Source organism: Canis lupus, chromosome 11, assembly GCF_048164855.1.
Source record: "Canis lupus baileyi chromosome 11, mCanLup2.hap1, whole genome shotgun sequence".
NCBI classification, from domain to species: Eukaryota; Metazoa; Chordata; class Mammalia; order Carnivora; family Canidae; genus Canis; species Canis lupus.
In genome coordinates this window covers 25,600,221-25,740,897 of record NC_132848.1, presented here as the reverse complement: position 1 = coordinate 25,740,897, position 140,677 = coordinate 25,600,221, and the positions used below count along the sequence as shown (strand labels likewise).

Genomic DNA, 140,677 nt, shown 5'->3' with positions numbered 1-140,677 from the left:
CTGGCAGGTGTGCCCAGGACCCTGTCAATCCTGGCACCACGCAGGGGCCACCAAAACTGTGAAGTCAGAGGACGCAAAGTTTGCAGAGAAGGAAAGAAAGACAAGAACAGGGACCCTTGCTGGTCACCACGAGCCTCTGGAGCCGCCCCGCCAGAATTTCCTCCTGTCAAATACACAAGCCCACACCTGTGCCAAGGCCAGGGTGCAACCAGTGGAACCCCCAGCCTCGACCTCAGTGAGAAATCAGCACCCCTGCCCCTCACTTGCTGTCCCCTCCTTCCAGAAAACGTGGGGCTGTGGCTCCTCCCTCCCACTGCTCCCCACGGATCCTGGGGTCCAGAACAAATGCTCACACCTGCTGGCTAATACACATCCCCCATCCTACTGCTGTAATTGTTCCATTTGACAGGTGAGGAAGGAAATTGAGGCTCACGGGCAGAATGTCTTTCCTGATCCTTTGCCCATAGAAAGACCAACTCTTGGCTCCAGGGGCTCCCCAAAGGGGCTGGAACTTCCATTCCTGTCCTTAATACCATCCAGGACTACTTCCACCTCCACGGAGCGGCCACATGCCCAGCACTCTCTCAGGCCCACCTTTTCTGAGACCAGGCTTTGATCACATCAGTCCCCTGCTCAAGTACCATCAAGGGCTCCCAATGCCTCCTGGACCATATCCAAACTCCTTGGCTTCGAGCCCCTGCAGGGCTGGCACCTGTGGAACGTTCCGGTGCCATCTCCATCGCTACACTCCAGTCACAGCTAAATGTTGCCCACCCCCAGATGCTGGGTGCCCACCTGCTTCTCGCCCTGGAACACCACTCCCAGCCAAGTGGATCCTGACTCGGCCTTAAGGCATCACTCGAAGATCACATGCCCTCAACACTCTTCCCAGACAGCCCAGTCCCCAGGTAGCACCGGCCACACTACCTGTCTGCCTCCCGTGGCGGCAGACGGAGTGCTCCTGGTGCCTGGCCCTGTCTGACTCATCCCCCACCTCCCCTCCCCGCCCTCGCTCGGCACACCCTCAACATTTGCTGAAATGAATAAATTATCTCATTTAGCCACAGAGCACGCCCAGCTCGACTGTTGGCAGTTCAGCCAAGAGCCCTCGTGTGGAAATCACCACAATGAAGGTGGCAATATTTCACCTCGCCCAGAAATTTACTGCAAGTTCTCTAGTCTCACGAGTGTGTTTGCGTGTGTGTATGTGTGGCGCTGGGTGACGGAGCTTCCGTTTAGGCAGAGACGACAGAGAATCTCCTCCCCCTCCAAGTGTGTCTGGGCCCATCCGGTTCACCCAGGCCCTTCCCCAGCGCCACCTCACTATCCTGCAAGGAAGGTGGCAGGGAAAGAAATACTTCCATTTCATGGAGGTGGACACTGAGGCTCTGAAGCCAAGTGACTAGTGGGCAGCATCAAGCCACAAACCAAGGGCTCTGTTCAGCTGATGGAGGGGCATCTGTGGACCTTTCCCTCGCCCTGGAGGTGAAGCAGGGAAGCCAAGGTGGGCAGGGGGTGGCCCCTCCCTGACAGACCTGGACAGAACAATGGCAGCCAGCCAGCAAGGCCCAATTAAGTAGTTGGCTTCAAAGGTATCTATGAGCCAGGAGGAGCCAGATCCCACTCACTCGAGCCGGGGCAGGGAACCATCCCTGCTCTGCATCATGTGTGCCTGCCTGTCCCCTGGCAGCCCCATTGGCCATGCTCCCAGGGTCCCACGGGGTAGGCAAGCCCAGGCAGCCTGGGCTCCCCACTGGAGGCCCCTACCAGCCCCAGCAGAGGGGCATGTGCCAGGGGAGGCCTGGGCCTTGACCCCACCACCAACCCAGGCCCACTCACCTGCCAGAGGCCCTGGCCAAGGCCATAGGCCTGCTGGGGCATCCCAGGCCCCACCAGGCTCACCAGACCTGATTTGCATATGCTAATTAGCCACACATCCCTAGCTCCCCTTGCCAGCTTGTTTGGGGAACGGCTGGATCCGGCTATACCTGTACCGTGCTGATGTCACGCCGAGCTATTTCCAGCTTGGTTGCCATGGAAACCACAAGGCCTCAGCTCCAGTTAGGAGTTCAATATATAATTTACTTACTCCCCCATCCCCCCAGCCCCACCCCAAAGAGACTGGGGCGTATGGGGAACAATCGACTAAAATATACAACCCCACCCTCCACTTCCCTCGGTGGCCTGGAAAGAGGAGGGGAGGAGGAGATGGGGGGAGCATGGCGCAGCAGAATGGTAAATCCATTTGGGAAGAAGGGGGGACGGCGGGGAGAAGAGCTTTCCTCATTAAGAAGAAGAACAGACGCTGGCATTTAGGGATGATTCCAGAGACTGGGCTCAGGCCTGCTGAGGAGGAGCAGGACAGGGCCCTCCACTCAGTGACCCCCAGCACTGCCAGACCAAGCCTTTATCAGGGACCTCAAGTGCGGAATGACTCCAGGCCAAGTCCCTGAGCTGCAGGTGATCAGCTTCGCTCCAGGAGATCACAGGCTACTGTCTCGCTGGCACCAGGGTCTGCCATTCAGAAGCTGTCCCAAGAAAGGGGCATTTGCTACCTCCAGACCTGAGTGTGTAGAATACCCCGATCTACTGGCCGACGTCCTTCCAGCTCTGTTCTACAGGCATTCACTGACAGTGGCTCCATCTGATGCCCTGTGAGGGGCCCGGGGGCACAGGGGAGTGCAGGAGAGCTGGGACCCAGCCCTACACGCAGGGAGCCCCGGGGCTGGGCTGGGGAGGACCGATCACAACACCAGGTGAGGCCCATACTGAGAGTGACATGAACACAGGGCTATGGGGGCACCAAGCTGGTGTGTGACGTTTCAGGGCAAAGTCAGAGGAGGCTTCCTGGAGGAGGTGCTGCCCTGAACTGAGACATGTAGGGTGAGGACTTGGCTAGGTTGGGAGGGCGTTCCAGGCAGCAAGCATAGCAAGAACCAAGACCAGTGCAGGTGTTCCTCTGGCCCTGTCCCGTGCCCACCCGCCAGGGCTCCGAGCTTGGGCTTCCCCAGCCCCACTCCTTCCTGGGCACTCGCAGAAGGCTGTGGAGACAGGGGCCTCCTCCTAGGTCTCGCTCCACCTTCCACAGCCTTCTGGGCCTGGCCACAGTAGGACCCTACTCTGTGGCTCTGAGCATGTCATTTCCTGTCCTGACCTTCATTCCCTCCAGAGCCCAGAGATGCAAATGAAAGAGCAAGTGATCAATGAGCAGAACTTACACCTTCTGCCACTGCCGGAATATTACAACCCTGATATCTAATTCTCATGAGCATCAGGACTCCTATTTCCTGGATGAAGAAACAGAGGCAAGGAATGAGCAACTAAATAAAGCAGCAGGGCTGAGCTCCAAGCCCCTCTTCGCACCGTGCAGAGGCCTGCAGAAACATCCCATGGGGGCAGGCGAGGACGCCAGCAGAGAATTCCTAGCTTTCTGATCCTCAGAGCAGGACCCCAGAGCAACTGGGCTCCCTGCTCAGCCCCTGGACTCTCCCAGGAGCTCCCCTCTAGTTCATCCGGCCCCACAGGGGCCCCTGGATCCTGCCTGACCACATAGCTCCGCCTGTGCCCATTCACCACCCTGCCCCAGTTCAGGAGCAAGAGGACAAGAGAGCACAGTAAGCCCCCAGATCCTCGTCACGGCCCTCAGAATTAGGCCCTTCACCTTCTCTGCCCTCCCTGTCTTCCATTCTCACTCCTGCTCACTCCACTCCAGCCTCCTAACTCTCCAGCAGCTCCTCAATCTCGCCAACCACATTCTGGCCTCCAGGCCTTTGCATGTCCCATTCCATCCGTTTGAAATGCCTTTTTCCTGGAGAGCTATGGAAGACAACACTGAGATGGAAAATGAAGCCATCCAGCCTGGGTTTGATGCCAGCTTTGCCACTTTGCAGCTGCTAATCCCAGGCATCATCTGTAAAATGGGCATGACGTTCCCCATGGCCTTGCTGTGTGGGTTCAATAAGCCAACATGCGCCCTGGTCACTCACAGTCAGCTACTGTTACTAGAGGCTGGCTCTCTGCCTCCTTCAGGTCTCTGCGCCAACATGCCCTTCCCCCCGGCCCCCCAACCTGACCACCCCCACTCCCATCCCCTTATCCACTTTCCTCCCAAGGCTATCCCGGCCCCTGGCACCATCTGTCTGGCAGGCTAATGTCTGTCGCCCCCAGCACACCATCTGGGGAAGACAGGATGGTCAGCTGTGTTCACACTGTCTCCAGGCTGGGTGCGCAGGAGGTGCTCAGCATGTGTCTGGGGATGGACGAAGGGACAGGTGCACTCGGACACAAATGAACGAGGGACGAGCGTCCCACAGGCCTCAGAGGGGCTCCAGAATCATCTACCATCGGGATTCTGATCTCACCAGCCACACGGTGGCAACCACAAATTCAGGGGGACTCTGGAACGGAGAATACCTGGCTGGCTGGAGGTGCCTCTCATGGGGGCCCACTGGAGATGGGGGCCCCCAGTTAGCCCCCAAGCCAGGCACAGTCACAGCTGTGTTTGTCCATGTGCATGGCCGTTCCCACTCCCCCACTGCCCCCGTAATGTACACACAGCCTCCCAGGAAACTGCAAAAAATGAGTTAATATAACATTATGGCTGAGAATTTAAATACACAGGAGTCAGGCAACGCAGACTTACAGTTCCCCAAGCAACTGTAAAAAGCGCACAAGCAATTCAGGAGCAAGGGCTGGGAATGGATTTAAGGCCTTCTCGTGCAGAGGCAGACGCAGGGGCGGCTGTGGCCTGACATGTCAATGACGGACAGAAGCCTTGGACAGATGGTGTTTTAGGGCACAAGGGAGCACCAGGGCATGCAACTCAGGCCACATGGCTCACTGGACACAGCCTGTTGGGGAGACCATAGAGGCTCCAGAGGGGCCCACAGCCTTGTGAGTGGGGCCCACAGCCCTGTGAGCAGGGCCCCCAGCGTCCCCCAGCACTGGCCTCCCAACTCTGGTTCCTAGGGCCAACCCACTCTAAGGGCCCGGGAGCCCACATGTAGCTGGTACTCCTGTCTACTCCATATGTAGAGGCATGTCACTGGGGACAGTTTCCCAGGTCCTTCTGTCCCCTCTTCAGCAAAACAGATTCCTGTCTACAATTACTGATTCAAGAAAACGGGCTCTGGGGGCACTGTTGGGTTTCTCCCAACTACACCAACTTATGAGCCCCATGACCTTGGGCAGGTTGTTAGCTCACTCTGCCTATTTCTTGATGCAGATCGGGGGTGGGGGGGGGCACTCATACCTGCCACACAGGACCAGGACAACTGGATGAATTCGTACATGTAAAATATTTAGAACAGTGCCTAGCACGTAGCAAGCGTTCGATACATATGAGCAATTACTGGGATGCCTGGTGGCTCAGCTGGTGGAACATGACTTTTAGTTTTGGCTCAAGGCATGATCTCAGGGTCGGGGTCATGAGACTGATCCCCAAGTCAGGCTCTGCACTCAGTGGGGAGCCTGCTTGTTCCCCTCCCTCCCCCTCTGCCCTCCTCTCTCACTGACTCACGCACTCTCTCTTTCTCTATCTAAAATAAATAAAATCTTTTTAAAAAAATGTGAGCAATTCTTATGGCTATCATTCCTGTCTTCCCTCCTAGTTCAAAAAGCAATCTGAAGAAGCACAAGACACATACCAACAGTTAAGCAACTAGAGCAAAAAGAATTTCCTCACTTTCTTCCCTTGGTAGACTTCTTGAGGGCTTGAGGTTTGTCAAGCCCTGTCCTAAGCACTGGAGGCGGAGGGCAGCTATGAACACTCAGAAGATACCAAAGATGACCCTGAGGGAATCGTAAGGTCCTTCAGAAGCTGGCTACGCATGGGGCTTGGGGCATGTGGCCAAGGCAGGGAGCAGCGGGTTGGCGTGAAGATGTCAAAGCAACCACTAGGCCCTCTTCTCGATCACAACATCACATGTCAGCAGGGAGGATCCAGGGTCTCCCCAGAGAGGCTATAGGGATGGACCTTCTGTGCAAGACGCAGGGCCTGCCTGCCGGGGCCAGGAGAGGCTGAAGAATTAGGGAGGACGAGCACTCCCTTGCTGGAGATGTGCCCACTGGGGCAAGTGGGTCAACGAAGCTGTGTTCTCTGAGTCCAGGTTCCGATCACTTACTTGGCTCAGCATTCTTTGGCTTCTGGTTCAGAGGCTAAAGTGCCCACGGGACAACCTGACCAAAGATTGCAGAGGCCCAGGACACAAGGGGAAGGCTGGGTGGCTGGAGAGAACAGGGCAACACTTGGGAGGCTGTCAGATGAGAGAGGCCAGGCTCCCAAGGCACAGGAGCTGAGAGGCTCTCAGATGGTACCTGTCTCAGGTGTCAGGCATCCCAGGGAGGAGCTGTGGGTTCAGGTGAGGAGACAGCATGATGCTAAGAGAGCTGGGGGTGCTGCTCTTTAGTCAGTCAAGGGTGACCTCTCGGAGGAGTGACAGTTGAAGTGAGCCCTGCACGGCTGTGGGGGGAGAGTGCTCCAGGCAGGGGATCCACACGTGCAAAGGTCTGCGGCAGGAGGGAGCCTGACATGATGGAGGAGCAAGAGAGAGGCCGGCAAGGTGAGCACTGAACAAGGCCAGCGCCAGGTCCCGAGTCCGGCCAACTGGCTGAGTGAGGCCACATTTTTCCTCACCGAGGCAGACACAGGAAGAGCCGAGACGCAGGGGGCCCAGTGATTCAGAGCACAGACCCCAGAACAGGGGCCCGGGTTTGAAGCCAGCTCTGAACCTCAGCTGCCTCAGCTGTAAAATGTGGGTGACAGCTCTACTTCAGGAGGCTGTGGTGAGGGTGACCGAGTCAGTGCACCCCGAGCAGGTGCCACATGAGCGTGTTACTATTATTGCTATAACTACTCCAACCACAGTGACAGGTAAACATGAATCAATCTCACTAGGCCTGAGAAAGACTTGGGAGGGACGGAAACCTGGGAGACAAACAGAAGCAGTGATATCAGAAAATAATCTACAATTTGAGAAAGAATCAGCGCTATTGGCTGTGAGTCGAGCCGTTTGCTGATGCGCTTTTACAGCCATTGTGATCTCCCGGCCACCTGGAGACGATCATTACCCCCATTCTACAGGTGCAGACACTGAGGCTGAGGGAAGCAAGGTGGCTGGCCCGAGGTCACCAGCACATCTGTGGATGAGATAAAAACCAGAAGAATCCCAGACTCAGATGCCAAACGCAGGACTCAGGCAGCCACGGCCCAGGACCTGGTTCTCTCCTTGTCCCCGGCCTGGTCCCTCTTTGGCCTGTGCCCTGTGCAGCACTGGGACTCAAGAAACCACAGCTCAGTGAGTGAGTGAATGAATGAATGAATGTCAAGCACGTGTAAGTCAGGCCACATGCCAACAGCCCTGGCCCAAGCACTTTTCCAGCGTTCAGCCCCCTTGGCCAGCCTCCCTGACCTGACATTTGCTTCTCTTGGCCTCCTCCCGGCTGGGCACACGGATGCTCAATGGAGCCACTCGGCTGGGCTCCCCTACACTGTTCCAGGGCCAGGGCCAGGGCCAGGCAAGGGGACGGTCCTCCCCCAGGAGCCCAGGAGAGCACCAGCTCCTAGAAAGAAAACCTCCAGGAAAAGGGAGGTGTCCCCTTCATCAGCCTCTTCCCTCTCACTTCACCAGAGTTCCCCGGCCAGGCCCACCTGCCCGGCTCCGGCAACACCACTGCCTACCCGGGCAAACCCCGACTTCCTCCCCATGATCGTCACCAAGAAGGAGGGGCTGGCACCAACCCAAACAGCACACTCGGCTGCGAGTCACACCAGCGGGTGGAAGGGAGGCCCTGGAAATTTAATTCAATTCTGCCAATGTCTGTGCAGTGCCATTGGCCCGGGCATCACACCAGGAGTCGGAGGCAGGCAGGATACCAAGGAGGGGCCACAGCCTTGCCTCCAAGGAGCTCGCAGTCCTGACTAGCATCAAAGCCAGACACAGGGCACCCCAACGGGGAAAGGGGCCAGAGGACGGGACACAGAACGTTCACAGCCAGGGCTCTGTGGAGCAGGTCTGGTGGTGCTGAGATGGCCTTGGACACAAAAGGAAGAGGCCGCCCCAGGCAGAAGGACACAGGAACAAAGACCCAGAGTCTGAAGATGCAGGTGGGTGTGTTGGGAGGAGGAGGCTGTGGGTGTGCGGTGCCAGGGTCAGAGGTCCAATTCCTCCTCCTACTCACTCTTCTCCCTCCCCCTCCACTACCAGCCTGGCATGGGCCCGCGCACCTCTGTGAGCCTCAGTTTCTCAGGCTGAAAGTGCGGGGTGGGGGGGGGGCGGTGTGTGCAGAGAAACAGGAAGGCCAGTCGCTTCTGCTACTGTCATCCTCGCAGAGATTAAGCCACGCGGTGCCTGGTGGTTGATGCCACAGGACGCCTGTCATGGTGTACCACCCAGACTCCCTCCTGGGCCAAGGCAAGGGTTTCCCCAGCTGCCAGAGGGGTGGGTGGTCCAGGGTGCCCAGCAGTATCCCTCAGCACCTGCCTCCTCCGTGGGGACAGCTCCCCCAGTGATCAGTCAATGCAGGGTGCAACGGCCTCGAGCTGGGGCAGCTCGGCAGGACCGCCCCAGCGCTGGAACCCCGATGGGGTCCTGAGGCCTCTGCTGCGACTGCCTCACAGCCCACCCTCACCCTCTGACCTGACACATGTTGCCCTGACAATATTCCCCAAGAAACCTCCCGCATAGACACCCTGGGATCTGTTCCTGGTGAAGCCAACCTGTGATAATAATCCCTCCTTTCTTGGTCGGGGCCTGAGACCATGCGGTAAATTCCCAGCAGACATGACACACGGCACCTCTGTCACAGATTATTCGCAGCCAGACCTCGCGATGTGCATCCAACAGTCTGCTCCAGCTGAGACACGTGCTGGTATCCAGCTGGCTGACGCCAAGTTCTGAGCAAAGATGGGGGACAGCCCCAAGAGGACGCCCAGCATGACCAAGGGGCAACGGCTGCCCCCAGCCAGCACTTTACCCACCCTGGGCCTCAGTTTCCTCCTCTGTAAAAACCACAACCATGGTCTGGACAGAGCTTTTAAACTGGCAAAGAGCAGCCACATCTGCCCTCTGGGGGCGGTGGAGGAGGGTGGGCTGCATCGGCCTCACTCACCTTCCAAAGAGGAACCCAGGGAGGTCAATGCCCTGCCCAGCCTCACACTGCCGGGCGATTCCAGAGCTCTGGGCGTAGTCCCCCGGCCTCTGCTAGAGGCCCCTCAGCCTTTCAGTCTTTTGACGAGCACTTACCAGGTGTCTTTCTGGTGAATAAAGTGTGGTCTTTGTCCACAGCCAGAAAAGAAGCCCCGTGGCGTCAGATCAGGAAGGGGAAAGGTACTCACATGCATGCTAGGTACTACCCCAAGGGACTCCACCCTTATGACAGCCTCCGGGGCAAGTGGTGCTACCCCACTTCGGGGGAGGGGCTGAGGCACAGCATGGGCACAGAGCCTCGCCAGGGATCCCCCTACCTCTGCCTCCCAGTGGAGAAGCTCTGAGCTGCTCCTTCTGCAGGAGGACAGCACCTCTGTACCTCCCTGGCTCTTCTGTCCAGATGTTCCTTCCAGCAAAGCTGGACACAGTCCCTGCAGAGTCCAGCTCTCCCGAACATTTCTCAGCAAATGAGCAGGGGGTCCTGGGAAGGCAGGGGGCTTGGGGTCCTGGCCTCCCTGAGGGGAGCCCTGGAGGACTTCCTGGAGGCAGGACGGTATGGGTGCCTTCAGGATCTAGGTGTCTGAGGGCCCCGAGGTCCAGTCCTCACCAAGAGTGTATGCGGAAGCAGCTCAGCCCCAAGCCCCCAGCAGTACTCCACCCATAGGACTCAGGACCCATCTCGAGCACGGCTCCCACGCCACCACCCACCTTGAGCCTGGTCCAGGCCCTTTTCCCATCCCCACCCTCTCAGGTATAAGCCTAGTCCTTGGCTTCAGACTGCCCAGGATCAAACCCTAGCTCATTCACTCCCTGGCCGTGTGACCCTGGGCAAGTCACTTAACCTTTCTGGGCCTCAGTCTCCTCATCTGTAAAATGGGAAGAGGGACCACCCTACCTCACCAGGTCATGGGTGGAGTCAAGTGATGACCAATGTGAAATGCTTAACCCAAGCCCAGCGCGTGGCAAGGGCCTGACGCTCCTTCAGGAGCATCATTATTTGCTCTTGCTGAATTCATCTGCCATGGCCTGTTCCAGGCCCCAGAGGAAGTCCTTGGTGCAGGCGTCAGCCAGGGAGGGAGAAAGAACATGAGTGCAGGACGGGTCAGGGACCCCCCAGGCCTGCTGGGGCTCTCTTGCTGGCCCTCACCGAGGCCGGAGTCCGGGCCATGCCTCCCTGTCCACCATTCGTGAGGCCTGAGACACCTGGACCACCTGACCTTGGGCCTGCTCTGTCCACACCTGCATCCCACCAGCCTCCTCCCCTGGCTCATTCCACTGCCCCCCATCCCTCTCTGGTCCAGGGCAGAGACCTGGTGGGAGTCTCCCAGAGGCGAAGCAGGTGGATCTAATAAACCGCTTCTCTTCAGGAGCTACCACCTCCCCAGGCAGCGGCGGCAACAGCACCAGTCACACTGGGAGCAGCGACAAGGATGGGGCAGGGCGGTGGGAAGTCTTCCCTTCCTGCAGTGAGGCCATAAACCTGTCCTTCACGCCGGCTCTCAGGCTGCCAAGGGCTGCTCATGTCTGCCCGGCAGTGGCGAGGAGCGCCCAGCGAGTCTGGCACCCAGCCTGGACACACCTGCTTCGAAAGTGGCCATGGGACAGATGGCTGTGCGGGACCCAGGATGCCACGCTCCCCTCCCTGGGAGGAAGAGGAAGGACAGGGAGGAGGCAAAGTGAGGAGAGGCGTGGGGCCGAGGCTGGGGAGCCATGAATGATGGGCCCGAGTATGGGCTCTGTGCCAGAGTGGCAGGGAGCCTCTCACGGTATAGCAGGAGGCAGTGACGAGACCAAAGGGGTTGTGGGAACAGGAAGGCCAGAGCAGATACATGCTGGAAAGCCACCCAGGAGGCTGCTGCCACTGGGCAGAAGGGTGGCGATGGGTCCAGCTTCAGAGGTGGCCCAGGAACCTGGGAAGCAGCCAGCACCCTGCCCTCCACTCACCCTCCTGTGTCCCCTTCCTCCCCCGTCCTGCCCCAACCCCTGCCCGCCAAGGCCTAGGAAAAAGGTGGCCTCAAACTGATTAGAAACGGCTCGGTGCACAGTGTGGGGGGTGTAGGCTCAGGAGCCACCAGGGTCAAATACGAGTCCTGGCCCAGAGTAACAGGAGTCCCACTCACTGTCCGGGGGAGGCCCCAGGCTGCCTGCTGCCCCCTTCCTCGCCCTCCTCCACTGGGCAAGGGCTTAAGTCCTGGATAGGGTCCCAGGTCCCAGCTCAGTCCCCGCCTATTCTGAATGTCTGCATGGACTCTAACCTAAGCTAAGCTAATGGTCACTTAGGTCCAGGGCCTGTCTGGAGCCTGAGACTCCAGAGGACTGCAGGACACCACCCTCTGTGCTGTGAATCTCAGTTTCCCCATCCGCAGCATGGAACGAGTCCCACCCCAGGCTGTCAGGAGGGTTACATGAAAGATCACATAGTGCACTTGCACAGCACAGGGCACAAAAGTTCCTTCCCTAAAATAAAATAAAATAAAATAACAAAATAAAACAAAAGTTCCTTCCCTGGGAAGCACTGATACTTTCAGGATGTCACCAGACGACGCACATGCCTACCTAACACCACACTCCCTCCCTCCTACCTCAGGACATTTGCACATGCTGTTCCTCGGGCCTGGAACACTCTTCCTGATCGTTCTGGGCTCAGCTGCCACCTCCTTCAGGAAGCCCTCCCTGGCTCCCCGGTCAGAGCCCAAAGTCAAGGCTCCATGAGCCTACCAGAATACAAACTCCACGAAAGCAGGATGGTGACTGGCTTGCCCACTGCTGTGTGTTCTCATAAATATTTGCTGAAGGCATGAATGCGACACAATAACAACCACCCAGACCCTTCAGTGACAACATCGGGGGTGATGGGGTCTTAAGGGCTGTGGGTGCCCCTGGAGGTCTCGGACCCAGGCTACAGGGTCTGAGAAGGGTTCCCAGAGAAGGTAACACCTCAGCCTGAAATCTGAGACTTGAAGCTGCACGGTCCCCACCACCCGCTTTACGGATTGGGAAAACCGATCTGTCAAGGGGCCGCCCTGTGAGTATCCTGAGAAACTACCCTGCGCCGACCATTCAGGGCTCTGCCAAGTGCCCCCGGGGCCACCCGCGGCCCAGCCAGGGCCACCACCTCCTTTCCTGGTCATCCTGGGTGGCAGGGCCGCGCGGGGCTAGGGCAGCGCCGGGTGTACGGCTGCGTGGCTGAGTCGGGCAGCTGGCAGCAGCGCAGCTCCGAACCAGCTGTTTGGATGACAAACTGCGTTCAAGCTTCATTAGGGTAATCACGGACTCCCCTCCCGGCAGCGCTGCAGAGCGCGACTGTCAGCCTGAACTAATCAAACCCGGCCCCAGGACACCCGCCCGCCTGGCTGACAAGCTGCTAAGCCGCGGAGCCACCTTGCGCTGCACAGCTCCTGGCCGAGCCCCGGTCCAGCTGGGCCCCGGAGAGGGCTGGCCTCACACAGGCCTACTGCATGCTCCCCCACATCCTGTGAACCTCACGGCCCCCCACCCCAGAAGGGTGGGGCAATCACGACTGGCACTCTCGCTTTTTTTTTTTTTACAGCTGGGGAAACTGAGTTCACAAGGAAAGCACTTCGGCCAAAGCCACACAGCTACATTAAGGCGGGAGGCGGGGGGAAGCCAGGCTGGGGCCCTGGTCTGCAGGGGCCCCACCACTCTTGCCCCCACTACCTCCCATGCCCAGGCAACCCTACTTCTTCCTTCTTCCCAGAGCCCAGCAGGCCAAGCCTAGAGCTCTGAGGTTCAATCAGCGGCAAAGCCTTGGCGAGCACCTCAATGGACCTAGGCCTTGAGCCCCACACCCTAATAGGGACAGGAGGGGCTCTGCTAACACAGACATGGCCGGCACCCTGCCAAGTGCTGGAGCCAACGCTGGAGCAAGCGATGCTGTCGGGGGTACCAATCTGCCCTGTCGCTCGCAGTCACCTCCCTGCTCGGCTGGCCACCCCCAGGCATGTGCTGGCCAAGGCCAAAGCCAGCCCATCTGCCCCACATCCTTGGAAGCAGAACTTGGCTGGAAGGGCCGGCTCCATCCTTCAACTGGGGAAACCGAGGCCCAGAGAGGCAGTATCAGAGATGGTGGAATGTAGGGGGAAGAGTCTGGCCTTGAGAGGCAGATATTCACTCATCCAACCAGCCAGCCACTCACTCCACAAATACTAGCTGAGAGGCTGCAGCATGGCAGGCACTCCATGTTTGCTGAATGAACAGATGACTGGAAGGATGGGTGAATGAATCCATGCATGGCGCTGGGGATGCAGCCGTAAACTCAACACACACCATCCCTGCCTCCTGGAGTTTACTGACTCGTGGGGGAGGCAGATGCTAAACAATTAATTACAAATGAAATGGGCAGTGAAGAAAAAACATGACATCCGGCCAGGAGGGCACAGCATGTGTGCACAGGTCCAGGCAGGCAAGTGGCGGGAGGTGGCACTCCAGCTGGGCAGTGGAAGGATGTGGAGGGCAAACGGGAGGAAGGAACTGCATGTGCAAAGGTCCTGAGGCAGGAAGGAGCTTAGGGCTTCTGAGAATATAAGGTCCATTCATCTAAGTGGCTGGAGGGCAGTGACAGGGGCAGACACAGGCAAGGCCAGGGGGAGCGTCTGGATCTTTTATCCAAGAGCAATGGGAGCCCCTGCAGGGGTGTGAGCACGAGTGATCTCTGGTGCCACGGGGAGAGTTACCAGGAAGGTTCAAATCCCAGTTCTGCCAACTTCTACTAGAGCAACAGCATGGACAACTCACACAGACGTCCTGCGGAGTGAAAGCGGCAGAAGCCAAAGGAGACATACTGTGTGACTCCCTTTATGTGGAGCACACAGATGACAAAGCCAGCTTCCTCTGTCAGATGCCTGGTGGCGGCAGGTGGGTGATGAGTAGCTGAGGTGTGAGGGAGCTTCCTGGGGCACTGGGAATGTTCGAGGTCTGGGCCTGGATGGGGGCTGCCAGCGAGCGATACGTGCATGTGAAAATCTATCCAGCTGTACGCTTAGGACTCGTACACTTTTCTGTGTTCAGCTATACCTCCCGAAAAAAAGTCAGTAAGAACAAAATCCTGGCTTCATCACCCTGCCCTCTCAGTCTGTGCCTGCACCTGCCAAGTGGGGGCAGTGGCAGGACCGGCCTCACAGCACAGAGGCTTTGAGAGGATGGTGGGTACTTGGCTGTGCACAGGCCTGGCCAGTGGCCACTCCATGGGGGATGCAGGGCACAGCAAGACAGAAACGCATCTGGCTTCTCTCTCAACTTGGCCCTCTGTGGGCCTCAGTTTCCCCATCTGCAAGGGGCCAGTGGTCTCCACCCGCTTCAGGGCCAGCAAAGGAAAAGCGGTAAAAACCTTCAGCCAACCCACTATGAGCCTGCCTGCTCTCGGTCACAAACCTGAGAAGAATCCGGTGTTTGGGACCCACAGTTCCCTCGTCCAGTTCTGCACAGGGTGCAGAGCATCACAGCGGCCTCCCAGAGACCTCGGACAGCCTTGGGAAACCAGTGTCACCTGCAGGCTCAGCTGTCCCTGCAGTCCCCTTAATATCATCTTCTCATGAGTCTGCCAATGACTTGGGGGCGGGGGAGGGTGTCACGACCACCATCAGCTCTGTTTCACAGAGGAGGAAACCAAGGCTCAGAGATGACATGGGCAGAGAAGAAAAAACAAGACCCAGCCGGATGACATCCACCAGAAGGGCCCCCAGCATGCGTGTGGAGGTCCAGACCGGCAGGCCAGGGGAGTGGCTGGGATCCCCACGGTCAGCCCGCCAGGCACAACCCAAGTTCCCAGAGGGTAAAGCCAGAGTGTTCTGTGCCCAGTCCTCCTCACCACCTGGGGGTCACTCGCTCACACAGCCAGTTCACCCGGTCAGAGGTCAGTCAACAAACCGACAGAGCACCCACCATGTGTTGCAGGCACTGTTCTAGGAGCTGGGCCAGTGAACGAGCCCACCAGGATACAGACTCCAAACCAACACCAGCTCCGCCTGTAACTCATTCAGCAAATGCCAAGAATAAGCATGGTGGTGAGGGGACCTCACCCTGAGCATTATTTCATCCGATCCTCCAAGCAGCCTCATGGGGGAGGCATGGTTATGCCCATTTTACAGATCACCAAGGCTCAAATTCAGTGGCTTGCCCGAGGCTGGCCTCACCGTCTCTAAGGGGAACGGGATCTAACCCCAAGCATGCAGGCGCCTCAGTCCCCTCTGCCTGTTGAATGGGCGCTAGTCCTTCCCGTGCAGTACCTCATAAGACTCTGTGCCCACCCCAAGCCTCGGGCCAGGCCCCGGCTAAGTGCAGTACCCACAGCGGCACAGCAGCTGGCCCCATAATGCAGCATGGCTTTGGCCTCTGCCTACACTCCTGGGATCCAGGCTCTGTGGGACCACCATAGGCCGTCCCCGCCCCTGGGGCCCCTACCTGAGTCAGCTTAGCCCCGGCAAAGACCCTAGCTCTGTGCTGGGCCCCATGAGGATGGGGAGTAAGGGAGACAGATCAGAAGGCACACAGCCTCACCCGAGATGCTCTCCCCACTACACCTCCCATAGTGGCACCTTCTTCCCTCAGGTCTGATGAAAGCCTCCCTGAGCACTGTGCCCTCATCAGTGCCCTCAGGCCCACCCACTATCCAGCACTCCTCGGCCTTCCTACACAGTTCTGCCTACAGTCCGCCACTAGATGTGGATTTGCACGTTTACAAGCAGATTGTCTTTCCTGCTATACTGTCGAGGCTGGGACCTGGTCTGCATCCCCCTCAGCCTCACTCCCCAGCCCAGGATCTGGTGCACAGTAGGGCCTCGATATTGTGATTAAGTGAATACATCTGTTGACTGAATGCTGACTAGCAGAGGGAAAAGCCCAGGGGTTGTGGGAACACAGTGGGGGGGGGGGGGATCTGTTCCCCCCCTGAGCTGAGCAGGGGGAGGGGAATGAGCCAGGGTCTCAGGCAGGAGGCACAGCAGTGGCAAAGGCCTAGGGGCAAGAAAGACCTGGGCTCTGGGGACCTCCAAGTGCAGTCACGGGGCATTGGGGTGCACAGGGGGTGAGACGGGGTAGCCAGCAGGTCCGGGGAGCAGAGCTCCAGGTCTGGGGCAGGGGTCCCCCAGCATTCATATCCCCTCCCAGCTCTGCCCAGACTAGCTTGGCCCCCACTCCCCTCCACCTCCAGGCCCACCCACAGTCAGCACCGAGGTCTGTGGGCCGCCATCGCCTGTCTGCTACCCGCAGGCACCAGGAGCACGGTCCCCAGCACCTGTCCGTAGGTCAGGGACCCAGCCGACCACCCGTGCAGACTGTAGCCGGTGACCTTGGCCTCGTTAGCACGGCCTTCTTCAGCCAAGCGAAGCAGCTGACACCAAGAGACAAAGCAGGGGGCTGTGCTTTCTCACTGCAGAAGGTGGCATGGCTGTAGGCAGCAGGCTAAGTCACTTACGTGCCCCAGCCGGGGCAAGGACTGGCTGCATCCAACGTAGAAAACAGCTCTCACACCCCATGCCAGCGGCCCCGGCACACCTGGCATAGCTGGGGTGGTCAGGTGGGAAACACCCCTCTAGAGGTCCTCCCTCTCCACCTCACCTCGGACAACCTCGGCTCTAATCACCAGCCCCAGCTGCCCCAGCCCCTCCACCCGGACATCCCCCAGCTTAGGCCTGTTCCAGGTATCCCTTCTCCCTAAATGGCATCTCCACCCCACCCACCAGATGCTCATTCAGAAAACTGGGGCCCTATCCAGGCCTCTCCTCTCCCCAACTCTCCAGGCCACATGGACCCTCCCAGCTCCAGCCCTACTACCATCTCCCTCATTCCCTTGTGTTACCTCCAGACTTGCTACTGAGACCCTCTAAAGATGCCCCATCATAAGGAGACAATCCAAGCACCTTCCAAGAACGATCTGGCCCCTACCACACCTCACAGCCACACTGGCCTCCCTCCTGTCGCTCAACAGGCCAAACTCAGAACTGCCACAGGGCCTTTGTACCGCCTCTACTTGGGATGCTCTTCTTCCTAATTTCCCATTGCCAGCCTTCCCCGACCTTCGGCTCTCAGCTCCAGCATCTCCTCTTTAAAAAAAAAAAAAAAAAAAAAAAATTTATTTATTTATTTTATTTATTTATTCATGAAAGACACACAGAGAGAGGCAGAGACACAGGCAGAGGGAGAAGCAGGCTCCATGCAGGGAGCCCGACGTGGGACTCGATCCCGGGATTCCAGGATCACGCCCTGGGCCAAAGGCAGACGCCAAACTGCTGAGCCACCGAGGGATCCCCTCCAACATCTCCTCTTGGTGAGGCCTCCCCAGAGCATCCCGGCCAGTGGTGGCCACCTGCCCACCCACCCCAGTCACCATCAAATGACACTGTTTCACATTCCTCACTCCTCATCTGTCTCCCCAACAGCATGGGAGCTGTGAGATGCAGTGCACCCAGTGGTGACCGCTTCATCCCCAGGGCCTGGCGCGCGGGAGGTTTTCCATAAATCTGCTCAGTCGATGAGCTCTTGTCTCCGTGCTGCAGGTGGATCTGACCACATCAGGGGCTCGCTCCGGGGACCCCCCCCACCCGGATGCTGCTGCTTCATACCTAAGGCCCCCATGGTCTGGCCTTTAACTACTTCTTCAGGCTTGACCGAGACCTTCCGCCTCACTGATTCCCACACCCACGCTCCGTTGGGATGCCCTCCCTGCCCCTTCTCTGCCAGCAAATCCTACTCACCCCCTCAATTTTCCAACCCATCAAAACCCCTACCTCTTCCTTCCTACCTGTCTCTCTCCCAGTCCTCAGTACCATCAGCCTATACCCCTTGTCACCCCGCCACTGACAGCCTGGCATCAGCTTCCAGCCCCCACCTCCTCTCTTGTCACAGATGCTTATGAGCCCTGGTGCCACAGCCAGCACATGGTGTTCCCACATCTAGCCCTTTCACACCTCCAAGCCTTCGGCCTCTACAGTTCCTTCTGCCTGAGTGCTCTTCCTCCCCTTCTCTGCCACACAAACTCCTACTCATCCCTTAAGGTCCAACTCAAAATGCCACCTCTTTTATAAAAATCCTGGCTCCTCCTTCTCATCAATCAGGCCTCGACTGGTTGCAAGAAAGAGAAGTCCAACTCGCGATGGCTTGGGCAAAGAAGGCGACATGCCTGTTTGTATAACTGACAATCCCGGGGGTGGTTTCAGGTATAGCTGGAACCAGACGCTCAAACTAAGTAATCTATACGTCCGTCTCAGCTCCACCTCCCTCCATGGGGCGACTCTGCAGAGATTCCCTGCCCGGGATGTGGCTGGTAGGAGAGAGGAGCTGGCTGCCCACATCCACTCACTCTGGTTCAGTGACCACAGCCAAGAGTCCAGGGCGGCCTCTGATGGGCTCAGATGGGCCAGGTGCCTGTTTCTCAGCCCATCATCGAGGCCAGGAGGACAGTGTGTCTGGGCCCACCTGGGTCTCCCACTCACCTGGGCGGCGGCGGACTGGGGGTCCCAGGACCTCCGGGCGCCCGGAAGACAGCGCCCTTACACCCGATCCTGCACTCCACTTCCCTTGGGGACACGTGTCCCACGCTGCAGGTGCCGCCTAGGCCCCCGAGGGCCCTGGATGCACGATTTCGGGGCACAAGGAAGCCCACTTCCCTTACAGCCGGGTCCCCGTGCCCACGCCGCAACAGCCCCCGAGGAGGCCCCCAGAAACTTTCCACCTGATTGAAGGGAGGTGGGCCGCGCCGGGGAGCCTGGGCGCGCTGGGTGTGCAGTAACGGGTTAACCGTCACCCCTGGCAGGCGGCAGATCTGCATTTTCACGGAGGCCTCAGGGGGACACAAAGCTTAAATGGCAACGCGGGGAGGCGGGCGGCGGGGGGGGGGGGGGGGGGGGGTGCCCCGGGGGGGCCCTCGGCAGCGCCCGGTCCCAGCAGCCCAGCCCGCGGGGGCCACTCGGCCAATAACGAAGAGCTCGCTAAGGGGCTGCGAGTGGAAGGGCTGGGGAAATAATTACCGAGGAGGCCGGGAGGGAGGCGGGGAGGCTGGCGAGAGGCTTAATGAAACCGCTGCCGCGCCGCGGCTCTGCCTGCTCGGGAGGCTGCTCGGGAGGCGGAGGCAGACAGCCATGTTGCCAGCTCCCGCGGAGCCTGCCAGGCCCCGGCAACAATAGGCACCTCGGCCCGCCGCCCCGGCCTGGCTGCCAGGGGCCCATCTTCATGCACTAACGTCCGCCACGGGCGATTTCAGCACGTCTCCCCCTGGATCGGCCGCAGCCCATTCACATGCATTCTAACTAGAATGCCTGGCGTTCTGATTCCACGCAGAATCACGGCGATCGGGCAGGGAGGGGGGGTCTGGTCCCATTTTTCCAGTTGGGAAGCTGCCCCCCCAAACCCCGGAAAGCCATCCACCTCTCTCTGGGGCCAGGGTGGTTCCAAGAAAGCATCCGGCCCTTTAATCCCTCCCGTGAGCAGCCCCTCTCCCCGACCCCTCACGGCTTCTCATTCTCCCAAGAGCTCTGTGAGGCAGGCAGGTGCCACGGCCCCCTTTAACAGCTGTGCCCAGAGTCACACGGCAAGGCCAAAGGGGCAGGAGCTCCGCCCAGGGCGCACACTCCTGGTCCAGTGCTCCTCCCTCCATGCGAGGATCACACATCAATGCAAACTGCCCTGTGGTTTTCAGTTTACAATATCCCGCTTCGGTTCCGGATGAGACAGGCCACGGAGGCACAGAGAGGGTAAGAATTGTACCCAAGGCCACACAGCGAACCTCAGAGCTGGGCTTGCTGACTCCAGAACCGTGTGCTTTTCGTTCAAACATTCCATGATGCACAGTGGGTGCACAGTACCCGCCCCACCCCCAATCCCCCGTTGCCATAGGTTGATGGAGAGATCTGGGGCCACAGAGTTAGGGCAGCTGCCTGAGGCAGAGGTGACCACAAAATACTGCTCACTTTCTCTACACTGCTTCGGGTATATGCCAGGCAGTTAGCACAGCGCCATCCCATTCTGCAAAGAGGGAAACTGAGGCTTGGAGAAGCGAAGAGCCACATGCCTCACAGTGACCCTCAGCTGGTGAGTGGCACAGCCCAAATCATTCAACCATCCCATGGGGTGGTCCCGGCACAGCTGCTGCCTACCCCCTTCAGCAGGCACTAGACCCACCAGGTGCTCCTGGAATGCAATCTGAGGTATGGACTGGAGGCCAGGGATTCGAGGTACTAAGTCGGACCCACCCCCCACCTCCCAGAACCCTTGGGCACACAGGAAAGGCTGGGAGTCAAAGGAGTGGGCGTGAAGAGAGGATCTCGGTTCCCAAACATTCAGCAGAACATCCCCTGCTCACACCCTGCTTGACAGCCTGGTCTGAGGAACTCCAGGGGCCAGGAACTTGGTGACCAGCTGGGTCACCCCACATTAGAGTCTGGTGCGGACAAGATCTGCGAGGAAAGGCTACACTCCCTCCACCTCATGGGTGTCCCTTTGGAGCCTTCCAGATATCCCCAAGCCTTGGGGAGACTACTATCTAGCAACCCCAGCAGCTCATGCAGCCCCGTCCCCAGCTGTTCCTGGACTTGTTTCTCCAGGGAGGCCACCAGAGGACATGCCACCTCTAAACCCCTCTGTGGGTACAAGACTCCAGTACAGGGGGCATGTCCTGGATGAATGAATGAGTGGGCGAATGAATGATGGAACAAGCCAATACCACGTGATCTGCGGCTGTAGGCTTCCCATAGCAACCTGCACTCAGCAAAGGGGGGGTCTGTTTCTGTTTACCAAGAGGGACTCCCACCCCACAAGACCAGCCCCGGCCCCCAACCATTGCCAGACGTGGAAACTGAGGTTCAGAAGTCCCAGGGCCTCATGAGAAGCACCAGCACCAGGATCTGAACCCGAATAGCTGTGCTTGAGTCTGGGCTTCAGCCCAAGGCTCTGCTTTGCCCTTGTTTCCCAAGATGAATCCATCCATCCACACTCCCTTATCGGATCCCCACTTCCCCCCCAGAGGGGTATGAACTGTGCCCATCCCAGGGACCTGGGCGCCCAAATGCAGAGCAGTAGAGGGCCCAACCCAAGGTCACGTGGTCACCAGAAAGCAGAAGGTCTTAAACCTCTCCCACCTCCCAATCCTCATCGTCCCTTGCACACACCAAAGCTGCCTCCTTCCCCATCATCAAGGCAGTAGAGAGAAGGGGGAGGGGGAGGGGGAGGGGAAAGGCAAAGAGGAAAGCCTCCCCCCAGCCCGCAGCAGGCTCCTTTCTGGTCAGGGGAAAGGCCTCTAATGAAGGCCCCACAGATGCTGGCGGTGTCAGCCTGGGAGCCCCGCGGAGCTGCAGGGCGCGCATCTCTGCTCCCAATTAGCACACAGGTCCTCCATCAAAGCGCACGCCTGCTGCCAGGAGCAGAGGCCAGAGGGACGGCCCTTCTAACAGTGGGAAGAGGCCACGGCTCTCTGGCAGGCCCTGGCCCCTACCCCCTTGCTTTTCTGGGGGGAGTGCAACCCCCCTCAGTCCCCTCACTCACTCACACCCTCTCCAATCAGCCAGCTCAGGGCAGCGCCGTCACCCTGGGGGACGCGCTAATGAAGATGGCCGACATTAATCTCTTCCCTCTCCCGACAGGTCAATTTATAGTTCCATGGGGAGCCCTGGCGCTTGGCCAGAGGGCCTGACATAACTCTCCCTGTTCCCTGGGAGGACGTCGGGGGTGGGCTCCAGGGGGCAGAGGGGCCGGCCACTCAGGGGACAGGGCGGGGAGGGCCCTTCCACCTGAGTGCCCACCATGACTGCACCAACAAACCCAGGTGGGACCTTGGCCCCTGAAGGCAACGGCTGAGGGTCAAGGCCTACAGGTCCCTGGGAGCAAACCTGGTCCTCGTCTCCTCAATCTAGGGTACCCTGCTCACCAGTAGGAGACCCCGAGGAGGCAGGAGGCTCACGACGTTCCACTCCTCACTGAATCCCATGGGGTTCTGAGCACCCCCCTCTAAGGAGCTTAGGTCCATCTGCTTCTGCCAGACTCCCCAGTGTTCCTTCCTCAAAGACCATCGTGCTGGGTCTGGCCCTGGGCATGCGTCCGCCCTGGCCCCTACTCTCCCAGAGCTCCCAGTCTGGTGGGGGAGGCTGACACAGAAGCATGTTTTGCCATGCTGCACCATGTGAGAGCTGTAATGGAGGGACTGGCCAAGAGCAGGGGTGCCCATGGGAAGACGCGTGGACTCTACCCACCAGAGAGAGGTGGGGGTCTGGGGGGACTACTGGGAGGAAAACCTAGCTGGGCCATGAGAATGAGCAGGAGTTCAAAAGGCCAGAAGAAGATACAAGGGAAGGGATGTTTGAGAAAGAGATCATCTCAGAGCGGGGAGACCCAATGCTCAGGGGCTCTGCAACAGGGGACATCCTGCTCAAGAGGTCAGGGCAGACCATATAGAAGCCCAGCCTCAAGGGGCAGCTAAGAAGTTTGGGCTAATTTAGGTCCATGAACAGTTGAGTTCAGAAGCTCAGAGCTGCCTGTAGAAAGACAGCTTTGGCTACGGTGTCCCAGACTGATGGTTGAGGCACGGGAGGTGAGGTGGAAATGTCCAGGCCAGAGGGTAAAAGGAAGGACAGACATATAAGGGGCAGAACCAACAGAAGCCTGTGACTGACTGGACAGACGGGCAGGTAGAGGCAACTGGAAGGCCACAGGCCTGGGGTCTCCAATTTGGGTGCCAGCACCAGGTGATGTCATTGGTCTGGGGTAAGATAAGGAATTGGACCTCATGCTTAACTTGTGAGCCCAGGAGGTCCCGGTGGGGCCCCAAACCCAGGCCCAGGCTTAGGAGAAGCCAGCCCCCCAATGTTGACCCCAGGTGCAAAATTCTGAGCAGTGCTGGACTCTTGCTCCTGGAGCCAATTCATTTCCTAGAGGAGATGAAGCCGGGGGACTGCCTACCCCCTCCCAGACACTCCAGGAGGAAGCAGGAGGCTGGCAAAGGCAGGGTGTGAGGTGAGGCAGATCCGCGATGCTGGACAGAGCCCTCCCGTTTGGAAGCATGTGGGCCAGGCTGCCCCCACCGCCCCCAGTGCCCAGCGCTGGTTCTGCACTCACTAGGCGCTCCTGGCATCTCTGCTGGACCGATGTCCCAGGCCACAGGCCCCGGCCCCTCCCTGTGTCCTACTGTTCCTTCAGGGCTCCCCGCCAGGTCTCATCTAATCCCCTCCGGTTACCCTGGGAGTGTCCCCATTTTCCTAGGCTGGAGACCCAGGCCCAGAGAGCTGAGGGACCTGCTCAAAGCCCCTCTCAGCTTCTCCGTGCTGTAGCCAGGATGGAACCAGGGTCCAAATGACCCCAAAGCACACACTCTTAAAGCAAGGGGGGAAAAGAACAAGGCCGGAATAAAGAACCTCCATGCTTACAGTGGCTGCATTATGGTGGTGGGACAATGGCTGATTTTTTTTTTCTTCTTTTCTACAATGAAATATTCATACCCTCACTCTGTGGCTGTGTGTGCCCTAGTGGGGAGAGCTGTGGCTTCGGCGTCAAGCAGCTCAGGGCTCAAAGCCTGGCTTGGCCACTTCCTAGCTGGGGACCCTGAGCGAGCCGTTTGCCCTTTCTTAGCCTCTGTTTTCTCATCTGTACAATGGGGACAACCCCCCCCACTCGAGCCGAGCGGTCACACCTGGCGCACAGTAGGCACGCAGTAAGTGCTAGCCTCAGAGCAGCACACCCCCGCGTTCTCGCCACCTGTCCGGCCTCCAGAGGGAACTTGAGACGCCCCCACGTGCCAGACGCGGGTGCTGGGCGGGCACCGGGTCCCCGGGGCGGGCGCCCACCCACCCTCCCGCCTCACCCCGCCGCGCCCGCGCTGCCCCCTTACCCTGGCGGCCGGAGGGCCGGCATCGGTCCCGCAGGAGAGCCCGGGCAGCGGGGCCGGGCTCCGGAGCGCGGGGCGCGGGCGCGGGCAGGGCGCGCGGGGGCGCGGGCCGCGCGCTCCGGGCCGTGCGCCCCGCGGCCGCCGCGTCCTCGCCTCCAGCGCGGGCCCCGCGCGCCCCGGCCGGCCCGGGGGCAGGCCCTGCGCAGCGCCGCGCCGGGTGGGGGGCGGGCCTCGCGGGCCCTGGAGAGGCGCCCGGGCGGCGCGGGCTCCCGGCGGGCGCGGGCGGCGCCGCTGCGGTGGCCCCGCTGCTGAGTGGTGGGACGCGATTTACTGGCTGCAATTCCCGGCGCCCCTCGATGGCACTTAAGAGAGACCGGGAGGGAGCCGGGGAGAGCGGGCGGAGGGCGGGCGGGCGGAGGAGGGGCGGCGGGAGCCGTGCGCGCCGGCGGGGGAGGGGCGCGGGCGGGGGCGGGCGGGCGGGAGGTGGGGAGAGGCCCGGATGGAGGCGGCGGGCGGCCGCGGCGCGCGGGGCTGGGGTAGGGGGGGCCCTGCCTCCAGCCCCCGCCCACCCGCGCCCAGCCCCCCCACGCGCTGGCGCCGCCGCGGGAGGTTAGGCCACCCCACCACCACCCAGGCGGCCCACCCCCCCTTCAGAAAACCCCCTCCATCCCCGCGGCCCGGCCCACCCCGCCTCCCCCTTCACAAACCCCCCACCCTCCAGCCGGCCCACCCTGCCCAGCCCCCTCCGCCTTCCCAGCCCCCCCATTCCGAGCAGCCTGCTCCACCTCCGCGCCTCCGCCCCATCACCTCTGTCCCTGAAGATCAGAAACTTGGCCCACAGGCCTAATCCGGCCAAAGCCAGCTCGATTTGACCCCATGGCATTTTTTGTTTTTAATTAAAAATCATCCCCGACATGTAAAAATCGGGCATTTTCACATAAAAATCTACCTTTCCAGCTTAGTTTGGAAAAGAGGAAGCTCGGGCACAGGCCTCGAGCCCCCCGCCCCCCCTTGGCTGCAGTCTTGACCGAGCACTAGCCTGCAGTTCTCCCCAGTCCCCACCAGGCCCACCTGCCTGGCCCAAGAGGCCTGTGCTTTCTCTTGCTTGGAGCTCTTCCCACCCCAGTGCCTTTGCAGGTCCCTCTCCGTGGGAAGCCCGCCCCCACCGCTTCAGGCTCCTCTTTTGGGAAACCTCCTGGCAATGTCCCCCTCCCCTGGGGCCACCCAGCCCCTCCCTGCTCCCACAGCCCCCCAGGAGGTAGTGGCGCCTGCCCCGCCCTGTCTGATTCCTTGCTGGCTGGCACCGTGGCCTCTGCGGCTGCGCTCTCGCCCCAGGGCGGCTGCTCTCTGGCTGAATTCTCCCTCTCATCCTGGCTCGGGGCCTGGCCCACAGTAGGCGCTCAGTAAGTGTTGGCTGAGTGGCAACCGAAGAAGAACGGCCGGGATCGGGATTCCGCTAGGCGGCCTGGGCCGTGGCGGGCACAGGGCACCAGTCCCTGCAGCTGATGTTCATTTTAAAAGCCTCAAATGTTCATTCGGGGTGGCTCTTGCCAACCAAGGAAGCTAATGATTTCCACGCTTCATTTTTCTCCACCTTAATCCCACTGCCAAGGCTTCAGGGCCTCGGCTGCCACTGCCCTCAGACTGGCATCAGATCCCTCCCAGAAGGTGCCGTCCACCTCGGGAATGTCTAGGAGGCTCAGGGGGATCCAACTGTGCCTCCCTGGCACCTGTGAGGTCACAACCAGCCTCAGGACCACAGGGTCTGAGGGCAGCAGCTGGCCAGTGCCCCTGGGAGGAACAGAATACTCCAGACAGCCCTTGTTGGCCAAGGCAGCTGTGATGACTCCCTGGGGCAGGTTCCTCCAGTATCCCTTCATCCTTCAGCTTCCTGAGCAGAGAACAGGGAAGGGGGCGCAGGCAAGAGTCACACCTTTCCAGCCACCAGCCACACCACAGATCTCGTTAAAAACCTATGTCAAAAAAAAAAAATCAAAAAAAAAAAGAAAAAAAAAAAAAAAAAAAAAAAAAAAAACCTATGTCACAGGGGTGCCTGGGTGGCTCAGTCGGTCAAGTGGTTGAGCATCTGCCTTTGGCTCAGGCCACAATCCCAGGACCCTGGGATGGAGCCTCACATGGACTGTCTTCTCAGCGGGGAGCCTGCCTCTGCCCAGCGCTCCCCCTGCTTGTGCGCGCTCTCTCTCTCTCTCTCTGTCAAATAAATAAATAAAACCTTTAGAAAAACAAAAAATCTGTGTCACAAACCCAAGCAGACACCAGGATCCCATTTTACAGAGAAGAAACAAATTCAGAGAAGATGACCTTGCCAAGGTCACAGGTTGGTAGGAAACTAAGGAGTGCCCCTGCCTGCTGGGAAGTGAGACTCCCTCTCAGGGCAGGTTCCAGAGCTAAGGACTGGTCTGGAATGGGGGAGATGCAGGCACCTGGCCCCCAGAGCTGGCTCTGAGCAGTCCTCCCTCCCAGAACCTTGCAACCCTGGACAAATGCCCAGGACCCTGTCTGCCCCACCTACCCCAACCATCTCCCGGCCTCAGTGACCCAGCCAGGTGCCCTCTTGGTGAAGGGACCAGAAAGCAGGCCTAGCTCAACAGCCAGCAACCATGGACAAGTCGCAACACACCTTTCTGAGCCTCAACGTGCCCATCTGCAACACAGGAGAACAGCTGAGCCTCTGTGGGTTTTCAGGGGCACACACGGGACAGCAGACCAGGAGGCAAAGAGAAGAGAGAGCCAGGAGGTTAATTGCTTGGGTTCTGGAGTGAGGCAGCCTGAGTTCCAATCCTGACTTCCCAGCCTCCTAGCTGTGACTCACCTGCTCAGGGCCTCAGTTTCCTTCTCTGTAAAAAGCATAGGGCAGATCATAGGAAGACTGACTTAAGAGACCGCCAGTGAGCCTGATATGGGGTGATGCGTGTAGAACCACTCAGCATAGCCTGGCAATCGTAAGGCTCGAGGCTTGTGACCTTTATGAGGGAGACAGAAGGGAACAGTTAATAGCATGGGCCCCGAGGGGTTCACGTCCTAGCTCCACTCTACCAGCTATATGGCTCCGAGCAAGTCACACAACCTCACTGGGCCTCAGTTTCCCTGTCCATAAAATGAGAATATTGGTGGTGGTTCCCACACCATTGAGTTGTGCCGGGGACTGCATTAGTTACCTCAGATCCGGTATTCAGAAGAGCCTGCCCCGGGTAACCCTCCAACAGCATTAGCTCACTGCTCATTACTCTCCAGATGAGGAAAGGCAGCCAGCCCCAAGTGCAGGGAGACTCCCCTGCTGTCCTTATGAGCCCAGGGGCATGGTTTTTGGTTTTTGGTTTAGTTTGTCTTAGGAAGCCAGTGAGCCTAAGTTCCAATTCCACCTGGGCCGGCTGGGGCTCTCTCGGTTTCTTCAGCTGGAGAATGGGTGCAGGTAAAGTAGTGCCTGCAGCAGCCGCCTCTTTGAGCCGTGCCTGGGTCCCCGGGCTGTGCCCACATACTGCCTCTCACCAGCTCCAGGAGGAAATGCACACAGCCCAGCTGGGGACTCTGGCAGCCCCCCACATTGGCCAGATGGGGAACACCTGACTTCCCTCGGCCCCTTGACCGCAGGCCTGGGAGGCTGCCAAGCCAGCAAAGGCCTTGCTCCGTGATTGGCATGTCGTGGGAGGACCAGCTGAACCCTTCAGAGCTTGAGATGGTCCCCGAGGCCATGGAGAGGGGTCCACCTGGAGAAAGGGCAGAGGGACCCTCAGGAAGGATTTTTCTGCCTCCACCCCCAACTTCCACAGTTCCCAATCCTCCTGTTTCACTATCTCTGTAGTAACAACCCCTAGTTAAAATCTTTATTCCACTGTGTGTTGTCTGTCTTGACCCTCTCTCCCCCAAGAGTACATGAGGTCTGTGAGGACGGGAATTTTTATTTGTCTTGATCCCTGCTGTACCCCCAGCATCTAGAGCAAGTGTCAAGCACATAGTAGGTGCTCAACAAACACTTGGCACTGGAGAAGAATTTTCAGATGGTGACACCGAGCTAGAAGGGTAGGGTGGCAGGGCCCCTCTGCCTGCGGACAGCTCCCCTTCCCAGAAGACAACCCAGCGCAGCTGCTGTCCCCTTGCTAGCTCAGTGCCCCCACGGCGAGGGTTGGGAGGCCTGAGTTCTGCACACACACACCCTCACTGCAGGCAGGAAGTGTGTAACTGTCACTGCAGTACAACTGGGCCTCTTGGGTGAGGGAGAGACCTGGGCAATTTTCTGGCTCACACCTCATTTCGATGCTGCCTGGTGACACAGATAGGCCCGCAGGCCCAGGAAAGTCCTGTTCCAGCAGATGCAGGCTGGGACTCCTGCCCCGCAGCCCCGCAGGGCTTCTCCACCCCCAGGACCGGAGGGGCTTCCCAGCGGAGCCCCAGGATGGGATCTGGGGGCTGGGCTCCCGCCCCCTCCCCAGCCACAGCCCCTCACATGGGCATGGCGCTCCCCCGTTACAGTTTACAAAGTGCGTTCACAGACATTATCACATTGGCTCCTAAACGCCCCCTAAAAACCACAATAAATCTCTCGCTCTGGCTCTGGAGCCCACCGGCTGCTGTGTAATCAGTGAGCAGAGGGGCCTCAGGGCCCAGAGCCTGCCAAAGCTGAAGCCAGCAGGGGCAGAGGGGGTCCACGTGGGCGGGTGGCAGGTGGCTGGTGGCAGGCCCAGCTGGGGCGCTGCGGGAGTGAGGAGCGAGTCCTGAGGCCCGATCCTGCAGAGGAGAGAAGTGCCGTCTGGGAGAGCCAGCCAGCGGGGCTTGCAGGGAGAGGTTTACAGGACCTGGGAGGTGGGCCAAAGGTTCAGGAGAGGACCAGAGGGTTCCTCGGCACTTAGGAAGGCCATCAGGGAGGTGGGCTGGTGGCCAAGGCACAAGGGACCCAAGGACAATCAGCCCGGGCTGGCTTCTCTTCACCCCCTAGATAACAGCCCTCGACCAGTTCCCCTGTGTGCCAGGCTCTTGTGCATGCTATCCTCTGCCTGAATGCCTTTACTGCCTTTTTGAAATCCTAACCCTCCTCAAAGGAGAACTCAGAACCCCCCATTTGTAGGTCCCTCCCTAGCTCCTAGAGGCTGCAGCTCAGACCCCCCCAGCTGTGCCTGGTCTCCCTGAATTGTTAGGCCCCCTCCCCTCTTTGTGCCCTCTATGCCCCTGAGGGCAGTGAATTTGCAGTGACTGAGTCCCCACCCCCACCCCTCACACCAGCACACAGTCACAAGCAAAGGCATGAGGCTGGGGGAGGTCACTGGCCAGGCAAACACTCCAGCCCAGAGGGTGGTAGGAGGTGGTGAGACCCCCACACACACCTGACCAGCCCAGCAAGCACTGCCCCTGTGTTTTCAGCCTAGCACCCAGCCCTAGGCAGCCACAGAGAAAGAACCCTCCCCTACGTCTAAGCCAAATCAGCCAGCAGCCATGGTTGGGTTTTGTTTTTTTTTACCATTTCCCTTGATTCTCAAAGTTATAGGAGCTCAACTTACAAACTGTGGAAAGTTCAGGAAAGTTTAAATAAGCAGGGTGAGGGAGGGCCTGGCCCGAGGGGGCTGCGGCTGCCCTGGCAGGCGTCCCTCCCACAGCACAGTACAGCGGGGGCTGTGAGCCCTCTCCCTTTCTGCTGCCAGTCCATCGGCCAGGCGTCCGGGTGAGCTGTGGGCCCGACCTCTGGGCTGTGGGGGCGGACGGCCTGTCGCAGCTGCGGTCATGGCAGTGTCACAGCGGGTGTGGAACAGGTGCTGGCTTCTCTGCGGTCACCTCTGAGAGGATCAGCATTTTCCCTTTTTTCCTTGATATGAAAACCAGCTGCTGGGCCGGGGCCTTGATGGGTGGAGGCACCATGGTCTCTGTGAAGTGTTCACCAGGTGGTGTCTGAAGTGGGTCAAGGCAGGGGATGTAAGGGAGCTGGAGGTGGAGGGTGACTCATGGGGCGGATGCCCACCCTTCCAGGGGATGAAGGAGTCCCTCTGTGAGGCCTGGGGGACCGACCTTGTGGCTAGGCGTGTGGAGCTCAGGGGAGCCCCAAGGCCTAGCTCCTAGGCCTCATTTCTCCTGAGAAGGGTCTTACATCCAGAAATATAAAGAAGTCTTAGAACTCAACAAGTATCCCAATTTTTAAATGGGTAGGGGATACGAACAGACGTTGCTCCAAAGAAGATATACAAATGGTCAATAAGCACAAGGAAAAAATGCTCAACGCATCAGTCATTAGTCACAACCACAATGAGATACCCTTTCTCACCCACTGGACTGGCTATAACCAAAAGGCAGGCAATAGCGAGTGTTGGTGCGGATGTGGAGACTCAAACCTTTTGTACTGCCGGTGGGAATGTCAGAATGGAGAAATCCGCTGTGGAAAAGTGTCTAGCCATTCGTTGAAGGTTAAACAGAGTTACCATACCAGCCAGCAATTCCACGTCTAGGAATATACCCAAGAGAAACGAAAATACGCATCCACAAGAAAACTTGCACACATTCGTTCACAGCAGCATTACTCACATTATTCGTAACAGCCCCAAAGTGGAAACAACCCACATGCTCACCATCTGATGAGTAGATAAACAAAAATGTGGAAATGTGATCTATCCAGGCAACGGATTATTATTTGGCCGTAAAAAGGAGCGAAGTGCTGATTGGTGCTACCGCACGAATGAGGGAATCTTAAAAACACATTATGCTCTGTGAAAGATGCCAGGCACAAAGGTCATGTATTTTCTGATTCCATAATTCAGCCAGACGCAGAATTGGCAAATCCATAGAGACAGGAAAGAGATCAGTGGTTTCCAAGGACAGGGGCCGGGGAGGGACTGCGAGTGGGCACAGAGTCTCTTTGGGGGTAGGGGGTGATCAAAGTGTTCTGGAATTAGCTAGTGGTGCACACCCCAATAAATACACCAAAACCCACTGGACTGTACACTCTTAAAGGGTAAATTCTATGATATGTGAATTATATCTTAATAAAGCTGTGTTTTTTTTTTTAAGCTGTGTGTTTTTTTAATGATAAGGTCCCCACAGGGCAGCCTACCCCCAAAGTCCCCCCAGGAGATGGCCCACCCAGGCTCAGCCCCTGCCCCTTCCAAGCTGCCTTCCTGGATCGATGGTGGGGTGCCAGGCAGTGGCTACTCTGAGGTGATTGGGCACAGGGCTCGGCCTCCTCCCATGGGGCCAACCCATGCCTGCCTCTAGCCTTTTGCTGTGGAGGTTGCTTCTTCCTGAAACACTCTTTCCCCCACTCCTGCTCATCCTCTGGATCTCAGCTAGGATGTCTGGTCCTCACAGAGGCCTTACCTGATCCCAGCCCCTGTGGTAGGTTCTCTTTTCTCACACACAGTTCCGAACCTTCAGTACAAGCATGGCGCCAGCACAGAGAAGGCGCACGAGAAACCGTAGCCAACTGAGTGAAGCAAAAATAAGAAGCTTGAGCTGAGATCAGACATCCTGGGAGGGGCAGGGCTGCAGAGGGGAGCAGGTAGACTGAGGAGGGCCTGTACCAGGTGGGCTTTCCTTGGGGAAACCAGGAGGGTGAGGAGGATGGTGTGCCAGATGCAGGTTCTAGAGGGATTCCTTTGGCTATCTGTGAGGGATGGAAGGGCAGTGTAAGGCTGGTGGCATGAGGCCAGCAGGAGGCCATGGAGAGACCTGGAGAGCCTGGGGCAGAGGCTGCATGGGTACAGAGAAGGGGCATGCTGGGGCGGGTGAATCTGGGAGCCACAAAATCAAAGTGGCTTCAAGTTGGCACCAATGTAGAGGAGACGGAGTCTAGGATGGCGCTGGGTTCTGGTGGTGCAGACGGCGGGGTGGGGATGGGGCCAGTTCTGAGGTGGGGAGCACTACAGAGGGAGCCCATCTGATGTGAGGTTTTCTGAGGTGGCCTACTGTGGCACCACAGCGGGTGCCATCACCCCCATGTTCAGATCCAACCAGTCACTCCTGTGACTCCTCCCATATTCAACCCCCTCGATATTCCCGTTTTCCAGGTTAGGTCTCTCTACCCTGCACTGGCCAGGGCCCCAGGCTCCTCACTGATCTCCCCATCCGGAGTCACTTGCCTCCTTTCTTGTGGGCACCGCAAGGCGGGTCATCCCCCAGGTCAGCCACCGTCAGTGGCCTCCCACTGCTCTCAGGACAAAGATGCTCTGGTGGGACCCACCTGGCTTTGCAGCCTCCCGGCATCCCACACATGCCCAGTCCTGCTCCACACGCTCTCCCCCACCCATGGCTTTGGGTGTGCCAAGCGTCCACCACGTGTCTGCCTCCCTGGGAGACTTCCTCCCTGAGCCTTGGCAGCATGGGGCCCTCGGCTCTGCCAGTCTCTTCTGGAACACACACCAGGAGGCATGACCCGACCAGGGTTTTCAGTGATGGTGAATTTATTTGAAACGACGGAGAAAATGTATTACAATGAAACCACACGTAGTCACAAACTTGGTGCATGATCTTAAATCGGAAAGAGTTAAGAGTGTCTGCTGGTCTTACTCTGTCCTGTGAGGTTGCTTCAAGCCCAGATACACTGCAGGTCAAGTCCATGAGACCCCCCCCATCTGCTGGGGTCATGGACTCGGCCTCCGTTCCTGGGGGCAGTGTCTGGACAGTGGGGTGCAAAGGAGGGGCTGGATGGGTGGGAGGAGGAACAGCGGAAGGACAGGAGAGAGGGGGCGGGCCGGGGAGGAGGCCAGGTAGCTGTGTGGGTGAGTGGACCGGTAGGAGGCTCAAGCAGAGGGGGTTCAGAGGGGCCCCTAGACCCGAGTACGGAGGGAATGTCTCTTCCTGGGGCTGAGCTGGGATCCACGGAACACCGGTGGGCACAGAAAGAACCACCTCATCCCGGCCCACTCCCTGGTCTCCAGCCTCCTTGAGGGCCTCCACGGAGCCTCTAGGCCTGGCTGGCCTCTCCAGCAAATTGACCAGAACTCTCTGAGCCATCCTTGACACCTCTGCTTGCACTTGCACACACACTCTCTCTTTTCGTCTTCTCTCTCTCTCTCCTCCCTCCTCTCTTTCTCTCCTTCTCTCTTGCCCATATCCAATCCATCAGCAAATCCTGTTAGATTATTTTCAACAGCCTCCTATCTGGCTCCCTGGCTCTGCTCTTGCCCCTCCCCCAGTCTCCTCTCAACTCAGCAGCCAGAGGGATCCTTGTAAATGGTGAGTCCAGGCGGCCTCACCATCTGGCCCCCATTTCCTCACTGAGCTCCTCTGCTACCGCCTCCCTCTCCCTCCCTCCCCTCCAGCCACACTGGCCTCCGCCTCCTTGCTGTTCCTTGACTGTGCCAGTCACACTCCCTGCTCCACACCTTTGCCCTGGCTGTTCCCTGTGCCTGGAATGCTCTGCCCCCAGAGAGCCATCTGACTCACCTCCTCACCTCCTCACCTCCTTGCTGTCTTTGCTCAAATGTCACGTCCTCTATCAGACCCTCCTCAGACACCTTATTTATAAATGAAAATAGGGACCCCTGGGTGGCTCAGCGGTGGAGTGGTGGAGCGTCTGCCTGTGTCTCAGGGCGTGATCCTAGAGTCCTGGGATGGAGTCCCACATCAGGCTCCCTGCATAGAGCTTGTTTCTCCCTCTGCCTGTGTCTCTGCCTCTCTCTCTCTCTCTGTGTCTCTCATGAATAAATAAATAAAATCTTCAGAAATAAATAAATAAATGAAAATAAAACTCCGCCCCTTGTTTCCTTTTCCTGTTTTATTTTTCTCCTCAGAGCTTATCACTCTGGACTCAAATATTTTTTACTTCCTTATTATGTCTTTTGTCTGTGTTCCTCCATTAGAATGTGATCTCCATGAGGGCAGGGGTCTTGTCCAGTGCTGTGTCCCCGGCACTGAGCACAGGGTCTGCAAAGCACAAATGAGGTGCTCAATAAACCTTTGCAGAATGAACAAATGAATGAGCATCTCCAAGGCCCAGGCTTGCTCTTGCTGGGCTGGCCTGCCCCAGGCCCAACGCCCTTGCAGGTCCTCGCTGCTCCATCATTGCCTTTCCCCTTGGCCACCGGGCAGATTTAGCCCACCAGGGGCCACTTCAAGAGTCCCAAAGTCCCTTGGGGACTTGCCTCCTCCCACCCAAAAGGCTGCCCACACTCTCAAAGGCTGATGGGATGGACGTAGCCACGGGTGGCTCCCAGAGTTGAGTTCCAGGGAAGATGATCCAGAGCTGGCCCATCTGCCACTTGGTTCAGAACCATTCATGCGGCCCCTTGCCCAGGGGCCCAAGTGGGCCGCAGCAGCCAGTCCTCCTAGGAATATCACCACTTCACATTCTCCACTCTCTTCACCCTAAGCTTCCACAGTTCCCGTCCTGCCTGAGCCTCCGATCCAGCCTGGCTGGCTAGGCACAGTGGACAGAGCAGAGTTCTGGGGTCACTGGACAAATGATGACACTGGTTCCAAGAGGTCACATGAGCCACTCAAGGGCCCCCTTCTGTGATGCTGAGCCCCAGATGAGACGGGTGGAGGGTGCCCGTTCCTCCCTTGCCACCCCATGACCCAGGGGACACTGAGCTGGGGGTGTGGAGTCTCCAAGCCCCATAGACCCACAGCATTTCACGGGGGCCTCACATGGGTTTGTGGTTATAAGACACTTGACTGTGGAGACTTGGGGAACTTGGTGGCCGTGGAGGCCACATGTATATGTGTGCACATGTGTGTATGTGTGCTTTTGTGTGCATGTGTGTGTGCATATGCTATAGGGCACAGGGCTCATGAACAAGCAGATTGCTGTGGGTCCCCAAATCCATGTCCCCTCACCCCAGTGACTCCAAGGGGGTGGCCTGGACTAGGAGACAGACACCTAGGAGGGAGAGAGGGAGGTCTCTGGACCACTCAGCCAGGGGCACAACAGGCCAGCGTCCTAACCGACACACAGCACAGCAAAGTCAGCCAGACGCAGAGGCAAAACCCAATTCAGCCGCCCCTCTGGTCCTCTAAGCCTTGACCCCACTATCTGCAAAATAGATCTAATAATTTCCACATTGCCGGGCCGAGATTAAACAAGATGATGTAGGTATTCAGTACGTGACAACTATTCAGGTTCCTGGTAGTTGTGTTAGAGCTCACATCTGAGATGAAGAACAGGCTGCCTATTTGTTCCAGAAGCTCTCAGAGCCCCCTTTCTGCCTTGCTGTGAACAGGGCACGGGACACAAGGCCCAGCCCTCAGGGGACTCACAAATAATAATAATGATGCGCACGCGCGAACACATGGGTCCCAGCTGGCCGGCTTTGGGAGGCAGTGTGGTTTCCTGCTTTATTAGCGCAACCTCACTTAATCCCCCAGAGAACCCTGTGACTGCAGCCATCCTGACGGGGAGAAAACAGAGAGGGGAAGTAGCTTGTCCGCAGCGACCCAGTAGACAGAGGGCAGAGCCAGGATTTGAGTGGAGGATCTTACCTCCACACAGAGGCGGGATGGAGAGCCACATGCTCGGGACGTTGCTCAAATCGAGAAAGCACCCTGAGGCTGGGAGAACTCTGAGGAAGGAGGGTGCCGACTGCGGTGGCTCCGGAGGAGACGGACCAATGAGCAGGGACTTAAGGTACGAAGGTGGGACGGGCAAAGGGGAAGTGGCCAGGCAGGGAGGGCAGCCCAAGCCAAGGCCCAGAGTCAGGAAAGAGCATCCGGCTCCCCGCCCCCCCCAGCTGGTGCAGGCCACTCACACCCTCTTGCCTTTGTCCACACGGTCCCCTGTTTGCATTGCCCTCTCCCTTCTTCTTCCCTCTGCATCCAGCAGTGTCAGGGCAGGATTTGAAAACAGACCCTACCTGCACATTCCCAACCATGTGCCTTTCCGGCCACCCTGCTCGGCCTCATAGAGAGGGAGAGACTTAAGCCTGAAGAGACTCAGGGTAGAGAAGAGTCTGCCTGGAAGAGCATGGGAAGCAGGGGGAACAGAATGTGCAAAGTTATGAGGCTAGAGTCTGGATTGTGCCCACCGGCCCCGGGCACTGCTCAGAGTCCCCCGCATCACACCCCGGGGCTCTGAAGCCAATGCTGCTTCCACCACCCTGCCCAGGAGATCGCAGGTTATAGTCAGGGGATGTTCACACCCTGGGGGAGGAACCCTGGCTTTCATATTGCTCAGCCCAATTTTTTTCCTCTCCCTGAAATTCGGCCTTCTCTCCTGTGACATGAGATCCTAGGCCCCACCTCAGGAATTATTCAAGCGGACGTGAGGAAAGTCCCCAGCCTAGAGTAGGTGCTCAACAAATACCAGTTGCCTGGAGCATCATGACAGAGCCCAGCTGGGTGAGATGCCCCTAGCTCTCTGGGGCCTGGCATTGAGCAGCTTCCTAATCAGGAACGAAGAAGCCCTGGAGGGTAGGGAGGCTCTGAATCTAGCCTGGGTGGGTCTGTAATTAGAGCAGTGAGGTTATTACAGAGACAAAACGTAAACCCTGCTTCTCCTGGAGGTTAGGAAGTCTGTGGTAACAAGAGGTCTGCTCTGCCCTCAAAGCCGTGCTTTCCAAAGTCATTGTGGGGGCTCCATCCTCCCCACACCCTGGAGCCCCATCACGGCGCAGCCCATCTGGCACACGAGACTGGGAGGCGCCCTCCCAGGGCAGTTCGCTCCCAGCAGGAACCCCTTGGCTCCCCAGACAGAGGCAGGGCTGGCTCTGCCCTCAGAGCCTGGCCATTGTTGAAGAAGTCTGGGAGTCCCAGGAGGGGACAGTGGCACTTACTGGGCACCATCTGTGGGCCAGGAAAGGATTGGGTGCTTTATGGTGCTCCCGGACTCCGACTACCTCTGACAGCTAGGTATTAATAATCCCTTTTCACAACTTGGGAGACTGAGGCATGGAAGGTCAAACAAATTTGAACTGTTCAGTCCAAAGCCCCTCTAACCTTAATCTTCCCTCCCACGAAATGCAGGGGTTGTTGGAACTTCAGTGATGACGGGGAGCTCACCCCCGCAAAGACCCCATCTTGGGCATACCTGCAAAAACATTCTCAGTGTGGGCTGAAACTGGCCCCCTGAAGCTCCCACCTGAGGCCTGAGCACCAGCTGTCAGCTGTACTCGGAGCCAGGCCCTCTATCCTTGAGGCGGTCTTCAGAAATTGAATACAGCGGGACATGTTCCAACTAACCAGCATGCCTCCCTTGGTCAAGTGCTCCTCTCTGAGCCTCACTTTGCCCAGCTGTACAATGGGGATACCAACAGGCCCTGTGTGAAGGGTAGTTGTGAGGCCTCAGGGAGTCAACAACCTGGGAGCTTTCCAGGAGCATCCAGAGTCTTCAGAGAAGCTCCAGTCAAGGAAAGAGGCTTGCTTAAGGGGCTTTCTGAAGGCCTGACTCACCTCCCCCAAGGGAGGGAGGGAGTAGCCTTGATCAGGGCAGCCTCACGGTAGGGAGGACGGAACTCCATCTTGGGGCCTGTCATGAGCGAGACTTTACCTGTACCATTCTGCTTTTCTTCCTTTCTTTCTTTCTTTCTTTCTTTCTTTCTTTCTTTCTTTCTTTCTTTCTTTCAGAAAGCTCTACTCCCGACTAGGGCTTGAACTCACAACCCCGAGATCAAGAGTTGCATGCTCTCCTGACTGAGTCAGCCAGGCACTCCTCACCTATATAAGTCTGGCTCCCCCAGACCTGGCACAAGCTCACCTGCCCCACCCAAAGGATGCAGCTCAGTTTTGTTGAGGGACAGCAGGGCATGGGATCGAGCAGCGCATGGGATCGAGCAGGTCTGGGTTCGAGTCCTTTACTACCATCTACCAGCTATTTGGTAATGTACTTGCCGGTCACCTCTCTGCTCCAAGCCCTGGCTTCTCCAGCTCCAGGAAAGGGCCTATCAATCAGGGTTGCAGTGCTCAGCGTGAGGTCAAAGCTGGCCAGCCCCTTGACAGCAGAGACAGGTGCACCCCAGGCCCCCACTGGGGACAGCCAGGCCACCCCCATCATTGTCTTCCCAGCCTCTCAAGGGCTGAAGAAATGCAGCCTGGAGAAGGACCCCATGTCTCTGCACATTCTGTTCCCCCTGCTTGCCATGGCCTTCCAGGCAGGCTTCTCTCTACTCTGGGTCCCTCCAGGCTTAATTAAGTCTCTTCCTCTCCGTGAAGTAGGACGGTGCTGCAGAAAAGGAATGTGGTCAGGAGTCTACTGATGGGAAACTGAGCCCAAGAGAGGAGAAGCAATGTGTCCAGGATTATGCAGATGCAGGGGGACAGCTGGGATTCCAACAGACTCCACTGCTCCTCCTAACACCTCCCCGGGAAGCACCTAAGACCTTCTCCAATCTGTCCTCCACCAGCCCAGCTGTGCATATGCACGTCCTGTATATTCCGACCTCAGGAAACCTCAACCTGGAAAACCCGCCTTCTCTCCGTCCACCAAGTTCCTATTGGCCTTGAAGGCCCCACCTACTCTCCTGTGCCCACCCAGCTCTGTCCTCAGCACCCAGAGTGTACTATGCACCTGTCCACCCAACCCTCCTTCCTCCAATTCCTCTTCACCGTCTGGTCACCCCATGTATCTCCACTGTCAGAAAGCTCCCTCCGACTGGGCTGGACCGATTTCTCCTCTGAGCTCATTCTCCAGCGCCACCCATTCTACCTACTTGGTGATTTCTTGCTTAGTGCCTATCTCTCCAGATGAGTGCTCAGTGGGTAGGATGGGATAGAAGGGAGGGGGTCTTGTTCACATGTGTCATCCCAGCACCCAGCACAGAACCTGGTACGGACCTGGTGTTCAATACTTGCTGTTCCCGCATAGCAAGGAACATCCATCCATCTTTTCATTCAGCAAATGCTTATTGAGAACCAGGGACACAGCAGTAAGAAGACAGGCTGGGCCCTGCTCTAGTGCAGTAATGTGTGTGTGTGTGTGTGTGTGTGTGTGTGTGTGTGTGTGTGCGTATTACAAGGACAAGTGGGAATAAGTGCCATGAGGAGCAACAGAGCAAGGGAAGGATGACAGAAAAGGAAAAAGATGGAAGAAGGTGGTAAGAGAAAATCTCTCTGAGCAGGTGACATTTGATCAGATCTCTGAAGCAAAAGAGAAAGTGATATGAACATCAGAGGAAAGGGAGCAGGACAACAAGTGCAAAGGTCCTGAGGTGAGAATACACCTGGTATGTTGGAGGAAGTGCAAGGAGGTCAATGGATGCCTTGGGGGTGGCAGGAGCTGAGGTCAGAGAGGGATCAAATAGGGGACATATGCAGGATTCTGCTCTGACCCTGCCTGAGCTGGTGCAGGGTTCTGGGCTGAGGTATGCAGAATTTTATCACTCTGGCTGCACCAAGAATGGATTCCAGGGGCCCTGGGGAGAAGAGGAGACCCAAGAAGAGGCTGCTACACTCATACAGTGGCCGTCAATGTGGTCAAATTGCTGATATATTTTGAAAGTTAGAACCAGTGGTATTTGCTGATGGATTGAATGAGGGAGGAGCAGGAGAGAGAGAGAGAGAGAGAGAAAGAAAGAAAGAAAGAAAGAAAGAAAGAAAGAAAGAAAGAAAGAGAGAGAGAGAGAGAGAGAGGGAGGGAGGGAGGGAGGGAGGGAGGAAGGAAGGAAGGAAGGAAGGAAGGAAGGAAGGAAGGAAGAAGAAGAAGAAAGGAAGGAAGGAAGGAAGGAAGGAAGAAAGAAAGAAAGAAAGAAAGAAAGAAAGAAAGAAAGAAAGAAAGAAAAAGAAAGAAAATGAGAAAATAAGAAAATGAGAAAAAGGGAAGGGACGAGTCAAAAATATTTGCCAGGTTTGGGGTCTGAGCAAGTGCATGGGAAGCAGAGGTGCTGTTACCTGAGATGGGGAGGTTGTGGCAATGGGGCAGGTTTCTGGGGTGACCTCTGAGTTAGAGGACTCAATGGCCATCCACATGGAGGTGTGGCAGAGAGCACTGGCTGCATGGGTCTGTAGTTCAGGAGGGAAGTCCAAGCTGGGTGTGGGCACCTGCCATGTAAGTCCCTGTGTTTTGCACATAGTAGGTCCTTAGTAAATGGCTGCTGACCTGGCCTGCAGGGCCTTGTGGGGGACACAAAACTGGCCACAACCCTGCTCCTGGCCTCTAGGAGAGATAAACGAAGGCCCTGGGGCCAACCACAGAGCCATACCCTGAGAGGGGCACACGCACACTGCCAGCGTTCCTTGGATGACATGGCTGGAGGGTCATCTAGGAAGGCCTCTCGGGTGGGGTGGTGGCAGAGTCTTGGCAGAGATGGGGCAAGCATTGGAAGGCAGGTGCTCCAGCCTCTGGGGTGAGGTGGGGAACAGGTGGAGGAAGGCTCAGCAGAGCCAGTGGAGCTGGGGTGAGGTGGAAGGGTGTCGGAGCCCAATGCCTGGATCCATTCTGGGCTTTGTGACCTTGGGCAAGATCCTCAACGTCTTTGTTTTTGCCTCTAAAATACCAATAATAGCCCTAGCTCCTGCATAGATTGATGTGAGGATCAAATGAGTTAATCCATGTAAAGTGCCCCACATAAAGCGACGGCAGGTGCTTAAAAATGTGACCTCCCATTAGTATTGTGTCCAAAGAAGGCAGTGTCCTCCAGCCTGGGAGGCCCACTGACCAAGGGCAGAGGACAATGCGTGAGGCTCAAGTGTGAGGTAGCTTTGGCTCAGATAAGGAAGGGAACTTTTATTCCCTTCAGGCAGCGGCGACCCGTGGAAAGTTCTGTGCAGACCGATGAGGACTCAGTCCTTGAGTACCCTCCACCTGTGCTCAGCTCGACACATCCCCGCCCATCGCAGGCCCAGTAGTCCTACCGGGCAACCTGTCTGCAGGGCTCAGGGGCACATCTCATAATAACAGCTAAGGCTTGGCGATCGCTTACTACGCTGGTGTACAAGGCTGGCCCTAAGATTATGCTGCAGATAGTAGCTGGCAGGATCAAGATGTAAAGTCTAGAATCTACACTGGCTTCTCTTGCCTCCAAGACTGACCCCGGAGGCCTGAGAAGTGACGGGGCATCAGGGGCATGTCCAGCACTATTGATTCTCCCAGCAGGCAGGGTGGGGTCCTTGCGCCAGTTCAAGGGGGCAGAGACCACGAGGTGATATGACTTGCTCAGGGCCCCACAGCTTGTCCAAGTTGGAGCTGGGACTCCAATCTAGACCTGTTAGACTCCAAATGCCCCCATTGAAAAGTGGCAGGCACGGCACACCAACCCTGGGCTTCCTTTAACCTGGGCCTACATCCGGGGTGAGCTCCCTCCATCTGGAGCTATTTCTGAGCTCTGAGGTCCTCTTTGGAGGGGCCGGGAAGATAGTGGATCCCCCCACACCTCTGCTGCCCCTTTACTGTTCTGTTCCCCTCCTGACTTTGTCCTTTCAAAGAGATTTTTCATCCCCTAAAACCGCCCTGGCCCGCTGGTCCCTGCCCTGCCCTGCCCTGGCGAGGGCACACTGAAAAGCAGGCTTAACTGCATCCTCTTTATAGTTTCCCAGCCAGAAAAACCAGCAGAGGGGAATACAGTGTTTGCAGACGAGGTCAGGTCCAAGGTCACTCTATAAAAATGGATTCCTGGAAACATATAACCCAGCAATTTACCCCGTGAATTTTATTGGCCTCAAAAACAAAAACAAAAACAAAAACTAAACCAAACAAACAAACAAAAAGCCACCCCATTTGAATAACGAAGGGAGATAAACAATTCCTAGTTCCTCCTTTATTAGTGAATAAGGACACACAAAAACTCAACCGAAAGGGAACAACGTTCAAATGCAGCATCAGGTCTGATTTATTAGACGCTTTCATTTCATAAAAACCAGCATGTCTATTAAAATAGGATGATGTCCAAAAGGTGTGTTTGCTTAAAAAAAAAAAAAAAAAACTGTATTTAACACAGGACGAGGCTTAGTTATATTTTTTTGTTTTTTTAAACAAAGCTCACATTCTCCTGACTTCACGCCTGTTACTACAGCCAGAGGGAAACTGATTTCAGAATCCATCTGATATGTCGGATTTCTTTGTGGCATCCACTTCATCGCTCAGCAGCCAGCCATGATGTCATAAGCCCATCAGATTTCCGGTAGGGGGGAAACGCTGGGGAATTGGAAAGAATGGATGTTTCTTACCCATCAGGAAAGGGGGGGAAGGGGCTGGGTGTGTTGGGGAGGTGGGGGACTGGAGGCAGGCTCAATGTTTGTGATATTTAATGTCAGGCAGAAACCTGAAAAATCCAGCCACCCAGATGTTTTCTAAATATCCAGATGTCTGGCACCGAGCAGACCACGCTCCCCCCTACCTCCCATCCCAAGAGGCACCCGACATTTCAGCTTTGACCTCAGGTCTACAGCGAGTGCGAGCTGCCAGGAGCTGTACATCCTCAAGGCTGCCCACCCTCGGGTTGGGAATTTTTTTTTCTTTCTAAATCTTTACACATGGATGACAGGAGTAACTAGGTCCAGATTTTTAAAAGCTGTTGAAGCAGTGATTTGAAAAGTTCAGTCCCTGGAATTAGCTTCCACAGAATACACTATATAAGCCAAAAAGGAGGAAAGAAATCCCCTAGCCAACACTCACACAAACATATGTGACTCTTAAGCCATAGGACTTAAAAACCCAAAACAAAACCAGTGAGTCTGAGAATCAAGGACTCCAGACTGACACTGAGAAGCGATGAGCCTCCCCCCCCCCCCCCCCGCCCCAGGAGCACGCTTCCCCCAAATCAGAAAAACACCAAACAGCTTTGTTCTTCCTGACAAAGCCCCTCGCTTCCAAGGAACAGACAGTGCCAACAAAAGCACAGGGTAGAACTAATTTACGCTGAGGCTCGGGGCTTCACGGAGTCATAAAGTACAGAAATGGCTTTGCCTGGGAAGCTGCCTCTCTGCAACCAGCAGTGGGGACCCCTGGCCTGGGGGAGTCCCAGAGGCCACAGACGGAGCGGAGTCCAGGCTTCCAGGCACACACGCCCACTGAGGCCACCACGGAGGCCTGTGACATCACGGCTAATTGCTCCTGAAAATGAGCCAAGAGCTGCAGGCCCCTGGGGCCCAAACCCTGCGGCTTCGGCTTCGCAGGGAGCCAGGAGGAGAGGCAGCCAGGGAGGGGGGCCGCCTCCAATTAGAACCGAGTGCTTGGATGATGAAAAAGAGGGTCGCCAAGGGGAGGGTGTCTGGGGGAGGGCAGGAGGAGGTGGGGGGTGCTCAGGGATGGAGGTGGGGGGCTCTGTGGCCTCATCTCCTAGAACAACCCCCCTGCTTTTCAGATGGGGAAATTGAGGGCCAGGAGTGGCTGAGTGGCCCGCCCAAGGTCACCAGGCTAATTAGCGGGACCCCCGGACCGGGGAACAGAAAACGCAGGCCTGGCATTGCACAGCTCTTCCTGAACGTTATCTAATTTAATCCTCACAACCCCCTGTGAGGGAAGGATTATCATTAACCTCACTTACCGGAGGAGCCAATGGAGGCGCAGAGAGGTTAAGTAATTTGCCCAGGGTCACACAGCTTGTCATTAGCAGAACTTGGCCTGAACCTCTGAGTTTCTGCTGACTCCAAATCCAGTGCTCTTTCTGCCGGGTGGGGGGGTGGGGGGGGCCGCGTTTAAGGTTTAACCGGGAGCAGTGATTCTGATTTAAATACATATTTAAAATGCTGGTGATCCCCACAGAACAGAAGGACATAAATCATGGCAAATTAATTTTTTAAAGCAATTCCAGTCAGGAGGGCTGGCTGGCTGGGTGGGTGGGGAGGCCGCTTTTATTCTGTCCCTGCCAGAGCCTGAATAAAGCCTGCAGACGCTCTCTCTAGCTGTGCATGGAGGCTCAATCCCCTGAAGTGGAGAGGGAGGGGGGGAAGCTAAAAGCTTTGTCGGGCATCTGTGAGAGCATAATCTGCCACAGGAAAGGTGCCAGGCACACAGGTCTGACAGAGCCAGGGGAGGGAGAAATTCACTGAGCGTGGAAACTACAAAAAATAAGAAGAGTCGGCCCCTGTAAGCCCGAGTCCTGGCTGCAAGACAGGACTTTAAATGAACTGCGGGGAACCCGGGCAGCTATTTGTGGCACAGGGGCCGGATTCTGGGTCAGGCCGGTGCTGCCCGGGTTCCTGTCCGCTCTGGGCTGGGGGAGGGCCAGGGGAGACCAGGCAGTGACTGTGGCCCCGTACCATGGCCATCCTGGGGACCCGGCTGGCCACCACCTTCTCCAGAGTAGCATCTGAAGGCAAGCAAGCCTCCAAGAGCTGGCTCCGAGGCTGGACTGAGGCCAAGGTTGGTCTGAGCTCAGGAAACAGGACAGGCACCTGTGCTCAGGCCTCCCCCCTCCCCGCAGATCCCTTCCCTTCCAGGGGAACTGCCCTGGAGCTTCAGTGGGCCATCTGTGCCAGGCCTCGCCCCGCTCTCTTCCTCACCAGGCCTGCTGGTTTCTTTTACTTTGTTTCTGTGAACGGCAAATGGGGTGTGGAGCCCAGGACTCGGTCCAGGGAAGGAGAGAGAAAAGTTGCTGCCATCTGGATGCCTGACCTGGCTGAGCAGCTCACATTTTTCTGGGGGAAATCTACCCATCCTTTATTCGATTTGCCTACTGTCTACCCAAAAAGAGATTCAGGTCCTGCCTTCCTGGCACTTCTATGTGAGGGAGGGAAACAAACATTAACCCAATAATGACTTAAAAATACCCGTGGAAGGAGGGTCATGGTCAGGGGGAAATGTCAGATCGTGTGAGGTCAGGGAAGGCTTCCTGGAGGAGGTGACTGAGGCCCAAAGGCCGAGGATGGCATGAATCCCTGTGACTCACTATCACCTCTCTGGAGAAGCCTTCCCTCATGCCCACCCATGCTTGCCTCCCATTCCCATGTCCCATTCCCTTCTGGACTATTCATCTATGTCCCTCTACCAGTGTGGAAGACCCAGAGAGGTCGGCCTTGTCCACCACTGAGTTGCCTGTGCCTGGGATGTTTGATGACTACTTCTTGATCCAAAAACATACACAACAGGGACACCTGGGTGGCTCAGGGGTTGGGTGCTTGCCTTCAGCTCAGGTCATGATCCCGGAATCCGGGATCAAGTCCCGCATCAGACTCCCTGCGAGGAGCCTGCTTCTCCCTCTGCCTGTGTCTCTGCCTCTCTCTCTGTCTCTGTCTCTCATGGATAAATAAATAAATCTTAAAATTAAAACACATGTGCAAAGGACCTGTGGTGCAGGAATCAGAGAGACCGGGGGATGTAGGAGTAAGAATGGCAAAGGCACAGGGAGTAGTAGGAGACGAGACTGGGCCACCCCGAGAGCCAGACTGGGTGGGCAGGTATCCCTCGTGTGGGCCCCCTCCTGCCTTGGCAGAATCTGGGTTTGGGTGTCTTCCTTTCCCTCCAGGCGGTAGTCACACAGGTCTCTGGGCACCTCCGGGGAGCAGTGGGCGGGGACTGGCCTCCCCTGCCCGGTGGGCTCCCTCCCCTGTGCCGAGGGGCAGCGGAGGCAGATCCGGGCGTCCCCCTCCTCCCTACAGCCCACCCGCAAGTCCCATCTGCACCCCCACCCCCACGCCTTTCTCCTCACTGAGGCGGAAGTGGAAGGAGAGAAGGAGCCGGGCTGCGGGCTCGGACCAGACCGGGTTTGGGTCCCCTCGGCGCGTGTCGTGTCGGTAAGCCGGCCTCTGCCCTCGGATTCCGCCCCGGCGAGCTGGAGAGACCCGGGCTCCGGCGGGCACAGCGCGGGCGCTCCGGGAACCTGTCTGAAAGGCTCGAAGTCAATGTCCTCTCGTTCGCCTCCCGCTCAGTTCAGCGACCGCCCCCGTCCTTCCCCCTCCCTGCGCGGCGGCGGCGGGGCCGGGGCGGGGGCGCGGGGATCCCGGGCGCCGGCGGCGGGGAGCGGAGCGCCCGACACCTGCCCGCCGCGCGCCCCCGCCCGGCGCCGCGCCTCCACCTGCGCCCGCCCCGCGCGCTCCGCCAAACTTTCCGCCGCCGCCCCCCGCGCGCGTCTACACCGCCCCGCGGCTCTGCGGCGCGCCCCCGGCCCCGGGGCGCGGGAGGGTGCCTCGGTCACAGTCCGCGTCTCCACGGTCCCAACGCCGCGAGTGCCGCGGACCGCCCCCCTGAGCCTCGACCGTCTCGGGCTTTCCGAGGCGCCTCGGCCGGACCGCCTGCGCCCGTCTACACCGCCAGCGCAGCCCCCGGGGCACCGAAGACTCCCCGGCTCCGGGGCCGCGTCCACGCCGCCCCCGAGACGCCCCGGCTCCCGGGCCGCGTCTCCACCGCCCAAGGCTCACGAGGCTCAGAGCGCACCCGGGACGCGGAGCCCGCGGCAGCCGCCCGGGGAGCGGGGCGCTGCGGCGGTCGCTCCCGGTGCCCCCGCGCCCCGCGAAGCCGGCCGGGGCCGCTTACCTTGCCCGCGCCGTCACGCTCCGGTCGCGGCCGTGCGGTCCCTTTCGTACATTTTGCAATATTGTCGACAGCGAAGGAAAATATTATAAATCCTCTCCTGGTCACGTGGCTGTCCCCCAGTGTCCCCGCTTTCCTGTCTTTTCGGCCTTTGAGACAATACTCGGCCCCAGCGGCCGGCCGCTGGCCGGGGGGCTCCAGGCAGCCGCGGCTGGCCGCGGGGGGCGGGGCCGGGGCGGGGCGGGGCCGGGCCGGGGCGGGGCGGGGCGGGGCCGGGGCGGGCCGGGGCGGGGCCTGGGCGGGGCGGGGCGGGGCGCGGGCTCCGGCGGCCCTCCCGCGGGAAGCCGCGGCGCTGCTACAAGCGCTCCTGCTCCAGCTCTGATTGGTCGGCTGGCAGGCGATGCTGGGGCCTGATTGGCTGAGACGAAGAAGGGCTCGGACTGCGGAGTGGGGGTTGCGGGTTTCATTCTTCGCCTTTTCTTTCTTGCCACCGCTGCTCTTTTGGGGCCCCTGAGATCCGCAGCCTTTTCATCGCTGCTTCCGTGCACCCCATCATAACACTTAACCGCTCGAGTATAACAGCCAAATAGGTAGCACCTTGAGCTCGGCGTGTGGTGCTCACCACTGTATCCCCCAGGGCCTGGCCCACAGGATGAGCTCAAAATGTGTTTGTTGATTGAATTAACGGCAAATGTGCATACAAGTTTTTAGAGCTAGAAAATGGGATTATTATTCTCCTTCAAGAATGGGGAGACTGAGGGACGCCTGGATGGCCCAGTGGTTGAAAGTCTGCCTTCTGCTCAAGGCATGATCCCGGAGTCACGGGAATCCAGTCCCACATCGGGCTTCTTGCGTGGAACCTACTTCTCCTCCCTCTGCCTATATCTCTGCCTCTCTCTGTGTGTGTCTCTCATGAATAAATAAATAAAATCTTAAAAAAAAAAAAGAATGGGGAGATTGACATGCAGAGAAATGCTGTCACCTGGGAGTGATGGCTGCTGAGCTGCTACTGGGACATGCCGACATCACTGGACCTCAGATCTCTATATAGCGATCTCTATATAGTGGAGTGTGAGGGCCTCAGTTTCCAATCTGTCAAAATATTAGATTGCTTGGAGTAGCAGGTGGTTTGAAAGGTTACTTCAGTGAGCATGCTGTAGGCAGCACTGTGTTTGGCAGTGTGAATGAGACATCCCTAGCCTCCATGTGAAATTCTGGGTCCTCTCCTTTCCTGGAACCCTCTCCCTACAAATCAAAGGGGAAGTTAAAAGTACTGTGGTCAAACCAGGCTGTCTTGCCGATCTCTGAGGGTTTAGGGGCATGTGGGAGGATTTTTTGGGGGGAGCCACAGGGAAATGGACTTAAGCAAGCATGCTGTTCTGGCAGGACGGGAGTTCTTGGAAAACCCCACTCCATCCCAGGCTGGTTGGTTTTGTTTTGTTTTGTTTTTAAGTAGGCTCCATGCCCAGCGTGGAAGCCCAACTGTGGGGCTTGAACTCACCACCCTGAGATCAAGACCTGAGCTGAGATCGAGTCGGGTATTTTAGGGACTGAGTCTCCCTCACATCCCCCAGCCTGGTCCTTCTGATTGAAGGGCAGTCTCTGAGATGGGCTAGAGGAGAAGGTTTCCTCTGATAAAAGAGGGTGTAGGAGCTGCTCCTGGAGTTGGGTGAGAGCATTAGTTGACCAGAGAAATGCTACCTGAGATGCTGGACAGCCAGGTTCAGGCATGCAGAGGAGCTGGCTTGGTGGCACAGAGAGTTCTCCCAGTGTCTCTGTCTTCACAGGGCCTCTTATAAGGACGCCAGTCATTGCAGTAGGGCCCACTTCAATCCAGTACGACCTCATCTCAACTTCATTACATCTGCAAAGGCCCTATTTCCAAATCAGGCTACATTCACAAGTTAGGATTTCAACATATCTTCTTGGGGGACACAGTTCAGCCTGCAACAAGGCTCAATGAAGAAAGAACATTCCGGTCAGAGGGCAACTGCAACAGCTGATTGCCCTCCTAATGCCCACTGCTTTCTGGGGTCTTATCTTCAGCTCCTCTCAGTTCCCGGTCCCTGGCAGCTGCTTACACTGAGCCAGGAAGGAGCTGATCCTCTGATAACAGGCCTTCTCAAGCCGCTCCTTCCAGCAGGCTTTTCCCGGCCTGCCTGCCGATCCCTCCTCTGCCTGCCTGCCTGATCCCCACCCCCACCCACATCCCACATATGAGATGGACAAGGACAATAAAAGCTGTTTCACAAGCAGGTGGTGATTAATCGCCAAGTTAATTAAAGAGGCAGTAATTACGCTCAGATTTCAGAGGAAGGAGCGATGTCTTGGGCAGGGATGGGTGGTCAGCCTCCATCTCCCTGAAAAAGTGGGGCTGGAAGACAGAAATGATTTGAAAAGACAGAAAGAAAAATCAAGGAACTGTTTTTTTTTTTAAAGTGGGTACTTCAGCCAGAGCCGTAATGTTTTATTTGGCAGAGGCAGGTAGTGGGCTTAGATGTTAAGCTCACCTCTGTACTTTTCTGTGCTTCCGAAATATTTCATTAACAATAACAACAACAAAAAAATGGAAGGAGGAGGTTAAGTTCGAGATTTATAAAGGGCCTCAAATACCAGTGTGCCCCACTTTACACAACAAAGAGGGCCTGAAAATCACATGTAAATCGAATCTCCCTTGCCCACCCAGTACATCTTAACATCAGCAATGCTCGATCTTCATTTCTGATTGATTTTCCCTGGCAGAGGCGTAGAATTCTTTGCTTTAAGTGTCAGGCTCTCTCTGTCAAGTAGTTAATGACCTATAAAGCACTTAAAATGTACTGGAGGAGATGCTATTTGGAGGCACCCCGTGGTGTACCCTCTTCTATTGTCAGTAATCACCCCTCATTTATTTGCTCTTATTGGGTTAGAATTTGCTATCAGGTTTCCCTAAAGTGAAGCCCATCAGGAAAGGTCCAATTCCATATGAGCCAAGATGGGTGCTGGGTACCCTGAGGCGGCAGCGGTAGATGACGGAAAGGGCCTGTCCTTTAGAGTGCTTGACCATGGTGCACTGGTCACCTCTTGGCACGTCTTCCCTGACTACTTCATTCCTCCCATGGCAATAGCCACCACACCCTTCCCTGTTTCTCCTCTCCATGTATCCCTTGCCTCAACCTGTCCCCTGAGTCCTGATCCATTCTCTTGGCTGTTGTTAGGACACCTCCTCCTGGTGGCCCCCACCATGTCTTTTTTTTTTTTAAGATTTTATTTATTTATTCATGAAAGACACACACACACAGAGAGGCAGAGACACAGGCAGAGGGAGAAGGAGGCTCCAGGCAGGGAGCCCGATGTGGGACTCGATCCCGGGTCTCCAGGATCAGGCCCTGGGCTGAAGGCTGCACTAAGCCACTGAGCCACCCCGGCTGCCCCCCACCATGTCTCTCTACACTGGTGCTCCACTCCCGTACTTCCGGTTGTGTTTACTGACACCGACCTCTGTCCAGTGGATGGGGCATGATGCTTGAGGCCAGTAAATCACCAGTTCTGTTGGCCCCTCCCCTGGGAAGTGGCTCTAGCTTCTGGTCCTCTGCCCCAGGCTACACCTCCTCGGCCTCAGTCCCAGTCCAAACTTCTGCCTATGTCAGCAGCCTCCAAATGAAACAAGCCCGGCTCCCTCTATCCATTTACTCAAGTTGCCTCCTAAAGAACAGTGTAGGGGATTTTGCTCCCCTGCTCCCTAACTTCTGTGTGCCTCCTCAGGCCTCAGTCTGGTAACCGAAGCCCTTCACGACCTCCCCAGCCTCCTCCAAACACCTCACATGTTCTATCATCACTTCTTCCATCCTTAGGCCTTAGTTCATAATATTCTTCATCTGGAATGTCTTTATCCTTCAAGGTCTCCTCTTCTAGGAAGCCTTCCTTGGTTAGCCCAGGCTTGGTTTACTCTCCTTGGAGCTCCCATAGCCCTTCTGACAATGTATTTTCTTTGGGTTTCTGTGTCTGCCTGCCTTTCAGAGACATTTATTGAGGGTCACCCATTAGGGGGCATTTCTCAATTTCAGGGACACTTGTTCAGGGACATCGCTTGAGTTGTTGGGAGCACCAGCTCTAGAATCATCCCAGTCCAAATTCAAACCTGGCCCTGCCCTTTGCCACCTGAGTGATCTTGGCATTCATGGCCCCTCTCTGAGCCTCAGTTTCCTCCTGTGCCACACCCCAGAGCCAGTGCCTACTCTTGGGCAGCTGGAGGATGACACCAGTCTGGCACTGTCAGTGTTGGAGGGAGAGAAGAGGTCCCAGGTTGGGGTAAGCACAGAGGCTGTGGCAGCAGCACCTCCGGGGTTGGAGCTGTGAGAAGCAACCACAAGGAGCACAGAGCAGAGGGGGAGCCAGTGCTCAGGGGGCCTGGGAGGCTGCACAGGCCCTTCCAGAAGGGAAAGCACACTTGTTTTCTAGGGCTGCTATAACCAAGCAGCACAAACTCAGAGGCTTCACACAGTGCACATTCATTCTCTGACAGTTCTGGAAGCCAGAGATTCAAAATCAGTTTCCCCGGGCTGAAACTAAGGGGTTGGCAGGGCCACCACTCTCCTTCCAGATCTTTGAGGAGAATCAGCCTCGTCACCCTTTCCAGCTCCAGAGCTGCACTCCTTGGCTCACGGCCCCTTCCTCCATCCTCCTCCAAGGCTGACAGTGCAGTGACTTTGAATCTCTCCACTTCCGTCCTCATAGTGCTTTCTGCCTTCTGTCTAAGCCCTCCTACAAGAACACTTGCAAATTTAATAACCAGGGACATCTGGGGGGCTCAGTGGTTGAGCGTCTGCCTTTGACTCAGGGCGTGATCCCGGGGTCCTGGGATCGAGTCCCACCTCGGGCTTCCTGCATGGAGCCTGCTTCTCCCTCTGCCTGTGTCTTTGCCTCTCTCTCTGCATCTCTCATGAATAAATAAGTAAAACCTTTTTTAAAAATTGTAATAACCAAGATCATCTCCCCATTTTAAAATGCTTAATTGTATCTGCAAAGTCTTTGCCACATGAAGTAGCATTCACGGGTTCTAGGAACTTGGATGTGGATATCTCGGGGAGGCCCACTATTCAGCCTATGGCAGAAGGCAACTGAGTAAAGAGGTTCGGATCACAGGCTCTGAAGTCACTTCTGGGGCCTGAATCTCAGCCTCCCCACTTGCCCTCTGTGTGGACTTGGGCAAGTTGCTACGTCTCTCTGATACTCAGTTTCCTCATCTATAAAACGGAAACAGGGCCCAGCTCCACATAAGAACATAATAGACGTGTAAGTGCACAGTAGGCAGAGAGAACTACGTGCACCAGAGCCTGGAAGGATCTTCATGTAAGAGGAAGAGAGGGAGGGCGGGACAGGGGGCAGGGCAGGCTGGGGGGAGGGCTGGAGGACAGTGGACTTGGACCCCATCCCAGGGAAGTGTGTGTGTGTGCGTGCTCAGTCCTCTGTCTTGGGGGTCATGGACATGGACACAGAAATTGTTTAAACAGGGCAGTTTTTGTTTTGTCTTATTAAGATATAATTCACACATCATCGGGGCACCTGGGTGGCTCAGTGGGTTAAGTGTCTGCCTTTGGCTCAGGTCATGATCCCAGGGTCCTGGATTGAGCCCTATGTTGGGCTCCTGCTCAGCGGAGAGTCTGCTTCTCCCTCTGCCTCTGCCCTTTCTGCTCGTGTGTTCCCTTCCCTTCCTTCCCTCTCTCACTCTCTCTCTGTTGCACACACGTGCTCTCTCTCAAATGAATAAAATCTTTAACAACAACAAAAAAGATATAATTCACATATCATAAAATTCACCATTTTAAAGTATACAATTCAGTGGCATTCAGCATATTCACAAGCTTGTGCAACCATTGCCATTATCCCATTCTAGAACATTTTCATCACCCCATAAAGAAGCCCCATACCCATCAGCAACCATTCCCCCTCCTCCAAGGCAGGGCAGTTTTTTTGGAGCATCTTAAAGCTGTCTGCAGCCGCCCCCTCCAGTCTTAAACCGCGGGAGAAGACAGCGGTATCCTGTAGCACTGAGCGGAGGTTGGGAGCACCAGCCACGGGGCCAGGCCAGCCTGGGATCAGCTCTCTCCTCAGCCTCTCCCGGTTTCTTCACTGTATCCTGGGATGCAGGGTAACCCACTGTACAAGGCTGAGGAGGCCGAGGTGTGGGAGCTCAGGGCTCACTTTGTATCAGCACAGTTAGCATTTTTTTTTTAATTTTTTAATTTTTATTTATTTATGATAGTCACACAGAGAAGGAGAGAGAGGCAGAGACACAGGCAGAGGGAGAAGCAGGCTCCATGCACCGGGAGCCCGACGTGGGACTCGATCCCGGGTCTCCAGGATCGCGCCCTGGGCCAAAGGCAGGCGCCAAACCGCTGCGCCACCCAGGGATCCCCACAGTTAGCATTTTTATTTCTGGACCTGGTCACTCAGTTCCAGCATCTCCCTCCCCTCTGGGACTCACCTGGCCAGACTTTTCCTAACAGGTCAAGGGGGCAGCTCTCTTGGCTTCACCCCGAATACGCAGCACTTCAAGGCTCCCTGTCTGCAGAAGGCAGGAGGCTGTGAGGCTGCTGGAGGGGGGGTGGGGGGTGACAGTTGAGGCTGGTTCCAGAGAGGTCAGAGTAGGGGGCCTTTTAAGGGCCTGAGCAGCCCTGAGTGTCTCCTATCAACCCAACCATTGTCTGTCTGGGTGGCTCTGACCTGGCCAGAACGTGAGGACCCACAAGGGACCTCCTCAGTGCCTGCCGCCCGCCTCCTGTAGCCTGCCATGGGATCATGGCAGCTGCTGGCTGCTTGGAGGGTCCTAGGCCTGGGATCGTCAGGGCTGTCTGGCTTAGCCCGGAAGCAGCTGAGGCAGGAGGGAAGCCATCTGGTGAGGCGAAGGACAGTGGTCAGAACATTGCTGAGCTGGCTAAAGCATCCCCTGGCAGTGACAGGAGCTTCTGGGATCAATTAACAGAACCACCCTAACAGGGCTCTCAGCCCCTGACGCCAGCTCCACAGGCACGTGTCATTGATCGGAGCTTCTGACAGCTTTGGGAGCCAGGGGGTGAAGCCAGGGGCGCTGCTCCACCGCTGCTTGCCTTTCTCTTTCTCAGGTGCCTGGGCCTCGCCTCCAATAACTGGGCACAGAGCCTGCCCCCTCCTGTCTGGAGGGCTGGTGCTAACCTTCCAGAACCTGCACTTTCACCTCCTCCCCTTTCCCGGGATGGCTGTAGCGACGTGTCTGTTTCAATTTTCACATATGTAAAATGGATCACATGCTAGAGATCACTTCTCGGAAACTGGAAAATAAGATCATTCTTTCTCTTTCATTTTTTTTTTTTTTTTTTCTTTTTAATTTTTATTTATTTATGATAGTCACAGAGAGAGAGAGGTGCAGAGACACAGGCAGAGGGAGAAGCAGGCTCCATGCACCGGGAGCCCGACGTGGGATTCGATCCCGGGTCTCCAGGATCGCGCCCTGGGCCAAAGGCAGGCGCCAAACCGCTGCGCCACCCAGGGATCCCATTCTTTCTCTTTCAGTAAGAACTAAGTGGCCGGCAAAGGAAAAAGTTCACTTATTCTTTATTTTTTTATTTATTTATGATAGTCATACAGAGAGAGAGAGAGAGAGAGAGGCAGAGACATAGGCAGAGGGAGAAGCAGGCTCCATGCACAGGGAGCCCGAAGTGGGATTCGATCCCGGGTCTCCAGGATCATGCCCTGGGCCAAAGGCAGGCGCCAAACTGCTGTGCCACCCAGGGATCCCCCACTTATTCTTTAAACAAATGGCTCTTGAGCCCTTCTTCTGAGTCAAGCACAGAGAGAAACATGTTGCATCTTAGCCATGCTCGGGATGTTCAGAGCCTGTGGGGGGAGTTGGGTGTGTGAACTGATTCAAGTCCAAGAGGTCAGAGCAGTGAGAAATGAATAAACCGCTTGGTGGGGGAGGGGTTTCCAAGGAAGGCTTCATAGAGGAGGTGGCATCTGAACAGGAATTCACCAGAGAAAATGGGAGGAGCACAGGTTCAGAGGTGGTGAGTTTGGCATCTCGGTGAACTGCAGCTGTGGATGGGAACACGGATGGTGCTTGGGGTGCCTGGGCCAGTGGGAGCTGGTCAGAAACGAGGCTGATGGACTCTATGACGATAGAACCATCTGTCTCTTATCCCAGCCTCAGCACAGGCCCTGGCACAAAGTTGGAGCTGCACAAATGTTGAAAGAATGAAGGGGTTGTAAGAGCCCTAAGTACAGGACTGAGAAGTCAGGGCTCCATCCTGTGGATAGTGAAATCCACTGCGAGATTGTGTACAGGATGTGAGGTAGGGGTCCAGCTTCATCCTTTGGCCTGTGAATGTCCCTGTCTCTGAGCCCTATCTGTTGAAAGCCTGTTTTCTCCCTCATTGATTATCTTGGCCCCTTTGTTGAAATGAATAAATGGGAGGTACTACAGGGTTTTGAGGGGGAAGAGGCATGGTCAGATCTGTGCCTTGAAAGGCACATTCAAACACATTGAAAGATGAGTTTGGTGGCAGAGACTGGGAAGGGCCAGGAGAAGGTGTGGAAGGGAGATGAGATGGGTGGGCTGGACCCAGGAATGAGGGGGAATTTGGGAGAAAACCAGTCCCCTGGTCAGTCTGGGGCTCCTGTGGGAAGCCAAGTACAGGGCTGTGCCCCCTAACCACGGCCACGAGCTCAGCCAGCCTGGGCCACCCAGGACCTGTGATGCCCACCGGAGAATCGGAATGGATGGACAAAGGGACACAGAGAAAAAGCCTGTGCTCCTCAGCCCCTCAAGGTCCACAAAGTGGTAAAATTAAACCCTCTCCAGACACAGCCATTGCAAGGAGGTTTTCAGGTAACGAGAGGGTTGTAAATGCAAAACATTGCCAATTACAGCAGCATTATCCCGGATTAGAAAGCTTCCAAGAGGCGGCTCACACCTCCAGGCATGTTGTGCCCAGAAATTTCCAGGGGAGGCTAGGGATCCAAATGTCTAGGCTGCCTGAAGCCAGGCCCCACAGTGTGTGCTGCGTGCTGGGTGGGCCTGGCTCCACTGACTCTACAGACCTGCCTTCTTTTCCCCAAGAAGATAGACTGACTGTGGGGAAGGAGGACCCCCTGCCCCACCTAACCCCCTATAATTCTGAGCAATGTCAGGCTGACAGTCTATCTCTGGCAGAAATCTGTCCTTTCAAGGACTTCCCCAGTCCTCGGGGCAGTGAGTCCATCTAAGACACTTTGTGCAACCCCCCTACCCCCACCCCGCTCGTCTGACGTGTGGAGTCCAAAGGACCACATACAACTGGAGCCAGCCCGGTGCTGCCCCTTCTGGGGTACATGACCTTTAGCCAGTCCTCCTGGCTCAATCATAGTTTCTGCTTTGGCAAGATGGGGAGACAAGCCCCCTACTTCGTGGGGTGTTTTCAGGATTTAGTGAGATATTGTAGATGGAAGGCTTGAGGCATGGAAACCAGTATAACCTCTGCACGTGACTGTTTGACAGTGTCGGCTAAAATAGTAAATGTCCACACCTGGGGCCCCAGGGTGTCCTTTTCGTCATCTCCCACGGAGAAAGTTTTGCAAATTCTGTCCGAGGATATTCCCTGCAGCACCTTCTGTGAGGCTGGAAATTGTAAACAACCGAAAAGGCCATTTATAGGGCCCTGGTTAAATTAGGATCCATGGGTACTGTGAAATCCTTTGCTGTAATTAAGGAGTCTGGCAGCTTCTGTGTGCTGTCACGGGCAGATCCCCACCACGTGGGGCTGCATGAACAAAGCAAGCACAAACAACACCTACAGAACGGTTCCATTTCAGCTTCCAGAACCCCACACAATCGCTATAGATTTTATATGTTCATATGCATATATGTGCGTGGATACAATGAAAACAGCCTGAAAAAAAAAAAAACCCACAAACCCCAGTGACCCAGTGGTCACCCCAGGAGGGGACTGGGCTGGAGGCTGCAATTGGCAGGAGCATCAGAGAGAATTTTACCGCCTGTGTTATGCCTGTGTCGCCTGCTTAGATAAACACGCACAAAATAACAAGTGCAGAGAGCTGGGCCCGACCCGCACTCGCTCAAGGCTCGCAGGCCGTAGTCATGAGCACGGGGCAATGGAGAAGCCAGTGAGGAAGGGGACCCAGTGCCTCTTGCTGCTGTCCCCAGCTCGTGGAATCCAAATCCAGGTCTGAGGAAGCCCCTCATGTGGGTATGGGATGTCCCCTGGCATTGAGAGGGACACAGAGAAGCTGCTTTGTCAGCCTGGCTGGGCTGGGGCCATGGCCCACCTCTCCCGGCTGAGCGGTCTGCCAAGGAAACTATTGAGCTACATAAAAATCCATCCTGGAAATCCCAGAGGCATCCTTAGAATGGAGTGCGCCTTTAAATTAGAATGTTAAAAAAAAAAAAAAAAAAAAAAAAAAAAGGAGAAGAAGAAGAAGAAGGCAGATTTGCCAGTAGCTGGAGTTCAGGTTAGTGAGGGCTGGTGGCCCAAACACAGGGGCTGGGCTGGGCCGAGGCACCCCCCTCTCCAGCCAGACCGGGGTCCTCCAGCATCGGCGGTGAGGGGGACCCCAGCCCCACCAAGGCTCCATGTGGAACTGCACATGTTCCCATGGAAACTCTGCTCCGAAGAATCCTCTGGAAATTGTTGCCGAGGAGGGGCCGCCACTTCCCACACCTATTTTGTGTTCCCGGGTTTGGTTTCCAGGGATGATTTTCCCTTTGGCAAGTGCTGAGAGGAGCAGGAGCAGGGCAGGGGTTGGGGGGCCGGAGGCCGAGGCCGCAGGGAAGGGGCAGCGTGGGCCGTTTCCGAGTGGCTGCCCCAAAGGGCCTTTGGAGTGGAGGGTGTCACAGGGAGCTGAACTGTTTCAGAGCCTCCTCATGCCTCACTTCCCTGCTTGCCCAGCCCCCACCCTGGGGTGCTCCTGGTGGGGACGACAGAGCCTGGGGCCCCATCCCCTGGAGGGAGGCCTACCCCTTGTTTCCCAGATGCCCTCCACACTGCTCTGTGGTCGCCTGTTTTTCCTGGAGGATGAGCGGAGAGGAAAACGCATACCCGCTGAGCCCCTGTGGGAGCAGAGAGTTCCCCATCTGTCCTCTCCGAGCCACACGGAGCCGTCTTGATTGTCACCGCAACCAAGGCTGAGGAGGGCATGGCTGCTGGGGGTGGATTGGGGTTCAAGGGAGGCCAGCAGCCACCCAGCCCCGAAGGGCTTCCCTCCTCCTCCTCCCTTACTGCCGCCTGTACCCCCTGCCGCCATCAGCCACCCCTTGTCCCCCTACCAGCCCATCGGGCTCTCAGTCCCAGAGGTGAAGGGACAGAGGGACCCAGTCTTCCTTGCTCCACACAGGGAGCCCCAGGATATTCCTTCCCCACCCTCCCTCATGTCAAAGGTCCCCCAGGGTCCCACCCTTCCACCTTGACCTTCCTCCTCCTCCCTGCCTCTCTGCTTGCTCCTTGGAGACCCCATCAGCACCCTCCCAGTCTTGCCTCGAACCAGATGCAGCCACTCTGCTGGCAAAGGCTATGTGTACAGAAGGGGGTCAGGTCACTCCTGAAGGGCCTCATAGGCCTCGGGGAGGAGTTAGGATTTTATTCCAAGTGAGGTGGGAACTGTTGAACGTGAGGAAGGACATGCTCCTATGTAGGGTTTTCGGGTTTTTTAAGGACTATTTATTTGAGAGAGAGAGAGAGCAAGTGAGTGCACAAGAGAGGGGCGGCAGGAGACAGAGAAAGAAACTTTAGCAGACTCTGTGCTGAGTGTGGAGCCTGACACAGGGCTCGATCCCATGACCCTGAGATCAGGACCCCGAGATCTCAACCTGAGCCGAAACCAAGATTCAGATGCTTAACTGACTGTGCCACCCAAGCACTCCGATCCCATATAGGTTTTTTTCTCTTTTTAAAAAAGATTTTATTTATTTATTTTTTAAGATTTTATTTATTCATGAAAGACACAGAGAGAGAGGCAGAGACACAGGCAGAGGGAGAAGCAGTCTCCCCACATAGAGCCCGATGTGGGACTCGATCCCAGGACCCCAGGATCATGCCCTGAGCCGCAGGCAGATGCTCAAACACTGAGCCAGCCAGGTGTCCCCCCCCCCATAGGTTTTATCTGGATCCCTTAGGCAACTTTGCAGAGAAGAGGCAGTGGGGGCAGGGCAAGGGGATGTGATCCCTTCAGGCTTCCCTTGAGGCTGAATGATGCAGAGCCCGAGCCCCAGGGGCTAGCGTCCTGAGGCCAGGACAGAGAGGCCCATGCCCAGCAGGTAGCCTCCTCCTGGTCTTGCTGGCTTTCGTTTCCTCTGGGGAGGCTCCCCGCACCCTGAGCAGCACAGACCGCCTCACTCCTACCACAATCCTGGCCTCTGCTTCGGGCTATTGGGGAGTCAGGAGCGTAGAAGGCAGTTTTGCTCCAGGCAGCCTCTCCTGCACAGGCAAGGAATTCAGTCGACTCCAGCCTCTGGGGGAGCAGGGCCCTCTCCACTCAGCCTTATAATCCAGCTCAGAGCCCTCCTTGCTGTGTGCTCACAGGCCAGGCTCAGAACCAAGCTGGGAGGCTGTGGGCTGTCCTGTCCTGGGTGGCCAGGGAGGCTGGATGCCTCTTAGCAGAGGGGCTGGGATTTCCTTTGGATGTCAGGCTATTGCTCCCCCCACCCCAACTCCCAGCCTATCTGCCCTGAGGGAGGGGCCTGGACCACAGAGAAGGGGCTGCCCATGACCTAGTGGCCCAGTACTGCTCAGGGGCGAGGGTCGGGGCCTGTGCCTTGGGCCCCTCACTGTCCCGGGACACGTCTGTGTGTGAGGGCCCCTCAAGGACTCCGCAGCAGCCTGGGGGTGGGAGGAAGGATGGTACAAATGAGATCCTGGAAAGCAACAGAGATGGAGGAGAGCAGAGCCCCACAGCCTGGATGATTCCCCCACCCTTAGCCCCTGTCTGTGAAATGGGCTCCAGCAGAGATGCTGAGAGGAAGAAATGAGCATTGGGAGCCTCAGAAATGGCTCTGTGTGAGCACTGAGGGCCTGAGCTCCTACACCACCCAGGGAGCCCCAGACACCAGGCCCTGCAGCTAGACCATTTGAGGAGAGGTCCTCAAAGCCCTGGGACAGGTGCAAAATGTGAACAAATAGAGGAGATGAGTGGGATCCAGGGAGGCCAGACTGAGGCTCTGGGGAACTGGCCCTGGTGGGGAAGGTGGGTGCAGGGGGAGGGAGGAGGAGCTGAGGCCTGGAGGGTGGGGAAGGGCCGCAGAGGTGACAAAGCAGTTGGCACAGGGATGCAGAGGGCCAGGCTGATGGGCAACAACCATCCTTGTTGGGGGATGGAGAGCTTAGGAGGTTCAGCTCCTGTGTAGCCAGCATCTCCCCCTCCCTTGCCCCAAATGTGCTGATCTCCTTCCTCACCCTCCCTGCCCCGGCCACCAGCCTCAGGACCTCCCCTCAGCCACCTCTCTGGTCTCTAGCTCTGTCCTCGAGCCCGGCCCAGCCACCTCTGCACAGTTCCCATCCTCCCCACACCCCATACGCCCCCACCCCCAGCTCCTTTCTCCACCTCGCATGGCTGCCTTGTGCCTCTGGCCTGGCTGGGCAGGGAGCACTTGCATGGTTGGTCCCTTGTTTGTCCCCGCTGGTGCTCGTGCTCACAGCACTGACCAGGGTGCCTTGCCGGGAGCCTCCTGAGGAGCTCCGTCTGGGGTGCAGGCTGGTGCCAAGAGGGCCCGTGGATCCTGAGAAGGTGAGGAGGGCCTGGGAAGGGGCGGTGTCCTAGAGACCTGTGAAGGCTGAGCTAGGCCTGGCAGACGGAGGAAGAGTCTGGGCAGAGGCCAGATGCGAGGTGCTCAGTGGGTAGGTCTGGCGTACAGAATGGGGGGCCGGGAGCACCATGGATGCGGGGGTGAGGTGATGGGGCCTTGGTCCTGGGTTGGCGGGCCAGTCCTTGGAGGGAGGCCCCGTGGGACCGCTGATCCGGGGCCAGAGGGGATCGGGGCCTTAGGGGCCAGTGGAGCTCATCCTAGAGGTTTTCATAGACGAGGTTAAATTCGCTGTCATCCAAAAATCCATTAAGTTTTTTCTGGGAAAAGAAAGAAAACACAATAGGAAGAGAACAAAGTTCTCTGAAACAAAGTTTCAGGCAGAGGCAAACAGCTTCCTGCATGGCTTTCAGAGGGAGGCCTGTCCTTGTCCCCAGGGCCACCCTGCCAGCCATTTCTCCCTCCATTCCACCCACCCTCACTCCTGCCCTCCAGCCTTCCCGGGCCTCCCCACATGCTCTTCCCTCTGTCTGGGGTGTTCCCCCCACCCCACCTGCTCCCCAACGACATCCTACTCACCCTGCAGGGTTTGGCCCAGCGTGCCTGAGAGCCCCCTCCCCTGCCCCTAGTCTGGTGCCTCCCCACAGCACCCCCCTCACAGGGGCCTGCAAACGCCCTGTGTGTCGGGTCAGCGCCTGGCCCTGCAGGCCCGAGGCTCCCAGAGGGCAGGGCCACGTCCAGCCGTCCTGACCAGCACTCAGGGCCTGCCACAGGGTGGCCACTGCCTAGGCTGGCCCAGACGTCCTTGGGGGGCTCAGCACCGGGAAGCCCTGCTTCCAGTCAGGGCCAGGTTTGGGGCTGAGTATAGAAAGGGCTTTGAGGAAAGGAGAGTCCACTAACAATGCCAGCCTGGGTCCCCTGGGCTGGGGAAGGCCAACCCCCTCACTTCCTGACGCTTCTTCCAAGGTGTCCACAAACCCACCCATCACCCCCATGGGCTCCGGTACCAGCTTCATAACCCCTTGCATTTTATGATGCCCAAAGCTCTGGTGTCGATGTTAACCTGGAACTCGTTTGAAATCAGTGCAGCTGGTTTTGCAGGAACGTGTCACTCATCCAATTTACAGATGAGCAAACTGAGGTTTAAGAGGGAATCATGATTGAGTGATATGCCTCCGCCCCCGTCATGATAAAAACAGAGCTCTGACCAGGCCAGCCCACGCTGGCCCAGCCCAGACTCTAGCTTCCAACTTTAGCCCATGTCAGCCTGGGGACAGCTAGAAGCCTAACACCCCTGGCCTAATTGGCCAGCGTAGACACGGCTCACATTGCACAAGTGCCTACTGGGTCCCAGTACTGATTCCCATGGTGAATCCGTGAGCTGAGGGCTGTTAGGCCCCTCGGTTTACAGAGGAGAGGACTCAGGCTCGGAGGTGAGCCCCTCGGCCCAGGGCTACACAGCCAGTAAGGGATTGGAGCCGCACTTCAAACCCTCCAGTCCTCCTAACTACTAGGCCACCTGCTCTAGAGAAGAGGGCTCTGATTGAGCTGCAAGTGGCTCACTCCCTCGGCCTAGTTACCCCCCCATTTTACAGACAAGGAGAAGGGTGGATAAATAAGAAGAGGAGCCAAGCATGCTCCCCACCCCCACACCCCTACATACCTGGGAGAGAAGGTTCTGGGTGGGGGGCAGGCTCCTGGCCTCGTTCTGGATGCACGAGTACACTTCAGTGTCTCTACGCTGTAGGACCTGCAGGAGAGGGCAATGGTTAGATAACAATGAACTGAGGGTCAGGGGCTGGGTCCCAGCAGCTAGGCTTCTCTGGCATGATCACTCCTGCCTGCGGGTGCCCAGGGAACAGTCAGAGCCCTTTGGGGTGTAGCCTGTGACGGGACCGCCATGCACAGCCACGCCACTGCACCTTTGCACCTGCTCTTCTCTCTTGCAGAGCCACCTTGCCCCTTCCCGCTTGTTCAAGGCTACTCCTCTCTGTGCTCATCCCATCTTGAGGCTCTATTACGGTCTTGTGCTTAGCCTGGGTGGGCCCTCTCCAGGCTTCCACCTGGCAGGCAAGAGGAGGGGCCTAAGCTCACACCCACAGTCTCTGCCTGTCCTGAGGCCTCAGGAACCTGGCTGCCAGCAGCCCCAGGACAACCCATGGCCGTGGCTCCAATAGGATGGCCTCCTGGCATGTGTCCTTATCCCTCGGGTCCAAAGCTTCTGACCCTGTGAGAATCTTGACCACCCATCCTCCCCTCTAGGACTCCTTAGACACCCCCACCTCGGCCTGTGTTCACAGATGGCTTAGGCACCCGCTAGGGTCACCTACCTCTCTGATCAAGCTGTACCTGATTTGCCTCTGGGTCACCGAACTTACAGCTTGCTTGGCACACTTGAGACAATGGCACCATACGATCTATGAGGTCCTTGCTCACCAGGCTGTGTGTCTTGGGGCCACACTCACTCTTGGCCCAGCTATAAGCAGCCTGATCAGAGGCCTCAGGTGGTAGAAAGAAACAGGCTTTGAAATCAGACCAGACTAAGTTCAGCTCTCAGCTCTGACAGGCCAGCCTGGCAGGCAGCCCCTGAACCTCTCTCTGTTTCCCCATCTGTGAAATGGGAATAATTATATTTATCTTGTCTGTTCGAAGCATGATTAAATGAGATATTGCCAAGCACAGGGTTTGGCAAACAGTAGGTGCTTAATAACTGCGGAATGATCATCAGTTGAATGATCATCAAGGGAGGCTTGTTGCCTCCCTCCCCTGTCTGCCTTCGCAGCCTGGCCCCTCCTTCAGACTCTGTGGGGCCCCTGGGTCCCACGAGAGGAACAAACGCTGTGCTTTGGAGTTGCCAGAGCAGAGCCACCAACAGCCTAAGCAAGAGGCAGGAACCTTCCCTTCCCGCATGTACATGTCATATGGATGCCGGCTGGTTGCCAAGGAGGTGGTTTCCCTGGCAACAGGCAAGCAGGGGTTGCCGAGGCAGGCTGGAGAGACAGGTGGTGCTCAGAGGCAAGGGGGGGTGGGGAGGGGCGGAGGGAGGTGCTGAGAGGTAGCGGTGCATGAAAACCCGGGTAATAAACCATTGGCGCTTGGGCGACCCGCACTTCAAGGGCATCACACACAGAGATGGCTCGGCAGCCCTGGGGCTCAGCTAAGGCGCCCTGAGTCAGAAAGAGGGTGGGTCTTGGGAGAGGGGCTCTGACCTCCCTCGGGGCAGGGAAGGGGGCAGGACCGCCCTAGGGAGAAGCCCCATCTTCAGTGGAAGGGAACTTCCAGGGCCTGCTCCGGCCTGTTGGGTGTCCGTGCCCGCCCAGAGCACCTGCACCCAGAATAGGCATCCATTACTTGGTGGCCCCGCGCCCCCAGCCCCTGTCCACCCAGACCTGGAGGCAGCCCCTCCAAGCTGGATCTTTCAGGTCACAGAGGGGATGAAGGGGCCTCCTTGCTAACATCCCAGCGGGGGAGCCGGTCTGGGGTCCCACAGGTGGTTCCCTTCTCCCTCATGTCCCGCTCACAGGGGCTGCCTGTCACACATTAGCCCAGAGAGGCTCAAAGATGCCTCAGGTCACACAGCCTCTCACTGGTGGAGCAGAAGTGAAATTCAGCCTCCTGCCCAGCCCTGCGTGCTCCCACTGGGCCAGCAGCAGCTAGGAGACTTCTGAACTAGTGACAAGCACCCGGGCCTGGGACCCCGCAGGCCTCTGAACCACACTGGGGGTTGGCTGTGCTGAGGACCAGCAGCTGTGAGACTGAGGCAGGGGAGGTGCAGAGGCTGGGGCCCATTAGCAGCTGCAGAGTGAAGCCTTTGACAAGGCCTGACCTGCTGGGCTGCATTTGCATTCAGGGTGTGACCTGCATCACTGGGCTGTGACAGGCCTGGAGGCCTTGTCAACAGGACACCCTCTGAGGCTCTGCACGGCCCTCCTGGCTTTCTGCGGTGGTGATGGGAACTGCCTCCCTCAGGGTGTGCTTGCTGGGCGAAGACTGCCCTGGCCTCTGAATGGGCTGCTGTGGGCTGGGCTGGATGGGGCTGGGCTCTGTCAGGCTGTACTGGACTGTGCTGGGTCATGCTGGGCCGTGTTGGGCTGTGCCGTGCTGGGCTGGGCTGTGCTGGGCTGGGCTGGGCTGTGCTGAGCTGTGCTGGGCCATGCTGGGATGGGCTGTGCTGGGCTGGAGTGTGCTGTGCTGGGCTGTGCTGTGCTGTGCTGGGGTGTGCTGGGCTATACTGGGCTGGGCCGGGCTGTGCTGTGCTGGGCTCAAGCTGTCTGTCAGGGACCCAGGCCCCCCAAGACTTTCACCTCGAGCTGCTCCATGGGTGACAGCGCTGTTACCCACGTAGTTGTCGGCCCTGCAGAGGTGTGAAGTCAGTGGCAAAGCCTCCCCCCAGCCCAGCCCAAGCCAAAGCTTGGCCCAAGCTGCCTTGGAAATACAAGAGCTGCCCTCTCATGCACCTCCGCATGTAGAGACTTGTACTCTGGGGGGGGGATGGGTGCGATGTGGGGTGTTGTTCAGAAAGGAGTGGCACCCAGTGGAGAAGTACCTCTGCAGGGTAAGGTCGAGGTATGTCTGAAGCGAGCCGCCCCCGCGGGGACAGTATCTGGGGAGGCAGGTTCTGGGGAAGCCCTCTGATGAAGGCTGCTCCCGCCAGATGAAAAGCTGCCAGTGGGAAGCCCCCTCAGATTCCTCAGTGGGAAGCCACGGCAGCGGTGGCGTGTTAGTGAGGGCCCCCTGCTGCAGGGAGCAGGAAAAGGGCAGCAGAACAGGCAAGGCTGGAGCAGAGCTGAGGGGATGTGTCCAAATGCCTCCGAGGGAAAGCGACACCACAGGGCTGATGCCCTACAGGTGCCCCGGGTGCCCACTCTGTGCCTGGCACTGAGCCCCATGGAAACCCCAGCATCTGGAAGGTAAGAATGGTCCTCTGCTTGTCCGTGTGGCACTTAATGCTGTGTGAGCAGGGTGCCTGGGTGGCTCAGCGGTTGGTCCCTGCCTTTGGCTCAGGGTGTGATCCTAGGTGTCCCGGGATCGAGTCCCACATAGGGCTCCCTGCATGGAGCCTGCTTCTCCCTCTGCCTGTGTCTCTGCCTCTCTCTCTCTCTGTGTCTCATGAATAAATAAAATCTTTTTAAAAAAGTACTGTGTGAGCAAACCACAATTATGAAAGGAAGAGGTGGCCATATGGACCATGAGGGACAGGGGGAGGGAGAGAGGGAAGTTGGGGTCATGGAGTGGGTGGGAAGCTTGCAAATTTGAAAGAAAGGTCAGGAAAGACCTCATTGTGAAGGTGCCATCCGAACAAAGTGAGGAGGAGTGAGGGGTGGGCCCCACGGACAGCACACACAGGACACTACGAGCAGAGGGCATCGCCAACACCAATGCCTGCTGTGGTGAGGGCATGCCTGGTGTCTGGGGACAGCAAGGAAGTCAGTGTGATCAGAGCAAGTGGATGACAGGGCGAGATGCGGGGATGCGGGTGCGGCCAGTGGAGGCCCTGTGGGGGCTCTGACGTTGACTGAGGGAAGCAGGAACCTTCAGAGGGTCTGCAGTAGTTGTGAGGATGTGCTTCACAGAGCTCCAGCTCCAGGGACCAGTAGTGACCAGGGGTCCCAGCTGCTGGGCTGTGGAACCCATCATCATGGGCGCATGGAGGCCCTAGGCCCCAGCCAGGGGCTGAGCACAGCGGGGGTGCCAGCACAGCCTGCCACCCTGGGAGACAGAAGGCTCCCCTGGCCTTGCCCAGCCTTCCCTACACTGTGTGACGTCCAGGCTTCCTCTCTGCCGTCCTTCCCACTTTCCTCACTCAGGACCAGCTCTGCATTGGTGTGATGCTTGCCCAGCCTTCCCCATCTCCTCTCGTAGGTTGATTTCCCCAATAAGACCATTTCAGGCTCACCCCAGCTTAGTGCTGCTTCTCAAAGGCCTGGACACAGCAAGGGCTCTGAGCAGAGGGAATGTAATCTGTGCTTGAGCAAGGTCACTCTGGCTGCTGGCCAAGGGCAAGGATAATAATAGGCCAGCTGAGGGGCACCTGCATCTGGCTCTTGATTTGGGCTCAGGTCTCGATCTCAGGGTTATGAGATTGAGCCCCATGTCAGGCTCCGTGTTCAGCACGGTCTGCTAAGGTTTCTCTGCCCCTCTTCTCTCTCTCTCTCTCTCTCTCTCTCTCAAATAAATTAATTAATCTTAAAAAAAAATAGGCCAGCTGATCAGAAACCAATTATAGGATCCAAGGCAAGAAATAGTGGTGGCTCCCACCAGCATTAGCACTGGAGGGATGCGGAGCAGTGGGGAGGGATTCCAGATTTGCTTTGAAACAAGAAGTGCTGACAGAGCAGATATGAGTAGTGATAGACAGAGGGAAGGAAAGGACAACTTCAAATGCTCGTCCTGAGCAATTAGAAGGATGGCACAGTCAGTCACTGCAATGAAGACTAGGAGTAGAGGCTCCCCAGTGGGTAAAGAATTGGAGCTGGTCTCAGAGAGAAGCCAGTGACCCAGATGGAATGACTCTGGTGTTCAGAAGAGGTGTCCGGCCTAGAGATAGAAACATGGGAGTTGTCAGCATGTAGATGGTCTCAAACCCTGAGGTTGAATGAGATCTCCCAGGGAGAAGATGAAGAGCAGAGAGGAAGGGTCCCAGGACTGCACCCCATTGTGAAGAGGTCAGGGTTCTACTGGTTCTTAAGGAGGAATCAGTTGAAGGAAGCCAAGGAGGCCTGGTGGTAAATCGGGTGTGCGTCAGTAGGGTGTGGAATGTTCCGGAAGCAAGTAAAGAAAGTATGTCAAGGTGGAGTGAAAGCCTGCTAGTGTCAGATGCTGCTGATTCATCAAAGAAGATGAGGGCCAGGAAGTGACCATTGGATTTAACAATGTGGAGGTCGATGGTGACCTTGAGAAAGATTTTGATGATTACATGGGCAGAAAGCCCAATTGAGTGGATCAGAAAGGAGAGAGGAAGCCTGAAGACTGAGAGTTGTGATATTTCTGTTATGAGTTGTGGAGAAAGGGTAGGGTCACAGGAGAGGGACTTGGGCTCAAGAAATATAGGATGGGGGCAGCCCGGGTGGCTCAGAGGTTTAGTGCTGTCTTCAGCCCAGGGCATGATCCCCAGGATCGAGTCCCACGTCGGGCTGGTGCATGGAGCCTGCTTCTCCCTCTGCCTGTGTCTCTGCCTCTCTCTCTCTGTCTCTCATGAATAAATAAATAAAATCTTAAAAAAGAAAAAAAAATATAGGATGGAAGAAATTGTAGCATGTTTGCAAGCTGTAAATGCAATATTCTGTTGTTAAGCCCTATTTTAGGGATTATAGAACCAAGACTCGGAAAGTTTAAGGAACAGAACCCGTGAGCAAAAGAACTAGGCTTTGAACTCCAGTCTCTCTGACACACTCCAAATCCATGCCCCTTAATAAATCACTTTTAAAAAACAAATTGGCAGTGACACAGTTTTCTTTTTCAAGTCACAATATGTCATGAGCATTTCCCCACATGAATAAAAAGTAAAATTTGACAGAATTAAGAGGAGAGATACACAAATCTACAGTTATATGGACAGATTTAACTCACTTCTCTTAATATCTGATAGACCAAAAACAAAAAAATCAATAAAGGAATGAAATATTTTAAACAACATGATCAACAAACTTGACCTAGGGACGCCTGGGTGGCTCAGTGGTTGAGCATCTGCCTTCAGCTCAGGGCATAATCCCAGGGTCCTGAGATTGAGGCCCACATCGGGCTCCTCTGTGGGTAGCCTGCCTCTCCCTCTGCCTGTGTCTCTGCCTCTCTCTGTGTGTGTCACTCATGAGTAAATAAATAACATCTTTAAAAACAAAAAACAAACTTGACCTAATTGAAGTTTGCCTGGGTGGCTCAGTCAGTTAAGCATATGCCTTGGGCTCAGGTCATGATCCCAGGGTCCTGGGATAGAGCCCCACATAGGCTCTCTGCTCAGTAGGGAGCCTGCTTCTCCCTCTGCCCCTGGCCCTGCCCCTCTCCTGGCTTATGTTCCCCCTCCCTTTCTGTCTCTCAAATAAATAAAAACCTAATAATAATTTTAAAAAGCTTGACCTAATTGACATATATAGAACACTTAAGTCAGCCACGCACAATGCAAGTTCTTTGCAAACGCACATGGGATACACACTGAGCCATAAGCAAATTTCAAGAGACTTCAAAGGATTAAAATCATACAGAATACATTTTCTGATCACAGTGGAGTTAGCAAGAAATAAAAAACAGAACAATGACTAAAAAAGTAATTAAACATTTGAAAATGAAGCAAAATACTGTAAACAACCCATAGGGCAAAGAGGAATTCTCGATAGAAAATTTAAACTGAAAGATAATGAAAAGACCACATATCAAAACTTACGGGATATAGCTAAAGCCGTACTTAAAAGGGAAGTTCATAGCCTTTAATTCATAGATTTGAAAAGAAGATTGAAAATCAATGACCTAAGTATCCATCCAAAAAAAGTAGAGGAGGAATGTACAAAAATCCTTTTCCAGAGGCTGGGAATAAGATGAGGATGACCGGTGTCACCATTCCTACTCACCATCACACTGGAGGTCTGAGACAGTGAGAGAGGAAGAAAAAAGAAATAAAAGTATGAGGGCCAGAAAAGAAGTGGGACTTCCATTATTCACGCATGACATGAGTAGACTGCGTTCATAGAAAATCCCAAGGGATTTGCAAAGACCTCTTAAAATTAATAAATGTATCCAACAAGGCCATGATATAAAGTCAATATACAAAAACCAATCATATTTCTACACACCAGCAATAGACAGTGAGAAAATAAAATTGATCTGGGGACAGCACCTGTATCCCCAATCCCTAATAGGAAGATCGATGACCTCCCAGGTGTGAAGTCCTATCACAGTGCCTGGCACATCATAGGCCCTCGACAAATGCTCCTAACGTCATCATCGCTGTCATGAATGTCATTCTTATCTGCCTCCCTTCACGCCTCCTTTCCTGTCCTGAGATCTCTTGAAGCCACCCTGCAACCCTGCAGGGGCCGTTGGGCCTCTTCCGCACACTCCAGAGGAGTCCGGCCGAGCCTCAGAGAAGTCTAAACACCGGCGGGAAAGATGTTCCATGCAGAAGGGAGTCTCTCCCATTAAAAGTGCTCTTGTAGAAAGATATTTATTCATGTAGAAAGATGTTCGTGAGATATTGTAACATGAACAAAAATAGCTGCACTACTCCAATAAAAAAAAAGTACGTGTGAGTGCGTGTATGGGTCTCTTTGTGTGTATTTATAGAAAAAAGACTGGAAGGTATAGAAGTTAATGTTACTAGTATTTATCCTGGAAGAAGATAGGCTCAGGATGATGGTTATTTTCTTTATATATATGCATATATATATATATATATATATATATATATATATATATATATATATTTAGAGAGAGAGAGATCTCATGTGTGTCTGTGTGTGTGTGGAGAGAGAGAGAGAGATGTTTTTATCCAACAGCTGACACGAGAATTCTTCACAGGGAGAGTACCATGAGTTGCTGGGAGAGAAGAGACAATATGGGGAAGTCTGGGGCCACGTGGGAAGCCGTGGCTGGTAGAAATTCCCAGGGGTGGAGGGGAAGGCTGGCAGAGGGCTGGCAGTGTTATGCTCTATTTGGAGTTGTTGGTGCTATAGGGACATTCCCCTTGGCTCGTCCCCATCTGTCCCCATCCTCAGTAAGCAAGGCCATATTCTGAATGCCCTCTGTGTGGACTCGAGTTTCACGTGTGTCTGGGTGGTGGGGACAGGGACAGGGACACGTACAGGCAGCCCTCGAACACACCCCCGGGGAACCCACGCAGGCCGCCCACCCCCGCAAGGCTTCACACCTCCCAGGTGAGCAGCCAAGGTCCTAACCTGGTGGCTCTAGATCTCTCAGAGTTAAGACCCCAGTTGACACTGGGTGGCATTTATTCTTCACTTGCTCTCAATGACATGTTACTTGCGGAACTGAAATGGAGCTGAAAAAAAATGTTTGTCGCCTTCCCAGCTGCTGGGCAGAGGGGCTGCGGCCTGACCGGGGCGGGGGGGGGCGGGGGGCTCACACCCAGCGCAGGCGTGAGGCCGAGCCTCCTCCAGGTAAATAGGAAGACAGGTAGAGCTACAGGAATGCGTATGGCCCGGTCCCCTGTCTCTGTTTGAGTTCAAGAACATAGAACAATGTCTGGGGGGGGGGGGGGGGTAGGGAGGTGTGAAGAATGGAGAAGCATGGACTGTTCAGGGCATGTGATGGTGCCTGACCTTTTCCTCTTTCTGTGATTCTTGTTGTTGCTGTGCTGCTGCTTGTGTAATAAAAACAGGAAGGAGTTGGTCGGATAAAGGAAATGTCTTCACTCCTGGCCACCGCGTGCCCTCGCAGCCCCTTGTCCCAGAAGTGGACGGGCGAGCTGGGGAGGGGAGCCCGGGGGCACCTCACAACTCCACCCGTGCCAGGGCCCGGGGGCCACACGCGTGTTCATGTTCACAGCAGTTCCCCCAGGTGGGAATGCTTGTGCCCGGTTTCCAGACCAGGAAGCCCCGAGGCTCAGAGCTCACACGGCGGCACCTCCCGAGCCGGGGAGCCCGCCCCTGCGTCAGGCCTGAGAGAGGCGGAGAGAGGCCCAGGCCTCCACTCACTGTGTAGACGGACTCCTCCGGAGGCTGCTCCTGGCGGGCGGCGGCGCTCGGGGCTGGGTCCTTCAGGGCGGGGTGCTCCCGGGGAGCCTGCATCTGTCTCTGTGAGGAAGGGAGTCAGGGCTGTCAGGGCCCGGGGTGCGCGGCCCCCCACCTCACAGACCCCACCGGGGCAGAGAAGAGCAGATTGTCAGAGGCCACCCAGGACCTCCTGCCCACCTTCCCCCCGAGGAGACCTGGCAAATGCCTCCGGGACCCGCACCAAGCCACCCATCTGCCTGCACAGACCAGAAATGGTGAAGACCCCCCACGAGGCACTGCCCAGGGACACAGGGCCAGGGTGACAGGGACCCTGGCTGCAGAGCTGACTGCGTGGGTGGTCCTGAGCAAGTGCCAGCCAGACCAGATGTCCGTCCACTCTGCCCCTGCCCTTGTCTGGGCCTCTATTCCTTCAGCGAGAACCCTCCTCTGCGAGATTGTCACAAGGACCCAGGGAGGTAATTACTCAGGGGTAAGTGCTTGGCACTCAGGTGGCACTAGGTGGCCATTGGCCGACCAACACACACTTGTCAGCCCCCTCTTTTTGGCCAGGTGCTGTGAAGGGGTGGACACGTCCCTGCCTTCCTGGAACTGAGGACCTCGTGGGGAGACAGATGATGAACACAGTTCTCCTAAAGCGTGGTTTGTGCGCTGACCAACAGGACACAGCCTCTGGCACGCTCTGGGGGACAGATGCCTTGTCTGCAGAAAGCGGTGTTTAAAATCTGAAAGCCAGGGCGCCTGGGTGGCTCAGCGGTTGAGCGTCTGTCTTCGGCTCAGGGCATGATCCCGGATCAGGGGATCGAGTCCCCCATCAAGCTCCTTGTGCAGAGCCTGCTTCTCCCTCTGCCTGTGTCTCTGCCTCTCTCTGTTTCTCATGAACGATTAAATAAAATATTTTAAAATAAATAAATAGGGATGCCTGGGTGGCTCAGCAGTTGAGCATCTGCCTTCAGCCCAGGGCGTGATCCCGGGGTCCTGGGATCAAGTCCCACATTAGGCTCCCCGCAGGGAGCCTCCCTCTGTCTGTGTCTCTGCCTCTGTGTGTGTGTCTCTCATGAATAAATAAATAAATAAATCTTTAAAAATAAATAAATTAAATTAATTGATTAATAAATAATCTGAAGGCCGGGGTGACTAGGTGGCTCAGTGGGTGAAGTATCTGCCTTTGGCTCAGATCATGATCCTGGGGTTCCAGCCCCATATCGGGCTCCCTGCTAGGCAGGGAGCCTGCTTCTCCCTCTCCCTCTTCCTGCTGCTCCCCCTGCTTGTTCTCTCTCTCTGTCAAACAAAATAAAATGAAAATAAAATAAAATAAATAAAATAAAATAAAATAAAAACAAAATAAAATAAAATAAAATAGTAAAACCTAAAGGCTGAGAAACTCCTCTGGCAGGAGAGGGAGGGGAGGCAGAGGGAAGAGCGTGTGCCAAGGCCTGAAGGTCTGGAGAAACCTAGAGACAGTCAGTGTGGCCAGAGAGAGGAGAAGCCGCCCGGATGGGCAGGGCTGAGCCAACAGTGTGGACGGTGGAAAGGATCTGAGTGCGTCAGACAGGAGGCGCAGTGATTGGCAAGCAGGGTCAAGAAGCTCATGCTGGCTGCTGTGAGCAAGGCTGGTGGTCGTGGAGGAAGGGGTGCTGGGTCTGTGGGCAGACACGGGCCTCGGGGGGACAGGGGGACGGGTGGGAAGCGGTGCAGCAGCTCCTTCCCAGACAGGGGAGGCCATCCGGACCCCCCCCCTCATCTCAGGCACCACACCGGCCACTGTGGAGGACAGCAGCCTCATCTTGGGGCAGGGGCTAATTAAAAATCCTGGCCGCCTGCCCATCCCCAGCCCGTTTACTCAGGATTAGCTCTCCAGAGCTACTTAACTGGCAGGCAGGAGCCAGAACCACCCCGGTCACAGCCTGACGGTGGCTCAGGAGAGGGAGCCAAGGTGGGGGGCTCTCTCTGAACGCATTATGTGCCCTGTCTCCTGTGCTTCTGAACAAACCTGCGAGACAAGTCTTCATGTCACCTCTGTTCCACACATGAGGACTAGAAGGCTCAGAAAGGGCAGGAGACCTGCCTGAGGCAACAGAGCCAGGAGTGGCAGAGGTAGGATTTGAACCCAGGTCTGTCTGATTCACCAAGATGCCGACCCGACTGTCTCTGGAAGGTTTGTTTTGTTCGAACGTGTGGGTCTCATAGACAGTTAGACAGGTGCTGGCATCTGTGTGGCCCTTTACAGTTTATAAAAAAAAACCCTGAGACTTGCTCTTAGTCTCACTTAATTCTCTTTATGGCCTGAGGAAGTAGACTCCAGAGAGGGGTAAACTGAGGCCTGTCCAGCTAGTCAATGACTGCCTTTGGATGGAACCCAGATGCCCTGTTCCAAATCTAGTGGCCCGCCCCTGCACCACCTGCTTCCTGAGGCATCTGTCCCATCAGAGGCTGTGGCTGGCCTCCAGACAGCTGGGGGTCTGGTGCCTCTCCCCTCGCTGAGCCTGTCGGCCTGGACGCCGTCAAGGCTGGTGGGTGTGAGCTCCTGGGACCCGCGGTGAACAAGACCCAGGCCTGTCTTTGTGGTGCTCCTGCTGACACTGGTAGGGCTGCCAGGGATGTGGGAAGGATCCCCACGACTGCCAGGGGTTGGAGCAGACTCCTGAGGGCTTGCCCTGCCTCCCAAAGACAGGGGAAGAGCTCAAGAAAGTTGTCACAGGCCACAGGGACAAGGCCCGGGATGGCGTCAGGACAGGAATATCACACGTTGGGGACATGCGCCAGGATGGCCCATCAGAAAGTGGCCAATGAAAGTAAAAGATGAAAGCAGGTGAGCCGGGAGCCTGGCAAGGGCACTGCCACAGAAGGCGGGACCCACAGTGTCTTCCCTCGGAGCGCAGGGAAGCCGTCAGTTTGGGGAGTGGGCTGCGAGCTGGGAGGGCTGCTAAGAGGAGGAGGCAAGAGATCTCCAGGAGTGGTGCTGGGGGGGTAGTGCAGAAGAGGCCTGGGCTGTGGCACACAGGGGGTGCCCCCCTCGAAAAATCAGATGGGTGCACTTTGTGATGGGCGAGGATCCAGCCCTGCCCTCCCTGGCTACCTCGTTCCCTGTCATCAACATTTGCCCTTCCAGCTGTGACTTTCAAATGAATAAACCAATCAATGTGGCCACCAGCAGCTCAGGAAACCTGCAGAGCCTCAGTTTCCCCCTCTGTAAAATGGGAGCAATACTGTCACCTCACCCACCTCACAGCCTGCCCCCCACCCCCACTCCTCTTCCAAGGTCTCAGCACTCACTTACTAAGCCATTCCTCCCACAAGTGCTTAGCGTGTGTCAGGCTCCCCCCCCACCCCAGAGGGCTGTATCCTTCACCACCGACTGGGGGCAGGGCTGTAGGGGGGTTGGGAGGGAGCCAAGTGCAACTCTGAGGATTTTGGCCTGAGCCTCTGGAGGCCTGGCACCCTTCGCCTGGGCAGGGCTGACTCGGATGCTAAAGAGTGGTGCCCGGGACAGTGGGTGCGGGTGCCCATAGGTCTCCCAGGGTGGAGGTGGTCTGGGGCTCAGGGACAGGCCTGGGCAGTGTCGGGGGGCGGGGGTAGGGGGTGGGTGAGGAGCGTCACCCCAGGAGCAGAACAATCACTGGGGAGTGTAGGCAGAGTGGGGGGGGCGCTCCGAGGAAGGGACCTCAGACCTGTGATGGCCAGAGGCCACCACGAGGCAGGTGACCAGCACAGGACTGCCTGGGAGTCCTGCAGGCAAGGGAGAAAGTGTGCAGGGGAGGAGGGTGCCCTTAGGGAATGAGCACGGGTCGGCGATCAAGGTCGGAGGCTGCCGCCCTGGGAAGCTGGGGTGGGAGCCCTGGGAAGCTGGGGTGGGAGCCCTCCGGCCTTCTCCCACGCAGGAACCATCTGCTGTTTCTGTGCCAGCAGCAACCGGCTTCGATTCATTTACCCGCAGCCGCCGGTGCCTCTAGAGCCCTCCTTGTCTCCTCCTCCTCCCTGGCCTCCTCTCAGTCCCCAGGGCTGACTGCCTGGCCTGGTCACCGGTGGGGGTGGGGGTGGGCCTGCAAACTCTGTTCCTGCACCTCATTCAAACCATGCTGGCGAGGGGCGCCTGGGTGGCTCAGCGGTTGAGCGGCTGTCTTTGGCTCAGATCATGATCCCGGGGTCCTGGGATAGAGTCCCCCGCATAGGGCTCCCCATGGGGAGCCTGCTTCTCCCTCTGCCTCTCTCTCTCTCTCTGTGTCTCTCATGAATAAATAAATAAAATCTTATAAAAACAAAAACAAAAAGCATGCTGGCGAGCAAAGGGAAGGGCTGCCAGGGGCTTTCTGACGCTGGAGCATCATCCACAAGGTCCACATCCCAAATTCAGATCCGGTTCCAGGGAGCTCTGGGCACTTCTCCAGCTTCTGAGTTCCCTCTCCAAGGGCCCGCTCCCTCACCCTCGCTTCCGCCCCCAGGTGCCCAGAGGGAGATGGGAAGTGTCTAGGCTTTTCCTCTCACCCTGGGTCAGGCACCCAGCTGGTGCCTCATAAATGCTCTCTTCCACCCTTTCCAGGTGGGGGTGGAGCGGGGATCCACCCTTATCCCCATTTCTGGAGGAGGAAAGCAAGGCTCAGAGAGAGCTGTAGCTTGATGAGAGGGCAGGGGCTGCATCTGTCTTGCTTTCCACGGTGTCTGGCATGTAGCCCGGTGCCTGGCACGTACTAGATACTCAGGAGCTATTCCTGGAAGGAGAGAGGCCAGGAGTCGTGGAAGTCCCGCAGCAGGGGGGGGTGCTGGGCTCGGAAGTCTGGCTGGGGCTATCACCCCCTCCCCTCCTCCTCGCCAGACTTTCCTGAGCACCTACTCTGTGCCAGGTGCCTCCCTGGCCTTGCAGGACCCCAAGATCCAGTCATTACAATCCTGTTTTTGCAGAGCAGTGGAGGCTTCATGCCCACGGAAGGCACCTAGCCTGTGTGGGGGTCCATGGACCGAGTGTGGGTCCTTCATGACCCCTGCCCGAAGCACAGTCCCTGTGTCCACACCCAAGTTCCAGTAGCTGCTCCGCAGATGTTCACTGAGTGACAAATCAAGAGCCGTCCCACCTGCTACCAGCATGGGATGAGCAGTGAGGTGGGGGTGGGGGGATATATTGGGGGGTGAGAGCCAAGCTGGGCACATAGTAGGTGCTCAGTGTGTGTTGGTTGAGGTGGGCCCAGGGGCGAGTGGGCTCTGTCCTCAGCCCGGGACACGGGAGGCCCAGTGAAGCATTTCCCATCATCTTCTGTTTTCGCTGTTGAGTGGTCCCTGTGACCAGGCCAGAGGCAGGGGGCCGGGGGCCCGCGGAGGGGGCACGGCCCCCCCAGGACCTCATAGCAGAGCCTGCTCCTGGGCAGAGCAGAGTGGACTCCTTCTGCAGCTTGTCAGCAGGATGAGCGGGTCACGCCAAGTTCACGCCCCACATCTGTGGCGTCCCAAGGCAGATCACAGGACAGGAGAGGAACTAGAGGGGTACTGGGCTTGTCACCAGGCTCCGGCTCACAGATGGCAGCAAGGCAACCTCCGGAGTTCCACGGCAGATCAAGGGGTCACGTTCACCTTCTTTTCTCACCTTGGAGCCTTTTCTGGAGGAGTGATTATGTCTCCAGCCTCGAGGCAAGGTGGGGAATGGAGGCCCAGGTTCAAGTCTCAGGCCTGCGTGTCCTGGCCATGTGTGTGGCTCAGCCAAGTCCTTGGCCCTCTGACCGTGGGCTGCCTCTGCCATCCACAGGCGTCTCCCTGACACCCACCTCAGCGGGTCCTGAGCTGGAGGCACCTACCTGGAGTCCCTCCCCCGCAGCCCGTGGGCTCTAGTGCTGTGTCGCCTCCTCAGCAACTCTCAGCAGCCCCACCTTCAGCCTCTAACCTGCCTTGCTTGCCACCTCCCCAGAAGCCGCCCTCGTCCCAGCCTTGGTCACCTCCGCCTGGACTAATGTAGCTCCTCATGGAGTCTCCCTTCCCCACTCTCACAGCAGCCAGAGGGTCCACGGAGATCAGATCCTATCTCACTCCTCCCCACGGCCTGCAGGACCACCCACTCACTTAGAGTACAACCAGCCAATGCCCCTCCCCTCCCGCCTCTGCTCCCTGAGCTCAGGCCGCACCCCCATGCGGGACTCTGCAGCTCCAGCCTCAGAGCACCCATACCTGCTGTTCCCCTGCTGGGCACACTCTTCCTGACGTCTGCCTGCTCCCCTCCTTCCAGGTGCAGTGTGGGGAGGCCTTTCCTGACTTTATTTAAAAGATTTTTATTGGGACGCCTGGGTGGCTCAGCAGTTGAGCGTCTGCCTTTGGCTCAGGACTTGACCCGGGGTCCCAGGGTCGAGTCCCACATCAGGCTTCCTGCGTGGAGCCTGCTTCCTCCATCTGCCTGTGTCTCTGCTTCTCTCTGTGTCTCTCATGAATAAATAAATAAAATCTTTAAAAAAAAAACGATTTTTATTTATTTATTCATGAGAGACCCGTGTCTTCGCGGTACTTACTGTCTAGCATGGAGGGCCGGCATCGAACAAGAAACCACAGGCATGGGTGACAACGAGGCAGAGACATAGGCAGAGGGAGAAGCAGGTTCCCCGTGAGGAGCCCGATGTGGGACTCGATCCCAGGACCTCGGGACAATGACCTGAGCCAAAGGCAGATGCTCAACTGCTGAGCCACCCAGGTGCCCCCTTTCCTGACTCTTAATTAAAGACACCAAGCTCCCCCATTCCCTCACTCACTCCTCTCTTAGCATTATTGTATTTTCCCCTCAACACTGACCACGTCCGTTATGCTAATTATTTATACGTTTGTTTATGGTCTGTCTCCCCTCAGCTGGAATACAAATTTGACGAAGGCAGGAATTTCTTGGGGATCAATTTTAGTCATTGCTGGAACCCCAAAGCCTAACAGGGCCTGGAATTTAGTAGGTCCTCAATATGTGTTTAATGAGTGAACACATGAATTCCCATCTAAGTGGGGGGGCTTCCTTGGGTGTAAATAGGGACCAGCCCTTTGGGTGCAAGGGCTGAGCTTTTCTTGACCCATGGAACCCCCGTGGTGGTGTGGAGCCTCTCCCACACTCAGGGCCTTCATTGACTGAGCTGATCCCCAGGTTTAGCCCCTAAGGCTGGCAAGGAGCAGAGAAGCTCTTGGTCCCTAGATGGTGGAGTACTGGCCCAAGTGGGTCTGACTGAAGCCTCCGAGGACCCAGGACAGGGACCCCTGGGGTGCTCAGTGGTTGTGCATCTGCCTTCAGCTCAGGGCTTGATCCTGGGGTCCTGGGATGGAGTCCGAATCGGGCTCCCCGCAGGGAGCCTGCTCCTCCCTCTGCCTGTGTCTCTGCCTCTCTCTCTGGGTCTCTCATGAATAAATAAATAAAATCTAAGAAAAGGGGATCCCTGGGTGGCTCAGTGGTTTGGCACCTGCCTTTGGCCCAGGGCGTGATCCTGGAGTCCTGGGATTGAGTCCTACATCGGGCCCCCGACCTGGAGCCTGCTTCTCCCTCTGCCTATGTCTCTGCCTCTCTGAGTCTCTCATGAATAAATAAAATCTTAAAAAAAAAAAAAAAGTCTAAAAAAAAAAAAAAAAAGGAGCCAGGACAGAGGGTCCTAATGGCAGCTTGGAGCCGTGCTGGTCATCTTCCCCCCCAGAGCCGGGCAGAACCTGGCACCCCCCTGGGCAATGCATTCTTCCACCCAACATTTACTGAGTGCTGACCATGCCTGGGCATGCACGGAGCCATGGAAACAAGCTCAGTGTGGCCTCTGTCTTCGCGGCACTTACTGTCTGGCGTGGAGGGCCGGCATCGAACAAGAAACCACAGGTGTGGGTGACAATGAGAGTGACAAGATCCCACTGGAGAGACAACTCTCCCTGCATTGGTGTCACCGCAGCCGAGCAGGAATCAGCCAGGTGTAGAGCCGGACCCATCCACCTGCATTCCAGCCCTGATTCTGACTGTGCTTGCTGTGTGACCTTGGGCAAGTCACCACCTCTCTGGGCCTTGCTTTCCAGGGTTGTAAAATGGGAAGAAACCTCCCTCACGGAGTCACGGTGGGACACGGAGGAGAGCACATAGCAGGGTGCCTGGTAGACAGTGGCTCTTAGGAAATGCTTCTTCCTCTCTTCTGGGGTGCTGGGGATCCAGAAAGCCCTAGCCAGGGGCTCCTAATCTGACGGGCCAGTAATGGGGCTTGAGCCTTCCATTGAGTACTCATGAGGACCCATGACCTGGAAATGGCTGAAGAGCCCTGATTTTGTGCAACAAGATCCAAAGGCCCTGGGGAGTGGAAGCTGGCGGCACAGGCCCCACTATGGGGATGGCCGGGGGTGTAAGAGGCCATGAGGAACACCTGTCGCAGGCCCCCTCACCAAGGCCCACGGGGACACCATGGGGGCAGGTGGGTGGCCCTTCCGCTCCCCAGGAGGTACCCCGAAGCCACAGTGAATGAGGTGGAGGGGCAGCGCTGCTGTGCGTGTGCATCCCCTACCTTCTTCCAGAGCAGCAGAGCTGTGACCAGGATGCTCAGCGCAGTCAGGAGGCCAGTGAAGCAAAGGAGCAGGAGCTTCTGGGAGTTCTGTGGAGGTCCTCGGTACCCTGTGTCTAGGGGGGATTGCAGGGAAGCAGAGGGTTAATCACCTGAGAAAGGCTGGGTTGCTCCCCACCCCGCCAAACCCTAGGCCCCTAATTCCTATGTTCTCCTTTAGCCAGGACTCCACCTACAACACGGAACCCCCCAAACCCCCACCTTTACCAAGCTCCTCATTCCCACGCTCGCTTTTGGTGAAACCCTTTTCCGTGTTAGCTGTCTTGATTCTTTTTCTTTTTTTTAATTTTATTTATTTATTCATGAGAGACACAGAGAGAGGCAGAGACACAGGCAGAGGGAGAAGCAGGCTCCATGCAGGGAGCCCGATGCGGGACTCGATCCCGGGTCTCCAGGATCACACCCTGGGCTGAAGGCAGGCGCTTAACCGCTGGGCCACTCAGTGGTCCCTGCTGTCTTGATTCTTGTTCGGGGCAAGGACCATAGCTTTTGCTTCTGAAGTGTCCCTGCCTTGGGCTGAATCAGCCCCCTGAGAGCTGCCTGCGGGACCCTGGGCGAGTCACGTCATCCCTCGGGGCCTTCTGTTTTCGGCACGTGAAATGGTCACATGCGCAGGTGTGCTGAGGGCGGGGGGATGGGTTTGGACTGGGCCTCGCGGGTGGCTGGCCTGTACCAGGGGTAGGTGAAAGGCACAGCCCGGCCCCTCCCCTTGAGCCATCCATCCTTTTATCCCTCCCCCGCCCCCCTCCTCCATCCATCCGTCCATCTGGCTGACAAAAAACTGCAGAGTGCCAGCCACGTGCCAGGCACATCCATGTCTGTTATTTATCAAACATTTCCTATTACCAGACAGCAGCCCCTGCCCGCAGGATCTCATTCTCCCCATAAAAGCCATGAAGCCCAGGCCCACAGCACACCCTGGCCAGCCCAGCTCGGTGGCGTTCCCAAACCCCAACCCCTACTGGTGGGAAGCACAGGGGCAGGTCACAGCATCATGGCTTTGCTGATGATAACTTTTTACAGTCATCGCTCCTTTGGGGATGTGATGAAACTAGGAACCTTTCCCAGACATATGTACATGAGCCAAGTGTTCGATCGCAGGCTGCCGCAGACACACATGTGCACGAGCCCAATTGTGTACTCACTGCCCCCCACACACACACACACATGGTGCCAGAGGGACGCTGAGCCCGAGGTGCTGGTGACTCCTCTCAGGCACCTGCCAGAGGGGGCCAGACACAGATCTGTATCCCAGGCCTCTGCCCTTCCCAGATCAAGGTAGACGTCGGCACACCTGCACCACCAGCGGCCCCCCGAGGACAATGTTCTGTTCTGCCAAAGCTGGCAGATGAGGCAGACATTGCCCATTTTAAGATTCTGTGCCCCAAATGCTGCTGTGAGAAAGCTCTGGGCCCTTAGCCCTGGGAGGAGCCCCGCGGAAGCCTCACCTCTGACCAGAATGAAGACGCCATCACTGATTCTGTGGACGTTTGGCCAGTTCACGCAGCAGTAGTAGGTGCCCGTGGCTGAAGCATTGGGCAGCTTGAGGGTGACCTGGCATTGCAGGGTGTATGTCTGGTTCTCCTTGCCCTGGGTGGGTGGGCAGTTAACCTGCTTGTTGAGGCTCCTCTGGCTCTTGAGGTCCACGTGAAAGTACCAGACTGTGAAGTCCTTGAATTCTGGGGTGTACGAGTAGGTGATTTTGCAGTTGAAGGAAACGGCCTTGTTGGCCAGGGAGACCAAGATGGGGTCACCACTGTGGGTCACCGACTGCCCTCCTGCAGGGGAAGGAAAAGGAAAGAGTGGGAGCTTACCCTCCAGGATGCTAGAGGCCCTTCTGCTGCCTTCCGAGGCCCTCAGCTCACACTCACACCTTTCATGCAGTCACTGAGTGTAGGTGTTGGGTCAGGTGCTTTACACATAGAACTTGCCATCTCCCAACACACCCAAGGCAGATATGTCAGAGCTCCACTTCACAGAGAGGAAGAGTCCGAGGGTCAGGCAGGTCAAGCTGCTAGCTTTCAATCTCTCAGCAGGTACTGAGGAGAGCTACAACCCTGCCCAAGGCAGGCAGACTCCAGACCCCACACTCCTCACCGCTCTTCTGCTCAAAGGCCAAGAAGCCACGTTGGATAAAAGCACCAGTTTGAGAAGACCCAAAGCTGCTGAAGGATGAGAAGTAAAGAGCAAGGAGGCCGGAGACAAAATAAAGGAACCCTTCCCGGCAGGACGAACTCCCTGGCAGTAGACACACAGAGGGGAGCCATGGCTCTCCCCAGCCTGAAGGAGGAGGCACGGCAGGCATCAGCAGACACAAACCTTGCCCCGGATCTGAGCTCGGAGAAGACTTTGTCAACACAGAGGTAGCCGTTTTGGGCACAACCAGAACATTCGATGACCGTTACAAAGGCGGGTCTGTGGGAGCCTCCTTCCTCTCTGGATACCTGGACACCCGTCCTCATCACAGGCCCCTGGGAAACCCATTTGAAAGCTCCACAGCAGGGCAGCCTGGGTCGCTCAGCGGTTTAGTGCCACCTTCAGCCCAGGGCGTGATCCTGGAGACCCGGGATCGAGTCCCACGTCGGGCTCCCTGCATGGAGCCTGCTTCTCCCTCTGCCTGTGTCTCTGCCTCTTTGTCTCTGTGTCTCTCATAAATAATAAAATCTAAGAAAGAAAGAAAGAAAGAAAGAAAGAAAGAAAGAAAGAAAGAAAGAAAGAAAGAAAGAAAGAAAGAAGCCCACAGCAGCCCCTGCCGGGCCGGGCCTCCACCCTCCTGCGGACTCCCGAGGCGCAGTCGGACTCCAGGCCCGAGTCAGCAGCGGCCACCTCTCACCCCCAGACTTCAGCCCACAGGCCCCCTCAGCCTACACGGGCCTCGTCCCCTGCCACCTTCCTGCTCCCGCGGCCGAACAGCAGACAGGTCTAAATTGAGGTCAGCAGCAGGCAGCCAAGAACACGCCGGCCAGGTTGTTAATCGGGAGGAGATCATGCATTTGAGATGCTCGAGGGAGCTGCTAGGTTTATCTTGTTGGGGAAGGGGAGGCGCGGGTCCCCCTGCCCGTGATGCGGGGCCGGCGTGAGGCCAGGCTGGACTCTCCTCTGGGCTCCTCTGTTGAGCACTGGGTGAGGTCAGGTCCTCTGGAAGACTTGGGGACAGGACAGAGGTGACCCTCTAAACCAGTCAATCCCCTGAAGCTCTGGCCACTGATATTTTGAGATTCCTATCAAGTAACTAAAGAGATTGCCCCTCCTCCAAAGAACTAAGGCGGTGACAGTTCCAGGGAATCGGCCGGATGTCCCAGCGGACTGGCTTCCTCGTACTGCATTAATATGATGATGCTGGGACGCCTGGGGGGCTCAGCGGTTGAGCGTCTGCCTTTGGCTCAGGTCGTGATCCCAGAGTCCTGGGATCGAGTCCTGCATCAGGGTCCCCGCAGGGAGCCTGCTTCTCCCTCTGCCTGTGTCTCTGTGTCTCTCTCTCTCTATGTGTCTCCCATGAATAAATAAATAAAATCTTTAATATTAATAATAATAAGACGATATTCACACATGGAGAAGCCACTGAGCTGGCACCCACGGCCCTGCTCCTGTGGTGGGTGGGACAGGAAGAAGTTCACAGGTGCTTTGTGTCTCTGGCTCTACTGCAGGGTGGCTGTTGTGGCTTAGCTATGACAACACGTTCGATCTGTCGTCAAAACAAGGAGCAGTGACTCAGGGCTGAGGTTTGCCTGAGATGCGGCGGCCAGGGCTGGGATGCGGCAGGTGGAGAAAGGGGTGGTTGTGTGACCCCAAGTAAGGACGAGGGGCCAGAGGGCTGAGATGGATGTTATTTGCCCTGCCCAGCAAGGCCGCCTCCTTCCCTGCCTCCCCAAAGTGGCTACTTCCCCCTCTGCCTCCACCCCTGCAGGCCCCTCTGCCTGGACCTCCCACCTCTTCACCTGGCCACCACCTACCTAGTCCCCCAGACTCAGCTCGGGAAGCACCCTGACTTCTAGCCACATTCTCTGGTGTGGCTGTCCAGGCGGCCCAGGCAGGCGGAGCCAGGCCGGTGCTTCCTGCTGGGGGTCAAGAGGATGGAACTGGACCAAAGCCACCAGGAAAGTGACCCACCAGGGCTGGCACGGAGGCCTCTCCACCTCCCCTGGGGCCTCCTGCTTCTCTCCTCCGTGTGTCTAGGAGGCCTAGGGAGGCTGGACACCATCAGGACTGCAAGGCTACCTTCCTGTTTGTCCTGGCAGGAAGATACCCATCCAATTGTCTGAAAATAATTCTCTGCATTATGGGGTGCCTGAGTGGCTCGTGCTGAAGCATCTACCTTCACCTCAGGTCATGATCTTGGGGGTCCTGGGGTGGAGCCCACTGTCAGGCTCCCTGCTCGGTGGGGAGTCTGCTTCTCCCTCTGCCCCTCCTGCTCATGCTCTCTCTCTCTCTCTCAAATAAATAAGCAAAATCTTTTTTAAAAATTTTCTGCATTTGAGGTATCTTGTTAGAAAATGATGGAATGTGTCAGTGTGATTAAGCCAATCTTTACAATTTGGGGGACCTATAAAATTAGATGACTATTGTTCTGTGTTCTTCCAGGATTCAGTATTTTAAGGTCAGAGGGTTAGGATCATGATGGCAGTATGTGGCCCCGGCTCGGATCTGCCCTGGAGGAGAGCCTGAGACCTCAGGAGAAACCACAGACTCCAAGAGTGAGGAGGGAAGCAGTCTCTGTCGATCTGGAGGAACAACCAGTCTAGGGACAGCAGGTAAAAAATGAGAGGGAAGGAGGCCTGCCGTGGCCGACAGGAGCCTGGGTTCGGGCCCGATGCTGCAGCCCATTGTCTCCACTGCCCCTTGTTTTTTGGAGGGTGTTAGCACCCCAGAGCTGGGACCGCTGCAGCCCAGCTCCCACTCCCCTCCTAGACCGAGCCTCCAACACACCCACTCTGGGGTGCAGGCTACTCCAGCTGGCTGCTAAGTGTCCCCCCCCATTAAGGCTCAGTGCTATAGACAGATCCACAGTAACTCCCGTGTCCACAAATGGTTTTCAGCTACCATTTGTTGAACCCCCAACAAACATTTAAGGAGTACCAGTTAGGTCACAAGCCCCATCCCAGGCCTGGAGGGGCTCCCTGCCCTGGCATCACAGAAGCAGAGGGAGCCAGGGGTGGGAGGGCTCATAGGGAGGGTACTACTAATCCTGTCTGGATGTGTGGGAGGAGGACTTATGGGAGGAGGGACATGCTGGTGACCTGGAGCTCTGGAGGTCACCAGGGAACGGAAAGCAAGCACATGCATGGATGGCAGGGCCAGAAATGGCCTGAGCATAGAAGGGAAAGAAAATACATAAAAAACATACTCTGGCTGGGCACGACACAAGCCCTCTGTCAACCAAACACCACAACAATCCTTTGAGACAACATTTGCAGCCCCGTTTTGCAGACAAAAGACCCAAGAGGGTCTTAGAGGCCCAGCGGCCCAGAGCCCCCGAGTGGTGGAGTGGGATCTGAGCCCAGGCCTGCCTGTGCTGAGAATGTAAAACCAGCCCCCAGGGCTAGCAGCTCAGACTTAGGCGAGTGTGGCCTGGCACAGGGCTGGGAGCCCTCACAGTGACACCAAGCACCGTAGACGTCAGCTGCTGAAGACGGGTTCGTGGGATTCCTGGCACAAGCCACGTCTTTTCACAGTTGGTGGCCAGGTGGCCGCATGACAGAGAGCAGGGGTCACTTGGCCTGCCTTTTGTGCCTAGTTCTCACCCCAGACCCAGAGAGGCTTCACCAGGACCCTTCCCAAGCTTGCAGTGTGTCCCCTGAATGCACAGTGGCTGGTACCCACCTCGCACCTGGTGGCGGTTGTATCACACTCTGTCCCTTGTTCAGGCAAAGGGGTATGTCCCCCATGGAACAAGGTGGGTCAGCACGGAGTGAGCTGGCTGGGGATCCTCTTAGATTCTGCTCATGGGCCTCCAAGAGGGATACACAGCCCAGGGAGGAGGACCAGGGGGATTTGGATTCCTGGAGGGAGGCAGAGCCACAGGAGCCCGGATGGCACACCCCAGTGACCCACGAGAGGGGGTCCACTGCAAGCCCTGCGAGGACCCAGAGCACAGGGCCAGCTATCCACAGCACCTGACCAGCAGGGCTCCCTTGCCCTCTCCCTGCTCCTTCCCAGTCCCCTGTCTCCACCCAGCTGACACAGGGAAGGACCGGGAGGGGGTCTGGGGGGAAGAAGGGAAGAGGCCCCTCACCTCTTCCTCTCACACAGGTCCCAGATGCCGCCTTCAGCATGCATCAAGTTCAGCCTTTGGGGGAGCATCTGGGTGCCCAGAGGTTGAGGGTCTGCCTTCAGCTCAGGGCGTGATCCTGGGGTCCTGGGATCGAGTCCCACATCGGGATCCCTGCAGGGAGCCTGCTTCTCCCTCTGCCTACATCTCTGCCTCTCTCTCTGTGTCTCTCCTGAATTATTAAATAAAATCTTAAAAAAAAAAAAAAAAAGTTCAGCCTTTTGGCTGTTCCTCTGGTTAGAGAAAGGAGAACCAGGACTTGGTATTGACTGTGAGTGACCCCAGGGCAGAGTGCCTGGAATAGGCCAGGGTGGCTGGGCTTTCCCCCAGGCGCTGGGGCACAGGCCCCGATATGAAAGGCCTAAAGGGCCCCAGGAGGAACACAAAGTTGCTCTGCTGAGAATTCTCCAGGAGGCGGGTGGGTTCTCCGTGCAGCCTGGGCCAGGACAGGTACAGGGAAGAAAATGCAGCCGGGAGCCTGGCTTGTTTTCTGCAGGGAGATGGTTCATTCAGTTCACGAGCTCCCTGCCTGACAGGGAGAGGGCCTGGAGGTGGCCGAGGGCAGCGCGGAGGAGGGGATGCGGGCAGGTGGATCCCCTACCTGCTCATGTAACTGCTCTTTCCTGCGCAGAAGGAGAGAAAGGAGGAGCCGGAGGGGCGGGGAGAGTCCGAAGGCTAGGGGTGGGGATGGGGGTGGAGCGTGGGCCTGCGTGGATGTGGATGATGGTGCCGTGCAGAGAAGAGGGCCCCCCTGGTGGGTGCAGTCCAGGAGGGAAGAGCAGGAAGGGGAGGAGCAGGCCCAGCCAGAGGACCTCGTTCCTCAGGGCCACCACCCCAGGCCAGCCCTGCCCTCGAGCTTGTGACACCTAGGGCATCCCCAAGCCCGTCCTCCCCACCCCTCCCCACTGCAAGCACAGATGGTTCCCCAGGGCAGCGCAGGCTATGCTGCTTTGCAGGAGAGTGTTTTTAGGGAAGGCGTGTCTTCCATCCCTCACTTCTCAGCAGCTCCAAGGACTGCTACAAAGCCTGGGACCCCGCCAGATATATGGGGGTGAGGGGTGCCTGGGAAAAGCCTAGTTTCTACTTTTTTGAAAATTTATTTATTCTTTATTCAGAGAGAGGCAGAGAAACAGGCAGAGGGAGAAGCAGGCTTCCTGCAAGAAGCCCGATGCAGGAATCGATCCCAGGACCCTGGGATCATGCCCTGAGCCAAAGGCAGATGCTCAACCGCTGAGCCACCCAGGTGTCCCAAAAGCCTAGTTTCTTGAGGCATCAGGCCTGGGTTTGGATCCCTGCTCTGCCACCCAAACGCTGTGCAAACTTGGGCAGGTGGCTTTCTATCTCTGAAGCTTGATGTCTCCCCAGAAAAATGGGAGAACAACAAAGCCAACCTTACACGGTTGGCATGGGACTAAAAGGAGCCAGGAACAGTCAGAGGCTGCCACAGGGCCAGGCTGCCTTTCCCCAGTGACAAGAAAGAGGCAAGGGAGTCGGATGAGTCCTGAGTCCTCACTGAGTCTGGAAAGGCAAATGTCCCACGTAAGTGACAGGCCTGCAGTGCAGGGCACATGCAGCATGGAGTGGCCTCCAAACATGACAGCCTGTCTACCACCTTGGGCCCTGGCCTGGCCTGGACGCAGGGGAGTGGGTGACCCCCTGGGGTGCAGACCCTGGGCCTGGTCCTCAAGGCTACCCTGGCAGGTGTTCAGTGTGTAAGTACAGGAGCTCTGAGCCCAGAGGACCGTCCCCCCAGCAGCCTCCACTGCTCTTCCCCCATCCTGCTTGTCTGTGCCCTGGCTGGGAAAGATTCCGTCTACCACCTGCTGGCACCAGATCCTTCCCTTTCTGGTTCTTCTTTTGAATCTGTGGCCATTTGAATGGTGCTCTTGAGAGGTGGCTGGGGGTGCCCCACTCCCACCCTGGCCCAGGGACCACATGCTGAGTCCCTGGGGGGAGAGATTCATAATCAAAGAACTTGCCTGGATGTAGGAAGGATGCCCACCCTGTCTGCCCTCCCCACACCCTACACAACGCACCCCCCGTCCACCTGCCAGCTCCAGAATCCAGGCTTCTCTCCACGCAGCCAGAGACCTGCCTGGCGCTGCTCCCGAGGGAACCACAAACACCTTGCTGACCTTGCTGGGTGCCCACCAGAGGAGACCCAGGAAGGATTCTGAAATCAATTTACATGGTGAGGACAAGCAGTTCAAAAAAATAGAACAGGAAGCATTTTGTGTGTAATAAGGGTACTTTTTGTGACCTTCTGGCTCTAGTTACAGTCATACAACCAGGTTCAGACAGGGTCATACTATAACATGCATCCCTTAACTTTGGATCACCTTTAAAAAAAAAAAAAAATTGCAAGTCCCTGGATTGGAAGATCCAGTCTATGCCTCCAGCTCCCCTTCACCCACTATCCGGCAGACGCCAGGCCTGCCAGGCTCTGCAGCCTTTGCCTACGTTATTCCCGCTGCTCAGAAAGTCCTCCTGTTCCCTTCCTCTCCCAGGACTGTGGGATCACCCTCTACATCTGAAGGACTCCTTTCCTTCCTGAGCCACTGCGGGGTACATGGGTCCCCTGCCCTGAATTGACTCTCAGGTGTTGCTGTTAAGCCACGTGATGATAAGCACTGGTATCTCTGGGACACACACCCCTTTTACAGATGAGAAAACTGAGGCTCTGAGAAAGGAAGAGGTTTGCCCAGAAGCACAGCCAGTCAGTGGCGAGGATGTGATTTTAAGCTGGGTCCCTTTGGGTCCTTACCCCCATGCTCTTAACCCCTGCTCTGTGGCATGATTTTTAAATCCGAAAGCAAGAAAAAGAAAACATTTCTCAAATGAAAGAGCTGCACCCCTTTAAAGGGAGCTAGAAATTCAGAAGCCAGGAATGCCTGGGTGGCTCAGCGGTTGAGCATCTGCCTTTGGCTCAGGTCATGATCCTGGGGTCCTGGGATCAAGTCCTGCATCGGGCTCCCTGCATGGAGCCTGCTTCTCTCTCTGCCTGTGTCTCTGCCCCTCTCTCTGCATCTCTCATGAATAAATAAAATCTTAAAAAAAAAAATTCAGCAGCCATTTCCCTAGATTTGGGTTATCTAATAGGCAGACGGGTCCAGCAGCATATGGTATCTTCAGACCAAGGTACTCATCAGAACTGACCCTTCAGCTTAAGGGGGAACAGCTTCGAGGAGGGCCTGTGGCTCCCAGAGCAGAAGCAAGTGGCCACACGAGCCCTCTACAGACCCGTCCCTTGGCAGCACCAGCCAAGTGTCCAAAGGGCCAGCCATGTCCCCCCCTTCACCGCAGCGTCGACACCCCCCACACCCAGAATCTGGCCCTCCCTCCCACCCCCCGCACTCCCCGGGGCTGCCCTGGCCTCCTCGCAGCCCCTGTGACCCACCAACTCGGGGCCCAGGCCTGGGCCCCAGGTCTCCCCTCTGCCTGGAACGCCAGCCCGCCTGGGGCCCGGAGCGTGAGCATCGGCATCCTCAGCCAAGGGTGTGAGAGTCCACACGTGCCGATCAAAGGTATCCATTCCAACTCGGGTCGATTCTAAAGGAAAGCACTTTGATTCCCCAGCTGCAGAAGAAAGCAGTTCCCACGGTCTTTATTTTAGGCATGGAGTTTTGCCCTCCAATTTAATGCTGGCATTTCTCAGAGCCATGCCTTTTTTTTTTTTTTTTTTTTAAGGCCCATCTGAAGAAGGGCTGCTGGGGAGACAGAGATGTGGGGTGCTGGTTTTATCACAGGGCTCCGGCCTGTGCCTGAGCGTGAATCCCAGGTGCCGCAGAAAACCGGGTGAGTCCTTCAGGACACACGCATCAAACACAACGGCGCGTGGCCAAGTGGCTGATTAGGGAAAAGCGTGTCGCAGGCGTCGGAAGGCAACCTTTGAACAGAGAGAGTGTGTTATGAGGCTTTTAGCGCCGATGCCCTCGGAACACTGCCATCAGGCTGGCTGTCACATCTTTCAACACCTCTGAATTACACAGATGCAGAGGGACGCGGCCTGCCTCGGGGGCCATGGCCACAGCCTTCCCGCGCTCCGTTCTAGAGCCTCCAGACTTTGGGCCCCGGGTGCACCGTGGCCACGCAGAGACACGAACCAAGTGCAGAAATGTCAAACGTTTGGTCCCAGAAACGTAGAAGCTTCTTGGGCATTGATTGGCATTCGTAAAGCAGCCTCCTTCGATGGGTTTGAAAAGGCAAGTTTCTCAAACTCTGCAACACGCTTGAGGCTGTGGTCTGCAGGAGACTCAGTTTCTCCCTTTATGCCCTCCTCCGCCCTCAAGAAGGGTGTCAGGATGGGGTGGAGATGGCGATAGCACCAAAGAGGCCGAGTTGGGGTCCCGGTCCTCGTCCCTGGATGGGTGTGGAAGAAACAGAGCAAGGGGGTAGACCCCACCAGGGCACCCCCTGCAGTGTGTGTCCACCCAAAGTCCTGCCAGGGAGGGCCGTCCTGCCACTGGGCAGAGCTCTCTGACAAAGCTGAAGGTGGGGAGACAAAGGGAAGTCTCAGAGTCTGCAGAAACCTAGAGGAGGGGAGCCAACCCCGCTGGGCGGGGGCAGAGGTTTCCAGGAGGGGCCAAAGACTCTTGGACTGGGTCTTTATTTATTTGTTTGTTTGTTTATTTTTAAGATTTTATTTACTAATTCATGAGAGATACAGACAGAGAGGCAGAGACACAGGCAGAGGGAGAAGCAGGCTCCATGCAAGGACCCTGATGTGGGACTGGATCCCGGGACCCCGAATCACGCCCTGAGCCAAAGGCAGATGCTCAGCCAACTGAGCCAGCCAGGTGCCCCTGGTCAACAATTCTTCATGTAAGTGAACCGTGCTCACTGTAGAAGTTCTAGACACCACAGCAAAGGATAGAGAACGCTGAAATTGCCTGCGGTCCTGCCACCCTGACATCGCAGGTGTGGACCTTGGGATGAGTTTCCCACATCTCACTGTACGGAGCTGGACTTTGATACAAGACTAGCAGGCAGCCAGGTTGGGGGGGGTGTGCAGAGAGGGGGTTTCAAGTGCAAAAAGCTCTCAATGAAGCTTCTAGAAGTCTTGAAACAAGACTCCTGTTGCCATTGGTAGTTGAGGGACTCAAAAGGCACAAGGGGAGTTCTAGGGGTGGTGGTGGGGCGGCTCTGGGAGGTGGGAGGACGGGGAGGGGCCCAGTGTTGTCCTGGAAACCCAGGGGGAGCCTCGGTGGACAGAATGCCAGGCAGGGAATTGACAGGATTACATGTGTGTTAGAAAGATAACAAGAAGGGGGCGCCTGGGTGGCTCAGGCGGTTAAGCGCCCAACTCTTGATTTCAGCTCAGATCATGATCTCAGAGTGGTGAGATCGAGCCCCATGTCGGGCGCCCCACTGGGTGTGATGCCTGCTTAAGATTCCCTCTCTCCCTCTCCCTCTGCCCCTCCCCACCTCTACAAAAAGAAAGATAACAAGTGAGATACTGTAGTTCCAGTCTTTATCTGCCTAACACCCTGGCATTAGGGACTCATTCTGGGGCTTGGGACCCCTCCCCCTCTGGCCTCCTTTTCAAATATAAATGCTTCTGGGTGTCAACACACTAACTCCTCCTGAGGCCGCCTTCGCCAGATCACTTTTATCCTGACTTCTCCTAAATCTCTCTCTCCCCAAAGATCCAGCACCCTCAGGCACAAAATCACTCACTGGCCCCCATCCTCCCACAGTCTCTGCGGTGCCAGCCCTGTCCTTGCCTCCTGTCAGCCTCCTCCCTCCCTTAGCAAGAGGAAGTCAGCAAACACCTGGAGGCTAAGCTTTGGCTTCTTTCTGGCCTTGACCCTCACCTGCAGGCACCTCCTTTGACCTTTCCTCCTCCCCCCAGAGCTCCCCAGCCAGCACCTTCTCTCTGCCCATTCTCTGGCTTTTCGCACAGAGCCCACTTCTCAACGTTGAGTACTGGTTCCCTGGTGCTGTCCACACCCTTACCTGCCCAGGTGAGCGCTGTCATGCCCTTCATACCTCTAAGCTCCTGACTCTCAGAACCACAGGTGAGGGCAGTCCCAGTGGCTCAGCGGTTTAGCACCGCCTTCAGCGTAGGGCAGGATCCTGGAGTCCCAGGATCGAGTCCCATTGTCCGGCTCCCTGCAAGGAGCTTGCTTCTCCCTCTGCCTGTGTCTGTGCCTCTCTCTATATGTCTCTCATGAATAAATAAATAAAATCTTTAAAAAAAAAAAAGAACCAAAGGTGAAAGCCCTGGCAGGGCAGGCCGGGTTTGTGGGGGACCAGGAGAGTGGGCACCACAGAAAAGATAACAGAGTTTGATTTTGACCAACAGGTTGGAGTCACCACGTGAGCAAGTGAGAGGACCCCTTCCAGGAAAAGGGAGCAACAGGATAAAAGGCTTAGGGGCAGGCAGTCATCCAGCATGGCTCCAAAGTGGGGTGTGGGAGTCCCTCGAGGCGGGGGCCTGGAGGAGAGCTATGCTGCAGCAAGGGGCCAGCTGATGGCAGCAAAACAGTCTGCTGTCGTGCTCCAGGGACCCATGAGGGATTGTCCATGTGCAAAAGGTTGTCTGGTTCAAAAAGGGAGTTACTGATTCAAAGAGCACGGACGCTGGGGCACCTGTATGGCTCAGTAGGTTAAGCAGCCGACTCTTGATTTCAGCTCATGATCTCAGGGTCATGAGATGGAGCCCCCAGGGTCAGGCTTCTTGCTCAGTGGGGAGTCTGCTGGAGATTCTCTCTCTCCCTCCCTCCCCCTGCCCCTTCCCCTGCTCAAGTGTGTGCACACACTCTGTCTCTCATAAATAAATCTTCAAAGGGCAGGTACCCTTTTAAGTTTTTAAATTTTGAGATGAGTTGCCGGGTGGCCTTCAGAAATATGCCTTCGAGAAAAAAAAAAAAAAGAAATATGCCTTGGACCCTATAACCAGCGCTGCAGGCAATGCCTCTGCTGACTCTGGGAAGCTAGCCTGCCTTGCCTTAGGTTGTGCTCACGTGGTGCCCCCTTCCCTGGCCCACCAGCAGCAAGCACAGATCTGGCCCGGAGCCTCAAAGGGGCTCTGGGTTCTGACCTCATTCTCTTCCCCACAGTCCACACAGTTGAGCAGATGCACACCAGGTTCATCACACCTCCTTTAGAGGCATCCTGTCCCCAAGGTTGAGAGGCCTGGTGCCAGGTCTGAGGGCTACTGCTGGTTCTGGATGTGCCTTCCTGATACCCCTGGCAAGAGGCCTGCATAGCTGTGTGTTGAGTGTCCTGACAGTGGGAGCTGATGACATGGCCAAGTCGCCCACAACTCAAGCCCAGGTCCTACCCTCTTGGAACTCCTCCTGGGGTTGTCTGTGGCTGAGGAGCTGAGTCCATCCTACTCTCTTTGGTATCTCCTGGGCATATCTCTGGGTGCCAGGCATCGTGCTAGGAGTTGAAAAATTGAAGCAAGAAATTGAACCCTGCATTTCCAGCCCGCCGAAGCTCTCAGTCCCCACAGGGAGGCAGACAGCCTGGGAAGAAGCAGCCTTCGTGGGAACACATGCCCCTAGAGGCATCGGACACATGTGGGCCACAGACATGAAGCACCTGAGATGTCAATCGTCGCTAAAGAAATTGCAGTATTTCCATTCACAGGGACACTCCGCAGCAGGGGTTGACACACGTGTTCCGTAAAGGGCCAGGTAGTAAATATTTCACACTTTGCAGGTCATATGGTCTCTCTCGCAACTACTCAACTCTGCCGATGTCGGTGACAGCAGTCATAGATGATCTATGAATGAATGAGCGTGGCTTTGTTCCAATAAAACTTTATTTAGGGACCCTGGCATGTGAATATTGTATAATTTCCACGTGTTGTGAAATAATCCTCTTTTGATGTCCGTCCAACCATTAAAAAAAAAATCTAAAAACCGCGCCTAGCTCCAAGGACATTCCAAAAGGCAGAAGGCTGGATTCAGCCCTGGGGCCGCCGTTTATGATCCCTGCTCATGAGCAACGAAAATATACAAACTATAGCCACACTGTCACCTGGATGGATCTTTAAAAAAAAAAAAATCACTCTGAGTGAAAGAAGCAGGTCACAAAGGAATACACCGCATCTCTCTGATGACACAAAGTTCAAAACCAGGCAAGATTAATCCATATCATTCAGGGACACGTACGGGATAAAACCATAAAGAGACGCCAGGAAGCAATTGCCCTAAGAGTCGGGATGGGAGAGAGGGGTGTCCAGGGGGCGGCCACGGGGCCGAGGGCTCCGGAACCCTGCAGCATTCTCCGGGTGGCAGTCACACGGGACTTTGTTTTCTGATATTTATTGTACTTTGCTGTATAGGTACGATAGCTGACAGCTTACAAAGAGGAAGCAATAACAATAGGGCCAACCAGAAGAGCATCCGAACCCCTACCTGACAGGCATTTATAATCCACCTGGAAGATAGCCCAGTGGGATTCGCATCCCACTGCTTCCCAGAGACCCTCCTCTCCCGACAACGTGGGACTGAACCTCTCCCCTCCCCTCCCCCGGCTCTGCCTTCTGACCTCCCCGTCTTTATTCACGCTGCGCCTGCCACCCACCCACCTGCTCCCCTCCTCCCCCTCTCCGCTCCCAGGCCCCCGCGAACACTCCCCCTGCCCCACCTCCAGCGGAGAGGTGCTTCTCTCCGCCTGCCTCGAAAGCTCTTTATTGGGATTAGACAAAGATGAAAAGCAGAGGCCAATCCTGGCAGAGGCTCGGAGCTGCGGGAAAGAAGGCGGGAGGCTCCTGAACATCTTTTGGACAACAAAGAGAGCTGTGACACCTGAGTCCGGAGCAAAGGGGGCAGGGAGCAAACCTGCATTGGTAACTCTCTCCTTGGGTCAAGTTGGGTCACATTCTCTGGGTGAGCCTCAGCCTTTGCACCAGGCTGAGAGTAAGGGTTGTTCACCTCCGGGTCCCCTCACCCCCCAGGGCCTAGAACCCGTACTCCTCAGTGGATATTTGAGAAATAAATACAGCCCGGAGTTCTGGGAAGGCCAAGTTCTGACATCTGCTGAGGATGCAGAGGCTCAGAAAGGTTAAGGGACTTGTCCGAGGTCACACAGCAGGCAGTGGAAGAAGGTAGGACCTGAGCCTGGTCCGCTGGGCCCCAAAGCCCTTGCCCTGTAGAAGCAGGGCTCGAGCAGATGCACAGCGAGCGGCTCCCAGTCTGGGGTTCGGATGACTCACCTCTGGGGGTGAGCAGTTGCCCACGAAACCACAAGTGGCTGCGAGACCCTTTGAGCAAAGTAGAATTTACGGAGAGCTCGAAACACTGGAGGGGAGTGGGCCTGAGACCCGGCTCACGACAGGAGGAGGAGGGTTGGGAGCAAGGGCAGTCCTGGGACACCATCCCACAGTGCGCCAGAGGCCACCGGCAAGGTCACAGGGACCCCAGATTGGCTCTGCTAGGCTGGAGGGTAGCTGACATTCTCTGAGCCCCGTCCACGTGCCCGAACCACTCAGTCTCAGGGGGTGACACAGGGAGGTCCTACTACCGCACCCATTTAACAGAGGAGGCAGTTGAGGCGCAGAGACATCAGGAACCTGCCCAGGCCCCTGCGGTGAACATCAGCGCCTAGATGGAAAGGCAAGCTGATTATGCCCTGGCGTATGTACCCAACACGCATCAGGGAAGTGGCACGCTGTCCCTCCGCTTCACGGACAGACAGACAGAGTGAATCAGGGCAGGGGCAGGACCAGGAGTGACTGTGCTCTCTGCTGTTCCAGGAGGTTCCAGGGGACCCTGAGGGTTTTTCACCTCTTGTGAAAGAGCAGACTTTCTCTTTTGTACAACCTTTGCTGCAATACTGGGGGTGGGGGGGGGGAGGATCCTGCTGTTTTATTTACAGTTAAGACGGTTACAAAAGCACCTCTTAGCGCAGTGTCCCCGCAAAGTGTGGTCCGCCTGCTGTTACCCAGGTATGCTGGGTCCCTTCTGGGGAGGAGGGGCCACACCAAAAGAAATGATACTAATTTGAGGGAAATTAAGTTGGAAATGACCCAGTTGGATGCACTGTCACCAACAAGCTGCATTTCCTCGGGCCATCTCGTCACTGGCCATCTCTGGGAGGGGGCAGGAAGGGACGCAAGGTGTGCAAGATGAAAGGGGATGATGTCACAAGGGGCCCAGCCCAGGAGCCTGCAGTAGGGACCACAGTCAGCTCTTGCCTCCCTGGGGGAGGGAAATTTTTCTATGAGGAATGTTCTTTTTTTTTTTTTAAGATTTTATTTATTTATTCATGAGAGACACACAGAGAGAGGCAGAGACACAGGCAGAGGGAGAAGCAGACTCCTCGCAGGGAGCCCAATGCAGGACTCGATCCCCCGACCCAGGATCACGACCTGAGCCAAAAGTAGATGCTCAGCCTTCAATGGCTGAGCCACCCAGGCATCACATAAGGAATGTTCTCTACAAAGAAAGCCAGAGAGGAGCCCTGGGGCTCACTGCCAAGGGTCCTGGCTTAGGGTTCAGGCTGACTCAGGTCTAAACCTGACCTCCACTCATTGTCTAGATCTTTACTGTTTATGGTATTAAATGAAAGGCAGAGGATGAAGCAGAGTCGGGAGCCCTCCTGGAAGCCTCAGAGAAGACCAGGTGAATAGGAAGAAAAACATCTAGGCTGCACAGCAGGGTGGGGTGGGGGATCCAAGGAACCCCAGGGGGCCAGGGCTGCCCAGGGAGGGACTGAGCTGCAGGGAGGGACCCCAGTGAGGGCAGCCCCAGTGAGGCAAACCCTTGGGGGTGTCCCCCCAACCTGCTCAGCCAGGGATCTGGATGGACTTGCCCCATGGCACATGCCCCCAGGCCTGGCTTGGATCCAGGCCACCCAGTTTCTGAGCGGATCTGGGACCAGGGAAGGGGGTGCAGCATTGGCCCTGGAGAAAGGCATAAGCTCCTGTTATAAAATAACATAAGGTGGCCTCTGGGTGACTTCAGGAAGTGGAGACTGCCACCCCTTCTGGCAATAGTGACAATTTTGTGTCCCAGGGCACAATGCTTCTGTTGGCCAGCCCTTGGCCACCCCCGTCTCCCTGGTTAGCACAGGGAACGAGGCCGAGGCTGACCCTGCCGCTTGGCAGGGACAACGCGGTGACTCCACCATCAGATTCCTTGGGGGCAAGCTGTCCCTCCCCACCGGCCCCACACCTATCCTGACGCCCCCCCCCCATACCGTGTTGAAGGCCCAGAGGTCAGGCTGCGGGAGGAGGGCTGTTAACACAGCCGGGAGGGGGGAGCGCTGCCCCCACCCCTGTAAAAGCCACCTTGGCGAGGCATTAGCTAAACATCTCCTGGCTCCCCGAAGGCTTCCCCTGTGAAGTCTGCAATGTTCAAACGCAACCAGCAAATCTCCCGAGACAGGTCCCCAGGAATTAGCTGCACCGGCAGATGAAAGCCGCTCTGATGTGCGAGCCAGGGAGCTGGTGGGAAGGAGGCAGCGTACCTGTGAGCTGCAGGGTCCAGGGGAACAGCAGCAAACCCAGGAGCCAGGGGCCCCAGGAGGCGGCCGGCGGGGCCCACCGCCGCGGAGGCCGGCTCTCCATCGGGGCCTCCTGTTCAGCCTTCCTCTTTCCTCTCGTCCTCGGGAGGGGATGGCCTGCTGGCAGCCGCAGTTCCCCTTTGAGTTCCCACAAAGCTCCTCCCTGGCCTCGCTTCTGCTTCCTCGGGGCCTCACTCGGTCTGCTCCCCTTAATGACCTTGGACTTTCTGAGCAGGCAGTGGGCACAGGCCACCAGGTGAGGAGTCCGGGGTTTCCTGCTCCACCCCATGTGGTGTGCTGCTCCCGTCCTGGGTGCCCTTCTAGCTGGTGGCCCATCCGGTAGACACTAGTGACCGAGGGGATGCAGGAGTCCCACGAGTAACTCTAGGGCTTGGTTTAGCTGCTCACATCTGAAACTTTTTTTTTTTTTTTTTTTTTAAGATTTTGGTTATTTATTCATGAGAGGCAGAGACAGAGACAGAGGCAGAGGGAGAAGCAGGCTCCCTGCGGGGAGGGAGCTCGATCCCAGGACCCCAGGATCATGCCCTGAGCCAAAGGCCACCCAGGCGTCCCACATCTGAAACTTTTAAAACTGTGTTCACATCACACAGCCCCAGCACTTGCCTCCTCTCTCACCCACCTGAAATGTCCTTCCTTCCTGAAGCTTCCCTCAGCCTGAGCTCACCCCTCCCCCACCAGCAGACAACTGAATTGCTTCCTCAGCCGGTGGAGCCACAGCCCCCTTCCTCGCCCCCCCTTCCTCACCGCCCCCCCCCCCCACGCAGACACTGACAACAGGTAGGATAAGGCGTGGCCACCGCCCCCCTGCCCCCAGCACCCTGGGCTGTTACCCTTGGCATTCTGGAGCCCAGCCCGGGCGAGCTGGGTGAGGTTGGGGGCACAGACATTTGCCCGCATGCCCCTGAGCGGCCCAGGGAAGGGGGCGCGGAAGTGGAGGGGATGGGGGTGGAGGGGATCCCGGCCCCGCAGAAGAGGCTGGGGTGAATGTGGTTGCGTTTGGGCGCATGCCAGCACTTCACCACCCCTCTCCAGCAGAACCCATTAACCCTCGAGATGAATGCGATTATCCCAATTTGACGACAGACAAAACCGTGCCCCCGAGAGGCTGCGCAACTTGCTCAAGATCAGGGCAGGTGCGTGGGGCCAGCATCCAAGGCTGGGCTGTGCGAAGCCTGCTTTCTCCCCACCTCCACGGGAGCCCCGCTCGTGGCACAGAGGGGGGACCCTCTCCCCTTGTCAGCTTTGCACGTGCACCCTGAAGGCCGGAGGGACGCTGTTTCCTCCGTTTCCTCCGACCAGCAGCACGGGGGTGGGGGGGGTGGGGGGGGTGGAGGCCGGGAGGTGGGGACTGCCCCCCCAGGTGAGGAGGACGACATAAACGCAAGCCACCTCCTACCAGCTAGGGGGCGGCGGGGACCCCAGCGGTTTTGACTGTTGATCCATCACAGTGATACATGATCGCATATGTCACAGTGAGACACAGATAATCTGCTTCACGCTGCTTCCGACCTCCGGGGGGAGCAGGTTGTCTAAGCACCTCGATGCCATGGTGATAGACGTCATGTTAATGCCTCTGTGCACGGAGGGAGCGTTATAAAGGCATCGGTCTGTGCCTCGAGGAGTCTCTTTACGAGGCGTTGGAGGGCCCAGCGGCTCCCGTCCACGCAGGTGCTGCTCTCTCTGCCCGCCCCGAACACAGAGCCCTCAGCCCCCAAACAACTGCACCCCCTTGGTCTGCACCCTGGGGCCCTGGGAGCTGCGCAGCCTCGGGGTGTGAGTCTGGCGTGTGGTCTCCTGTCTGCCCAGGGTGGTCTCTGTCACCTTCACCTCTGACTCCTCCTGGCTCGGCACAGTGTGGGCGCCTAGTATGTGCATAATAAATATCAGTGGATGGGTGGGTGGGTAGATGGGTGGGTGGGTGGGTAGATGATTGGGTGGGTTGGTGGATGGGTGGGTAGGTGGGTGGATAGGTGGGTGGGTGGATGGATGGGTGGATGGGTGGATGGGTGGATGGGTGGGTGTGTAGATGAGTGGGTGGGTGGGTGGATGGGTGGATGGGTGGGTGGATGGGTGGATGGGTGGGTGGGTAGATGAGTGGATGGGTGGATGGGTGGGTGGGTAGATGAGCGGGTGGGTGGATAGGTGGGTGGATGGATGGGTAGATGGGTGGGTGGATGGGTGGATGGGTGAGTGGGTAGATGAGTGGGTAGGTGGGTGGATGGGTGGGTAGGTGGGTGGGTGGATGGATGGGTGGATGGGTGGATGATGGGTGGTTGGGTGGGTAGATGGGTGGGTGGATGGGTGGATGGGTGGGTAGGTGGGTGAATGGATGGGTGGATGAATGAATGTATGGGTGGGTAGATGGGTGGATGGGTGAGTGGGTAGATGGGTGGGTGGATGGATGGGCATGTGGATGGATGGATGGGTCAGTGGGTGGGTGGATCAATGGTGAGTTAAGCTTAAGGTGGGGTGGAGTGCCTTCCTCTCAGGCTGGCTGTGAAGGTGGGTGCCCAACATGGAACCTGGCACAGAGCAGGCTCCCAACAGGTGGCAGGGGGATGGATGGTGGCTCCTGGCGAGAGGCAGGGACCGGCCTTGGGCAGGGAGCTGACGGGCTGGGGCTGTCCTGTCAGGCCTTCAGGAACCAGGTGATGGAAATGAAACCACAGCACATGGAGAAACCTCGTATTCACCAACACTTTCCACCTGCTCTCACCCACAGGGCCGCTGCAGAGTCAACCTGCTAGATTTGGATCTGATGGCCTTTCCTCCCCCGAGCTCTTGGTGGGGGCTTTGGGTTAGCAGGATAGGAGAGGCAGGGGACGTGGGCTCTAGTGGCATCCCTGATGGGTGGCCGTGGACTCCACAGTTGAGTTTGCAGGTGAGGTCCTTACACTTCAGCACTTGTGCTCATCCAGACATCTGTCTGTGAGTCCATCCATCTGTCCCTTCACATTCTGCTGCGTATCTCTCCAGCACTGGGCAGTGGCCTCGCAGACAGATGCAGAAGTAAGAGACCCAAGCTTCGAGGAGCCCATGTTTGGGTGAGAAGCGATCATTCCAGCACAACGAGGCAATAACGTGGGAGTTCAGGCCAGCTACTCAACTCCAGACGCTGTTCAACACACTTCTAATCTATAAATCAACTCAGTCCTCACTGCAGTCCCATAGGTAGGTACTACAACCAACTCCATTTTACAGATGAGGACGCCGAGGCACAGGGAAGTTAAAGTAATTTTAAAAAATATTTTTTAATTTATTCATGGAGACAAAGAGAGGCAGAGACCTAGACAGAGGGAGAAGCAGGCTCCCTGTGGGGAGTTCAATGTGGGACTCTCTCTCAGGACCCTGGGATCACGCCCTGAGCCAAAGGCAGCCACTCGACCACTGAGCCACTCAGAGACCTCAAAATAAAATTTACCTGGCCCCCCTGGGTGGTTCAGGTAGTTAAGCATCTGACTCTTGGCTTCAACTCAGGCCATCATCTCAGGGTTGTGAGATCGAGGCCTCATGTCAGCTCCACACACTCAGCATGGAGGCAGTTCGAGATTCTCTCTCCCTCTCCTTCTGTCCCTCCCACTCATGCTGTCTCTCTCTCTCTCTCTCAAGTAAATAAATCTTCTTAAAAATTATAAATAAAAAAAATAAAATTTGCCTAAAGTCACAAAGCTAAGAAATATGTCTAGCGGTAGTGACTCTGAAGATAACCCCTGGCTCTTGGGGCCCCGTCCACTCCTCCATCCCACCTTTAACAGCAGAAGTGTGTACAGAGCCAAGAGTGAGGCACGAGAAGAGGTTATTTGCTCAGGGAGAAGAGAGGAGGGAGTGCCAAGGAGGGCTTCCTGGAGGAGGTGACAGCCACAAAGGAGGAGGAAATGGGAGAGCACAGATGCCCCTGCAGTCCAGAGGAGCCTTATCCACACGAAGACTACAGCTTTTCAAACTGGACCAAAACTCCTGGTCTTTGTTTTCAGTTAGTTCCCACGCACACCTATTAAGTGCCTACTGTGTGCCAGGCAGTGGAAGCACAGGATGTAAGTCATAGTTTTGCCTTTGAGTCGCTCCCCATCTCGAGAAGAAAACAATCCCCGGATGGGAATTTCCAGCCGCCCCAGGTGAGCAAAGGTGGGCGAGGAAGTGACTGTGAGGCCCCTGGCCTGGCCCTGCTTCGGTTCCCGTGCTCAGGAGCTGCCTGTATTCTCTCCGTTTCCTCCTCAGGCCAAATTGTGAGTGCGGGGGACACAGCAGCAGTGCTGGGGGGCCAGCCTCCCTCCCCTCCTGGAGCCACCCGGGGTGCTTTTGGGGTCCTCCTTTCTGCACCATGTAGAGGCCTGAGGCTGGGGGGGCAGTGACCCTGCTCCTGGAGTCGACCTGACCATGACCACTAAGTCAGGGACGTGATTCCGCCCGAGAACCGGCTGTGACTCAGTCGAGGGGACCCTTCTGAGTGTGAGCTGGGCTGGCCCACAGTAGACCGGCCTCCTTCCTTGGAGAAAATGAGCTCTCCGTTACCAGAGGTGTGCAAACCTGTCCGGAGGCCATTCTCCCTGCACCTCACTCAGAGCCTCCTGTCCTGCTTGTACAGTTGACTGGGCCCCTCTCCAAAGTGCCTGCCCAGTTCAACCCAGTATTTTTGCTTGTTTATTAAGTATTTGTTCTATACCAGACATGGTTCTAAAGGCTTTTCATGTATTGACTACTTCAGGCCTCAGAAACCTCGTGCGTGTAGGCATTTTTATTGCCCCTATTTTACAGATGAAGAAACTGAAGATCTGAGAGTGTAAGCCACTTGCCTAAGGCCACACAGCCAGTAGGCAGTGGAACAAGGGCCCCGTGATCGCACTTTTAATCATTACGTTCTCTTGCAAAATTCACTTGATTCCCCAGCAGGGCTGGTATTATAACCCTCATCTCATAGATTTAGTGGCAGAGAAAAATCGTGCAAATGGCCTGCTTGACGTCACAGAGGGGATCAGAGGCCAGGGTTCTCCTAATGGACACATGCCCCGAGTGAGACAAGACCCTCCCTGCGGATTCTGTCGGGGGAAGGCAGCAAGGAGGCCTGCCCCCTCCTCGGTCCCTGCCACTCGGAAAATAATCCTGAAGATCTGGGAAAACACCCAAAACACAAAGATGGCATCATTTTTCAATATTTATTCCACGTTCACCATATGCCGAGGCCTTGTTAGGACGTGTTAGGCTGGTACAACTGTGTCCTCAGGAGAAATAAGCACCGACCAAGAGTCTAATCATTGCAGGTCCTCAGGTGTCAGGCAGGGAGCCTTGAAGGTCTTGTACTAGTGGTACCACCCCTGTCCCCACAGGCCACGGACCGCCCGGGGGTTGTCCTATGCCAATGGTGCCACCTGGTGGCTCCCCCGAGGTGTCTTTCCCCATCCCTTCCTTCCCTCTAGGGGGTCTCGGGCTTCCAGAGGCTGCCACCCAGCAGGCTCAGGCCAGGGCTAGAGAGGCCACAGGAGAGGGTGGCAGGAGCAGAGGGGGCAGGGGTAAGGGGGGGACCAGCAGGACCGGGCAGGGGGCAGGGGGCCTGTGGGCTCGGAGAGCAGAGCCGGCTGGCTGTCCCAGCAATGCCCTTCCCGGGCTGGGGAGCGCCCCGCTCCTTTCCCACAAGCCGCTTTGCTGGGAACACTTTATAAAACCCACCTGGGGGAGATTTCATTGGATCCAGTTATTGGCCACCAGGCAAACTAGTCGCAGGGTTTTGCAGTGACAACCAGAGACTTTCTGAGCAGGGCTCCCACAGTGAGTTCAGCCAATTAAGGAAACAATTAGCCTCCCCTGAGGCTAATTCATGCACTGTCACCCCACACAGCTCTATGGTTTTATGAGCCAGAGGGCCTCAGTGTCCTGTGGGCAGAGGGGTGTGTGTGTGGCAGCCAGTAATTATGCGGATTTCTGGCTCCACCCCAGAGATTCAGCTCTGAGAGGCCAGGGGATCTGTATTTTAACAGCCCGTGGTTCTCACACTGGAAAAAATGCCTGAAGCTCTTGCAAGGCACATTCCCAAGGGGTTGTGGGCAGGGCCATGGCAGCCTTCCAGGAGGCCTGCTCTGAAAGGGCCAGGAGGAGCCCTTCAAAGAGATTTGATCCTCCTTCCTTCCCTCTCCTCCTCCCCCTCCCTTGGAAGGCCAGCAGGTGTCCTGGGAATATAGACCGAGCCCCCTCCGTGTGCCTCCCCGCCTTACCTTCTAAGCCAGTGGGGACAGTCTCTTCATCTACCCTGTATGGGTTTGATGAAGACAGAGGCGAGAGCACTTTGCAAAGAATGGGATGTTGGTTGAAAGTAGCAGTTCTGCCTTAAACTCTCACTGAGCCTCTTTCTAGAATAGGTCTCTATGTGGGGCTTGGGGGACTGGCAGAGAGCCTCGGGGATCCAGCAAGGGGAGATGGGGCGCGTCCAGACATCCAGGGTGTGGGTTATGGATGAGGAACTCTGTGGAGGGAAACAGGTCTGGGAGGGGCAGTGGGAGAACATGGGGGGAGGGTGGGGAGTGGGAGGAGGGGCAGGAGAGGAGGACCCCAGGGGAGTCCTGTCTTGGAGCTGGCCTCTGCTGGGGCTCCAGAGATGGGGTCAGGGGTCAGGGTAGGGGCAGGAGCATCTTCGGGAACCCTCCCACCAGCGTGGTCTGATTCCCTGAGAAAGCTGCTGCCTCTCCCACTCTCCCTCTCCTCTCCGCCCAGAAGGTTCTCTTCCTCCCACTCCTCTTTAGTGCACCATGCTAGGCCATTTCCCTCAAATACCCCATGCCTGGGGAGACTGAGTCACAGGCAGAAGGCCCTCAGTCCTTCTGCAAAGAACCCAGGCCAGCACCTCTAATTCTTACAGGATCTAGAAGTGCCTGCAATGACCCACCAGAAACTTTGGGTCACTCCTTCCTTCCTTTCTTTCTTTCTTGCTTTCTTTTTCTCTCTAGGATTTTTATTTATTTATTCATGAGAGAGAGAGAGGCAGAGACACAGGCAGAGGGAGAAGCAGGATCCATGCAGGGAGCCCAATGCAGAACTCGATCCCAGGACCCTGGGATCACGACCTGAGCCGAAGGCAGATGCTCAACCGCTGAACCACCCAGGCATCCCTGGATCACTCTTTCATTCATTCATTTAACAAACCCCCTTGGGGACATTGCTCCGGATCATCCTGTCCTGGATGCCCTCCATCTGGGGCAGAGCCTGACACTCATAGAGCTGAGTCACAACCCAGTGGGATCCCAGTGTGAAGGGGACACGAGCCCAGACCAGGCTGAGCCTGCCACAGAAGCCAAGGCCACAGCATTCACAAAGGCTCAATGAGAAGCTTCGAGGACTAGGAGAGAATGAGCCAGCTGGAGGGACTGGGGTGTCAGGTCCTGAGCAGCTGAGGTGGGAGAGGGGCCTGGAGGGACTCCCTCCTCTCCATCCTTGGCTGAAACCACCTGTGCTCCCCAGTGACTCTGGCCAGATGAATTAAACTATTTATTTTTTTGTTAAAAAATAACTGGTGGTGCAACAAGTATCAATTTGTTCTGTTTTCATTCTGCATGTACGGATTTTCAGCCGCATCTGAGTCGAGCCACTTTCTGGCCGTTGGCAGAAGCCTGGCATCATTCGTGACAGAGTTTCCGAGTGCAGAGATTTTTCTCTGGAAGACAGCTCATTTGGAAGTTGAGACACTCCTTGCGTTCGCTGGGGTGAAAATCCCATTCTGTACAGAACGCCCAGCAATCCTCAGGAGATGCTGCTGTCTTTCTAGGCCCAGAAGTCTCCAGAGGACTCGCGGATCAACAGTAATCACAGGCTGCTCTGCGTCCAGATAGAAGGAGGAAGAGAAAACATCAGGCAAGTGTAGACTCTGGGCTACACTCTGGGCTTGCTGTGCTGTGACATTTCCTGTAGGTCTCAGCAGACATAGAAGCCCAGGGGGTGTCCAGAAGATGTCCCTCCCCAGCAAGCTCCTTCCTGGGGAAAGCACCCCATCCCCACCCAGGGCCAGAGGAAAGTATTTTCAGGGCTTTTTTTAATCAGACTTGGGAGAAAGTCTTTCTAGGCAGCAGCCCTGCCTGGCAGGGAGTCCAAACCCGAGTCACTGCTTCCCTGCACTGCTGGCCATTCCTTTTCCTTCTTTTCCTCCCATATCTGTCCTCTGGTCTTTGTGTCACACCTTCTGGAGACACACAAAGGACTCGGCCATCCTTGAGCTGCCCATGGGTCGGAGCTGGGCTCCTTGCTCCATGCAGTTGACCTCAGAGTAGGCCCTTTGCCACCTGGACCCACATAGGGGTCCCATCACTCCTCACCCACAGCTTCCGGTGACACCATCGCCCATGGGGTGTCCAACCAGCGGCCCCTGGGCCTGGCCTGTGTCTGGAAGCAAGGGTGGGGTGGGGAGAAGCAGCCCAAGGAGGAACTGTTAAGTCATCTTCACCAGATGCTGGGCTAGCTCCCTCCCCTCCACCTCCTTGCCCGGTCAGCTTTATCCTATCCACCTCTTGCGGATGAGGAAACATGCTCAGAAGACTTGAAGTCCCTTTTCTAAAGTCACACAGCCCGAGAAGACAGAGCAGGGCCTTTGAACTCAGTTTGCCAGCGAGTGCTACCTTTGGGGGCTGTCTGCACTCCCTGGCTAGGTGGTGAGCTCCCCGCAGGTTCCCTCACCCCCTCACCAGCCCCCCTGCAACAGCCCTCCCTTCCCAGGCAATGACACAATGACACCTCCACTTTTCAGGCGCTAAGGCCCCATATGGGTACCTCTTGAATGAATGAATGAATGAATGAATGAATGATGAGAAATTGGGAAGAGTCCCTGTGTGAGTTATTGGAAACGGGCCCCACAGGGAATTCAGATCACATTAATAATCGATAAATGACCTTGGTCGTGACTGGTAGAAAGTGCACGTTGGACTCTGAAAACAGGATCTGGGCTGACTTAAGGAAGAACTGGCTGACTGGGATCCTAAAGTAGCAGCCCTGCCCTGGATGAACGGTCTCCCTTGGGATTTCCCCCCAGGTCCTCTTGCTTTCCTTGCCACAGCTGCCGACAGGGTGCGTGGCCCCCAGCCTCCCGTTCTGCAGGCCAACACATCCCTAGTCCCGGTGGTTCCTCTGAGCTGGCTTCCAGACCCTTCCCACAGAAGGGGCCTCCAGCCTGCCTGTCCCTGGTTCCAGGGCAGAGGTCAGTGGGCCACACCCCTCCCTCATCCTAGAGATGCCTCCTAAAGTGCCCAGCTTCCTTTGGGCCCCTCATTTCCTCCGAGTTGCTGGTTGACCCTCTGCTGCACCCCTTCTAGGCCCCACAAAGCTTCTCCTGCCCCCGTCCCCCCCTACCCCTGGATGTGGGTCCTCTTTCCTGGTAATGCATGGTGCTGACTAACATTGGCTTCCCACATGGCAAAGCCCTGCCCTTTCTGAAAGAGGATGACCTGTTGGGAAGACACTTTTTTTGGAAGATGTCCCCCCCAACAACTCCTGTCCCAGCCTGATGCTTTACATCCTCCACTGGCGATTTAGATTTAGAGAAAGGCTTTCTCAGGGGTGCCTGGGTGGCTCAGTTGGTTGGGCATCTGCCTTTGGATCAGGGTCCTGCGATCAAGTCCCACGTCGCGTCTTAAAGAAAGGCTTTCTCAGGCTCGGGACCCACACTGTGAGGAAGCTCGGGGTGTAGGCAAGGACAACACTCCCACATTTAGCATGCCCCATGAGAGGAACCGAAACCATCTCTGTGGAACATCAGAGAAAGATCTAGGAATGGGCACCAAGCACTGGCTTCTGTGAAGGATTCAGGAAGACTGTGGGCGCTTCATACGCGTGATCTCACGGCCTCATGAGGGGCATGACTCACTGTTGGATATGGAAGGGACTCAAGCTGAGAAAAGCCAGCTGGCCAGGGTCCCGGGGGAGGAAGGGGCAGGACCAAGCACGTATCTAAACCACCTGTTTTCAGCAGAGAAAGTTCTGGGGGCGCCTGGGTGGCTCAGTCGGCAAAGCGTCTGCCTTTGGCTCAGGTCATGATCTCAGGGTCCTGGGACTGAGCGAGCCCTGAGTCGGCTCCCTGCTCAGTGTGGAGTCTGCCTCTCCCTCTCCTCCCTGCTCATGCTCTCTCTCTCAAATAAATAAGTAAAATATTTTTTAAAAAAATAAAGAAAAAGAATTAAAAATAAAAATAAAGAAAGTTGGGATCTGAGGCTTATGCAGTTTTGAGGGGGCTCTCATTGCAAAAATAAAAAAGACCCATAACTACAAAACCAAAATCAAATATAGCGGTGAATATTAACTTCCCCTTCTAAGGAGAGTAGAACTCGCAAGTTACAAATTCTAAACGGCTGACAAATGCCAGAAACAATCAAGCAACTCGGGATAACAGGATATTTTGTATTAACCTCCTATCACCTCTGCAACATATTCCCTGTGATCCTGTTCCCTCTGATCCCCTCTTTGTCTGACAAGGATTCTGAGATGTCCCGTTCTGTAAACAGAATACAAACTTTGGCCAAGTTTCCTTCATACGTGACCGGAAAGAATTCCGGGCCTGTTCAATTTTCTCCTGCAGGGACTGACCTCATGGGTCCTTGGGTGGATGGCACTGGGAACCCAGCGTGGCTTGGATGCCTCCTTTGCGGGGCCTATGATGACTTGTGTCATCTTTGTTCGATGGCACTATTTCATGTCAAATAAGCAGGAAACGTACATCTTTTTCTATTGTGTCCCCTGTATTTTTTCTTCTCTCTTCTTTATCCATCAGGGCGAGTATTGCTGGAAGCCCTCCATACCCTTGACGGCCCAATAACGACTGTGGGGGTAACTGAGCCACAAAAAATATCCCAACAGCCCAAGCCAAACACATTTCCAAATCATCCTCCCCCAAATGCCCGGGGCCAGTCCCACACCACCCACCTGGATGAGAGGTGGGAAGGGAGGGAGTCAGATGGAAAGAGGTGTAACTGAGATTACAATGGCTCAACATTTGGGCACCTGGGTGGCTCAATTGGTTAAGCCCAGGGTCCTGGGATCGAGTCCCCGGGGTCCTGGGATTAAGCTGCACGTTGGCTCCCTGCTCAGCAGGGAGTCTGCTTCTCCCTCTGCCCCTCCCCACCATGTGCAGGCTTGCTCTCATAAATAAATAAATAAAATATATTTTTTTAAAAAGCCTCAACACAAAAAACATATAAAAATGTTATAGAAACGTACGACATTGGGAACACATTGCAATTACATATTCTAATTCGGTGGCAGAAAAAAAAAAGGATTTGTTTTTACCCAATAGCACTGACTAAGCAGGCACATCCGGGCAGGTGGACCCAAGTCACTCCCTGGCTGTTCCAGAGAAAAGTGTCCAAAAGAGGATGCAGCAGCCAAACTCCTGCTAGTTTTTGATCTCACTCATAAGGCCCAACCTTCGAAACCACCCTGACAGGGAGGGGCGGCCTCTGCCTTATGGGAACCTGAGCCTGAACTTGGAAGCTGGGGACCTGGGTTCAAGGCCCCCAGGCTGCCACTTCCTGAAGGGGCTTGTGCAAGTCACGAGGGCCTTCTGAGTGTCACCTCACTCCTGGCTAGGCGTTCCTGGGAGCAGGGCATATTCCCCTGCTGGGCCATAAGGGACCGTGGATGTGTGTAGGGGGGTATCCTCCCTCCCTAGTGAGGCGGGCTGGCTCCTGCCTGGGGAATACTGCCCTGTAGGCCTCTGTCGGGGTGGAGCCTGGGGGCTCACCTGCCTCTCCAGGTATGGAGAAGGGATGGTATTTCCGAATCAGCATCCTGAGCCAAACTCCAAGCTGGACTGTGGTTTACCAGCGAGCCGGGCCCCCAGGACCCCCATCGCCCTGGCCTGAGCCTGCCCCTGCGTGCCCTGCGTGCTCTGGCCGCCCAGCCCATGCCACCCTAGCAGCCAGGCTCCAAGGGGAGACAGACAGGCCCCATTGCATTCTCCCCTTCAGGCTTGACAGATGATGGGAGACTCCTCCTCCAGCTGAAGAGAACTCCAGCCCACACTTTGCCTCCAACTCAATCACGCAGGACTCGGCCCTTCATCCTGGCATCAAAGTCTGTTTGATCAGCTTTTCATCCATTTTCCAAAAATGTGGGATTTAGGGATGTTCTGAATCTTGCAGGACTAGAAGTGCTGCACCCTGACGATATATTGGTGTGGCCCCAAACCTGCCGTTGGGTGGAGGCCCTGCTCTGTGCCCACCCCTCCCGCCCATCCCACACCCCTCAGCCGGAGCCTTTAGGAGGAATTGAGGAGAGGCAGGGGAACCTGTTCTTACTGGGTGGAGATCTAGTGCCCCCTGGAGGTCAGAGAGGACGGGGTGGGTGGGTTGGGGTGATGCAAGACAAGGGACCCTCTCTGTCCTGACATCCTGGATCCAGGGCTGTCCTTGACAGTGAAGGAGACAGTGCTGGTTAAGTGTTCTGCATCCGTGTCTTTAATAATACACTTTCTTGTTTGCTAGCAAATCCCAATTTTACTGAGCCTTTTTTCAAGCATTTTCTCCCTTGAGCACAAAACCCTGTTGGGTGGCAGCTCCCTAGGTTTTCAGGGAAGAGAGAGGAAAGCTGAGAATCGGCCAAGTTCATTAGTCACTATCAAGGAGGGCCACGGGCTGTTGGCCAAGTGACAAGAAAAGCCAGGGGCACCTGGGGGGAACCTGCAGGCCTCAGGGCCAGGGAGCCAGGGGTCCTGGCAGACAGATCTGTGGGTGGCACGGCTCTGGACAACACTCAGGGTGAGGAAGGGTGAGGAAGGAGGCAGAACAGAGCAGGGAAGATACCCAGGACCCAGCGAGGTTTGCTAGGGGGTAGAGCAAAATCAGGGCTGAGAAAGTGCAACACACAAAGACCTATAAAGAAAAGCTAATTGGGGCACCTGAGTGACTCAGTGGTTGAACATCTGCCTTCTGCCCAGGGCATGATCCCGAGGTCCTGGGATCAAGTCCCGTATCCGGCTCCCGCAGGAACCCTTGTTTCTCCCTCTGTGTCTCTGCCTCTCTCTCTGTGCCTCTAATGAATAAATAAATAAAATCTTTAAAAAAAAAAAAAAGGCTGATCACCTCCATACTCCCACCTCCCAGTCCCTTCTCCCCAAAAGTATCTATACCCTCAAGCTCACTGGCACCTGTGACTTTTCTGACTCTGCACAGATATGAAGCCACGGCTGGGGATCCGGGCTTGTTTGATTTTACTGTCATAGGGCCATCCTTGCTCTTTTTACTGGAATGCATCTTGCTTGGGGCTGTACCTGGCAGGTCAACTAAATCAGGTGAGGAAGACCAGGTGGGGCTATAGAAGAGCAAGGATCTGCTCTGCCCAGCCGTGGGGAAGGACAGGAGGAGGCAGAGGGCAGGAGCTGAAAGAAGCCAGAGGGACAAGCTGATGGTGGGGGGGCCCCATCCCTGTCCCAGGAATTGACCTCAGGAAGACCAGGGAGGACCAAGAGGACCCGAGGACCGGGAGTCCTCACCAGAACAAGGAGGCTGTTTCTGGGGGTGGGGGAGGATGCCGGGCAGGCAAAAGCTGCTAGAAGAAGCACCCTACTCGTAAAAGGATGTTTTGTCAGGCACTTTTCTCACCCATAATACCTCCCTCCCTTTCTCGGGGTCAGCTTATTTCAAGGAGACACCACTGGGGAGATTGCTGGGAGGAGGGAGAAGCAATGGGGTTTTATTAGGAAGGGTGAATTTGGGATTCTCTGCTGCTGACAACTCTAGCTCAGCTCCCCAAGACCCATCAGGGTGACAGCCAAGAATGGGATGGGTGAGCACCAAGGCTCTGGCTTGCCTCTCACAAAGAAAGTCTCACTGAAGCAGCTAAGTTCGGCTGTGTTCCCCAAATGATATGTCCAATACTAACCCCTGTCCCTGTGAACGTGGCCTTATTTGGAAAAAGAGTCCTTGCAGATTTATCTCGAGATGAAATCATCTTGGGTTGAGGGTGGGCCTTGAATCCGATGGTTGCTGTCCTTCTAGGAAGAGAGGGTCACACAGAGAGGCAGGAAAGGCGGATCTGTGACCATGGGGCAGAGGCGGAGGGAGGCAGCCTCGGGCCACGGAGCCTCGGAGCCCTCAGTGGGAGCAGGACCAGCTGACACCTGGATCCTGGACTCCTAGCTTCCAGAACAGTCTCCTGCTTTCCACCACCCAGGCTGGGGGGCTTTGTCATGGTGGCCCTGGGAACCTAATAGGCTGAATAAAGAAACCAAGCAAGCACCAGCAGAGAGAGAAAAAAAAAAGGCAAATTTCCTCAAGAGGAGGCCGGCGAGCAATTTTAAGTACTTCTGAGGCCATGCCAGGAGCAACTTTCTGACAAGCAATGAGCTGTAGGAGGGAAATAAGTAACTTTTTACTCTAGAGCCACATAACCTCACAAAAAGTCTGGCAAACAGAAGAGAGCATGAACCCATTATGCTGTAATAACCCTCGGGACTCTGCAGGCCTGGGATCAAATCCCCGCTCTGTTTTGCCTCTCACGAAGAAAGTCTCCCCACTCCTTTTTGACTTAGGGGAGGTAAGTCATTTCTCTGAGCCTCAGTTTATTCATCTGTAAAGTGGGGGTGATAATCTGTCCTCCCAAATCAGTTAGGGTTAAATGAGAAAACCACACACGAGTCCCCGGCATATGCCTGGCCACTCACCGAAGTTTAGTAAGATGTGCCCTGATTCCTCGTTCCTTCTCTGATTTAAAAAAAAAAAAAAAAAAAAAAAAAAAAAAAAAAAAAAACCTCCAGAAATGATGAAATGTGATTTGTTTTTAAAATCTCTAAATTTAAAAAAATAAATAAATAAAATAAAATCTCTAAATTTAGGGACGCCTGAGTGGCTCAGCAGTTGAGCGTCTGCCTTCTGCTCAGGGTGTGATCCCGGGGTCCCAGAATCGAGTCCTGTGTCGGGCTCCCTGCATGGAGCTTGCTTCTCCCTCTGCCTGAGTCTCTGCCTCTCTCTCTCTGTCTCTCATGAATAAATAAATAAAATCTTTAAAATAAAATAAAATCCCTAAATTTAGATGTATCACAACTTTCTTCTTCATCTATTTGGAAACAATGATTTTTTTTTTCTTTTTTAACTTTTTTTTTTTTTAAGATTTATTTATTTGTTCATGAGAGACACAGAGAGGCGGAGACACAGGCAGGGGAGAAGCAGGCTCCTTGCAGGGACCCCATGTGAGACTCCATCCCAGGACCCCAGGATCAGGACCTGAGCAGAAGGCAGACACTTCACTAACTGAGCCCCCCAGGTCCCCCTCTTTTTTAACTTTCAAAAATGTACTTTTAAATTTACAGGCAGTAAAATGCACTCTCTTTGGTGCAGTTCTCTGGATTTTGGCAAATGCATAACCACGACCAACCAATTAACCGTCAATGTAAAGAACACTCCATCACCCTCCCAAATTCCCTTCTCTGTCCCTTTGTGGTCAGTCCCTCCCCCAGGCCCTGGCAACCACTGGTCTGTCCTCCTTTTGCCTTTTTCCAGAGTGTCACAGAAGTGGGATCACACAGCACGAGGCCTTTCCAGTCTGGATGCTTTCACTGAGCACAATGCTTCTGAGACGCATCCATGCGGTCCTGTGGATTCCTTATCGTGTATGATTCCCTCATATCGCTGAGTATACCCTGCGCATCACCACGGTTGGTTTGTCCTCTCACCAGGTGAAGGATGTGGGCTCCCCTCACACTCTGGCGATGATGGACAAGGCTGCTGTAAATATTCACGTCTCGGTTTCTCTGTGAACATGCGTTTTCATTTCTCCTGTGTAAATACCTACAAGTAGGGTCCTGGGTCCCAGTCAGGTTCCAGATGACCTCCAAGTCAGGCTTGCTAAAAGGTTTGGTTGAGGGTGCCCGGGGGGCTCCGTCGGTAAAGCGTCTGCCTTCGGCTCAGGTCATCATCTCAGGGTCCTGGGATCGAGCCCCACATCGGGCTCCCTGCTCAGTGGGGACCCTGCTTCTCCCTCCCCCCCTACCCCTCCTCCTGGCTCGTGCTCTCTTGCTTTCTCAAATAAATAAAATCTTAAATATATATATATAAAAGGTTTGGTCAGAGAGAGCCCCTCATCATCAGCTCTGGGTCCCCATCAGCAGCAGTGTGATGACAAAGGTCAATCACTGAGGAGCAAACGTTCACTGTCCCTTCAGCCTCCTTCCATCCTGTGCCTTTTCCCTCAGAATGTCAAATCATGGTTTGGGTTCATTTCCTTCTATTTCCACTAACACGAAGAAGTGCCCACCCAAAAGCAGCGAAAGAATGCCAAAGTGGATCAAAACAGCCCAGAAAACGGTTCATGGTCCCCAGGCAGGATGGTCAAATCCCAAGTAACTGGTAATCAACCTTAAAAGCCAAAAAATGCCTTTAAAAAAGTCATCCTATCTGATTTTTTTAAGATTTTATTTATTTATTCATGAGAGACACAGAGAGAGAGGCAGAAACATAGGCAGAGGGAGAAGCACCCCTCTTGGCCTCAGTACCCACAGACCTCCAGGCCACCTGCCCTCGATCCTTGAAGATCTTAGTGCTGGGTCTCCTGTCCCCTTGCACTTGCTTACTTCCTGGTGACCGTGGCATCCGTGCAGATGGTCTTCCGGCCTCACGGCTTTGCCTCCTCTCCTGCGATGGCTGGGTCCTCCTCGCAGCTCAACAACGGGTTCCTGAGGGCACACACTGGACCTGGCAAGTGCGCTCAGACCCTTCAGACCCCCACTCCCCAGCGCTTTCAGGCCACCACCTCCCACTATCCATTCCTTGCTTCTAGATTCCTGCCTCCTGACAATCCTTGACCACCTCAGCACTCTCGAACCGTGGACCTACAGCGCTCTCACCTGATTCTCCCTCCTAGACTGTTCCCCCACCCTCATCCCACTGCCTAGGGACCCCCCACCTTGCCTCTGCTTAGGCCCTGCCCTCTGACCTCACTCCTGAACGTGACTGGAGACATACATTTGCACTCACGAGTCTCATTCACAATCACCAGGGCTCACCTGGATGGCCCCCCCAACCCCAGGCCACCTTCCTATAACCCACTGCCACCTGGCCCAGTCCCTGCCCTGCTGCTTGGAGAATATTCCCCTCACTACATCCCTCTGTTGGTTCAGAGGAGCCTTGGGGCCATCTGTCACATGCATAGTCACCTCCACTGGCAAAATGTCACCAGGATACAGCCCCTTTGTGACCCTGCCTCCCACTTTTTTTTGAGGTTCCCCATCTCTGCCAGAGGATGGGGTTAAACACAAGCAGGGTAACCTCACATCACATCTGCAAACACTTGTGATGGCTCTCTCTCTCTCTCTCTCTCTCTCTCTCTCTCTCTCTCGGCCTCATCTACTTGCCAGCCTCCTTACAGGTTCACCAGCCACAGGCTCCCATCTGAGCCTTACTCTTCCTTCACCTGGAGACTCCCCCATACCCATGAGTGTCCCTCCTGCCACTGTCCCTGGCCTCACCCTCCTAGGGAGGCCTTTCCTAGCCTCCCCGCCTAAAACGCATCCCTCCCTGAACCCAGCATCTCCCTCCCTGCCACGGGTTCCTCCCAGCGGTGCTTGGTGCCTTTTTTCTTAAATCTTCATTGCCCTTGTTTTGCGTCCACCTCCCACACAGCAATGGAAGCTCCATGAGAGCAGAGAGTTTTCATTTACTCATCGCTGACCCCCGCCGACAACAGCACCCTGCACGCTAGGAGCTCAGTAAGACTCTTTGCTCCTTAGTGCCCGTGCCCACCTGGCACCCCCGCTTGGGTCCAGACCCCACCCCTGCTTGCTGACTCCAGCCCAGGCCTGGGCAGTCCCGCGCTCCCACAGCCGCTCCTTTCCCCTTCCCGGCAGTGTGCAAACCTGCAAGCACACTCTCATTTCTCCCTTCTTACAAAACAACAACCACAAACCCCACAAAAGCCTCTCTTGGCTCAGCATCACTTTCCAAGAAGCGTGCCAGGCCTCTGATCTAGAAAATTCCTTGAAAGAATGTCTGCATTGTCTGTGTGCCTTCCCCTCCTCCTGCTCTCTCCAGATCTCTCTCTGATGGGCTTTCATCCCCTCCGGTCTCTGAAATGCCCTTGGCGAGGTCCAGTGATCTGGGTGCTGGAATCCAGCAGCCCTGTCCCGAGCCTCATCCTGCTTGGCACAGGGATCCCTCTGCCCGGGTTTCCCCTCTCCTGCTGGCTGCTCCTTCTCATCACCCCAACCTCCAAATGGGTCCAAGGCCCATACTCACGCCTGTGATAAATCCCACTGGAGGCCTTGGACTCTCAGCCTTAGCCCTCTGGCCAGGACCTTGCCTTGACTCTGGACTCGAATGCCCAGCGTCCCACTCAAAACCTCTACTTGGGGGGCCTCTGGGTGGTTTAGTGGTTGAGCATCTGCCTTTGACTCAGGGTGTGATCCCGGGGTCCTGGGATGGAGTCCCACAACGAGATCCCTACCGGGAGCCTACTTCTCCCTCTGCCTGTGTCTCTGCCTCTTTCTCTCTATGTCTCTCATGAATAAATAAATAAAATCTTTAAAAAAAACACCTCCACTCGGGGTCCAGTGGGCTCTTCCAAACTTCCACTGCCAAGCCCCCTGCCATGCCCCTCCCTCACCAACCTGCTCCTCCCCACCACCACACTATGGCCCAGGGCAGCAAAGGATGAGGTCGTCTTTCCCGGACAGCCCAGACACTTTGGGGTCTCAGCCTCACACTTTCCTCCACACCTCCCAGCCACACCACCCTCCTCACTGGGTTGGAACATACCAGATATCACCTTGCACCAGCTGTTCTGGAATATTCTCTCCTCCACCCCCATCTATAACTGCACAGCTTGCTCCCACCCCCTCCTCGATGTATTTCCTTCCTGACAGCTGTCACTATCTCTCACACTATATATTTGATTGATTGATTGATTGATCGGTTGATTGATTGACTGCCTGTCTCCCCCAACTAGAAAGTGCCAGAATGCCATCTCCTTTGTTCACTACCAGAACAGAATCTAGTACATAATAAATTCTTACAAGGATGTACTGGATGAAAAAAAATGACTACAATTGTACTTGAGAATTTAATGTAAATGATTAAAAAGTTTAAACGCCAGGCATCTCGGCAGGGTGTGTGGAAAGGGCAGTTTTGTCTTTTTTTTTTTTTTTTTTTTTTGGCAGTTTTGTCTTTTCAGATTCGCTCAGAAGTCAGAGCACCAGCAAACACCATCCAGCTGCGACCCTCTGCATCCTTGGCAGGGATGGTGGGGACCAATGGTTCTGAGGGAAATCTAGACCTGAACATAAATCACAGAAAAATCGAGACTCGAGTGGGAGCTCCGCCGAGTCAGGTACTTTGAGATGTGTGATCTGGGTTGAAATCCCAAGATGCTGTTTTTGAAGTGGCCGATGCACACCCCAGAACGGGCCCTGAGAGCATCTGCATGGCCCTTGTGGATACCACCCCCCCCCACCCAGACCCAGCTTGGCCACCTGCTGGCTCTGGCATGCTGCGTGAATTGCCTACCCCATCCAGATGCCTCATTTTTCTCATTTATGAAGCAAGGACAGTAATGCTTCCCTCATGAGACTGTTGTGTTTGTTAAAGAGGTAAAGCATAGGTAGTAGGCACTTTCTAGAAGGCTCTCTGTAATCCTCCCGCTTCTTTCATTCACAGCCTCGTGTCATGCCTCCCCGTGTGTATGGGCTGGATTTACTACCTACTTCTGGTCAACAGAACATGGTGTTACTTCTGAGACCAGGCTACAAATGACGGTGACTTGCTGACCCTCTTTCCCTCCCCTTCTTCCCCTCCCTCCCGGTGTCCTGCTCACTTGCTTACTCTGATTCTATATTGTGACCTGCCCTATGGAGAGGCCCACACAGTGAGAAACTGAGGACAGCCTCCAGCCACCAGTCTGCCAGGAACTGAATCCTGCCAACAACCACATGAGTGAGCTTGGCCATGGGTCCTTCCCCAGCCAAGCCTGGAGATGACCACAGCCTTGGCGACACCTTGATTATGGCCTCATGGGACACCCAGAGCCAGAAGACCCAACTAAACTGTGCCCAGACCAAAAAAAAAAAAAAATTTTTTTTAATAAAATAAAATAAACTGTGCCCAGACCACTGACCCACAGAAACCACGAGATAATAAATGTCTGTTGCTTTAAGCTAAGGTTTTGGGTTTTTTATTTGTTACTCAGCAATACAGCATAGAAAATGCTCAGCACGGAGTGCCTGGTTGGCTCAGTTGGTAGAACGTGTGACTCTTAATCTCACAGTTGTGAGTTTGAACCCCACGTTGGGTGTAGAGATTACTTAAAAAAAACCTTGGGGTGCCTGGGTGGGTCAGTCAGTTAAGCATCTGACTCTTTATCTCAGCTCGGGTCTTGATCTCACAGTTGCGAGTTCAAGTCCCATGTTGGGTTCCACACTGGGCCTGGAGCCCACTTACAAAAAATTAAAATCTTTAAAAATAAATAAATAAAAAATAAACAAAATGCTCTGTACAATGCCTGGCCCATGCACACATTTGATAAGTGACCAGTGATGACCATTCTGTGTATACAAAGGGAATCCAAAACACATAGAATATAAACCTAGTCACCAGGCTCTTGACATGGTCTTTTAACAATGAACCTGTATCCTTTGCCACTTAATAAAGCCATAAAACAGATGTATTGAGCCCAGAGGAGAAAAATGTACATTGTATGCTACTGTTTAAGAAGGAGAAGCCGTCCAGGTATATAAAAGTATTTGTTCATATTAAACAAAGAAAGGAAAACCTGAAAGCCAAGATCACACAGAGAGCAAGAGAGAGAACACTATAGAGAGGATGGGGTTGAGCTAGACTTCTCTAAAGACACTTCCTTTTTTTTTTTTTTAAGATTTTATTTACTTATTCATGAGAGACACAGAGAGAGAGAGAGAGAGAGAGAGAGAGAGAAAGAGGCAGAGACACAGGCAGAGGGAGAAGCAGGCTCCATGCAGGGAGCCCGATGCAGGACTCGATCCTGTGTCTCCAGGATCAGGCCCTGGGCTGAAGGCGGTGCTAAACTGCTGAGCCACCCGGGCTGCCTAAAAACACTTTCTTTTGTCGTTTTGACTTTGGAACCATGTAAATGGTTATTCAATTATAAACAAAAATTCAATTGAAATGAAAATTATTCCTAAAGAACAGAAGCAAAATGAAACAAATAGAAATAACTGTATATATAGGTGGCTCAACCTCTCAGATGGGAACTATTTCAAAAGTAAATAATTTTACTATATCTCCCAGAATAAGGTACCCTAAATATTTTTTTTAAAAGAGCAAATAAGGGATGCCTGAATGGCTCAGTGGTTGAGCATCTGCCTTGGGCTCAAGGTGTGATCCTGGGATCCAGGATCGAGTCCCACATCGGGCTTCTTGCAGGGAGCCTGCTTCTCCCTCTACTGTGTCTCTGCCTCTCTCTCTCTCTCTCTGTGTCTCTCATGAATATATAAATAAAACCTTTAAAAAAAAAAAAGGGTAAATAAATGGGGGCGCCTGGATGGCTCAGTTGGAAGAGGATGTGACTCTTGATTTTGGGGTTGTGAATTCAAGCACCTTGGGTGTAGAGATCACTAAAACTAAATAAATAAACTTAAAAATAAATAAAATAAATAAAAGTTTAAAAATAAAAAGCAAATAAATCTTAAATTGCCTTCACTAATTATATTGTTAACAATAATATTGGTGTTTTCCCAAAATATGTGATATAAATTACTATATGCTAAAAAAATTACTATATGCTATGTTATATTTATAACACATATTATATAATATGTAGTGCATAGGTTATGCATATGGGTAAAACAAATAATATGTTAATGTTCTTAGGAACCAAAATTTTCAGCATAAGAGAAAAAAGAAATAGAAAATCAAAGAAGATAACTGAAAACCCTATAATCCTAAATTTAAGCTGGAAATATGAACATAAACTCATTGTGCATTTTCTATTTATTTTATTTTTTAAAATATTTTCTTTTTTAAATTAAATCTAATTAATTAGCATTAGTGTATTATTAGTTTCAGAGATAGAGTTTAGTGATTCATCATTGCATATACCACCCAGTGCTCATTATATCAATGGCCCTCCTTAATGCCTATCACCCAGTTACCCCATCCCTCCACCCACTTACTAAAAATATTTTATTTTATTTTTATTTTTTTTCTAAATTTATTTATTCATGAGAGACACAGAGAGAGAGAGGCAGAGACAGAGGCAGAGGGAGAAGCAGGCTCCATGCAGGGAGCCCAACGCGGGACTCGATCCCAGTCACCAGGATCACACCCCAGGCTGAAGGGAGTGTTAAACCGCTAAGCCATCTGGGCTGCCCCAAATATTTTATTTTTAACTAATCTCTACACCCAACGTGAGGCTCAAACTCACAACCCTGAGATCAAGAGTTGCACACTCTACTGACTGAGCCAGCCAGACGCCCCACATTTTCTCTTTAAAATGAAAAGTAGGGGGATCCCTGAGTGGCGCAGTGGTTTAGCGCCTGCCTTTGGCCCAGGGCGCGATCCTGGAGACCTGGATCGAATCCCACGTCGGGCTCCCGGTGCATGGAACCTGCTTCTCCCTCTGCCTGTGTCTCTGCCTCTCTCTCTCTCTCTGTGACTATCATAAATAAATTTTTTTAAAAAAAATTAAAAAAAAAAAGAAAGAAAGAAAGAAAAGAAAAGTAGGGGCAGCCCCGGTGGCACAGCGGTTTAGCGCCGCCTGCAGCCCGGAGTGTGATCCTGGAGACCTGGGATCAGTCCCACGTCGGGCTCCCTGCATGGAGCCTGCTTCTCCCTCTGCCTGTGTCTCTGCCTCTCTCTCGGTGTCTCTCATGAATAAATAAATAAAATATTTTTTAAAAAATAAAATAATAAAATAAAACAAAATGAAAAGTATTTCCCAGTTCTATCCACTAAAAACTAAAGCAACAGTAGCAAAGCACTTGGTTCCCAGACTGTGGTCTCTAAACACCATTTTCCACTAAAAGGAGCTAGGGTTTCTGGACTGATTCCAAATCTGGGCAAAAAGGACAGGATTCAGGGCACCTGGGTGGCTCAGGGGTTGAGCGTCTGCCTTCAGCTCAGGGCGTGATCCTGGGGACTTGGGATCTAGTCCTGTATTGGGTTTCCCACAGGGAGCCTACTTCTCTCTGCCTGTGTCTCTGCCCCTCTCTCTGTGTGTCTCTAATGAATAAATAAATAAAATCTTAAAAAACAAAAACAACCCAAAAACAAAAAGGACAGGATAAGCCTGGAATATCTGATCCAGCAAGAAGGCTTTCATAAACTATTAGAGCTCCTCCTCTTTCCTTCCTTGCTTTAGAAGATACTCGTTGTTGTTGTTGTTTTTTCCCCTTTTTAAAAAATTCTAAAAAAGCCACTAGGCAGATGTGAACAAGTTAGGCTGTTGGGCAAAGGTAGACCCTAATTGGTTTGGGGTAGAGAGGTGTCAAGTCCTACACTAAGGTAAACGGCAGCCCACAAGGTCTGGAGGTAAATGTCAAATAGAGGGATTGAAATAATAGAAGCCCAGTTTTTGTAGTCCTTAGACTGCAATTGTCAATAATCCTGAGACACAAGATGTTTTTAATAGATGAGAGGGAAAAAATGGAGGAACTATTGTAAGGTTCTTATACTTTCCACCAAGCAGTATATTATCACTTAAAGGTAGACTGTGATTTCTTTCTTGTTTGTTTGTTTGGTTTTTGTTTGTTTGTTTGTTTTAGTAATCTCTACACCAGTCATGGGGCTTGAACTCACAACCCTGAGTCCAAGAGTTGCACATTCCTCTGTTTGAGCCATACAGATGCCCCAAGGTAGACTGATCAATTGAAGATGTATTATAGGGATGCCTGAGTGGCTCAATGGGTTATGTATCCGCCTTTGCCTTGGGTCACGATCCCAGGGTCCCAGGGTCCTAGGGTCGAGCTCCCCACTCAGCAGGGAGCCTGCTTCTCCTCTCTCTCTTTTTTTTTTTGCTTCTCCTTTCCCTCTGCACCCCCACTTGTGCTTGCTCTCATTCTTTCTAGTGCTCTCTCTCTCTCAAATAAAAAAAATTAATAAAAATCTTTTTTTATATTTATTTATTTATTCATGATAGATATAAAGAGAGAAAGAGAGAGGCAAAGACACAGGAGAAGGGAGAAGCAGGCTCCATGCTGGGAGCCTGACGCAGGACTCGATCCCGGGACTCCAGGATCGTGCCCTGGGCCAAAGGCAGGCGCCAAACCGCTGAGCACCCAGGGATCCCAAAATCTTTTTTTTTTTTTTTTTTAACAGATGTATTATAAACCCTAAAGCAACCATTATAATGATAAAAATTATAATAAGCCAACAAATGAGATATAATAGAATCATTAAAATATTCAATTAGGCCAAAAGAATACAGAAGAGAGAAAGGGAAACAAAAAACAGTAAGACAAATAGAAAATCAACAGTAAAATGTTAGATTGAAACCTAACCATAACAATGGCCATTTTAAGTATAAATGGTTTAAACATCCAAATTTTAAGGCAAAGATTGCCAGGCTGAATAAAAAAGCAAGATTCAGCTGTATGCTATCTATAAGAAACAACTTCAGGGGCGCCTGGGTGGCTCAGTCAGTTAAGAATCCTACTCTTAAAAAAAAAAAAAAAAAAAAAAAGAATCCTACTCTTGATTTCGGCTCAGGTCATGATCTCAGGATTGTGAGATTGTAGGACGCCTGGGTGGCTCAGCGGTTAAGTGCATCTGCCTTTGGCTCAGGGCATGATCCCAGAGTCCCAGGATTGAGCTTCACATCTGGCTTCCTGCGTGGAGCTTGCTCCTCCCTCTGCCTGTGTCCCTGCCTCTCTCCGTGTGTCTCTCATGAATAAATAAATAAAATCTAAAGAAAAAAAAGGATTGTGAGATTGAGCCCTGCATCAGGCTCTATGCTGGGCATACAGCTTGCTTAGGATTCTCTTCCCCCCCTCTCCTTCTGTCCCTCTACCCCACTTGCACACACATGTGCACTCTCTAAAACACACACACACACTTCAAATATAAAGACACAACTAGATTAAAAATAAAAGAATGGAAAAAGATATACCCTGCTACCACCAATCGAAACCAAAAGCTAGGGATGCCTAGGTGGCTCAGTAGCTGGGTGGCTGCCTTGGGCTCAGGTTGTGATCCCAAATCCAGGATTGAGTCCCACATTGGGCTCCTCCGAAGAGCCTGCTTCTCCCTCTGCGTGAGTATGTCTCTCTCTCTCTCTCCCTCTCTCTCTCTCTGTGAGTCTCTCATGAATAAATAAATAAATCTTAAAAAAAAAAAAAAAGAAAAGAAAAGCCAGAGGGCAGCCTGGGTGGCTTAGCGGTTTGGTGCTGCCTTCGGCCCAGGGCGTGATCCTGGGGTCCTGGGATCGAGTCCCATGTCGGGCTCCCTGCATGGAGCCTGCTTCTCCCTCCGCCTGTGTCTCTGCCTCTCTGTGTCTCTCATAAATAAATAAATAAAGTCTTAAAAAAAAAAAAAAGCTAGAGTGACTGTATTAATATCAGACCAAGCAGATTTTAGAGCAAAAGATATTACCAATGATAAAAAGGGTATATGAGAATGATATATGGGCCAATTCATCAAGAGGACATAACAATTCTAAATGGTTATGTGCATAATAACAGCTTCAAAATGCTTAAAGCAAAACCTGATAGATCTGCAAAGAGAAATACACAAGTTGACCATTATAGTGGAAGATTTCATACCTTCTTTTAATAATTGATAAAACAAGTAGACAGAAAACCAGTAACTATTTAGAAGATTTGACATTATCAACCAACTCCATCTAATTGACATTTACAAAAACTTTACTCAACAACAGCAGAATGCACATCCTCTCAAATTCACACAGAACATTTACCAAGATAGACAATATTCTGGGCCATTAAACAAGTTGCAGTACAGTTAAAAGGATTCAAGTCATACAGAGTATGCTCTCTAACCACGATGAATTAAATTAGGAATGGATAACAGAAAGATGACTCAAAATTAAATAGCACACTTCTAGATGACCCAACAGTCAAAAAAAAGAAATCAAAGGGAAATTTGAAAGTATTTTGAATTGACTGAAAAGGAAAACATGAGATACCAAAATTTGTGGGAGTAGCAGCTATCAATTTTTTATAGATGCCCTTTATCAAATTATCCCTTCTTTTCCCAGTTTGCTGAGAGGTTGGGATTACTTTAAATCATAAATGGGTGGGGTGCCTGAGTGGCTCAGTCAGTTAAGCATCTGCCTTCAGCTCAGGTCATGATTCCAAGGTCCTGGGATCGAGCCTTGCATAAGGCTCTGCTCCCCCTGTTTGTGATCTCCCTCTCTTTGTCAGATAAATAAAATCTTTAAAAATTAAAAAAATTCAAAATCATGAATAGGTATTTTATTAGATTTTGTCAAATGCTTTTTCTGTATTAATTGACACGATCGTATGATTTTTCTTCTTTAGCCTATTGATCTGGTGGGTTACATTAACTGATTTTTGAATATTGACACAACCTGGCACACTTAGAATGCGATCCACTTGGTTGTGGTATGTTATTTTTTTTTATATATTGCTGCATCTGATTTGTTAACATTTTGTTGAGGATTTCTATAAGTTCATGAAAAATATTGTTCTGTAGTTTTCTTCATGCTATCCTTTTTCTGATTTTGATATTATGGTAATACTGGCCTCATAAAATAAATTGAGAAGTATTCTTTCCTCTCCTATTTTCAGGAAGAGATTGTGTAATATCAGTGTCAATTTTTCATTAGATGTTTGGTATAATTCTCTTTGAACCAATCCTGGACATGGACAATTTTTAAAGATTTTATTTATTTATTTGACAGAGAAAGAGAGAGAGAGAGAGAAGCAGACTCCCCACTGAGCAGGGAGCCCACTAAGTGGCCTCGATCCGAGGGCCCCAGGAACATGACATGAGCCAAAGGCAAAAATTTAACCAACTGAGCCACCCAGGTGCCCCCATAGACTTTTTTAAAGTTTATTATTTTTTTAGTAATCTCTACACCCAACATAAGGCTTGAACTCACAACCTCAGATCAACAGTCGCATACTCTTCCTACTGAGCCAGTTGGGTGATTCTATAGACATTTTTTTAAAGATTTTATTTATTTATTCATGAGAGACACACAGAGAGGGAGGCAGAGACACAGGCAGTGGGAGAAGCAAGCTCTGTGCCAGGAGCCTGATGTGGGACTCGATCCCGGGACTCCAGAATCACGCCCTGGGCCGAAGGCAGGCGTTCAACCACTGAGACACCCAGGGATCCCTCTATAGACATTTTTTAATGGGAGATCTAAAATTATGAATTCAATTTCCTTGATGGTTATAGGACTTTTCCTATTATGTATCTCATCTTGGTTGAGTTTTGGTGGTCTGTGCGTTTAAGGAATTGGTCCATTTCATTTAAATGATCAAGTTAGAAGCATAATGTTGTTATAGTATTCTTTTATTGTCCTTTTAATGGCTATAGGACCTGTAGTGATATTCCTTGTTTCATTCCTGGTATTGGTGATTTGTGTTTTCTCTCTTTTTACCTTGCTGGTCATTCTGGAGGCTTATAAAATTATTCTTTTTTTTTTTTTTTTCAAAGAACCAATTTTTGTTTAACTGATTTTCTCTCTTGTTTTCCTGTTTTCAATTTCATTGATTTCTATTCTTTATCATTCCTTCCTACCGCTTGCTTTGGATTTATTTTCTTTCTTTTTCTTTTAATCTAGTTTCTTGCAATGGAAATTTAGGTTATGATTTGAGACGTTCTTCTTTTCAAACGTAAGCACTTTGTGTTATATATTTCCCTCCCAGCTCTACTTTACCTGCATCCTACAAATTGCTGTATATTTTCATTTTCAGTACAATGTAGCTGGTGATTTTTGAAAGTGGTACCAAGATGTTTGGAGGAGACAAAGACAGCTAACCCTAAGTCATACCCCAACCCTGAACAGCACGTAGGTGTTACCAGGAAGTGGCTGCCCAGGCATGTTTCCAAGGCATCCTGGGCCTTGGTGAGACAAGATGAACAGTTCTTGCCAATGGAGTGTGAGGAGCACTGCATGTTATTTCCAAGCCAACGCCATTAAGGAATAAATATTCTTTGTACACTTTTCCCTTCTCATTGACAGAGGCAAGTGGTGATGACAAAGCCTTCAGAGGTAGAGCCAAAAGAAGGAAAGAACAGAGGTCCCTGAATTACTACGTGGAGAAAAGCCTTCCACCAACCATGAACACTCATATTGGTCTGTTAAATGGGCAAGACTCGTGGCTCTTGAATTAGGCCGTTAATAGTTTGGAATGGACATGTTAACAACGGCTAGTGTGTCTTTGCTGTTAACCTCAAAAATCAGCAATGTAACTTGAAAGATGCCTGCTAATGATACATTAAGGACGTGGGAACACACTTGAATCCATTTGTGGGCATTAGAGACCTTAAGTTTATTGCCTTGTTATACCTACTATACTGAGAATATAAAAAAAAAAAAGAAGAAGAAGAACATTTTGGACATGAGGCCTGATCAGAACTCCCAGCTCAAAAGCACTTGGGAGCAATTCAAACAAAAAAGCACAGCTCCAGAGCTATCATCTCTGACAATGCCTGCCTGGACCTCTGCTTTCTCACCACCAATGTCTGCTGAAGACAAACATCTGGAGAAATGAGAATCCCTGACCTGTGTCACCAGATTGTTTGTTTCCTACGTCCCCACGATGGGCGTGTAGATGCCTTGGGCAGGAGCTAGCGCTCCTAGGCACTGAGACTTCGTCTCGGTCCTTATGCTTCATTTTTGTAAATCAGAGAGGACGGGGTCCAGAACCGGATGCAGAACACAACCCCAAGCCGCCTCTCTGTTGTGCTTGCAATTAAGACAACCTGCTCTAGTCTTAGATCTCTTTTGTATCACTTGCTGTATCTGTCTCATTGGCCTCTTCTCTCTCTCTCTCTCTCTCTTTGCAAAGTATATTATATTTAAAATAGAAAGTGAGTGGTTATATTTTTAAAAGAGAAATATCTTCCCTACCAGGCTAAACGAGGGTGCTTCACCCCATCTTTTCTCTTGGCTCTTCCTCTCCTGTGAAAGCTATTGAATTTGAGCTCTATTAACTCCTCTCTGGTTTATAAGCTCTGATTTATAGGACAAATTACCTATGTAGCGCTCAAGAAGGAACTTGTCTGTTGGATCACACTGGAGTTGGGCTTCACCGCCCTGCCCCCACGCCCGTTTATTCATTCATGGCATGGAGAGATCCAGAGGGCCAGAGCAATTTCATCAGCCCTTGGAATTCACGTACTGTGAGCCTCCTCTCCCCAGACCCTACCGCTACCATAAATAGACATCACGTGGCTTCCTTTTATGATAAGGTCAGAGGAAACGAGTGCACAGGGAGAGGCCGTTAGGAGAGTCAGAGCTCTGAGTTTCCCTGTAAAACCTGAACAGTGCTAGTCTTCTTGCCTGGGGGCTGGATCACAGAGGAGGGGCAAGGAGCAAGAGCAAGGTTCACCTCCCGAGGCGACTCCCCTGGATGCCTGAACCATTCCCTGACTCCCAGCAGTGGTCTCTGCCCTTAGCCATCTTTACCACGGGGGGTGAGGCCTGCACACAGCTCCCCTCCCCTGCCTCGCCAGGCTCTGTGGCTCCCCTGGTTCATTTTCTGATAGAGCTGTCAGTTTTTATTGCTGATAGGAGAAATCATTTTCTCTCTTAGCTGAATGTTAATTGGCCTCTCCCCTCTTTCATTCAGCCAGTAGGAGCAATCCCCTGGTCCCCACCCCAAGTAGAGGAGCATTCCAAAAAGACAAGGAAGGTGGTTCTTTCGAAATTGCTAAACCAGAGGTTTAGAAGCAGCTAAACAGGAGTGCACAGAGGGAGTTTTACCCACGCACTTAGTAAGCCCCCATGAGCTCTTCCCATCACAGGCTTACAGCTTCCACGCACTGCAGAGGACTCAGATTTAATAGGGAGATCTGTGAAGCCTGCCAGGTCTAGGGGAAGCCTCCATTGAAAATGTTTGAGATGCCAGGCACCCAGACAGTCTGATAGAAAGGCAGACTGACTAGGGATATCCAGGAGACAAGCCGATATACTGAAGCCAACGGTTTTATGTGAACAGAGCAGTGGCAGAGATAAGCCAGGATACCAGAGGCTCACAAGGGTCAGAGAGATGCCCTGGAGACAGCCAAACTGTAGGCCCACCGTACAGATTAGCTAGGGTTCAGCAGGAGGGGTGTTCCATGTTGAGGGGACAGTCTGTGCAAAGTCATGGGTGCATGGAATAGAGGGGTGCATGAAAGGAGCAGTGGGGAGCTTGGTTTGGATGAAGGTTGAGGTCATGTGGAGGAGCAGGTCACAGCAGGGCTTGGGGTGCCCAAGCAGGTGTTCTCCTCATATAATTTCATGTGCTAAAAAAAATAAATAGCCTGATGAAGATTTAAATTCTATACCATTAAGTTCACCAGCTTAAATTGTACAATTCAATGGTTTTTAGTATATTTACAGAACTGGGCATCTATCACTATAATCTAATTTCACAACATTTTCATCATCCCCAAAAGGAAACCTTCTGAGCAGGATTTTTGACAGGGTCTAGCCTGGCCAAATTATGCCTCCCATCAGCTTGGCAGCAGAGCAGAGAGGGGTTCAAAGGGGTAAACCTGGCCCCCTTCGTGGAGCCTAGGATATAAATGATGAGCACAGCAGCACCTAAAGAGTTAAAGATCCATGGCAGCAATGGGGGGAATTTCAGCCCCTCTCTTAGATTCTTATTCCTTGACAGGAAGAGAACTGGGTTATGAACACTCAGGCCATTTTTTGCTGGCTGGCTATTTAGTGGCAGTGATACAAATCAGTATTAGAGATAAATGTTGCCTATTTACAAAGAAAAATGGACAGAGAGGCCATATCGCAGCAAAATCCGGAATTCTGAAGTTTCTGCAACATGGCAATGGCACAGAGCACTATCCATATGGTCCATGAAGCAAAACCCACAGCTGGTCTCTACCAGTGAAAGGGCAGGGGCTCTGTCCTCAAAGGCCCTGTGGGGTGGCCAAAGTGCAATCACTGTGAACCAGGGCAGTGAACACCTGCCTCTGGGTAGTGCAGCTGGTCCATTCAAACCCAAAGTCCCTAACAAGGCAAGAACCAGAAAGAATGGGTGCCTCTGTGCTGTGGCCTTGGGGGCAGTGTGTCTGATCTGAGTGTGATATGATAATTATAATGTTTTTTTTTTAAGATTTATTTATTTTAGAGAGACAGAATGGGAGCAGAGGGTGTGGGGTGGGGAGGGACAGGGGGAGATGGAGAATCTCAAGCAGACTCCCTGCTGAGTGCAGAGCCCAAGTGGGGCTCAATTCCACAACCCCGAGATCAGGACCTGAGCCAAAATCTAGAGTCAGATGCTCAACTGACTGAGCCACCCAGGCACTCCAATTATTTATTTTTTTTCATTGCAAGTAAGAAACAAAAACAAAAGGAAATGAAATCAGCTTTCACAATAAAGGGGACTCAGTTCTGACAAAATCTTGACTAGAATAATGTGAAAAAAACCTCTCCCTACAAAAACAGAAATGCATGATAAAATATAACCACACAAATAAATTGTTAAGTGTGTAGGATGTGATTTGACCCCATGGCTGCTACAGGGAGGGATGTCAGAGAGGGGTAAATATCAGAACCAGTAACCCCGGGTCCTTGGCTTTGGCCTCCACATTGAGATGCATATAGAGATAGCAAGTAAGATTGCCAGCTGACAGGAGGTAGAGAGTTGAAACTGTGACTCTTTGTAAAGCCAATCTCCTTAGAGATCCTTTAAGGGTTGATCGCTCAGTGAAAGGGTGGGCTAAGAAAACCCCATCACCAGGCACAAGGGATATGAGGAAGCTTGTCTATCACAGCATAGGCAAGAGCAGCAGGGTTTTCAGAAAAGATCCTCTGAAAACTGCAAACTGCCTGTCTGCACTTTGAGAGTGGGTTGGAGGTCCAAATTTATATTGCGTGCATGGTCTGGGATTCATATGTCAAGAGAAAGAAATTGATACCAAGCTGGTGATAATCCTAGCCCACCTGGTAAAGCAGATGCAAAATGGCTTTAGAGGGACACTCTTAGAACTCAGGTAGCAGTCTCCAATTCCCACAGAAAAAAACAAGCTCTTCCAAAGATGAGCTCACAACATCAAATCCCAGGATGTGTGAAGAAAGGAGGTCATCTTGAACATGCCAGCAGGTGCCACAAACATGAGGATTAGAGCCCTAAGACAGAGAGAACAGAACAGCCCGCAGAGGAGAGTATGCAAGCAGAATGTTTCTATTGATTGAAGGCCAAAATGAAAGAGTCAGACTCTTAAGGAGATAACAATACATTATGAAGGCAAGAATGAACAGATTCGAGCAACATTTACAGATGGAATGACATGGTGTCTGAGATTTGGGAAGCCGTATGTGTACAACAGGAATGGCTGTGGGTTGATACTTGTTGAGCATGAAGAATGATATGTATATCTGGGTTTTTTATTTCCTTGTCTCTAATTTTACATACATTTGAAAATGTCCATAATGAAGATTAAAAAACAAACAAAATACAGATCTCCAGATAGAGCTCCTAGAAATGAACAATAAACATAATGAGATGGTAAAACTCAGGACAGGTCTGATGGCAGATTGTCCACAGATGAAGAGAGAATTGCTGGACTAGAAGATGTGAAAAAACATTCGGAATGCAAAGTAGAGAGATAAATATGTGAAAAACTTCAAGAGAGATTAAAAGACACAGAGGATAGGCCACCCCATTAGAGAGCAATTTGACATTATCTAGTGACACGCTATAACTCACCACTTTTACTTCTAGGCAAGTATCCTAAGGAAACATTTGCAGGAGCGCTAGGCTGCGTGTAAGAATGTTCACATCAGGGATCCCTGGGTGGCGCAGCGGTTTAGTGCCTGCCTTTGGCCCGGGGCGCGATCCTGGAGACCCAGGATCGAATCCCACGTCGGGCTCCCGGTGCATGGAGCCTGCTTCTCCCTCTGCCTATGTCTCTTCCTCTCTCTCTCTCTCTGTCTGTGACTATCATAAATAAATAAAAATTAAAAAAAAAAAGAATGTTCACATCATGGGGCACCTGGGTGGCTCAGTGGTTGAGTGTCTGCCTTTGGCTCAGGTCGTGATCCCAGGGTCCTGGGATCGAGTTCCGCATCAGGCTCCACAAGGGGACCCTGCTTCTCCCTCTGCCTGTGTTTCTGTCTCTCTCTCTCTCTCTCTCTGTGTGTGTGTGTCTCTCATTAATAAATAAACAAAACCTAAAAAAAAATGAATGTTCACAGCAGTATTATGTATAATCGAGAAAAGGTGGGAATGAGCTAAATGTCCTTTAGTGGCAGAGAAGATCAATCGATTGCATTTATTCATATAACTGACTACTATAGAGCAGTACAGATAAACTGCAGCTAATGCATCTACATGGATATATCTCAAAAACATAAATTGCAGAAGGATATTTCAGAATTATGACTTTTAGGTAAAGCTTAAAAATAGAACACAATACTACATACTGTTTCGGGGTACAGGTGCGTCTAATAAAATGTACTATTAGGAATAAATGGGATTGTTGCATACGATAATAAGGAACATCAACAAGACGTAAGAAGTCTGAGCTCTTATGCACCCAACAACGTGTCAAGGATGGTCAGAATTACATGGAGAAGTTGACAAATCCATTGTGCTGGTTTGGATCATCCACGAAACAGGTCCAGATGGAGTTGACACACAGGAGATTTATTGGGGGAAAGATGTGTGAAGGACAAAGAGGAGAATATGGAGGAGCCGGCTGGAGAGCCACAGACCACTCATGCAGGTCTGACATCGCAGAAAGAAGGAGGAAGCCTCCACGGTGTGACTGAGAGGAAGCTTTGGCCAGACAGATGGATTATCCCCAACCAAAGACTAGGGCAGAAATGGTCCTGTTCAGCTCTCATACCCCCTGGTGACTAGCCACTGGCTGGGAGCAGCCCAGGGAGGTGGGAGGTGGGAATGTGGTTTGGGTGTAAGTGCCACAGTAGGTCTGAAGGTGTCCTGGTTGGAAGCTCTCAGCTGACTACACTCCCTGCAGCAGGTGCCTCTAACGGGGAATCTGAGCAGCACACGTGCAAGGCTGCCACAGGTACCATCACAGGAGAATATCATAATATACACCTTACACAGCCCTCAGCGACTGACTGATCAAGCAGGCAAAAACAGAGACATTCTCCTAAAGATTAATGCCAGGAATTGAAGAACTGACCTTGCAAAGCATACATGGGACTTTTATAAAAATCATACATATAGTAGGTCACAAAGCCATGACGACCCATACAAAAAACCAAGAGTCGGCCATGATAAAATAAGATCAGAAATAAAGCATAAAACTTTTTTTTAAGTCATAGGTTTTGAATTTTGTTTGTTTACTTATTTATTTATTTATTTTAAGTAGGCTCCACACCTAATGTGGAGCCCAACGTAGGACCTGAACTCATGACCCTGAGACCAAGACCTGAGCTGAGATCAAGAGTCAGACACTTACCTGACTGAGTTGCCCAGGCATCCCTGTTTTGAAATTTAAATTCATGGGTCATCCAATGAATCCAAATGTCATATGAGAAATAAGGAAATATTGAGAACTAAAGGATAATTAGGTCACTATGGGCTGAGAGTAGACAGGCACTGCTAAGGAAGTGTGCAGAGGGAGATTTATAGCCTTGCACACACATTAGAGAAGAAGAAATGTTCAAATTGAGCGAGCTAAGCATCCAGTTCCAGAAGTAAGAAAGAGAATAGAGGGCAGCCCGGGTGGCTCAGCGGTTTAGCGCCGTCTTCCACCCAGGGCGTGATCCTGGAGACCCCGGATCGAGTCCCACATCAGGCTTCCTGCATGGAGCCTGCTTCTCCCTCTGCCTGTGTCTCTGCCTCTTTCTCTGTATGTCTCTCATAAATAAATAAATAAATAAATAAATAAATAAATAAATAAAATCTTTAAAAAAATGATAACTGAGTTTAGTGTCTTGGACATAAAAAGGATACAAGGCTAGAGGGTATATATGATTTGGGGAAGTTCCCATCAGGTAGGAAGAGACAGGGGGTCTGATACGAGGGCCCTGGTTCCCTCCTCCTGGTCAAAACAGCAGTGGGAAGGCCCAGCATGAGTGTGGTACCAGAACAAAACAAAGGACACTGGTGGGAAGGCGAGAACCAGGCAGGACCGGCTGCTCAGTGGGCACCAGGACAGGCTGCCAGGACCTACCGCAGCCCCATCTTAAAGGCAGGAGCCGGGAGCCTGGACCCCGTCTTGAGAAGAAGCAGAAGGAGGGTTGACTGGGAGCCTGAACCTGAATGCACTTGAACTAGTGTCTTGATGCAATTGAGTTAACGCAGGAGTTTTTGAAGCCTGAAGAAAAAGACAGCTTTTATTAGCAAGTTCACAGTGTTTTAATTTTTTTTCTTTTTCTGCCTAAAGGTGGGAGTGGGGACTTGTGAGCAAGACAGTTACATTTCTGCATATCTCTGCTTACAGCATGAGGATTTTTATCCCACGATGGAGGCGTGCACAGGGTGCTAAGGAGCCAAAGGGCCTGGGTGTCAGGAGGCCAGTTTCGTGGGCATCCAGCCAGGGCAGCCATGCAGGCTCACATGGGCTTGTATTTAGAGTTTTATGCTCTGTGGCCACTATCTTGAAATTCTTAATAATTTTACCTTTGAATTTGTGTGTTATAAGTGAAGTCTGAAGGGACAATGGAAGTGGGGGCTTGGGGGCTTGGCTCTCAGGCAGTCCCTGCCTCCTACTACCTCTCTGGACTAGGTGGTTCTCAGCCACCTGCCTCCTGGCCTCTGCCTCCCCACCCCAGCCTGCTCTGCCCTCAGCCCAGGCTGGTGGCTCAGTCATGTTAATGGGAGGGGGCACGTGGGGGAGGCCAGTGCATTGCTATAGCCCTCTGTTCCCAGCAGAGGCCTTGGGGTGGACATGGTGGACATGGTGGCAACTGTCCTTCCCTGGGCAGCCTGTGCCACGGTGTGTTTAACTCCGTGGGGACACGCCTCTGCCCAACTCCTTATCCAAGCACCAACTTTCATTCTCTTGGGGTTCCCCATCCACTAGGAGCTGGGGTGGCAGGCTCGTGGGAAGGGGAGATTGACTTCCAGCCTCACAGCCAGGGCACTGTTGTCCCACTATGGCAAGAGGGAGATCCTGGTGGCTCTGAGGGTCAGCACTCTCCCTTTGAGTACCCTCATGCCCAAGGGGGCATAACATTAAGTAGTGAACCAAAAGCCTCATGTCAGGCTTTGGAAGAAAGGGGAAAGCTTTGTCTGCTAGTGTCTTTTCCCTACTTTCTGAACAAGAGGCCTACATTCCCATCGCACACTGGGCCCCCAAAATCATGCAGCTGACTCTGGCATCAGGGAAGCTCTCCCAGGAAGGAAGCCTGCTGGGCCTTCGGCTGGGCTGGTACATCACTAGCAGGCCTCCTCCTCCTCGATGGCCAGGACCCAAAAGGCATCGCCCTGTTTCCTAGGCTGCCATCAACGTGGGGCCACGGTTTCAGAAATACTGAGGCCGGACTCCTGCACCACTTAGAACATGTCCAGGGTCCTTTCTCCCAAATAACTCAGGGTCTCCACAGGCATCTCACTTATTTTCTCTGCTACTGCGTGATTTTTGCCGCCTTCCTGCTCTTCTCCCTGGGAGGGCTGCCTTGGAAGCCATCTGCAGCCCTCGGAGCCCGACAGAGCATTCCACCACGACCCACCAGTGGGCCTCGATCCTCATCTGCACAGACACGTTGGTATATTAATAGCGAAGACACCTGCTGCACCTACTGGGTGCCAGGTGCCCCACGAAGCACTGATTCATTTAATCCTCTCACACCCCAGCAAAGTACGAGGTATGCACTTAGCTCTGCCATTCTGCACGTGGAGGGCGTGAATGAGTAAGGCGCGGGGGAGTTAGGATTTGAACCCCGGCAGGGAAAATCGCAATTGTAATGATGAAACACAGGAGTTCGCATACGCCTGAAATGGCATGCTGGAAACCCGAGTGCAGGCGCTGAGCCTGGAGCTTCACCTGCTGGAAAAAATTTTACCAGCAAAGGGGAAACATGAGTCACTAACATTATGATGAGAGAGCACCCAGCCTGGAGAGCTTCGGTGATGTTGGGCGGCCCCCCGGGATGGAGAAGGGGCAGGGAGGGCATCTGGGACAGAGGAACACAGGGTAGGGCTGGGTGGGGAGGGTGGTGTCAGATGGCTGGGGGCACAGACACATCCAGAAGCCACCATCAATCGCTCACCTGGGTCCCAGGCCCTTCGGATTCCAACACAACCCAGGGAGCAGCCCGGTCCCTGCGGCCTACCACTGTGCACCCCGACTCTAGGCTAACAGGACCACTCGTAGGAAGTCGTAACACTAAATCTGGCTGACTTAAAGGCCAGGGCGAGATTTTAGATTTTTAATAAAAATGTTATGTACTTGGCCGCAGCTGATTTATTTGAAGCCTACCTTTATTTCTTTCAGTCGCGGGGGCCCAATCTGTTTCCAAGGTTGACTGATTCCCCCCTCCCTCTCAGCAACTACCACCTCTTGGAGCCTGCTCCTTCCCCATGTGACCCCAGATCCGTCTCTGCATTTCTCCTGTGTGGCACCTGGAGGCTTTAGGGTTTCTGCCCACCTGTGGTTTATGACTGTCACAGTCTTTTCTGGGAACAGAGCAAGACTGCGGCCTCCCCAGCCTGAAGCCTGCGCTGGGGGACGAGGTCAGCTCGGTTCCCCACACAAAGCAGGTGCTGCCCCTCCTTCCCGGACACACATTTGCCAGCCAAACAGAGGCCACACTTTGAAGACAACTTCACGAAGTTACAACCATGACATTCTGGAGGGCAGTGGTTTCTGGGAAAGTGCCTGCGTTTGCTTAGACACACTTCTCCTGAGATCTTTGCCAAAGAATCCTGGAATTAAAACTCAGTCATTTGCGGGGATCCCTGGGTGGCTCAGCGGTTTGGCGCCTGCCTTTGGCCCAGGGCGTGATCCTGGAGTCCCGGGATCTAGTCCCACGTTGGGCTCCCTGCATGGAGCCTGCTTCTCCCTCTGCCTGTGTCTCTACCATTCTCTCTCTCTATGTCTATAATAAATAAATAAATCTTTAAAAAAATAAAAAATAAAAAAAATAAAACTCAGTCATTTGCAAATTAAAACTGATTTTTAAAGTAATATCTAATCAGTGTCGCCCATGTGTACAAGCATTCACACATAACATATTTCATGCAGACACACATTGTGTCTTTAAACCTCATTAGTCTTCTGTGAACTGTGGAAATACATGAAGACCAACCAAATAAGAAAAGTAAAGGCCATTCTTTCTGAACTGGCTACAGCAAAGGAGTGAGCCAGTGTCACTTGCATTTTGACAAAGAGTCAAAAGCGGACAGAGTTGAGAAGGTCTGGTGTTTTGTGGTTGTTCTTTTTTTTTTTTTTTTGTGGTTGTTCTTTTTTTTAAGATTTTATTCATTTATTTGAGAGAGAGAGAGAGAGAGAGAGAGAGCACAAGCAGGGGAAGTGGGAAGCAGAGGCAGGGGGACAAGCAGACTCCCCACTGAACTGGGAACCCAATGTAGGACTCAATCCCAGGACCTCGGGACCATGACCTGAGCGGAAGGCAGATGCTTAACCGACTGAACCACCCAGGCGCCCCAAGTGGGGAAGGTTTATCATGGAAGAAGCCTTCTTCGGGTGTGCCCTGATGGGAGGCGGTTGGCCTGGGGAAGCTGTAGGTGGCGGCCTACAAGGGGGTGCCCCATGTGATTGGTGAGGTGTACCTATTTGGCTTCCTCTGGTTGGTCCTAAATTGGAAGGGGGCACAAAAATTAGGGAGGCTGTCAGTTATTAATCTACATCTGGTCATCTGGGGTCAACTGTTACAGAAGTTGTTTAGCTTTGTGGATTGTCACCAGAGCTAGGAACCTGGCTTCCTGCAAGTCTGATTTACAGTAGCCTGGCTTCTAGGGTTATTTATTATAGGTCAGGGGGTTGGTTTCCTGGGCAGGTTGCTGCAGCCCATGAGTCAAAGTTCTATTTTTACATATGCTCTGGCACTGTCCGTGTTTACACTCAGTCTCTCCGGATAATTATATAAGAATTGTTCAAGTACGTCCATCCTTTCTCTCTGAAGTGTAAATATGCCCAATCACCAAGTTTAAAAGGTGACCTTATCAATGAGTAGTGGTTATCTGCTTAAGATCATCAGATCTCAAACAACTTCATAAAGCAAATGCACACAAACCACGCATTACTAAGATGTAGCTGCCTCACAAGTAGAGCCAAGCTTGTGTTGGCAACAGCGCAGAGATCATACAGCAACTGCAGTGGGACAGAAAATCGTGGCATCTCCTCTTAGAGCTGTGGTCGGGCTCCTCACCTGCCACCCTCCCTGCCCCGCCCGGATCCCGAGCACTATCTCCCCAGGCGGCACCACTGAATGAACTCTGGTGGACAGAGAATTAGGGACAGAGAAAAAGTCACTTGTTAATACAGTTCAGAAAAACTCATGCTTCCCCCTCCCCCTTTTTAAAGATTTTATTTATTTATTCATAAGAGACACAGAGAGAGGCAGAGACACAGGCAGGGGGAGAAGCAGGCTCCCTGCGGGCAGCCGGATGGTGGACTTGATCCCAGGACCCTGGGATCAGTCCTGAGCCAAAGGCAGACACTCAACTGCTGAGCCACCAGGTGCCCTTCCTCCTAACCTATTAGGACACATAACGTGGCCGGACTGCCCTCCTGCAAGGGAGATGATGGGGGTCTTTGGAAGACCCGTCCTCTGTCTCCAGCCCCCCTTGATGTAGGCACTGAGGAGGCGATGCTCCTGAAGCTGGTGCCCTTTCTTCCATCGGGGACGCACGGGGCTCTTCTCTGGGAGCATTTCCACCATCGGGGCCCCTGCTTTCTAACCAGGTGCTCCCAAGCCCATTACTTCACTGTGGCACCAAATTTCAAACAAAGGCAAGAAAAGGGGACCAAGGATGTGAGGCAAGCAGGCCCCTGGCCAGGTGCCGCAGAGGTGGAGTCGGGGGACCCGGACTGAGGCCTCGCTTTGCCCCTGAGTCAATAATGACTTTTGGCAAGCCAGTTGTTTCATTCATTTCGTTTCAGATTTTTTTTCTATTTATTGGAGAAAGAGAGTGTGTGTGTACAACTGAGCCACCCAGGTGCCCCAGGAGCAATCCTTTTACAACCTAAGCCCAATCCTATTATTCTGCTCAAAATTCTCCCATAGACTCCCAGCTGCCCCAGGGTGACAGCCAACGTCCTCACAGTAAAGTACAAGGTCCTGCCGGACCCACACCCACCGTCTCAGATCTCATCCTACTCCCTCCTTCACTCACTGCCCAGGGACCCTGCCGCTGAGAGGTGATCTGTCCTGGTGTGTGGCTGCTGGTCCAGCATGATTATTAATGGTGCCACCTTCCCTCCCAGAGGCCCTGGTTTGGATGATGAATTTGATGGCTCTGCTGGCCTCTCCCTTTGCCGTTTCCTCCGCCTGTCCTGCTCTTTTCCCAGAGAGTTGCCTCCTTCCGTCACTTGCTTTGGGTCTTTGCTCACATGTCACCTTTAGTGACCCGTTAATGACCATGCCATTTATGTGGCACCCACCCCTGACCCCAGCACCTGCTACCCTCCTCCTGAGCTTGCTCTTCCCCTAGCCACCACGCTGTTTGTTTTCCTCATTTGTTGATTATGTGCCCCCCACCGGCCATGCAGGCTCGGTGAGGATGGGCATCTTTCAGGTCTTGTCCGTGCCTGGATACCTACGACCTAAAACAGTGCTTAGCCCATGGGGGCACCTGGGAGAGTGACTGGATGAGAGTGGAGTGCCTCTTTGGATAAGATGGTCAGAGAGGGGGCAGCCCCCGTGGTGCAGCGGTTTAGCGTCACCTGCAGCCTGAGGTGTGATCCTGGAGACCCAGGATCTAGTCCCATGTTGGGCTCCCTGCATGGAGCCGCTTCTCCCTCTGCCTGTGTCTCTGCCTCTCTCTCTCTCTCTCTCTCTCTCTGTGTGTGTGTGTGTGTGTCTCTATGAATAAATAAATAAAATCTTAAAAAAAAAAAAGATGGTCAGAGAGGGTTTCTCTGAGTGGTTCACACTGGAACTAAGATCTGTATTATTTTCCCTCGGCTGGTCTGCTGCACCCAAGTGGCTGGTCTGCTGCACCCAAGTACTAGAAACTTGGTAGCGTAAAACAATGCAGATTTATTATCTGACAGTTCTGCAGGTCAGAAAGTCCAAACTGAGCCTCACTGAGCTAAATTCAAGGTGTTGTTGGCAGAACTGTGTTCCTTTCTGGAGGCTCAGGGGGAGAACAAGTATTCTGGTCTTCCAGAGCTTCAAGAGGCCATCCACATTCCTTGGCTTGTGGCCTCTGCCTCCCTCTCCAAAGCCTGCAGATCTTCCTCAAAATGCCATCTCTCGGGATGCCTGGGTGGCTCAGTTGGTTAGGAATCTGCCTTTGGCTCGGGTCATGATCCTAGGGTCCTGGGATCGAGCCCCACGTTGGGGTCCCTGCTCAGTAGGGAGTCTGCTTCTCCCTCTCCCTCTGCCCCTCCCCACTGCTCCTGCGCTTGCTCTCTCTCTCTGAAATAAATAGATAAAATCTGTATTTAAAAAAGAAAGAAACAAAGTCAATTGATAGCAAACTTTATTCCATTTGCAACCTTAACTCCCCCCTGCATGGAACGAAATATATTCACATGTTCCGAGGATTAGGATCTGGACATCTTTGCAAAGAGGTATTAGACTGCCTTACCACAGTGGGGATGCTACTCTGGAGAACAGTGGTCAGGAGGGGCTTCCCTGAAGAGCTGGCATTGAAGGCAAGGTACAAAGGACAGGAAGGAGTCACTCATGTGAAAAGCCAGAACTTTTCAGCCAGAGGAAATAGCATGTGTAAAGACCCGGGGCCATGGAGAACTTGGTGTCTCAAGAAGCAGAAGGCTCACCCAGACTGGCTACAGTATTTTGACTAAAGGGAAGAGTGGTCCTGGGTGACATTGGGAGAAAGGCTTAAATTTGCTAAATGGACAGATTTACCCTTCAAAGAGAAGGGGTGGGTTTATTTTCAAACCACTGGGATGCAGGGAAACAAGATCTGGGATGATGCTGGTATTTTACTGGATCACACTAAAGCACTGGCCAGCAAGAGGCTCTATAGAAAACGTGCACACAGCTCTTCCTGCAGCCTGCAATGCTTGCTCACTTGTTTAGTATGAGGCGGTTTCTATCAGCTGTCAACTTTATTTGTTTATTTTAAGATTTATTTATGGGCAGCCCAAGTGGCTCAGTGGTTTAGCACCGCCTTCAGCCCAGGGCCTGATCCTGGAGACCTGGGATCCAGTCCCATGTCGGGCTCCCTGCAGGGAGCCTGCTTCTCCCTCTGCCTGTGTCTCTGCCCCCCTCTCTCTGGGTCTCTCATGAATAAGTAAATAAAAATATTTAAAAATAAATATTCATTTATTTGAGAGAGAAAGAGAGGAAGAGAGCATGCTCATGAGAGCAAGGGGAAAGGCAGAGGGAGAGAGAATCTCAAGCAGACTCCCTGTTGAGCATGGAGCCAACACAGGGCTCGATCCCACACCACTGGGATCATGACCTGAGCTAAAACCAAGAGTCAACCATATTGAACTCGAGTTGGAAGAGGCGAGTCCAGTCTCAAAATGGAGGTAAAACCACCACCCGGTCGCCCCCAGCCCAACTCTGGCCGTCGCCACCACTGCCAAGGGGAGGAGGGCCATGATCCAAAGGAACCAGAGCAGTTGAGAAAACTGTTTATTGGTGGTTTGAGCTTTGAAACTAGAGATGATAGTTTAAGAGAACATTTTGGAAAATGAGGCACACTTACAGACTCTGTGGTAATGAGAGACCCCCAAACAAAACGTTCCAGGGGTTTTGGTTTTGTGACTTACTCTTGTGTTGAAGAGGTGGATACAGCAATGTGTGCCCGACCACCCAAGGTTGATGGGCGTGCAGAGGAACCAAAGAGAGCTGTTTCTAGAGAGGATTCTGTAAAGCCTGGTGCCCATTGAACAGTGAAGAAAATTTTTGTTGGTGGTATTAAGAAGATACAGAAAAATATAATTTAAGAGACTACTTTGAAAAGTACGGCAAAATTGAAACCATAGAAGTTATGGAAGACAGGCAGAGTGGAAAAAAGAGAGGATTTGCTTTTGTAACTTTTTTTTTCAAGATTTATTTATTCATGAGAGACACAGAGAGACAGACAGACACAGGCCGAGGGAGAAGCAGGCTCCATTCCATGCAGGGAGCCCAACGTGGGACTCGATCCCAGGTCTCCAGGACCACACTGTGGGCTGAAGGCAGCGCTAAACTGCTGAGCCACCCGGGCTGCCCTGTAATTTTTGATGATCATGATACAGTTGATAAAATTATTGTTCAGAAATACCCCACTATTAATGGGCATAATTGTGAAGTGAAAAAGCCCCTTTCTAAACAAGAGATGCAGTCGGCTGGATCACAAAGAGGTCATGGAGGTGGATCTGGCAACTTCATGGGTCGTGGAGGAAACTTTGGAGGTGGTGGTAATTTTAGCCGTGGTGGAAACTTTGGTGGAAGAGGAGGCTATGGTCGTGGAGGTGGTGGCAGCAGAGGTAGTTATGGAGGAGGTGATGGTGGATATAACGGATTTGGAGGTGATGGTGGCAACTATGGTGGAGGTCCTGGTTATAGCAGCAGAGGCTATGGTGG

General features: G+C 54.3%; 1 protein-coding gene, 2 long non-coding RNA genes and 1 pseudogene across 5 annotated transcripts; 2 read left to right on the top strand and 2 right to left on the bottom strand.

Annotated features, from left to right (window-relative positions):
- Positions 1-41,642: 41,642 nt before the first annotated feature.
- LOC140642732 (uncharacterized) lies at positions 41,643-46,469 on the bottom strand. The gene is made up of 4 exons (XR_012039148.1): positions 46,244-46,469; positions 45,420-45,594; positions 43,317-43,436; positions 41,643-41,965 (listed from the first exon to the last, which is right to left on the bottom strand). It is a non-coding gene; the product is annotated as an uncharacterized lncRNA (long non-coding RNA).
- Positions 46,470-58,125: 11,656 nt separating this feature from the next.
- On the bottom strand, positions 58,126-97,241 carry NFAM1 (NFAT activating protein with ITAM motif 1). Its single transcript, XM_072843679.1, has 6 exons — positions 96,890-97,241; positions 80,646-80,975; positions 79,141-79,253; positions 70,631-70,729; positions 61,651-61,737; positions 58,126-60,307 (listed from the first exon to the last, which is right to left on the bottom strand). Exons 1-6 carry the CDS (start codon positions 97,212-97,214, stop codon positions 60,248-60,250), a joined length of 1,014 nt encoding a protein of 337 aa, XP_072699780.1. The 5' UTR covers positions 97,215-97,241; the 3' UTR covers positions 58,126-60,247.
- On the top strand, positions 95,695-117,002 carry LOC140642731 (uncharacterized). Of its 3 annotated transcripts, XR_012039147.1 has the most exons (8): positions 98,564-98,811; positions 99,669-99,827; positions 99,923-100,117; positions 104,501-104,782; positions 112,405-112,514; positions 116,055-116,224; positions 116,551-116,648; positions 116,748-117,002. It is a non-coding gene; the product is annotated as an uncharacterized lncRNA (long non-coding RNA). The 3 variants fall into 3 exon arrangements; XR_012039146.1 differs by lacking the exons at positions 98,564-98,811; positions 116,055-116,224; positions 116,551-116,648; positions 116,748-117,002 and adding exons at positions 95,695-96,042; positions 97,367-98,079 and having other exon boundaries at positions 112,405-112,789; XR_012039145.1 differs by lacking the exons at positions 116,055-116,224; positions 116,551-116,648; positions 116,748-117,002 and having other exon boundaries at positions 98,566-98,811; positions 112,405-112,783.
- Positions 117,003-139,629: 22,627 nt separating this feature from the next.
- The window catches only part of LOC140642222 (heterogeneous nuclear ribonucleoprotein A3-like), a 1,610-nt pseudogene continuing 562 nt past the window's right edge, over positions 139,630-140,677 (top strand).

Bases quoted from the DNA above. Each gene is read 5' to 3' on its own strand.
- NFAM1 (XM_072843679.1), bottom strand. From the start codon at position 97,214: ATGGGGTGGAGCAGGAAACCCCGGACTCCTCACCTGGTGGCCTGTGCC. The intron at 70,730-79,140 runs GTAGGGGATGCA...CCTTCCTCACAG, and splicing joins CTCTGCTGCTCTGGAAGAAG to AGACAGATGCAGGCTCCCCG. The intron at 60,308-61,650 runs GTATGTAGGGGT...TTCTTTTCCCAG, and splicing joins CCCAGAACCTTCTCTCCCAG to AAAAAACTTAATGGATTTTT.